Source organism: Oryzias latipes, chromosome 22 (assembly GCF_053564925.1).
Source record: "Oryzias latipes strain Hd-rR chromosome 22, Olatipes_Hd-rR_3.1".
Lineage (NCBI taxonomy): Eukaryota > Metazoa > Chordata > Actinopteri > Beloniformes > Adrianichthyidae > Oryzias > Oryzias latipes.
In genome coordinates this window covers 30597920-30740166 of record NC_136258.1, presented here as the reverse complement: position 1 = coordinate 30740166, position 142247 = coordinate 30597920, and the positions used below count along the sequence as shown (strand labels likewise).

The following is a 142247-nucleotide window of genomic DNA, read 5'->3' as shown; positions in this document are numbered from 1 at the left end:
TTCACCTGCCGGGCTTCCAGCTGAAACGCGCGGACCGCAACACCGCTCTGTCGGGGAAATCTAAGGGAGGCGGAACGTGCTTCTATATAAACGAAGGTTGGTGCACAGATGTCACTGTGCTAAAGAAGACATGCAGCCCGCACTTGGAGTCTTTTTTCATAAGCTGTAGACCATTCTATTCTCCCCGGGAGTTTTCCTCGTTCGTGCTGGTCGGTGCATTCCACCACAGGCGTGCGTAACAGAGGCGATACAGCAACTCGCTGACCAGATCACAGAGGTTGAAAGAAACCACCCTGACTCTCTGGTGATTATACTCAGGGATTTTAACAGAGCAAACCTCAAGGTTGAAATAAAGGACGCATATCACTCTGTTTCCCGCGCTGCCCTGGGACTCTCCGACCACTGCCTAGTCTATCTTATCCCAACCTATAGCCAAAAGCTAAAATCAGCTAAGCCCATAGTGAAGACTGTGAAGAGATGGTCAGATGAGTCAAAGATGCAACTGCAAGCCTGCTTTGACTGCACTGATTGGAGTGTCTTCGAGGCTGCTGCCTCAGACCTGGACGAACTCACTGACACTGTCACATCCTACATCAGTTTCTGTGAGGACATGTGTGTGGAGACTAAAACCTTCTCCACATACAACAACAACAAACCATGGTTCACTGCTAAACTGAGGCAGCTACGTCAGGACAAAGAAGAGGCCTACAGGAGTGGAGATCGGGACCGGTATAAGCAGGCTAGAAACAAGCTAACAAAGGGAGATCAAGGCTGCAAAGAGGTCCTTCACTGCAAAGCTGACGGACCAGTTTTCTGCCAATGACTCTTCTGCAGTTTGAAAAGGCCTGCAGACCATCACCAACTACCGGAGACCATCCCCCCGCCCCTCAGACAGTTACCACCTGGCTGAGGAGCTTAACGACTTCTACTCAAGGTTTGAAAGATCACCACCTTCCCCCTCAGCCACCATTTCCATCACACAGGATCTACCTTCAATCCCAACCTCCCCCACACCTGCCCCCTTATCACTCACTGATCATCTGCTAACGAGATGTGCATCAACAGTTACAGAAGCAGAAGATCAGGAAGGCTCCAGGACCCGATGGAGTCTCTCTCTCCAGCCTATAAGGCTACGTTCACACTGCAGGGCTTAATGCTCAATTCGGATTTTTTGAAAAAATCTGATTTGTTTGCTAGACCGTTCACATTTCCAAGTAAATCCGAACTTTTGTGATCTCCGGTGTGACCGTGACATGACCCAAACGAGACCCGCATGCGCAGAAGCCAGAAGAATACTCAACGGTGAACGACGTCACTTGTTGTTTGCAGAGCCAACGTTAACAATGGATGTCAACAACAGTGTTGTCAAAAGCGGAGCTCTTTTTGTAATATTAAATTTATTTTCACGAAGGAGCAGCACAATTACAATCTTCTCATTTTAAGAAGGCATTGGAGTCGGGATCGTCTGTACCCACTGTAGTGGAAGAGGAATGTGCATGTGTTGGGGCCGCGCCCCCGCGTGTGTGTGTGTGTGTGTGCAAGCGCGTGCCGCGATAGAGAATAGGGGGGGGGGGGGCAGTGTGTGCGCGCATTCATGTTGTGTGTTACGGAGGAAAGAGGGCGGTAATAAAAGAAGGTTTCCCCCAGAATAAATGCTATGGACTCTCTATTAACCCATTCCGGAGAATTTAAGGATCAGAACAATTCAATTCAATTTTATTTGTATAGCCCAAAATCACAACAACAGTCGTCTCGATGGGCTTCGAAGAAAAACATGAAATCAAAAGGATCACGAATACAAAGAGTTCAATAGAAAAATACTAAAATGAACTAACAAACTGACTAAGCTATACTGGCATCCCTGCCCTTAGACCCCCCTTAGACCCCCCTTCTCTGTAAGGAATAACTCCTAAAAAAAACGGATTCCGGAAAAAAACAAGAAACCTCAGGGGTGTCCACATGAAGGAGGGATCCTCCCCCAGGACGGACAGGCGATTTACCAGAACTCTTAGAGAAGAATTAACTTATCTAAATCTACAACTACATATTTAAAGTCCAGCAGACGAGCTTCATCCAGACGGAGTTGTGGGGACAGTCAAAGGCGCGAGTCGAGCCGGAGACAGGAACCACAGCCAGGTGTAGGAGCAGGAGCAAAGGCGAGGTAAACGGTCAGGAACTGGAGCATGGATGAGCCAACAGGAGTCTGGAAGAACTCCCACTCCCCAGGAGGGGAAAGAGGGAGAATACATGAATCACTGCAGCAAACAGAGTCATGGAGAACTAAATGATGAATAATGATCAAGAATGGAGAAGAGAGGAAGAGTAGAAGTAGATGAGAAAAGAGGACAGAACCCCAGAGCACCATAGTTACCCCAGCTTCAACTTCTAGCAGCCTTTTAAAAGAAATAGTTATTATTAAGTTTAATTTAAACAAATTAACATTAAGTTAAATAATCTAATCTAGCCACAGGGGTTGCAAGCCAGTTGCCTCTGTGCCGGTCCCAAGCCCGGATAAATAGAGAGGGTTGCGTCAGGAAGGGCATCCGGCGTAAAAATTGCCAAAATAACCATGCGAATCATCCACAACACTTTAGACATACCGGATCGGTCGAGGCCCGGGTTAACAACGACCGCCACCGATGCTGTTAACCTACAGGGTGTCGGTGGAAATTTGACTACTGTTGGTGGAAGAAAGAGGGGAGGCAGAAGGGCCCGTGGCCAGAGAGAGAAGGGAAAAGGCAGGAACATAGGTTTGAGAATAGGGACTCTTAACGTTGGCACAATGACAGGGAAAGGCAGAGAGCTGGCAGACATGATGGAGAGAAGGAAGGTAGATGTACTGAGTGTGCAGGAGACAAGGTGGAAGGGCAGCAAGGCACGTAGTATTGGAGGAGGATACAAACTGTTCTATCATGGTGTTGATAGGAAGAGAAATGGGGTAGGAGTGATTCTGAAGGGGGAGTTTGTAAACAGTGTTCTAGAGGTGAAAAGAGTCTCAGACAGGATGATGAGCCTAAAGTTAGAAATTGAAGGGGTGATGGTGAATGTAGTCAGTGGGTATGCGCCACAGGTTGGCTGTGAGTTAGAAGTGAAGGAGAGATTCTGGAGTGAGTTGGATGAGGTCATCGAGAGTATCCCCAGAGGAGAGAGAGTTGTTATTGGAGCAGACTTTAATGGGCATGTTGGTGAGGGCAACAGAGGTGATGAGGAGGTGATGGGCAGGTTTGGTGTGAAGGAAAGGAATCTGGAGGGACAGATGGTGGTGGACTTTGCAAAGAGGATGGAAATGGCTGTAGTCAACACTTACTTCCAGAAGAGAGAGGAACATAGAGTGACATACAGAAGTGGAGGTAGGAGTACTCAGGTGGACTACATCCTGTGTAGACGAGGTCATTTGAGAGAGGTTAATGACTGCAAAGTGGTGGTAGGAGAGAGTGTAGCCAGACAGCACCGCATGGTGGTGTGTAAGATGACTCTGGAGGTCAGGAAGAAGAAGAGAGGGAAAACAGAAAAGAAGACCAAGTGGTGGAAGCTACAGAATGAAGAAACTTGTGAGGAATTTAGGCAGAAGTTGAGACAGGTCCTGGGTGGTCAGGATGAGCTTCCAGATGACTGGGAAACTACAGCAGAGATTATCAGGGAAACAGGTAGGAAAGTGCTAGGTGTGTCATCTGGAAAGAGGAAAGACGGTAAAGAGACTTGGTGGTGGAATGAGGAAGTACAGGAATGCGTCCAGAGGAAGAGGTTGGCTAAAAGGAAGTGGGATGTAGAAAGGACTGAGGAAGGTAGACAGGAGTACAAGGAAGCGCAGCGTAGAGTGAAAAGAGAGGTGGCAAAGGCCAAACAGAAAGCTTACAATGAACTATATGACAGGTTAGACACAAAGGAAGGAGAAAAGGACTTGTTCAGGCTAGCCAGACAGAGAGACAGAGATGGGAAGGATGTGCAACAGATAAGGGTGATTAAGGACAGAGACGGAAAGGTACTAACAACCCAGGAGAGTGTACAGAAAAGATGGAAGGAGTATTTTGAGGAGCTGATGAACGTGGAAAATGACAGAGAAAGAAGGGAGGAAGATGTGGTTGTTGTGGAGCAGGAAGTAGCAGAGATTGGAAAGGATGAGGTTAGGAAGGCTCTGAAAAGGATGAAGAGCGGAAAGGCCGTTGGTCCTGATGACCTACCTGTGGAGGTATGGAAGTGCTTAGGAGAGACAGCAGTGGAATTTCTAACGAGTTTGTTCAATAGGATTCTAGAGAGTGAGAAGATGCCTGAGGAATGGAGGAGAAGCGTTCTGGTTCCGATCTTTAAGAACAAGGGTGACATGCAGAACTGCAGCAACTATAGAGGAATAAAGTTGGTGAGCCACACAATGAAGCTGTGGGAAAGAGTAGTGGAAGCCAGGCTTAGGAAGAAGGTGGAGATTTGTGAGCAGCAGTATGGTTTCATGCCCCGTAAGAGCACCACTGATGCCATTTTTGCTTTGAGAATGTTGTTGGAAAAGTACAGAGAAGGTCAGAAGGAGCTGCATTGTGTGTTCGTAGATTTAGAGAAGGCGTATGACAGGAGCTGTGGTACTGTATGAGGTCGTCTGGAGTGGCAGAGAAGTATGTCAGAGTAGTTCAGGACATGTATGAGAGAAGTATGACGGTGGTGAGATGTGCTGTAGGTCAGACAGAGGAGTTCAAGGTGGAGGTGGGACTACACCAAGGATCAGCTTTGAGTCCTTTTTTGTTTGCTATGCTGATGGACAGGCTGACAGACGAGGTAAGACAGGAATCTCCCTGGACAATGATGTTTGCGGATGACATTGTAATTTGCAGTGAGAGTAGAGAGCAGGTGGAGGAACAGCTAGAGAGGTGGAGGTTTGCTCTGGAAAGAAGAGGCATGAAGGTCAGTCGTAGTAAGACAGAATACATGTGTCTGAACGAGAGGGATCAAGGTAGAAGCGTTAGGTTACAGGGGACTGAGGTGAAGAAGGTGCAGGAGTTTAAGTACTTGGGGTCAACAGTTCAGTGTGATGGGGAGTGTGGAAAAGAGGTGAAGAGGCGAGTGCTGGCAGGTTGGAGCGGGTGGAGGAAAGTGTCAGGAGTGTTGTGTGACAGAAGAGTGTCAGCAAGACTCAAAGGAAAGGTGTACAAGACAGTGGTGAGACCAGCTCTGCTCTATGGGTTAGAGACGGTAGCAGTGAGACAGAGACAAGAGGCTGAGATGGAGGTAGCGGAGATGAAGATGTTGAGGTTCTCCTTAGGAGTGACCAGGTTAGACAGGATAAGGAACGAGTACATCAGAGGGACGGCTCATGTTGCCTGTGTTAGCGACAAAGTCAGAGAAGCCAGACTGAGATGGTTTGGACATGTTCAGAGGAGGGATAGTGGATATATTGGTAGAAGGATGTTGGAGATGGAGCTGCCTGGCAGGAGGGCAAGAGGACGGCCAAAGAGGAGATATATGGATGTCTTAACAGAGGACATGAAGTTGGCTAACGTTAGGGTAGAAGATGTTCATGATAGAGTGAGGTGGAAAAGGATGATTGGCTGTGGCGACCCCTGATGGGAAAAGCCGAAAGAGAAAGAACATTAAGTTAAATAATCTCTGAATACTAACTAGTCTGACAATAATCCTGTCCACAGAGGAATGTTTTCAGTCTAACTTTGAATGTAGAAACTGAGTCGGCCTCTCTTACAGGGAGGAGGAGGAGGATCGCCTCGGGTCCCCTGCGCTTGAGCACGGTCGGAAAGGGGAGAAAGAAAAAAAAGTTATCGCGGGAAAGGTTCAACACCACACTCAAAAACTGCCCAGTTGCGATAAGAGCCCTGGAGTTTGGCCTGAATAGAGCGATTACCCCAAATATTAATCCAATCGAGGATCTCCCTTCCCTTCCACTGACTGGTCTCAGCAGCATCGTCCACCATGGTTAATGCTTACGTTCTCGTTCCCGCCTACTTCAACGCAGAATGATGACGTTTGTTGCGTGTCGATGACGTACAGTTCGGAATCAAGTCGCCTGGCCGGTCAGACGGCGATCGCAATTGAAAAGAACGGCTACAATTCGGAATCAGGACGGCAAACCCACGGGGCCTGGGTCGCAATTGAAAAGATCGGATCTGTGTCATTCAGACTGTCATGAAAATATCGGAATTGGGTCGTTTCAGCCTGCAGTGTGAACGTAGCTTTAATGACCACAGACCACCTCGGTAGTCATGAAATCCTTTGAACAACTGGTGCTGAACCACCTGAAGGTCATCACAGAGCCTCTGCTAGACCCCCTGCAGTTTGCCTACAGAGCAAACAGGTCAGGGGATGATGCAGTCAACATGGCTCTCCACTACATCCTGCACCACCTGCCTGGACTCTGCAGACACATACACACGAGTTCTATTTGTGGACTTTAGCTCTGCATTTAACACCATCGTCCCAGAGCTCCTCTACCAGAAGTTGTCCCAGCTTGCCGTGCCCCCCCCCCCCACACACACACACACACACACTTGTCAGTGGATCATCAGTTTCCTCACCGACAGGAGGCAGCAGGTAAAACTGGGTCGCTTCACATCCAGCACCCGGATCCTGAACACTGGCGCCCCCCAGGGATGTGTTCTCTCCCCTCTGCTCTTCTCCCTCTACACCAATGACTGCAGATCAGGAGCCCCCTCTGTGAAACTCTTGAAGTTTGCAGACGACACCACAGTCATTGGGCTCATCCGGGACGGTGATGAGACTGCATACAGAGGAGAAGTGGAGCAGCTAGTCCTCTGGAGCAGCCAGAACCCCTTGGAGCTGAACTCACTTAAAACAGTGGAGATGACAGTGGACTTGAGGAGGACTCACAATTCTCAACAGCACTGTCCCCTCAACAGACTCACACAGGTTCCTGGGGTCCACCATCTCACGGGACCTTAAGTGGACCGCTCATATTGACTTTGTCCGGAAAAAGGCTCAGCAGAGGTTGTTCTTCCTCCGACTACTTAAGACGTTCAACCTCCCTCAGGAGCTGCTGACCGTCTTCTACACGGCAATAATTCAGTCTGTCCTGACCACATCCATCACGGTCTGGTTTGGTTCAGCTACCAGACACGACAGGAACAGACTACAGAGAATCATCAGATCTGCTGAGAGGATTATTGGTTCCAGCCTTCCCCCCATTCAGGACCTGTACCGATCCCGTGCCAGGAAGCGGGCTGGCAGGATCGTAAAAGACCCCTCTCATCCTGGACACTGCCTTTTTAGCCTCCTCCCGTCAGGGCGACGCTTTAGGATACTGCGAACCAAAACCACTCGCCACAAAGACAGTTACTTCCCCCGAGCTGTCACTCTTATGAACTCCTGACTCTGGACTACTCAGGGACACTGAACAACCACAAATGTCAAAGTGGAATTACTGCTGCTGCATTTTTTGACTTTTCTATTTTAATCCATTCCTTTATTTAGTTATATTTATTTATTCATACAGCTACCTTCCATCTACCTTCTTTTTATCATTTATCTTTTTATCATTTATTCTTTTACCTTGCTAGTTTGCACGAGAGCACAAGTAATCAAGTCAAATTCCCTGTACATGCGCTGTACTTGGCAAATAAAGTGATTCTGATTCTGCTTGGAAAAACCAAATAAGATATTTAATAACACCACAAATCAAGGGTAAACTAATTAAAACTCAGCAACTCTGCTGGAGAACCTTCATGGATAAGGACTCAAATCAGACACATATTTTTTGGGAATGTGAGAAAATAAAGCCCTTCTGGGTCACCACCCATTCTGCTATATGTGAAACACTCAGGTATAATATACCCCGAACCTGTCTTGTGATGTATCTGGGTTATTTGGAGGGAACATTTCTGAAGGACTGGGAAAAATGGTTCATGTACAAAACAAGAAAAGGTTATGACATATAGTTAACATTGTGATCAGTATCCTGGAAGGGAGGAAAATTTCAACCTGATACCTTCTTGTACTCATTTTTTATTTTCTTTTGTTTTTCGTTCAATAAATGCTGTTTCAATGCTTCTAACTTTGTTCATGTGTTTAAAAACAATAAAAAGATATTTGCAAACAAAATATATATATCAGGAGCCAAATGATAGCACAGGAAAGAAACTAGAATAACAGCCACAAGGAAATTTGTTTAGATATTATTTTAACACCTACCGAGGATTGTAATCTTTTCAGTGAGGAATAATATAAAATTTGAAATTCGTTAATAAAACCTGGGAAGGAGGGCTTGGAACCTCTCCACTTGCAACAGTGGATGTGGTATTTTCCCAAAAGTAAGATGATATTAATGATATTTGAGAAAGAATAATCTATATTTTCCATAAACAGCAGGACATCAGAAATACCAAAAGTGGGAATGTTTGGTTTTAAATTAATCCAATTCCTTATGTGAGTCCAGAAATCCTTAGAATAACTACATTAAAAAAAAAACAAATGTTCCAGAGTTTCCTCATTTGAGTTACAAGAAGTGCAAGATTTCACATCAAATTAAAATAATCTGCTTTGAAGAATTTCATAGACATGATAATATTCATTAATTATTTTGAAATGAGTTTCTTTAATTTGGGGCAAAACAGGCCATTTAATATACTTTGAGTGTCTAACAGAGATTGGCTGTTGGAATAAGAGAATGATCTAAAAGAGGCTCGATCATGTACATGATAAATTCTTTTATACTTGTTTAAAAGATTGTTATTTAGTTCGAGATCTAAGAGATCAAATCCATTTATCTGTAATTTTGGTAATGAGATAATTGTTCTATGAGAAGTTAAAACATTGTTCTTTATTAAATGAATCAAAGCAGCCGGAAAAGCTCGACATACTTTTTTTAAATTCTTTAAGGCTGCAGGTTTGATGGTATTTATCTATAAAAGGAGAAAAAGTCAATAAATTACCGTCACTGTCAGTTAAATCTGTAACAAAAACAATGTTCCTGTCAAACCAATCCTGTTTGAATATAGATTTCCAACCAACTAATTCTGTTCTATAATTCCATAATGTTGATCCATGAGGTAAAATTGTGATTAAATATCATTTTCCAAAACTGAAGAACCTGTTTATGGAAGTTGGACAAAATGAATGGAATCTTGTTGACTTCAGAATCACATTTCAAAAGGAAGTCTATGCCTCCTAAATGTTTAAAGATGGATGTTGGAATATGAAACCACATGGAGTTATTATCAACCAGAAGAGCTTTGAAAAAATTAATTCTGAAAGTACCGACCATAGCTTCAAAGTCTAGAGCATTGATGCCACCATTATCATAACTTTTGACCAGTTGGGAACGTTTGATAGAATGTGTTTTGTTTTTTCCATATGAATTGAAAAATAATAGAGTTAACTTTCTTAATGTTTGGAGGGGATTTGAATAAAGAATAACAGGGATAAATAATCTTAGAGACGCCTTCTGCTTTGGTTCACAGATTTCTCCCAAAAATAGTCAAATCTCTTGTCAACCAAAGAGTCAAACTTTTCTTTATATCAAACAATCGTTTTGTAATGTTGACTTCTTCCCTCCTTATTGTGTTTGTAGACAATAATACACCCAGATATTTCACTTCATGAAGAACCCTAATGGCTTCAATAGTTTGCTGCTGACACAAGTGAACGGGGAGGATTTCACATTTTGAAATATTTAGTTTGAATCCTGATACTTTGGAAAATAACTGAATCCTGCTTAGAGCTTTAACAACCTCTGCAACGTTTTTTTGAAGTAAAGCACTATCATCTGCAAACTGACTAATTTTGTAGTCAGTTGGGCGACAGTTTGTAGTCAATTTGTAGTCAGTTTGTAGTCAATTGGGCGGAAAACCGGCCAATCTGGCAACACTGGTCAGCGGCCGTACACACTGAGAAAGCAGTGACGTCATCGCCCCGCCTCCCCTCTGCTAATGCTTTTTCGAAATGAATATTGTGACAAAGTGCGCAGGGTGGATGTTAAATGCAAATGCAATCCCATCTTTGCATTTTCGCTTTAATTATGACACAGAATAAACGATTTTAAGTATAAAATGATAAAGCATTTTGAAATATTGCTTTTTCTTTTTAATTTTGAGTCAAAAAATGCAGCTTCATTTTGAAAATTAAAAAGCATTTCTGTTAATCCATTTTAATTGTCAAATTATAAATTTCTAAATGAATTATGCTACACATTTACCAGAGAACGTCTTGAAAATGAAATGTCAAATACCATTTTCATTTTAACTTTAATTAAGTGACAGAATAAGCTGTGTTGAGGAAGGAAATGAAAAAGCAAACCACCAAAATGGTGGTTTGCTTTTTCATTATATTTTTGAGTCAAAAAATGCAGCTTCATTTTGAAAATGAAAAAGCATTTCTGGTTTTGACTTTGCTTTTTATTTATGCTACAGAATCGCTTCCATATGCAGCAGGGCTGAAGACAGAACAGTTCACTGTTACTAACTTGGTCTCCTTAGGCAGAAGGATGAGGGTTCAATTCCCACTATGTAACTTTGTAACAGAATAGTTTGGTTGTATTTGTAAATAAACTAAGTTTTTCCAGAGAGGGAAACATCTTCACCTCATGAGAGCAAGGAGCTGCTGCTCTAGTTTAGACAGAATATCACAGTGAAAGAGAAAAAGTAAAATAGAAAAAATAGAAAATCTTCCAACCTGAAGTTCAGCTTCTGCAGTGAGACTCTGATCTAAACAAAAAAGCGAAACGTCCTACCTCAACGCTGGACCGCAGCTGTCCTCAGATCTGACATTAATTACAAACGGATTTGGCTTGGCCTCGAGTATGACCTAGACAGCGCCCTCATGTGGACGGATGAACACATTACAGAAAAGAAATGAGCTGCACAACAGGGACGTTCGGATCTTTGGCAGGTCAGGTACTGAATCTTAAAAAGGGGCACGTGGAGCACTAACCCTACATTGTTAGATGCTGCTGCTAAGTCTACATTTTACTGCTGCAGTGCATCAGTTGTGGTTGCAGTCGCCTCAAAGATTGGACAGCTCATCAAGACAGAGGACCAGAACCAAGCTGATGTTTTCAGTGATAACTGCATCATCTGAACGTCTGGATTGGTGTCATTTCCTCAAGGAATTAACAGCAGGGAGGACATCCCTCAGTGTGATTTCACTTAGACATTGTTGTATGTGAAATTGCATGACTTGGGGGGGGTCAGTTAGTCCAGGTGGTTTTGGGCATGGCCTCTCACTGGTTCCATCTCCTGACCAGCTGTTTCCTCTCTGTGGGCTTTCACTGCATCACTGCTTCTTCTCTTTCAGCGTTTGTCTCCTTAGTTTCCATCAATCAGTTTTTGGTGGGACAGTACCTTCCTCTCTCTCCCTGCTTCTACCTCGTCTGACCTTTCACTGAAATCCACATTCAGTGACTTTATCAGCCAAACTCATCCATACCGAGGTTGTTACAAATTGACCTAAAAACTATCAGAAACAAAACGGGTTCATGCCCGTCGGGTACATACTTCAGCACCTGCCCCCCCTTCTTGCCTCGTATTGAAAAGTACCCTTTTTCTTTAAATCAACATGAATACATTTGTGTTGAAGATACAAAAAATGTGGCTACCAACCCCTAGTGTTCCATCTAACCCATTTTCTTGTAATCCAGGGTTACGGCAGACCACAGATCTTTTTTTTGGCTCACCAGTGCACCATTAACTGTTCAGTTCCAAACAGAAAATTTATTTTATTTTGCCATAAAAAAGTAAAATATTTACACAAGAATTTGATCACTTCTATACAAAAACTCTTCTGCTTCTGAATGTTGTCAGCATGAGGTCGTTTCTGCAGGCACAAAACACGCCATCCCCACAGACGCCATGACACCGCCACAGACTGCTGAGGCCCATTAGAAGTTCGGACAAGCCCGTTTATGACATCATCACTCCGAGCCAGGTTCTTCTCGTTTCTTCTTTTTTTTTTTCTTGGCACTTTCTGTGACCTGTAGGAAAGGAGACTGTTCAGAGCTTCTGGATGGTCCAGCCCATTGTGTTCCCTCGTTTATTACAGACCTGATCTTGCACTGTGTCCGTCTCCTGTGGCTCCGCCTCCTCCATTCTGGACCGCTTCTCCTTTTTCTTTTTCTTCTTTTCTTTCTTCATCTCCTCTGGGGACGCGCTCGTGGGCGCCGCTTCGCCATCACTGCCTGATGCCTCCCTTTTCCTCTGGAACACAAAAGGCTGCTTCAAGCCACATTCGCTTCCTTTCACGTGGACTTCATGCAGAACAGAACCCAGGTTTATAGAGTTCCTGCATCATGTTCCACAGAAAAAACACTTCGCTGCATATAAAATAAGATATTCTAAATAAATCCCTTGGAACCAAAATCCAACTTTTATGGGAAAAGTTTATTCAGCAAAAACTGACAAATTAAGTCAAATTGGAAAGTTTAAAGCCGAACTGGAGCAGGTGACCTTTAGAAGCAGATCTTTTACCTTCACTGAAGAGTCAGGAGCTTCTGCTGCTGCCACTGAGACGCTGTGGAAACAGAACTCTGTTAGTTTGGCAGGTGATCAACACAGTAATGTCCTCAGGTGGGCTTCATGACACCAGTGCTGGAAGAAGCTCCAACTGAGAGTTTCTGTAGCAGAGCGACTCCCTCCAGGAGCACGGCAGCTCAGAGAGGGATAACTGTCTGCAGGTCAGACGGACTGCTCCGCCCACCGCCATACCTGTAGTCCACATAGTGCTCTTTCCAGTCCTGTGGCGTGCTGCCGTTGGGCTTTCCATGTTTGTCCAGGAGACCCTTTTGAATCATCGCCTTCTTCTGAGTCGCCTAACCAGAAACAGGTTGGTTGGTCTCAACCACAACTTAATAATCCAAGAACCAGCATGTAAAAGCAGGAAGTGTCATACCTTTGGGCCCAGACCCCACTTCCGAGGATAAGTGTCCCGCTCCATGATCACCCTTTTGATCTTTGCCACAAAGCCGTGGTCACATGTGGAGATGACGGCCGTGGTCATCAGGGCAACAGCTGGAGAGCAGAAAGCATTTGTCACTTATGTCTGCTTTATCCAGGAATCGAACGTTTGGACCGACAGGCCATCAGACAAGGGTGATAGATAAAAGGTCGCCACGGCCCGAAGGCTGCTGCAGCTTCTCTAGTCATCATGTGGCCTGGACACACCTGTACATGTCCTTCACAAACCTCACCTGTGCAAATGGCTTCTCCTTTGGTTGTTATGACAACAATGTCCTGGTTAACCTCGATGCCGTCTTCATACCTGAGCACACCTGGCAGCATGATTTTTGCTCCATAACAGATGGCGTTGACCTACAAAGTTGTGTTGCATCAGACCACACTGCACCGCCTCAATGCACTGAAAACCTTCCAGGAAGACTCACCGAACTGTCCTTCATCACCAGCCGCCGGTGCGACACCAGCAGCTTCTCCAGGGGGAAAATGACCCTTCGCAGGTACGTCTCGTCCTTGTTGTGGTCAAACTGCCACTGCGCGTCTAGAACGTCGTGCATGGTTACCATGTTGTCCTGGAAGAACACAAGCCCTCAGCGCAGATGTGGCAGAAGAAAGACTCCGTAGTTTGGACACACACCGCACTTCAGATTCTCAGCTGCCGTTAATGTTCCAGAGTCTAATTTTCAGGTCTGCACCAAGCAGCAGAGCTGCACTCAACACTCTGGACAGGTGACTTCACACCAACAGGTAACAGGGCTGACCTTCTCCCCCAAAACGCCAGATCGGACTCTCCTCAGCTCCTGCATCTGACCGCCAACGCCGAGGAGCAGCCCCAGGTGCACACACAGAGTCCGGATGTATGTTCCTGCTTCACAGCTCACCCAGAAGATGCCTGCAACACAACAGCAAAGCACGGCCGTCACCACACATCAGCGACTGAACTTCCAACTCCTAAAGCAGCCGCAGGAACCAGCACTGGGGGGCTTGGTGGGTCCTGTTTGTGAACAGCAAACGCTCCAGGTACTAAATCTGAAGTTCTCAAGCTGATAAACTTAAGTCCCAGGAGGTTCCAAGGTCTACTTTATCACCTGTCCAGGTGAGTTTCATCACAACCATCAAAGTGACGGATGGAGCCTAATATACAAAGTGGCAGTGCCGGGTTCTTACCCAGCCTTCGTTCCGGGTCATACTCTATCAGTTTGCTCTCATAGATGGTCCGGACTCTAAGCTGGCGCTTCACAGCAGCGATCAGTGGCGGCCGCTGGAATAAGGCTCCTGTAAGCGTTTCCAGTGCCTAAAATACATCAAATGATAAAAAGGGAGTAATGTTAGGGTTTACGTCATTATCATTTGCTTACACGCCATTATCACCATATTATTGTCTCAGTTCCATATTTCAGAAAGAAAACAATGACCTGAAATGTTCTGATTACACAAGAATATGTTGTTCCTGATTAAATGACCCACATTCATGTCTGCAACCTTCAGTTTTCAATACAAAGAGGCTCCGTGCACAAAATGAAACCACTTCTTTGTTTCATTGTATTTCATGTATGTAACAATTCTCTTTTTGTTTGCAATAAAAAAAAAAAGAATTGAAATAGGATTTTACTCTGGAGGGTTTAAATGCAAGACCTTCCAGAACCTCAAGCCTCAGCCGTGTGTGCTTAAGGCAAGCTCTTACTGGATCATCAGGTCAGACTTACCCGGGCCAGAGCGTGCTGGTTCTCCACTGCATTGTGCAACCGGACGATCCCCACATACTCTTTACCTGCAACACAGAACAGTCAGGCTTCAACCAATCAACGGCTCCCAAATGGCTCGCAGCTAAAGGAACCAGTGCTTAGGTGAAGTGGGCCAATCACACAGTGCTGGCAGACTGAGGATCGCCCGGTGACAGAAGCAGATCCTTGTACTTTGACTCTGTAGCGGACCCATGGTCACATGGTGTCTGCAAAGACAGACGTCAGGCCAGCTGACTGCAGCAGCCAGGTGTGCGCGCACAAAAATATTCAGCAAACGTCCTGACGTGGACCAGGGCGGTCAGAGATGGCCTGCTGCTGAAATGACCCCCGTGCTTCCATATGCGTTACTAAAGCATCAGCAAAAGGTTTGATTTCGGATCATCAGTATCCGTTTTTTGTCTTTTCATTTATTAAAGCTAGAGTGTCCTTTTCCATCTTCATTGTCTGGACTAAAATTCACAGTTTTAGATAAAGCAAAAACTAAATAGAAACAGATTTGTGGGGGTCTGGTTTAGATCAGTACGGATGAAGTGGAGGGGGACATTGAAGAGAATGAAGAGTAGAAAAGCCTTTGGATCCTCAGCTCTAGTTCTGGATCAGACCCATCCCCTCTCAGGTCTTAGTGATTGTAATCTGCCAATCAGACCTGAAGCCCAAAACCCAGCCAGACACCCTCAGGACCCGTACCTGCACTCTGCTGCGATTTGACCAATCGTGTGGCACGGTCTATACACACAATCAGGCAGCCAGTGACCTTGGGATCCAGCGTCCCACTGTGTCCAGTTTTCTCCACTCGCAGAATCCTACGAATCCACGCAACCACCTCATGGGATGATGGGTTGGCTGGCTTGTCCAAATTGATGAAGCCAGACCTTAAGTAGAGGAGGCAGTGTCATTATGCAATCTGCGTCATAGCATTGACCCTACGCAACGTGAATGTACCTGACGTAATCTGCAATGTTCCTCTTCAGGGGGTTGCTGCCGTTGGGCAGGGGAGTGTAGTGGCCCGTCCGCACATTCAGCTTATCGAAGTTCTGCCAAAACAGGAAACAGTTTGAGGTCGATGTACCAACCGAAGCGAACACCTGGCGTTAAATCCTGAATTAGCTTTTTGTCTAAGGGAGAAACCAACCCCAGTACCAGGTTGCCCAAATATTCTCATGCCCTTTGACCCCATGCTGGTACTACTTTTTCGTAACATACTCTCCAAAAAGTAGCCATCTGAATCACTGCCGGATAGTGAAGCCTGGACCACATAGCCATTTTTTTGTTTGCTCACACATTTCCTGTTTCAAGGCGGCGTGTGATCAGAGCAGAGCATCATCTTGACAACAGTCTGGTCGCTTCCACCTCTACACGGTCACCTCCTATAACCTGGCAGAACGCCAGGTCACAGTTGGTGACCAGCAGAGACCAGGCCCCAAAGATGGAGACGGGCAAAGAAACGCCAAGACTGCAGTGCTCAGAGAATGGATAAACTGCTTCATCATGTCACACCAACATTGCCAACATGTCACATGACCCAGGCAGGGGTCGAGGTGGAGCTGACCTTGAGAAGGAGGGGCCATTGTGATGTGTTTAAAGATGTTGCCTTGGACTCTGGCTGGATGAAAAAGTCAGCACTCCTCTGGATCTCCTGGAAAACAAACAGTCAGCTCCAGCAGATCCATGAGATTACCTTTACTCCAGACAACATCACTCACCCCAACTTCTTCATCGCAGACTTTCTTCCCTTTCTTCTTTTTAACAGATGCTACTGCAGAAACACGGAACAGCAGATTAGTGGAGTGGCGTCCTAAGAACACCATTTACCTACTGTGAAGCATGGGGGTGGAAGCATCATGCTTTGGGGCTGCTTTACTGCTAAAGTCATCTCAATGGATCCTTAAAAATCTTGAATTCGTAGATTTTTGTCTCGAATCATCAACAAAATCTTTGACCGTTTTGGAGACCCCGCAGGTGGAAACGTTTGCACTGATCGTAAACCGGTTAGAACCGGTGCAGACATGAAACGGAGCCACGTTTTACTGCAGTTCGGCTCTGATCCGTTCGACCCAAAAACTGTCATATAATAAACTAGTCAGAACCTAATTGTGTTTCCCATTTTGATTGTGGCGCGCGCACATTTGAATCAAACAGGTGTTTGTTAAAAACTAACGACTTATTCCCAACGCACGTGGCGTTTCCTGCACGTCACGTGGACTGGAAGGACCACGCGGGGCGGGAATCCAAAGAAGCGCTCAACCCCTGAAGTAGCAGACCTCCAAAAGCGAACCGAATCTGACCCGGTTTATCGTGTAGGCCGCCCGGAGCAGGACGCACGTGGCGCGGTTCGGCCTGCTTTGGTGCGCGGCCTGCTCTGCAGAACGCGCCGCGCGTGCGATGGGAACTGCGTCAGTAACGCCGTGCGGGCGTGTTGATTTTGCATTAAGGGTAGCGGTTCTGATTCTGGCAAAACTTCAGAACCACGTGGGTCGCCCTTACCTTCAACCTCCGCCATCTTCTTCCAAGTGACTGCGTGCGAGCGTCCGCCTTCTTATTCTTTGGTCTACGAGCACCGGAAGACGATCGAGCCACATCCGGGGCGGGGCTAGAGAGCTTTTGGATTTCCTCTCATGTATTGGGATTACCGAAAAACTAGTTAACCAGGGTTTAGGCTCTTTATTCATCCAGAGTCTCGGGCACTGACAAACTCTCAGAAAAGGAATAAGACTTATAAAATAAGAAGGTTATTTCCCGAACTTCCAACCCAAAGAGACACTTAATGAATGTCATTTATGAAGATCTGTTTCTGAAGGAAACTGCTGTAGAAAATGTATGTTTTAATATCTTATTCTTCATTATGTTACAGCTTTATCTTTAGTGTGAAGTGAACTCATCAGGACTTATTCTCCAGTGACCTTCACTTGTGCTTTGTAGTTGCAGCAGCAACTAGGACTTCTTTGTGCAAATCTAGGAGTTTCCAGAGATGGAATAAATATGTCATGGACTACATTTCTACTATCTGGGTTGAACATCTTATCCTAGGGAAAGTGTTCAGATTCCTGTTCTCATGTGGAGGATGAAGCTGACCTCTGATCACGTGCCGGTGATGGAGTATCCGTTTGGCTGGTAGGATTTATTTGGACCAGATGAGGACTCTTGATCGTTGGATTGTGTGCGCCGGTGAAATAATAATAATAATAATAATGGATTAGATTTATCTGCGCTTTTCAAGACACCCAAAGCGTTTACATTGTGTCCATTATTCATTCACTCCTCATTCATACTTAGTGATGGTAGCTACGGTTGTAGCCACAGCCACAGACTGACAGAGGTGTGGCTGCCATTTCGCGCCTACGGCCCCTCTGACCATCACCGGGATCATTCATACACATCCACACACCAGTGGAGCCACACTGGAGGCAAGGAGGGTGAAGTGTCTTGCCCAAGGACACAACGACATTTTGGCTGGTGGGAGCGGGGATTGAACCGCCAACCCTTCGATCATTGGACGACCCGCTCAACCACCTGAGCCACTGTCGCCCCTTTGAAAGGCGAGCGGATCTGGAGTTGGCAACCTTCAGCTATTGGCCGGTGGAAGCACAAGGGATACCGGCTGACGAATCAGAGTGTTCCGGGGCGGAGATCCAGTGGTCATGATGTTTTCAGAAGGAGGAGTGTCAAACACATGTTTAAAAGACTGTTTTGGACGGACTTTACTGTTCTTAGGAAAATCTACGATTCGCATGTAATTCGCATGTAACTTGTGCGTCAGTAGGTCTTTACTTGAGAATCCAGATATATCTGCATTAATGTTTAATCTGTGCTCTAGAACTATTGTCAGGGAAATAAACTTCGTGTATTTTTAATCCGGTTGAATCCTTGTTTGCTTTACCACTCTCGTCTCGACTACTGAACATGCATGGATGGAAAGAACTGAAAAGCAAAGATTTCTTTCCTACACTGCTGAGACCAGAATGAAGTTTCCAAGCTCCATTTAATAATAATAATAATACATTACATTTAAAAGGGCCTTTCAAAACACCCAAGGACACTGTATAGGTTCAAAAGTAAAACACAGTAAAATCACAACATTCCTTCAGATTATGTAACATCTGGAATCCTTCTACCAAACAGAAATAAAGATCTCTGATGTCATTTAATCTGCACGTCCTTTATTCAGAAACAAAGAGTTATGAGAAGAAAGAATTTTTGAAATCTGCGACAGACTGGCGACCTGTCCAGGGTGCCCCCTGCTCCGGCAGCCCCGTGACCCCGAAAGGGAATAAACGGAAGAAAATGAATGAATGAATTAATGTTTGAAATCAGAGCAAAAACCAGCGTATAAACCAGTATTAGTCAAAATGGAAACAATATTATTGCCATCCACAATACTTCACAGCCCATGTTTTAACAAAAATATCAAGTGTACATGTGAGCTTGTAAAAACTAAACTCGATTCTAAACCTAGCCACCAAAAGTCTCTTAAAAGTACACATAACATCGTCTGACCCAACCGTACCCGATTTTTCTTCGTTATCCACACCGCCAACTTAGCCTCCCCAGAAAGAAAATTCCCCAAAACATGGAGTCCCTCGCCTTTTGGCTAAAAATTATGACCCATAAATAAAACAAAGAAATTAAAACTGGTCCCCCAGCCCCTGAAAAATGAACTAAGAAAAGAAAAAAGTCGCGTCAGACGTTGACAGGGCAAAAAAAAGATGTTCCACTGTCACAGTAACAACCCTAAAGATTTGGAATGAAAATGCAAATATTTCATCTCTGTACACCACAGGATGTCCTTCTTCTCATTCATGTAGACAGGGAAGTGCTGGTCCTTGCCTTGCTTGATAGAGTTGGACCTGGTTCAGCTTTGATCATCATAACTGGGATTTTTGGAATAGAATATAAAAATAACAGTTTACAGCATTGATCCACGGTCAGTTACAACTCGGATATCTTCTTCTTTTCCTTTGAGCTTTTCCCTTCAGGGTCTCCACAGCCAATCAGCTTCCTCCGTCCGTCTCCTGCATCCTCTACCAGCACCTACCTTCATGTCTTCCTCCTCTCTGGTCTTCCTCTATACCCCTGGCAGCTCTAGACTCAGCATCCTTCAGTCTCTCCTCTGGACTTGTCCCAACCATCTCAGTCTGACTTTATCTCCAGAACCTCTAACACATGCTGTCTCTCTGATGTCCTCATTCCTGATCCATCCATCCTAAAACGGACAGTGATTTTAAACGTTTTTTTTTTTTTTTTTTTTTAACTTGTCCTGTCCAACAGCTGGGCAGACAGACGAGAGCTGAGGGCCTCTTGTGTTGGACATATTTTGCTTTAACAAGAGGGGTTATTAATCTTCAGACAAACCAAAGGTATGTCTGAATAAACCCCTTTTGTAATTGAGGCCAAACTTTATTAATTTCAATCATGTCTGAAAATCTTTGGTGTTGGACCGGACGGAAAAGGAAAGAGGGGAAGAGGAGAGAGGGACGCTAGAGAGAGGGGGGGGGGGTAGGAGGGTGATAATAGGAGGGGAAGGGGGGTAAGACCATGAAGCAGCATAAAGCAACAAGTTTACTGGTTGTTAATCATTATGGTAAGGTTCAAATGCAGTACAAAAAGGGCGGAGCCTGTTCACACACACACTCAAATGTTATAAACACACCTGTTAGTTGCAAAAATGTCCACCTGTCGACATGTACACAAAACAGAGAGTGTTCACACGCATACTTATCCTTAAAACCAACTAGTGTGAAATATTTCAGTCATTCAGTCATGCAAGCTATTAGTGCAAAGGTGAGCTAACACCAGTGCTCAGGTGAGGTTTTATGTTCTTCTAAAATGGATGGTGGAACGTGAAAAGAAGGAGGGAGAGTGCCCAGCCACCCCCACCCCAAGACCCCCACCGCAGCAGCAGCGGCAGCCGGAATCCCCCCAACGCCACACGGGAACAGGCAGGGAACAACCGCCGCCCGGGCGACCGAGCCCGCCACCCAGGCCAGGGCCTGGGTTTTAAACTTGACTGTTAAATAGTTCTGTGGTAAAATTTTGAGGCAGTTGGTGAAGGTAAATCAATTTTTACCAAAACAACATTCTGAGACAGTAATCCAAGCTTTCATGACATCTAAGCTGGAGTACCGTAATTCTCTTTATTTTTGAATTAGCCAGTCGTCTCTCTCAAGTCTCCAATTGGTCCAGAACTCTGATACCCGGGTTCTGGAGTAAATAGGAGGAACCAAATCACGCCCACCTGGACACCCTCTACTGGCTGCCTGTGGATTTTAGAGGGGAACGAGCGTTTTCCATCTGTGCACGGACGCTGTGGAACACATTACAGCTGAGCATTAGCAGAAGTGTCCATTTTTAAGACTCCTCCAAATCTTTGTTTATATCCAGGCTTTGGACTCAGCAGGAGACTCTGCTCTGCTGTTGTTTCACTGGTTTTATTGTTTTGCTTTTTTTCTGACATTTATCATTTTTAGCTTTAACTGTTTTAACCTCTTAGTTGTTGTTTTTAATGTTTCCGGGTTTTTAATGTAAGCCGACTTGTTTGACAGCGGTCATTTTAAGGAGCCATACAAATAATAATATTTGTCTGTATGCAGATATATGTGTGAAGGTATAGCGCTGCCAAAAAGTGAATTTGTAATGTGTCAGTGTGTGGATGGGTGTATGTGGACACTTCTTTAATCATTTTCCAACCTCTTTAGCTCCTCCTTTGTCTGCCACCCATCTCTAACACCCCACTTTCCCTCTGTCATCAGTCCTCATGGAAACGCCCACAATTATGAACTTTACCAAAGAGGTTTATACAAATAAACTCCTTCTATGTCTGAAGCTACAGGACCCCCTATTGCTCGTGTCAAACTCAAAGCCCGCGGGCCAAATGTGGTCCGCCGTGTCATTTTATGTGGCCTGCGAGAGCATAAAAGTTTTTAATTTCTTAAAAAAAATTAAAATGTAGTTGATTACATATTATTCATGTGCAGCTGCTGTTGTAAGTATTCAGTGTTTGCAGGTCTTATGTGTGTATGCAGACAAATTGTTGTCATCAAACCATCAGTTGGATGCAAGGCTGTGTGCAGCCTTTTTTGTGAAATGTTTCACGTGTAATACATGTTTTTGTAGCTCAGTTTTATGTTATTTTTCTCTATTCACTTGGGACAGTTTGATCCTTCATTAATGGAGTTTATGGATTTTAATAAGCAGACACAATTCAAAAGGATTTATGCTAGATTAACAAGCAAACATTTGTTTTCTATGCAACTGTAATTGTCAATTTAAAGGTTATAATAAATAAATGACTTATTTAACATTAAGAAACGCCACAAATATGAACTTTATCTTCAAATACCAAAGAGGTTTATACAAATAAACTCCTCCTATGTCTGAAGCTACAGGACCCCCTAAAGCAGGGGTCGGGAACCTATGGCTCGCGAGCCATATATGGCTCTTTTGATTGTCACATGTGGCTCGCAGACAAATCTTTAATTATACTTTTTTTTTCTTTTTTTCATTAGACCAGTCCTTCTCGGGCGCGATGCGATGCCAGAGGCGCGCAGTAGTAGCGGTGCTTGGAGAGAAAACTATCACTTACTATTATCTATTATTTCACAGTGTTTGTACCACCCGGAAACCTGTGAATTGCCGTGCCTAAAACTGCGCGCTCCCGTCTCTGAGAAAGAGCGCGCAGTTGCGGGGACGGGATGTGTGAGGAAGAAACCAGAGGGTGGGGGGTGGAGTTGTGGGCACAGGTAGCAAGTGAATCGCGCAGGGATTCTAGTAACGTAAAACCCGCTACCCGTCACTCACTGCAGCGTGGGTGGGTGTGTTTGGCTCCGCGTCTGCATGTGAGCAGTCTTTCTCACATCTACAGAACATTCAGACCAACCTAAGATCAGGTTTAAAGTCTCAACGCCTCATTTATCGGCAACAGCATAACAATATTATTAAAAAGAATCCACAGACTTATTGTACTTTAAAAGTGTTGAAATTACATCAAATACACACATTCATTTGTATATTTAGTTTTAAACATATTGTAGCGGACTGAGTTTAACTTAGCTGTTGGGCAGCGTTAAAAGTTCTGGAGTTCATTGAACGCGTCAAGCAGAGATCTGATTGGCCTTCAGTTCTGTCGCTCAGCCTGTTGTTAGTTTGGACCAATGGGGTTCAGCTATGGGCCGAATAAGGGAAATGGGAGGGCTGGAGCGGGAGGGGGGAATATAAAGTTGGGAGAAGTTCTCTCGTCTCGGCGGGAGAGATTCAGGAGTTGATGAATTAATCGTACGGCGTTTGTTGCGGTCTGCAGTAAACAGAATAGAGAACCTTAAAAGAGGTTAAGTCTCCGTGCCTCAGTGTGGGAAAGGGACACTACATTATTGTATGGCTCTTTTGAAATTACATTTCAAAATATGTGGCGTTTATGGCTCTCTTGGCCAAAAAGGTTCCCGACCCCTGCCCTAAAGCTTGTGTCAAAATTGGTGAAAACCTTCTATACTGGAGCTATAGAAAGTTTATTGACTCAGTGTATCACAGTGTGGTATAGGAACAGCTCAAATCAAGCCTGCAAAGCCCTGCAGAGAGTTGTGCGCTTAGCCGAACGCATTTCAGGGTCTGCTCTCCCCTCTCTGCAGGACATTTACCTCAAACGCTGCAGAAGTAGAGCTGCGAAAATCATCAAAGACTCCACCCACCCCAGTAATCATACTTTTACTTTGCTGCCATCTGGTAAGCGCTACCGTAGCCTGATGGCAAAGACCGAGAGACTCAGGAGGAGCGTCTACCCCCAGGCCATCAGGCTCTTAAACTCTAAACGTGTATCTTAATGATCTTAGTCTACAGTTTACATTCATGCACTTTATTTTGCGTTCTACATTTAATTTTACAATTCACATTTTTTCTTATTTCATCTTTACATAGCTTTACTTGTATATATTATGTATATTTTCATCTGTGCTGTTTTCCTTAATTATTTGCACTGTCCACGGAGCGGACCTGGCGTACATTTCACTACTGGTTGTATTTGCTAAATATAACTTTGTATGTGACAAATAAAAATTCATGATTCTTGAAATTGTTACTTTTGTTTTTCAATACATTTAGTAACATGTATAAGTTATATCTGGCGCTTTTAGGACAGACACTATGCTGATGCCCACGGTGAAAATGAGTTTGACACCCCTGCCCTATAGGAACAGTAACATCTGCCCACCACTAGAGGGCCTCAGCGCTGATCTGAAAAACAGAGAATTTTTGAGTTTCCCATAGACTGTTATAAATTGAGAAAAATGTAGGAATAATTATGACTAACCTACTTTTTATTCACATGTAAATAGAAGCTACGAAATATTTCTGTGTAATGATGCATCTTGTACATTGTCTTATATGTTGATTTTGAGTAATCTTTGGATAACTTCCTTTGCTAGTTGACTAATGGTAACTTTAACCTCTCGAGACCCAAGCTAATATTTGAGCTAACCCTCTACACAAAAGTCACAGGGCCGCAGTTAAGCCAAAAATTACTACCGTGGTAATAAAAGCCAAAATGCAATGTCCACGCATGTTGTGCATGCTAGGTCTGAAGAGGTTCAGACAAAATTCATCAAGGCTTTGAATAACTTTGGGTTTGACTGTATGCCTGAAATATAATTAAAGTAATTAAATATAGTTAAAGTAGAAAATAAAATAAAATCTATAGGTTTCTGTGTACGCAACATTATTCAGGTTTGAACTGATTTAGATTTGAGTTGGGAGTTAACTGTGTTAAAATGAGTTTACCAAGTGATAGAACCCCCCCCCCCCCCCCCCCCATTACTGGTACGGCTCTTGTTGCATTTCTCTGAAAAATGAAATGATAGAAGAAATGAATGGTTAATGCCATAACCTTTATAGCGCTTATAGCCAATTCTAAATTATGTTTAATATATTTCACTTTTTTTATTTACAAAAACAGGTTAATGTGACAGAAAATCTTTTTAAATCAACAAACAAATGTGTACAAGAAGTATGAGTTTACAGAGCACAAACACCGATTTATTTCATCTGGGGAGGGGGCTGCCTGCTTCACACGTGTCTGTGGTGAGGAAAATAGGATTTGAGTTTCTTAGGATGACATTCAAACATATCCTCTCTAAATAAATCCTTAAAAATCAACTCTGAACCAACCAAAGCTGCATCTTTCACGACAGCAAGCATTTGCAGACATCGGCATGACGCAAATCAAACATGGACGTCGATCGATCCACTTTTTTCTGAAGACTTTGATCTGAAGTTATAGCTAGAGGCATCAACAGCGGCTTCCAGGTTGTCATGAAAGTGACATTTTTTTCTTTGTGTTTGAAAGTAAACATTTTTGTGGTCTTTCCAATGATTGCACTGGTTTCTATTTGGGTAAATACAGTGGCGGTTTTTGATATGGGCGATGTGGGCGGTCACCCAGGGCGGCACTTCATACGGGGCGGCATTTGCGTTACACCTAATGTGCTACATACTATATTCAAAGAGGAAGCTTGGAGCTTTTAATTTGAAATTGCTTCAGCAGCCGACACTTAATGCTTTTAATTGACACATCAGACTCTTAAGAATGTCTTCCTCCTATTTGCTCTTCACACTTATGGTGCAAAAAAAAAAAAAAAAAAAAAAAAAAAAGAATACCTCAGAGTGAAACAACGTAAAACAGGCACATGAAAAGGAATTAGGCAGAACAAACACCCGTGCTCAACCCAATTTCGAAAAAAGCAGGCAATGGAGATTATTTCCCACAATTCTTTGCTCCGACACAGCAGACCCGATGCGCACGTGACCACCGCCCTCTGCTGCAAGACGCTTGCGGCCACACCTCTTTGCGGTAGTCTTTGGAACATAAGTCAAAAACTCGAGAGGGGGGCGCAACTCACCGGTGGCTGGCTGAATCACACTAAGAGGTGATTGGGAGTCTTTTTCTATCTGACAATCAACTCTGGGCCGCAGCTGCGCGCTGTCGTCATAGAGACGGAGCCGCGTGTGTCAGAGGGAAGGGGAAGGGGAGGGGAAGGGGGGGGGGGTGGGGGGGTGAGCGCAGACCATTTTTTTAGGCTTGAGTTTTTTTGGAGGATTTCTGCTGTTGGTGTTGCACAAATTTAGGGAAATGCCAAATATTTTTGGAGTAATCCCACTGAGTTCTAAGATTTAGTCTTTAATGTTTTATAAGACCTAAACATATTAATCACAATAAGTTTTATTTTTTAGATCTAATCCCTCTGATATGTTTCACAAAGACACACACAGGACGTCTCACATTAAGAAATTATTGCTAAAAATGAAGCAGGAGTCCAGCTCTAAAAAAATAATGCTCTAAAAAATGATGAAAGAGCAAAAAAATGGAATTATTTGATATAATTTCGTATTAATATTTCCAGGCTTTCTTTGCTTTTGGTCCTGCAGCATGTTCATATTTGTATAATTTTGACAGAATATATTTATATGGAGAACAAAATATTACAACTTATTTAAGGTTTAACTTGTGTTCCTGTTTTTATTCATATTTATGTTCAAAAAGTTCAGTTTAAAAGGTTTAAAAGTTTAGCTTTAGTGTGTTCAGTAAATGTTTATCTTCTTCAGCCCAAAACCTTAAGCGTGTTTTTAACATAGGCCCCTGTGTGACTGAGTTTGACCCCCCTGTAATACGAGTCTAGAAAATTCATGCATTTTTTGTGTAAAATGGCTAAATAGAAGATAGGGAACACAGCAGGATGTTGTCAAATTTTGTGTGTGTGTGTGTGTGTGTGTGTGTGTAGGGGGGGGGGGTCGCTGGTGGGGTTACTCGCCCAGGGAGTAAGTTAGTGTAGAACCGCCACTGGGTAAATATGGAAGTGCAATGAGATAAAGTCAGATGAAAGACCGCCTGCTTGAGAGGACAAAGACGAGAGAACAGAGGACCTTAAAACAACACATTTGAACAAGAAAGGAGCCTCTGTTGGTCAGCATCACACATGATGGATCACTGCCATCATTAATGACAGGCTGAACACACTCCTCTAAAATTCAAACTTTCTGCAATTCTGTCATGTTTTGACAAAGATTGCAGCATTTTTGATTTGAGGTAAAAGTTCTGTAAGAAACTTGAGTCCAAAAGCAGAACTGTCCTCGGTTTCATTGGGTTTCTGTGACGTCAGACGCTGGAAAGAAGCCCGAAAGCCCGCACCTCTCTGCCTGCTGTTTGGAGTAGTAAATGTGAAATCTAGGAAGCTTCATCTGATTGATCAATTTTAAAGTCAGTCTTGTTGCTTGGTCTGATTATGGTTAGTCAATTTGAATACCCAATCAGTGCTAAAACGTTGACCAACAAGCATCAATTTATCTGCAAAGCTCTCTAGACTGAGATTTCCCCCTCTCTCTGAGTCTGGGGGTGTCATGATAGCAGCAAAAAGACAGCAAAGCAGGCGGGGGGTGTGGGGGGGATGTTTTATCTACAGAACGCTCTGATGTTGTAGTGGGGGGGGGGTCCCACTGCAGTTATGGGGGGGGTCATCACAGCAGTTTGTTCACAGGACGACAAACACGAGAATTATTTCAGACACATCTCTGTACCAAGCTGTTTCACATGGTGAAGTCCTGCAATGTTGCATGCATGCATGACTCTTCGTGTGAAAGTCAGGGGGGTCCGTTTGGGCCGGTTCCTCCCAGATGATGGCCATGCTTCTTCTGGTTTCCCTCAGTGCCTCGGCGCCCTCACTGTGACACAGAAACACAGAGCTTGTCAGTCTTCCTGTGGAGCTGTCATCTCCTGCAGCGCGGCGGCTCACAAATACAGATGCTGCAGGGATCAAGCTGTCCATCATTTCATCATTTGTCTCTTGGGGTGGGGGGTTCAGACTGTAGGTTTCCTGTGTGTTTTCAATGCTCATGCACAGTTCCTCCTCTGACGTCAACCTCATGTTGACAGGCTTCACAAAGCATTAGAACGAAAAAAATAGAATAAAAGAAAAAATATGAAAAAAAGAGTGGAATAGGCTAAGATGCCCAAACCTTCCTGCAGCTCCCCTGGGGGGAACCTGAGGCGTAGTCTCTTCTGCACGTCCTGGGTCTTCCCCGGGGCCTTCGCCAAGTGGGACATGCCCGGAACACCTCCTCAAGGAGGCACCATGGGGACATCCGAACTAAATGCCCGAATACCTCAACTGGCTCCTGTGGATGTGGAGGAGCAGCGGTTCTACTCTGAGCTTTCTCCGGGTGAGTAAGCTCCTCCCCTTTTCTCTAAGGGAGCACCCAGCCACCCAACAGAGGAAGCTCATTTTAGCCGCTTGTTTTCAGGACCCCGTTCTTTGGGTCATAAACCAGAGCCCATGACTATAGGTGAGATTAACCGGTGATCTGAGAGGTTTGCTTTGTGGCTCATCTCTCTTCACCACAACGGACCGGTAAAGCGACCGCATTATGATGGCGCCACAAAATCTGGCACAATCAACCCCTGGCAATTTCCCGCTTTAATCTTCCCTCGCTGTCAACTATTTTTTAAAGTTCCTCATGGAGAGGAGCTGGAATTGATTATGAATGGTAAGAATGGTTGCAACAGACTCCCAGGTCTATGTAACCTGAAACTGCTCTGAGTCACAAAAAAAACTTAAAATATGACAAAAACCAGGGAAACTGAAAACCCAGCCAACGTCCAAAATTTTCACACCCATGGAGGGTGTACAACTCCATCACTGCTCCACAACCAGGACAGAAACAAAACTGTTGGCCCTGAATCTAAGGGTTCAAATGTTGGGATGGGATGGGAAATGGGATTTCCGGTTCCGGGTTACAGCACAGACGCGTGTGGCTCAAGGCGGCCAAATAACTATCCTCAAGTGACTTAAAAGTTGATTTTCTCCAAAAAAAGAGAGCTGACCATGGCCCCTAAGAAAAACCATGACTACGAAGACCTTAAAAAGATTCTTGATGATATCCAAGCTACGTTGTATCCTTTCATTGAGCAAGTGACCGCTAAGCTAACTCCTCTCATGGAGCTAATTGAAGACTGCCGAAGATTCCAAGCTCAAAACGAGCAAAAAGATAACCGGGTCGATATTCTGGAGAAAAGATTGGACAATTTGGAACAACAAGCAAGGACTAATAATATCATTTTCACTGAATGAATGCAGCTGGAGTCAGCATTGCTAATGCTAATAGCGCTAGCATTGCTAACAGTTCTTCTGAAACGGGGAGCGATGGAGAGTCTCTGGAACACCATTTTTTTTTACTTGATTTGAAATGGTTTATTTCAAGCAATCAAATAGGAATAATACACAAAAACAATACAATCATCAGTTATACATTCATACAATAACTAATCAAACTTAGAATAATTAGACATAAAATTAAGTATTGCTTGAAAGGGAGTGGAAGGAAGCGAACTTATATGGTAATTGGCGTATACTTATGTAGCGCCTTTCTTCCTACAAGGACAAAGTGCTTTACAGTCACAGACCCATTCACTCACTGGTGGCGGCTCCGCTGCCAAACACAGGCGCCCGCCTACCACCAGAGGCAAGGTGGGGTTCAGTGTCGTGCCCATGGACACTTCGACTCATGGGCGTGCAAGGCGAGAATTGAACCTGCAACCTTACGATCATGGGACGACCGCCCTACCGCTGCACCACGGCCGCCCTATAATCCCACCCCTGTTCTACCGTAACCATTTTATTACATGATTTATCAATATCCCGTTCCTAGAAAGCACATGACAAGGATGAATTACTGAAATTATTTTGTAAATAACTTTTAGAAATCAACATGGCAATAAAGTATCCAAAATACATGCAGATTATGTTACTTCTAAAAGTCATTGATATGATAAAAAAATAATACTGTATCAGTAAAATAGACAAAACACTGTTTCAGGAATTTTTATAGAAAAATTTGGTCAAGTATCAAAAGTTAATAATATGTACAAAATTATGTTTCATTAGGAAAAATTCATGAATCAACTTATCTTTTTTTTTTAAGCAAATGAAGTAATATAATTAAAAGTCAATCAATTTGACAATTTTCAATAATTGATTAATCATTTGTTTTATTATTTTTTGTGTTTTTATATATTTATTTAATTATTTTTTCTTTATTTTTTTATGATAAAGTAATGCTATGAAGCAAAAAATAAAAAGCAAAAAGGGTCCTTATTTGTCGAAAGACCAAGGCTGGTATTTCTTATTCTGCTGATAAACAGCTGTTCTTCTCGGTTTAAAACAAAGCTTCTAGTTCTCTTCGCTGTTATGTCTTGCAGACATTAGATGGAGGTCCATATCCTTCTTCAGCTGATATCAGCGGCGCCTAAGAGTTGAGGTCAAGTTGTCTGCAGGTCAGATCTTTGTTGATAATTAGGTCACTTCAGACTTATGGAAAAAGTGTTGCATCCAGGCGTAATATTTCTTGAAATTATTTTGCTCTTTGATTTATTACTGCATGTTGGTTCAGACGACCGTGATCAAACACTTCTCAAAGTCCTTCATGGTGTTCACAACCAGAACCTTGGCCCGGTCCGGTGGGCCGAGTGGTTTGATATAAATCCTGCAGCCTTTAACCCAAGTGTTCTCAATCTGCTTCTGCTTCCTGAGGAGCCTGGCATGTTTGGAGATTTCAGCATTCCTTCAGGTCAGATGGTCGTTCAGATAAGCAGCAGAAACTTTGAGATTCCTCCTTTGATTCATCAGAGCTAGCTTGTGTTTTTGATTCACAAACCTGATGAGGATCGCTGGTTTATCCGTCTCCTTTCTCTTGGGGAGCGGGTGGCAGGTCTCGATGGTATTGAAATCCAGGGAAATCCCTTTAGATGTGAAAAATGATTCCACTTGGTGTTCCACAGACTCTGCACGGGTCACCGTTTCAGAACTGCTAGCGCTATTAGCATTAGCAATGCTAACTCCAGCTGCTTTGCCCAAGGTTTCATCGGTACTCCAGTGAGAATGACATTATTCATCCTTACTTGTGGTTCCACATCATCCAGTCTTTTCTCCAGAATCTCGACCCGGTTTTCTCGTTGCTCGTTTTTAACGCGGAGCCTCAGGAAATCTTCCAATAGCACTGTGAGCGGCGTTAGCTTAGCATTCACTTGTTCCATAAAGGGATACAACGTAACTTGGATATCATCAAGAGCCTTTTTAAGGTCTTCGTATTCCTGGCTTTTCTTGGGGGCCATGGTCCGCTCTCCTTTTTGGAGAAAATCAACTTTTTAAGTTGTTTGAAGATAGTTGTATAGCTGCAGAGAGCCACACACGCGTCCTGTGCTGCAACCCGGAACCGGAAGTTTTTAATGTCTAAAGAGATTTCCTTGGATCTTAACACCATGGAGACCTGCCACCCGATCCCCAGGAGAAAGGAGACGGATAAACCAGCGATCCTCATCAGGTTTGTGAATCAAAAACACAAACCGTGTGTGAACAATATTTGTAATGTGTTCATGTTGACTTGTGGACATTTTTGCAGCTAACAGGTGTGTTTATAACATTTGAGTGTGTGTGTGGACAGCCCCCGCCCCTACGAGATTTGTATTACATCTGAACCTTACCGTAATGATAAACATCCAGTATCTTGTTGCTTTATGCTGCTTCATGGTTTTAACCCCCCTTTCTATAATCCCCCTCCTATCCCCCCCTGTGTAACATCCCTCTCTTCTTCCCTCATTTTCTTTTCTGTTCGGTCCAACAAAAGATTGTTATAAACATAATTAATATTAATATGATTTAGTCTAAATTACAGAAGGGGTTTATTCAGACATACCTCTGGTTTGTCAGAAGATTCATAACCCCTGTTGTCAAAGTAAAATATGTTAAACACAAGAGGCCTTCAGCTGTCATCTGTTTGCCCAGCTGTTGGACAGGACAAGTTAAAAAAAAAAGAATAAATAAAGCACAAACTAGCTCCGATGAATCAAAGAAGAAACCTGAAGGGATCTGCTGCTTATCTAAACGACCATCTGACCAGAAGGAATGCTATTCCAATCCGACACTGAGGAGGAACACTTCCATGGTTTCAGTGCACAGGAGGCGCGTGCCGCACAGAGGCCTATAAGTTACTGCTGTTCTCAGTGACTTTTACCGGTATGTTTTTTTTAACCAGCCACATGTCGTAAAAGGCGACTAAAAGGGACAGAGCGAGAGGACTGGGAATCCTCTCACCTGTAACTATATTCCTAACTACGGACAGGGCAGAGTTGGGAAGGGGAGGTTACCTCCCCAAACCCATAAGATTGGGTCGTTGAATGTGCGGGGGTGTAGTACGGACGGAAGCAAAAGAGATCTGATTGGAAGGATGTTCGGAAGGAGGGGAATGAGCGTGTTAGCACTGAGTGAGACAAAGATGAAAGGGAAAGGGTGAGTGTGTGTTTGGAAGTATGAGTGGGAGAATGTCTGGTGTAGAGAGCAGGAGAGCAAGAGAAGGTGTGGCTTTGCTGGTGAGCTGTTAGGTGAGACGACATGAGGTTGAATGGAAGGAGGTTTCACCAAGACTGATGTGGGTGAAAGTGACATTTCTGAAGGAGCTGTGGGCGTTGGTGAGTGCATATGGTCCTGGCAGTGAGAGGAATGAAGAGGAGAGAGTGACCTTCTGGAACGACTTGGATGAGTGTTTGCAAGGATTTGGAGCAAATGTGAATGTAGTGCTGATGGGAGATCTGAATGCTAGAGTGGGTGATGAGAAAATTGAGGGTGTTGTTGGCGTGCATGGTGTTCCTGGAAAGAACGATAATGGTGAGATGATATGAATGTGCACTGAAAGAGAGATGGTGATTGGGAATACATGGTTCAGAAAGAAAGAGATCCATAAGTATACGTGGGTGAGGCAGAGTGGTGGAAGAGTGATTGATAAAGCACTGATGGATTATGTGGTGGTTTCAAAGGTTGCATGTAGTAGATTGCTGGATGTAAGTGTGAGGAGGCGAGAGAGTGGAGTCATGTCTGATCACTATTTGGTGGACGGAAGGTTGCGTGTGGGTATGCCATGGTCATCGAGAAAGAGTGGGGAGGCAAGAAAAGTTCTGAGAGTGAGTGTTTTGAAGAACAGAGAGAAAATGTGTGAGTATCAGAAGGAATTAGGTGGCAAGAGGAATATGGTGAAGGAGCAAATGGTTGTTGGAGTGGAGGAAGAATGGCAACAGTTCAAGAGTGCAGTGGTTGGACGTGCAGAGGAAGTGTGTGGTGTGAGACGTGTTGGGGGTGGTCTAAGAAAGGGAAGTGAATGGTGGTGCGAGGATGTAAGGTTGGCTGTAGGTGAGAAGAGATGTGCGTACGAAGTATGGCTGCAGAGAAAGGACAGGGAGTCATATGAGTGTTATAAAGAGAAGAAAAGGGATGCTAAGAGAGCTGTGCGTGAGGCAAGAGCGGCTGCGGATGAAAGGTGGGGCAGACAGTTGACTGATAATTTTCGAGAGAACAAGAAAATGTTTTGGAAGGAGGTGAAGAGGGTGCGAAAGGGAGTGTCGGGGAGGGAGGAGAAAGTAAAGACAGAGGATGGAAGGATGTTGAATGAGGGGAATGCAGTAAGAAAAAGATCGGCGGAGTATTTTGAGAGGCTGTTGAATGTGGAGGAAGATCGGGATGCTGTGATTGGGATGGATGGAAGGGAAAGTAGACTGAATGTATTGGGAGAGTTGAATGAAGCGTTGATTACGGGAGAGGAAGTTGAGCAAGCTGTGGGAAAGTTGAAAGTAGGAAAGGCTGCAGGTCTGGATGGGTGTGCTGTGGAATGCCTGAAGTGTTGTGGAGCGATCGTGATTGAGTGGTTAGTGAGATTGTTGAATGTGTGTTTTCTAAGTGGACAGGTGCTGTTTGATTGGATGAGTGCGTGTGTGGTTCCCCTGTACAAGAGTAAGGGTGAAAAGTATGGGTGTGGTAGTTTTAGGGGTATTAGTCTGTCGAGTGTTGTAGGCAAAGTGTATGGGAGAGTGCTGATGTGGTAAAAGAGGTGAATGAAAGGGTGTTAGGTACGGGTGGGAGCATGGTGAATACTGACGGCAGCGAATGGAGTGTGAATCAGTTGCTGTTTGCAGATGATACTGCACTAGTGGCTGACTCAGAGGAGAGCTTGACAAGTTTGGTTGAGGAGTTTGGAAGGGTGTGCGACAGAAGGAAGTTGAGAGTGAATGTGGAAAAGAGTAAGCTGATGAGGTGTACGAAGTTAAACGGTGAACGTAGATTGAATGTGGCTTGGACCAGGCCTTAGACCAGACACATACACATACACACACGCGCACACACACACACGCACACACTGAAGGAGGAGGGTTTGGGGAAGAGAAGGAGGGAGTTCAAAATGTGTGCCCTGTCTAGGCTACCCTCTTTCTTACACACCCGGCGTGCGGTTTCAGCACATACACATCCTCATTCTACAACACGTTTCAATGTGGGCACATGCAGCTTATGCATGTACAAACTGTTTTATCCTTTAAAAATGTAATAAGTTTGGCTTATAATCAGGTGGCGGATATTTCAGGATTCTTAATTCTGTCTGATATAGTTATGCACCGGATAATGATAAATCATGTAATAAAATGGTTATGGTACAACAAGGGTGGGATTATAAAAGTTCGCTTCCTTCCACTCCCTTTCAAGCAATATTTATTAATATGTCTAATTATACTAAGTTTGATTCGTCATTGTATGAATGTATAACTGATGATTGGATTGTTTTTGTGTTTTATTCTTATTAGGTTGCTTGAAATAAACCATTTCAAATCAACAACAACCAAAAAATGTTGGTGAGACCTTCTTCTCCAGTATCTTAAAATAGACGTTCCCAGGAGGCGGAGGACTGAGATTCCCAAACACCCTGAAATACAGGAAATAGTTTCTCTTGCCCAGTAAATACGTCCCTCACAAATAAGGGACCACAAACTGGGATTTGGTTGGTTTGTCTCTAGGTAAAAAGGTTTCTTCCACTCCCTTTCAAGCAATATTTATTAATTATGTCTAATTATCCTAAGTTTGATTAGTTACTGTATGAATGTATAACTGATGATTATATTGTTTTTGTGTATTATTTCTATTGATTGCTTGAAATAAACCATTTCAAATCAAATCAAATCAAAGTAAGAAAAGCAGATCCACCTCTGTCTGCTCCGTTCCTCATGCTCTCCTCTTCTTCAGCTGCATCATCCACTGCAGACAGAACACACCTCATTTCAGAACGAGCAAACATCTGAGGACGTGGCGCCTGGCGGGACATGGCCTCACCAGAGTGAAGCTCCTTCACCAGCGATGACATGGTGTTGGTGATGGAATCAGCAGCAACTAAAAGGTCATTCCGGAGATTCCTGGGTACATCTGAGGGTCACAGCATTTTTCAGATTAAAAGAAAAATTCTTTGAATTAAAAACAACGAGGAACTGTGAAACAAACACACCCACCCTGAGCAAAGGCCTCCAGCACATTCCCCCCCACCCCAGAGAAGCAGTCCTGTGGAGTGTGGGTTGGAGTGGACCCTGCTGAGGTTGAGCGTATGGGCATGGGCATCGAACATCCAGCAACGTGGCTGGGGGAGGAATGGGGGGAACCTCCAGACTGTGACTGAAATGATAAAAAAAAAAAAACGTTGGAATAATCCTTACGGCATCTTCTTTTCCTCCAGGATCCTTCAGGGTCTCCACAGCCAATCAGCTTCCTCCGTCTGTCCTCTACATCCTCTACCAGCAGCTACCTTCATGTCTTCATCATCCTCTACCAGCAGCTACCTTCATGTCTTCATCCTCTACCAGCAGCTACCTTCATGTCTTCATCATCCTCTACCAGCAGCTACCTTCATGTCTTCATCCTCTACCAGCAGCTACCTTCATGTCTTCATCATCCTCTACCAGCAGCTACCTTCATGTCTTCATCATCCTCTACCAGCAGCTACCTTCATGTCTTCATCATCCTCTACCAGCAGCTACCTTCATGTTTTCATCATCCTCTACCAGCAGCTACCTTCTTGTCTTCTTCATCCTCTACCAGCAGCTACCTTCATGTCTTCATCATCATCTACCAGCAGCTACCTTCATGTCTTCTTCATCCTCTACCAGCAGCTACTTTCATGTCTTCTTCATCTTATACCAGCAGCTACCTTCATGTCTTCATCATCATCTACCAGCAGCTACCTTCATGTCTTCATCCTCTACCAGCAGCTACTTTCATGTCTTCATCATCCTCTACCAGCAGCTACCTTCATGTCTTCTTCATCCTCTACCAGCAGCTACCTTCATGTCTTCATCCTCTACCAGCAGCTACTTTCATGTCTTCATCATCCTCTACCAGCAGCTACCTTCATGTCTTCATCCTCTACCAGCAGCTACTTTCATGTCTTCATCATCCTCTACCAGCAGCTACCTTCATGTCTTCATCATCATCTACCAGCAGCTACCTTCTTGTCTTCTTCATCCTCTACCAGCAGCTACCTTCATGTCTTCTTCATCATCTACCAGCAGCTACCTTCATGTCTTCATCCTCTACCAGCAGCTACTTTCATGTCTTCTTCATCATCTACCAGCAGCTACCTTCATGTCTTCATCATCCTCTACCAGCAGCTACTTTCATGTCTTCTTCATCCTCTACCAGCAGCTACCTTCATGTCTTCATCATCCTCTACCAGCAGCTACCTTCATGTCTTCATCATCCTCTACCAGCAGCTACCTTCATGTCTTCATCATCCTCTACCAGCAGCTACTTTCATGTCTTCTTCATCTTATACCAGCAGCTACCTTCATGTCTTCTTCATCCTCTACCAGCAGCTACTTTCATGTCTTCTTCATCTTATACCAGCAGCTACCTTCATGTCTTCTTCATCCTCTACCAGCAGCTACTTTCATGTCTTCATCCTCTACCAGCAGCTACCTTCATGTCTTCATCATCATCTACCAGCAGCTACCTTCTTGTCTTCTTCATCCTCTACCAGCAGCTACCTTCATGTCTTCATCATCATCTACCAGCAGCTACCTTCATGTCTTCTTCATCCTCTACCAGCAGCTACCTTCATGTCTTCTTCATCCTCTACCAGCAGCTACCTTCATGTCTTCATCATCTTATACCAGCAGCTACCTTCATGTCTTCATCATCATCTACCAGCAGCTACCTTCTTGTCTTCTTCATCCTCTACCAGCAGCTACCTTCATGTCTTCATCATCTTATACCAGCAGCTACCTTCATGTCTTCATCATCCTCTACCAGCAGCTACTTTCATGTCTTCATCATCCTCTACCAGCAGCTACCTTCATGTCTTCTTCATCCTCTACCAGCAGCTACTTTCATGTCTTCTTCATCTTATACCAGCAGCTACCTTCATGTCTTCTTCATCCTCTACCAGCAGCTACTTTCATGTCTTCATCCTCTACCAGCAGCTACCTTCATGTCTTCATCATCATCTACCAGCAGCTACCTTCTTGTCTTCTTCATCCTCTACCAGCAGCTACCTTCATGTCTTCTTCATCCTCTACCAGCAGCTACTTTCATGTCTTCTTCATCTTATACCAGCAGCTACCTTCATGTCTTCTTCATCCTCTACCAGCAGCTACTTTCATGTCTTCTTCATCTTATACCAGCAGCTACCTTCATGTCTTCTTCATCCTCTACCAGCAGCTACTTTCATGTCTTCATCCTCTACCAGCAGCTACCTTCATGTCTTCATCATCATCTACCAGCAGCTACCTTCTTGTCTTCTTCATCCTCTACCAGCAGCTACCTTCATGTCTTCTTCATCCTCTACCAGCAGCTACCTTCATGTCTTCATCATCATCTACCAGCAGCTACCTTCATGTCTTCTTCATCCTCTACCAGCAGCTACCTTCATGTCTTCTTCATCCTCTACCAGCAGCTACCTTCATGTCTTCATCATCTTATACCAGCAGCTACCTTCATGTCTTCATCATCATCTACCAGCAGCTACCTTCTTGTCTTCTTCATCCTCTACCAGCAGCTACCTTCATGTCTTCATCATCTTATACCAGCAGCTACCTTCATGTCTTCATCATCCTCTACCAGCAGCTACTTTCATGTCTTCATCATCCTCTACCAGCAGCTACCTTCATGTCTTCTTCATCCTCTACCAGCAGCTACTTTCATGTCTTCTTCATCTTATACCAGCAGCTACCTTCATGTCTTCTTCATCCTCTACCAGCAGCTACTTTCATGTCTTCATCCTCTACCAGCAGCTACCTTCATGTCTTCTTCATCCTCTACCAGCAGCTACTTTCATGTCTTCATCATCCTCTACCAGCAGCTACCTTCATGTCTTCTTCATCCTCTACCAGCAGCTACTTTCATGTCTTCTTCATCTTATACCAGCAGCTACCTTCATGTCTTCTTCATCCTCTACCAGCAGCTACTTTCATGTCTTCATCCTCTACCAGCAGCTACCTTCATGTCTTCATCATCATCTACCAGCAGCTACCTTCTTGTCTTCTTCATCCTCTACCAGCAGCTACCTTCTTGTCTTCTTCATCCTCTACCAGCAGCTACTTTCATGTCTTCTTCATCTTATACCAGCAGCTACCTTCATGTCTTCATCATCCTCTACCAGCAGCTACTTTCATGTCTTCTTCATCCTCTACCAGCAGCTACCTTCATGTCTTCATCATCCTCTACCAGCAGCTACTTTCATGTCTTCTTCATCCTCTACCAGCAGCTACCTTCATGTCTTCATCATCATCTACCAGCAGCTACCTTCATGTCTTCTTCATCCTCTACCAGCAGCTACCTTCATGTCTTCTTCATCCTCTACCAGCAGCTACCTTCATGTCTTCATCATCTTATACCAGCAGCTACCTTCATGTCTTCATCATCATCTACCAGCAGCTACCTTCTTGTCTTCTTCATCCTCTACCAGCAGCTACCTTCATGTCTTCATCATCTTATACCAGCAGCTACCTTCATGTCTTCATCATCCTCTACCAGCAGCTACTTTCATGTCTTCTTCATCCTCTACCAGCAGCTACCTTCATGTCTTCATCATCCTCTACCAGCAGCTACCTTCATGTCTTCTTCATCCTCTACCAGCAGCTACCTTCATGTCTTCATCCTCTACCAGCAGCTACTTTCATGTCTTCATCATCCTCTACCAGCAGCTACCTTCATGTCTTCATCATCATCTACCAGCAGCTACCTTCTTGTCTTCTTCATCCTCTACCAGCAGCTACCTTCATGTCTTCTTCATCATCTACCAGCAGCTACCTTCATGTCTTCATCCTCTACCAGCAGCTACTTTCATGTCTTCTTCATCCTCTACCAGCAGCTACCTTCATGTCTTCATCATCCTCTACCAGCAGCTACCTTCATGTCTTCATCATCCTCTACCAGCAGCTACCTTCATGTCTTCTTCATCCTCTACCAGCAGCTACTTTCATGTCTTCTTCATCTTATACCAGCAGCTACCTTCATGTCTTCTTCATCCTCTACCAGCAGCTACTTTCATGTCTTCATCCTCTACCAGCAGCTACCTTCATGTCTTCATCATCATCTACCAGCAGCTACCTTCTTGTCTTCTTCATCCTCTACCAGCAGCTACCTTCATGTCTTCATCATCATCTACCAGCAGCTACCTTCATGTCTTCTTCATCCTCTACCAGCAGCTACCTTCATGTCTTCTTCATCCTCTACCAGCAGCTACCTTCATGTCTTCATCATCTTATACCAGCAGCTACCTTCATGTCTTCATCATCATCTACCAGCAGCTACCTTCTTGTCTTCTTCATCCTCTACCAGCAGCTACCTTCATGTCTTCATCATCTTATACCAGCAGCTACCTTCATGTCTTCATCATCCTCTACCAGCAGCTACTTTCATGTCTTCTTCATCCTCTACCAGCAGCTACCTTCATGTCTTCATCATCCTCTACCAGCAGCTACCTTCATGTCTTCTTCATCCTCTACCAGCAGCTACCTTCATGTCTTCATCATCTACCAGCAGCTACCTTCTTGTCTTCTTCATCCTCTACCAGCAGCTACCTTCACGTCTTCATCATCTACCAGCAGCTACCTTCATGTCTTCATCATCCTCTACCAGCAGCTACCTTCTTGTCTTCTTCATCCTCTACCAGCAGCTACCTTCATGTCTTCATCATCCTCTACCAGCAGCTACTTTCATGTCTTCTTCATCCTCTACCAGCAGCTACCTTCTTGTCTTCTTCATCCTCTACCAGCAGCTACCTTCATGTCTTCATCATCCTCTACCAGCAGCTACTTTCAAGTCTTCTTCATCCTCTACCAGCAGCTACCTTCATGTCTTCATCATCTACCAGCAGCTACTTTCATGTCTTCTTCATCCTCTACCAGCAGCTACCTTCTTGTCTTCTTCATCCTCTACCAGCAGCTACCTTCATGTCTTCATCATCTACCAGCAGCTACCTTCATGTCTTCATCATCTACCAGCAGCTACCTTCTTGTCTTCTTCATCCTCTACCAGCAGCTACCTTCATGTCTTCATCATCTACCAGCAGCTACCTTCATGTCTTCATCCTCTACCAGCAGCTACCTTCATGTCTTCATCATCCTCTACCAGCAGCTACCTTCATGTCTTCATCATCCTCTACCAGCAGCTACCTTCATGTCTTCATCCTCTACCAGCAGCTACCTTCATGTCTTCATCATCCTCTACCAGCAGCTACTTTCATGTCTTCTTCATCCTCTACCAGCAGCTACCTTCTTGTCTTCTTCATCCTCTACCAGCAGCTACCTTCATGTCTTCATCATCTACCAGCAGCTACCTTCATGTCTTCTTCATCCTCTACCAGCAGCTACCTTCATGTCTTCTTCATCCTCTACCAGCAGCTACCTTCATGTCTTCTTCATCATCTACCAGCAGCTACCTTCATGTCTTCTTCATCCTCTACCAGCAGCTACCTTCATGTCTTCATCATCTACCAGCAGCTACCTTCATGTCTTCATCATCCTCTACCAGCAGCTACCTTCATGTCTTCTTCATCCTCTACCAGCAGCTACTTTCATGTCTTCTTCATCATCTACCAGCAGCTACCTTCATGTCTTCATCATCCTCTACCAGCAGCTACCTTCATGTCTTCTTCATCCTCTACCAGCAGCTACTTTCATGTCTTCTTCATCCTCTACCAGCAGCTACCTTCTTGTCTTCTTCATCCTCTACCAGCAGCTACCTTCATGTCTTCATCATCCTCTACCAGCAGCTACCTTCATGTCTTCATCATCTACCAGCAGCTACCTTCATGTCTTCTTCATCCTCTACCAGCAGCTACCTTCATGTCTTCATCATCCTCTACCAGCAGCTACCTTCATGTCTTCATCATCCTCTACCAGCAGCTACCTTCTTGTCTTCATCATCCTCTACCAGCAGCTACCTTCATGTCTTCTTCATCCTCTACCAGCAGCTACCTTCTTGTCTTCTTCATCCTCTACCAGCAGCTACCTTCATGTCTTCATCATCTTATACCAGCAGCTACCTTCATGTCTTCATCATCCTCTACCAGCAGCTACCTTCATGTCTTCATCATCCTCTACCAGCAGCTACTTTCATGTCTTCATCCTCTACCAGCAGCTACCTTCATGTCTTCATCATCCTCTACCAGCAGCTACCTTCTTGTCTTCTTCATCCTCTACCAGCAGCTACCTTCATGTCTTCATTATCATCTACCAGCAGCTACCTTCATGTCTTCATCATCCTCTACCAGCAGCTACCTTCATGTCTTCTTCATCCTCTACCAGCAGCTACCTTCTTGTCTTCATCATCATCTACCAGCAGCTACCTTCATGTCTTCATCATCCTCTACCAGCAGCTACCTTCATGTCTTCTTCATCCTCTACCAGCAGCTACCTTCATCTATTCTTCATCCTCTACCAGCAGCTACCTTCATGTCTTCCTTCATCCAGAATCCTCCTCTCTGGCTAAATAAACATGTTTTTCTCATGTTCAACATCTTTTCTGTTAATCTTCATAATCTTTTTGTTTTTGTCGCTGCTGCATCTTTCCACTTTTTAACCTCAGGCCCCCCCCTTTCTTCACTTGTGAAAAAGACCCTCAAACTCCTCCATAGCAAGGTTACAGTTCAAGGAGGGGGTGTGGCTGCCCCTTTAAATAAATCGTTTTCAAATTTAAGAAGAAACGATCAGGTGCTTCTCTCTCCCTATTCGCCGGCACGGTGCCTCAGATCAGCTGATCAGATGCTCCTGGAGGTACCGAGGTCCAGACGGAAGCTCAGAGGGGACAGAGCTTTTGCTGTAGCCGCTCCAAAGCTGTGGAATACTTTGCCGCTGGTCATTAGAGAAGCCCCTTCACTGTCCATTTTTAAAACCCGTTTAAAAACCCATTTTTATGCTCTGGCTTTTAACCCAATATGAAGACCACTGTTTTTCTAACTGTTTACTGTTTTCTATTGTTTTATCTTCCTCTGTGTCCCCCCCCCCCAACATGTTTTAATGTTTTTTACTGTTGTGTTCAGCACTTTGTCTCAACTACTGTTGTATGAAAGTGCTATATAAATAAAGTTGAGTTGAGTTGAGAGTGCTGCTATAACTAACTTTGATAACAAGGTTATCAAATCGCTCATTCTAAGTCTAATTATATGAAAAATATAATCATATTTTCTAAAGTTGTGAATAAATGGGTGGTGGAGGAGGTGAGAAGAACTGTTACAGGACGGCTAGTAAAGATAAACCCAGCAGCAGGAAGACCCTGACAAATCTGAGATTATCCGATAGCTTTAATAAAGAAGCCAAAACACATAAAACAGGATGAGAACAACCAAGAGAACTTAAAGCAGATGCAACCATCTCCAGGAGACAGCAGATCAGAAAAACCTAGAAGCAAAACAAGCGTCGGGAACAGGAACTAACCAAGCTGAAACTTGAAAACCAGACACTGACAAAGACTGACAGTGATCCATTTGATTCAGAGAGAGACAGGACTGTGGAACACAGCAGAACCCAAAAGCCAAGCAGCAGGATCAGTCACCATCATTTTTGGTTGAGCACATCCGTCTTAAACGGTTACAGTTATTTGCCGGATTCTGTTCAACAAACAGCTAAAACAGAACAGAGATGAACTTACGGCCTGTTTCTGCTCCTCGTCCTGGTCAGCAAACAGAAGCATGAAGGAACAGCAAGAGAAGAAGAGGGCATTCACATCTGCAGGGCATGTAAACACACCTGTCCAGACCACAGGCTATCAAATGGACAAGTTGACTCATTTCAGGTGGTCTTTAAGCTTCCAGTTACATTCTAGGGGCGGCTGTGGTGCAGCGGTAGGGCGGTCGACCCATGATCATAAGATTGCAGGTTCGATTCCCGCCTTGCATGCCCATGTGTCGAAGTGTCCTTGGGCAAGACACTGAACCCCACCTTGCCTCTGGTGGGAGGTTGGCGCCAGTGTTTGGCAGCGGAGCCGCCGCCAGTGTGTGAATGTGTGTGTGCACGGGTGAATGGGACTGTGACTGTAAAGCACTTTGGGCCTTAGAAAGAGGGTAGAAAGCGCTATACAAGTATACGCCATTTACCATTAACTGGGTATTTTACTTTATTTTTATTTTATGGTAATTTGTCAAATGCTATGTTTGTGTATATGAAGACATACATGTATGTCTGAGTTACTGTTCCCTGTATATTTTGTACATATTTATCCTATTGTGCTGATACTACAACTTCACTTCCCTACGAGGATGAATAAAGTAGATCTTAATGTTTCTGTTCTTCAAACCTCACAGCTGTGCCTATGCAGAGTCGAACAGGAGATTCAGGACTATGGATGTAGAAACAGGATTTACCTTCAACAACCTCATGAGTCCCTCCAGCTGCACCATCAGCTCCCGCCTGCTCTCCTGCAGGGCAGACATGCGCCTCTCCAGCTCATCCTTCCTGTGCCTGCAGGCAGAAAACAGACTGAAGAGCTGCTGCTGCAGGTCAAAAACAACATACTGACACATCCTACAGACAGAGTGGCTGAGTGAGGGAGGGGGGGTCTCACACACACACCTGAGCAGTCTCAGTTCTGTCAGGAGGGTGGGGTTCTGCTGGGCTTTCTCTGGCGTTGTTTGGGACGCTTGCTCATGCTCTAGACGCAGCCGCTGGATCTCCTGCAGGATCTCCCTGGAGCACAAAAGGCAGGCAGGAAATGTTGGTTCATGAAACCAAAAACATTTTTAATGCTGTACGTTTCAATAAACATTTACAAAGATAAATTAATGTTTTATATTATATCAATTAAGAAAATAAATGTAGAAACCCTTCAGTTTGTGTTTTTCATTCTTTTCTCATGATCTTTTTCACAAATAAATTCTATAAGAGAAAATTCAGGACAACCTCTAAAACCCTGAAGCTGGTAGATTTTCAGGAACCTGAGCTTTTTTAACAATTATTATTTATTTCTAAGTTTTGAAGTTACAGTGTTAGTTACAGCAAGCACTACAATTTGAAGTTGCTCAGAATTTCTAATACCCAAACATTCAAAAAAAAGATTATTTTCTTTTTTTTGTAGAATATAGAAACATTGAACAATTGGGAGTGACCAGTATTTATTTATTTCTTTTTTTGTATATTTTTAAATAAATGTGACATATGTAAGTTGGCGTGTTGGACCCACTTTTCCCAGCATAACATGAACCAGCTTTATTTTTTGATCAAATGTGCAGTTAGTTCTTCCATTTTATATATTCTAACGTTAATTCCCACCATATTGCTAAAGTTGGTACATCTTGGGAAAACCAATTCTTCGTTAAGCCCTTTTTATTTGCAACCAACAGGGCTCCCAGCTAGTGTTTATCCTGTTTAGACAATTCCTGTGGCATATATCCAAAATAAATAGTTTTAATTTCAAAAGGAAATGTCCATTTAAAGTTCCTTTGCAATGTTCTATGAACATCAGTCCAGTATGGTTTGATGAGAAGAACCAAAGAGCACATCATGTCCACATCATGTCCACATCATGTCTACATGATGTGGACATGATGTGCTCTTTGGTTTCCACATTTTCTCCAACATAACGGAGGGTTTCCATCATAATGAGTCTTTTGAGATGGTGTGAAAAAGAATCTGATCAAAGTTTTCCATCCAAATTCTCTCCATCTTTGTGAAGCGGTACATTTCCATTGGTGTTTCCATATGGATGTCCATTCATCCGGCATTAAATTCACTCCGCCCTCTTTCTCCCATATTGTCTTCACGTGTTCGGGATTCTTATTTGTCAAAAATGCATGGAGCAGAAATATGTTTTTTACCTTTATATGTCTTTGTAAGAATCTCAACCAGATCTTTAGTTTCAACCTTTACTCCAACTTTGTGTCTATATAATGCCTCATTTGCAGGAATTGATAGAAGTCCTGCTTTTTAAAACTATTTTTGTTTCAAAACTTAACATTGCCATCTTTAATCAAACGTCCAAATATTGGTAACCCTTTGGAAGACCAATGTTTAAAACAAGAATCCAATTTATTGCGAGCAACATTAGAATCATAGGCATATTATTTGAATATTAACAAGTTCTTTTCTAGTTTTAATTCTTTAGCTACATTTTTCTGTACAGAAAGTGTAAACTTTACCTATGGATTACCAACATTGTCAACATATATACCAACATGTATTTTTGGATATTTGAGTCCACCAGGACTGCTTGTATAGGAATAGCAGGTGAATTCTCCTCTTCTCCTGTCTTTCCATTTAGCTTTATAGCTCACATCACACCAGTTCATCAGCGTCTTCATTTGAGCTGCCCGAAAAGAATTATTTAGGTATTTGTAGGTAAGTCTTCTTTCTCTTTCGGCTTTTCCCATCAGGGGTCGCCACAGCGAATCATCCTTTTCCACCTCACTCTATCATGAACATCTTCTACCCTAACGTTAGCCAACTTCATGTCCTCTGTTAAGACATCCATATATCTCCTCTTTGGCCGTCCTCTTGCCCTCCGGCCAGGCAGCTCCATCTCCAACATCCTTCTACCAATATATCCACTATCCCTCCTCTGAACATGTCCAAACCATCTCAGTCTGGCTTCTCTAACTTTGTCGCTAACACAGGCAACATGAGCCGTCCCTCTGATGTACTCGTTCCTTATCCTGTCTAACCTGGTCACTCCTAAGGAGAACCTCAACATTTTCATCTCCGCTACCTCCATCTCAGCCTCTTGTCTCTGTCTCACTGCTACCGTCTCTAACCCATAGAGCAGAGCTGGTCTCACCACTGTCTTGTACACCTTTCCTTTGAGTCTTGCTGACACTCTTCTGTCACACAACACTCCTGACACTTTCCTCCACCCGCTCCAACCTGCCAGCACTCGCCTCTTCACCTCTTTTCCACACTCCCCATCGTACTGAACTGTTGACCCCAAGTACTTAAACTCCTGCACCTTCTTCACCTCAGTCCCCTGTAACCTAACGCTTCTACCTTGATCCCTCTCGTTCAGACACATGTATTCTGTCTTACTACGACTGACCTTCATGCCTCTTCTTTCCAGAGCAAACCTCCACCTCTCTAGCTGTTCCTCCACCTGCTCTCTACTCTCACTGCAAATTACAATGTCATCCGCAAACATCATTGTCCAGGGAGATTCCTGTCTTACCTCATCTGTCAGCCTGTCCATCAGCATAGCAAACAAAAAAGGACTCAAAGCTGATCCTTGGTGTAGTCCCACCTCCACCTTGAACTCCTCTGTCTGACCTACAGCACATCTCACCACCGTCATACTTCTCTCATACATGTCCTGAACTACTCTGACATACTTCTCTGCCACTCCAGACGACCTCATACAGTACCACAGCTCCTCCCTCGGCACCCTGTCATACGCCTTCTCTAAATCTACGAACACACAATGCAGCTCCTTCTGACCTTCTCTGTACTTTTCCATCAACATTCTCAAAGCAAAAATGGCATCAGTGGTGCTCTTACGGGGCATGAAACCATACTGCTGCTCACAGATCTCCACCTTCTTCCTAAGCCTGGCTTCCACTACTCTTTCCCACAGCTTCATTGTGTGGCTCATCAACTTTATTCCTCTATAGTTGCTGCAGTTCTGCGTGTCACCCTTGTTCTTAAAGATCGGAACCAGAACGCTTCTCCTTCATTCCTCAGGCATCTTCTCACTCTCTAAAATCCTATTGAACAACCTCGTTAGAAATTCCACTGCTGTCTCTCCTAAGCACTTCCATACCTCCACAGGTACGTCATCAGGACCAACGGCCTTTCCGCTCTTCATCCTTTTCAGAGCCTTCCTAACCTCATCCTTTCCAATCTCTGCTACTTCCTGCTCCACAACAACCACATCTTCCTCCCTTCTTTCCCTGTCATTTTCCTCGTTCATCAGCTCCTCAAAATACTCCTTCCATCTTTTCTGTACACTCTCTTGGGTTGTTAGCACCTTTCCGTCTCTGTCCTTAATCACCCCTTATCTGTTGCACATCCTTCCCATCTCTGTCTCTCTGTCTGGCTAGCCTGAACAAGTCCTTTTCTCCTTCCTTTGTGTCTAACCTGTCATATAGTTCATCGTAAGCTTTCTGTTTGGCCTTTGCCACCTCTCTCTTCACTCTACGCTGCGCTTCCTTGTACTCCTGTCTACCTTCCTCAGTCCTTTCTACATCCCACTTCCTTTTAGCCAACCTCTTCCTCTGGACGCATTCCTGTACTTCCTCATTCCACCACCAAGTCTCTTTACCGTCTTTCCTCTTTCCAGATGACACACCTAGCACCTTCCTACCTGTTTCCCTGATAATCTCTGCTGTAGTTTCCCAGTCATCTGGAAGCTCATCCTGACCACCCAGGACCTGTCTCAACTTCTGCCTAAATTCCTCACAAGTTTCTTCATTCTGTAGCTTCCACCACTTGGTCTTCTTTTCTGTTTTCCCTCTCTTCTTCTTCCTGACCTCCAGAGTCATCTTACACACCACCATGCGGTGCTGTCTGGCTACACTCTCTCCTACCACCACTTTGCAGTCATTAACCTCTCTCAAATGACCTCGTCTACACAGGATGTAGTCCACCTGAGTACTCCTACCTCCACTTCTGTATGTCACTCTATGTTCCTCTCTCTTCTGGAAGTAAGTGTTGACCACAGCCATTTCCATCCTCTTTGCAAAGTCCACCACCATCTGTCCTTCCAGATTCCTTTCCTTCACACCAAACCTGCCCATCACCCCCTCATCACCTCTGTTGCCCTCACCAACATGCCCATTAAAGTCTGCTCCAATAACAACTCTCTCTCCTCTGGGGATACTCTCTATGACCTCATCCAACTCACTCCAGAATCTCTCCTTCACTTCTAACTCACAGCCAACCTGTGGCGCATACCCACTGACTACATTCACCATCACCCCTTCAATTTGTAACTTTAGGCTCATCATCCTGTCTGAGACTCTTTTCACCTCTAGAACACTGTTTACAAACTCCCCCTTCAGAATCACTCCTACCCCATTTCTCTTCCTATCAACACCATGATAGAACAGTTTGTATCCTCCTCCAATACTACGTGCCTTGCTGCCCTTCCACCTTGTCTCCTGCACACACAGTACATCTACCTTTCTTCTCTCCATCATGTCTGCCAGCTCTCTGCCTTTCCCTGTCATTGTGCCAACGTTAAGAGTCCCTATTCTCAAACCTATGTTCCTGCCTTTTCCCTTCTCTCTCTGGCCACGGACCCTTCTGCCTCCCCTCCTTCTTCGACCAACAGTAGTCAAATTTCCACCGACACCCTGTAGGTTAACAGCATCGGTGGCGGTCGTTGTTAACCCGGGCCTCGACCGATCCGGTATGTCTAAAGTGTTGTGGATGATTCGCATGGTTATTTTGGCAATTTTTACGCCGGATGCCCTTCCTGACGCAACCCTCTCTATTTATCCGGGCTTGGGACCGGCACAGAGGCAACTGGCTTGCAACCCCTGTGGCTAGGTAAGTATTTTTCCATATTTATCCATATTGATTTATACCCAGATAAGTTCCCAAATTTTTTGCACAAATTCATCAGCTCAGGTAAAGATTTTGTGGGTTGTTCCAAATATATGAACATATTATCTGTGTAAAACACAAGTTTGTGTTCCATTCCTTGAATATTTATTCCTTTAATGTCTCTGTTTTGTCTAATTGATAGTGCCAGCGACTCTAAATATCCAACCATCCATCTTCCTCCGCTTATCCTGGACCGGGTCGCGGGGGCAGCGACCTGCCTGTCAATCTCACGCTCCAGTCTTCCCTCACTCGTGAACAAGACTCCACAGTACTCCTCCACCTGGGGCAGGGAGACTCCACCCACCGAGAGGTGGCAAACCACATTTCTCCGGTCGAGAACCATGGCTCTAAATATAATGCAAATAAAAGTGGAGACCAAGCACAACCTTGTTTATTTCCTCTCTGCAGTTTGACAGATGACCGTTTGTATATATTTTTCTATACACATTTTTTTGTGTTGCTGTAAAACCAAAACTATTTTGCAGCTATGTTAATTTTGTCGCTGAAATTCCCTTTTCATTGATACAGTGAGAGAATACTACTGTGCAGTAAATAAGTAGATAGAGATATTTAGAACATAAGTGAGACAAAAACAGTTTTTTATTTCTAAATTGAGAACTACCACTACTGCTTCGTGCAGGTTGGTTTTTTTTTTTTTGTTCTTCCCCAAAGTGAGTTAAAAAGATGGCGAGCCAGAACCGGGATTCATAGACCAACGAGCGGGACACAAGCCTACGCGCGTGGACGGTGTGATGTAGATGTACATTGACAAAACTCTGAACACTGACTGACGTTAAAGACTTACTGGACAGACATATTTTTCTTTTGGGCCCTTTTCCTTTAATTCTTTTGTATTCAGCTGGCATTCATACTAATTGATATAAAAGCACCCATAGTTACTGTTTGTTGTAGGAATTTGTGAAAGGAATAATTTATTTATTTATTATCTACATTTTGTTATTAAACGTGTTCTATCTATTCTTTGCAAGGTTTTATCCTCCCAGAGCGTGCTTACCTCTTCTGATATTGGTCCAGGATTTTAGTCACATGATTTCCAGGTGTTTGGTTTTAACAGGCTAACTCGTAGTGTTACATGTAGTTGGCGCGTGGTTAAGGCATGGCTTGCATGTGGTTATCGTGTGGTTAGCATGTGGTTGTGACCTCTGCTAACCTAACCTAACCTAACCTAATAATCTGCTTCACTATCGTTATGGCCGTTCTGAAACAGACGTCTGATAACGAATCACCTTTCAGGTTTAGATCCGTGAGGCTAGTCTTCTCGATCACACCTTTCAGGAATCAGCGGTTCTTCTCTTGGGAACTGAAGTCTCCCATTAGAACCTCTGGGTTTCCTTTAGAACACTTTCTGGTCTCCAATTTAGAGACTCCAAATAGACCAGGTGCTCCGTACTGTTGTTATGTCCGTAAGCCACAACCACAGGCCCCCCACCTCAGCCTTATGTGACAGCTGAGCTGGGGGGCCTTGGTCCTTTTTGGTTTGCGCATGAAGGTACAGATTTTACCTGTTTTTGTTCTCCAGCTCAGCGATCAGCTGCCTCTGCTGTTTGCTAGCATCAAAGTTAAAGCCCAGGTCTGCAGGTGGACACTGCTGCTGGAGAGACAAAGACAACCGAGTTCACACTGCTGAGCAGATGAAACAACACAGTCCTGAACACAGAAACCAGGCTGAAAAAAAGCTTTTTTGGTCGATATTTTCTGACTTGAGGATACCAGTGTGTGAATGTGTGGATGAATGGGAGTGTAAAGTGCTTTGGACTTACAAGGAAGGTAGAAAAACGCTCTACTGTACAAGTACATGTCATTTACTATTCAACCTTTTCCTATTTACCATTTTATCATTTACCTTTTTACCTTTTTACCAGCAGCGCAGACAGAAACTGGTTTTCTGAACTAAACTCAAATCTATGGTTTCTCCATCTGTACAGACTAGAAATGAAAACAGAGGTGAAGGGGCCACCAATAAGGTGATATCTTGACTCTGATCAGATGATTACGAACATAAACTGTTAGATAAATTCAAGTACTGAGGATTTCTGCAAACGTTGAGTTTAAATCCTAAAAACAAACTAACAGAAGTGAATCCCAAAACTGACCGCAGAGTTCCCTGCTTCAGCTGCCAGCCGGGCAGCGTATCGCGCAATGAGCCGGTGCTCTTCATCCAGACGACTGGGACTTTCCAGGATCCTGTAGGAGATCAAACTCAGATTATTCCGGATCCCAACTTCCCAGATCACTTCATGGAAGAGAAGCAAAATGTTGGACAGATCAAATAAAATAAACACTACTCTCTTCTTCATTCAGAGTCTGTTTGGATGAACATTTCCACGACTCTTTAATGTTTCATTCTTACAAACAACCGAATGACTAAAGAACCAAGAGAAGAAATAACATGCTTTGTTCTACAAACCAGAAAACTGAGATGTCATGAAGAAAAATAAATCAAAGACCATCATCTTCTCCAGTTGCTGACATAATTCATCCCATAAACACGATGGTTTATAAGATCGGAGGCAGGATTGATGAGGCCTCATCCATTATTTAGACGATCAGCCAAATATGAGATGTTCCAGAAAGTTCGTCTTGTGTCTGATTAGAACATCAGTCCAGAGGTCCAGTGGAACCTCCAGATGTTCCTGTTCCTCAGCAGCGTCTCTCATGGATCCATGTTTGTCCTAAAGTCTCTTTCTGACTGTTGGATCATGACCTTTGACCTGACCTGAGTCCAGTGAGGTCTGATCTTCTGTCATGACCTCCTGGACGACTCCTCCTGTCCTTGGACCCTTTTTGGTCTCTGGTTCCTGTAACTTTGTCCTGGAATTTCTCTAAACTTCAGAAATGCCGGTTGTAAGCGAACGCGGTCTAAGCTTCGTCGTAGCTGTAAGGTTTGACGGCAGTGGCTCGACAAGAACGACATGCTACAACCATCTACCATGAGAATGAGTGGGTGGGGGCGGGAACATACCTGCTGTGTGATGATAGCTGATGACATACTTACACAGTGTGGGGGGGTTCTAATGGTCTCTCTGCCTGCTCGGGGAACATGGGGTGGGGGGGTTCTCCTATGGGGACGCAGCCCAGAGATTTACTGATAGCATGGCTCAGCTTTTTGGCTGGGGACTTCTGTGGGAGGGGGCAAGACAGATCACAATCAGGTCAAGCTTCCAGACCGCCCTGGAGAAGTTGATTTTCAGAATCCTTAGACCAGGGGTCGGCAACCCATGGCTCCGGAGCCACATGTGGCTCTTTCATCCATCTGTTGTGGCTCCCTGTGACTTTGGAAAATAATGAGTATTTTATAATAATTAAATTTTATTTTAGTTTGTTCATTTTTCATGGCATTTCAAAGGCGCTGATGGCTCCGTACGAAGCGAGTGCCACGTCAAAAACAGCTTCCTTAATGAGCTCGTATTTATCGGGCGAGACCTGCAGAGCTGATAGCAGGAGGAGGCACGCGGGGCGGCTTCAATAAACACTCTGGTTGTCCGGAGTGGTCTTCTGCCGGGAACTTGACGTGCCGCGGAGCAGAGACCAACTTTCTGATGACAGAGAGTTTGCGCCAGTGTTGCCAGATACAGTCACAGTTTTCCAGCCCAAAAGTCATCTGAAAACCGCCAGACCCAGCCAAAAACCGCCCAACACAGCTTTTGTTGATGTTTTTTTTCGTACTGGACTGATAAAATAAAAGATTTTTTTAAATAAAAGATAGTTCAGACTAATAATAAAATGTGTACAATATTGAATATTTCTTCAGCGGGCCGCCTTCTTCCATTCATTTGCTTAACCCGCTCTCTCCCCGCTATGACCTGCGTCCGGCTCTTTCATCCTTGTGCTGCGCTGGAGCGCCCCGACTACCGTGTCAACCTATGATGACCGTATTTTGTGCTCTCTGTGTAGGACAGACTGAGGAGCGCGGGGGAAACAACTCTCAGCAGCAGAGGATGTGAACAGGTGAACAGGTAGAGAGGAAAAGCAGGTAAAGAGGCTTTGGCTTCAAACTCTGTCAGAGATGCAAACACGGGCGTCAGATTGAGACGCAGCTTTCCCTGCAGGAGTTGAAACAGAGACTTTCTCTGGGATGATTTTATGAACTCAAACATGGAAACATGATTACCAAGTAGAACTCTTCAAAATAATAAACCTGATCTCTCCACATTCTCAGTGTCTACCATGCATTGATGCACACATCGCTCCATGCAGCGATCAGACCAGAACCAGTAGCTCCTCCCACACGCGGCCGCGGTATCATCCTTTAAAGAACACAAAGGTCTAAGGCTTAGACCTTTGCTTCAGGAAAAGTTGGAATCAAAAGTTTGACTTCTGGAGATGATCTATGCCCCCACTCCAATCATACATGATCATAAAATTATGAGTCTGTCAGAAAACATCACCGTGGCAACCAACTTAGATTGTTTTGGTGTGTCAAAAACTATCAGTCGGTCTGAGATTCTGCAGGTTTTTCCTGTGAAAAACCAGAGTTTGGTCTGAGATGTTTATTAGCAAAAGTGTTACAGACGTAAAAACACAACCCGTCAGTTTGTCGGACTGACTCACAACATAACCAGGAAACTGTTTCTGGGCCAAGGTCTGAAAACAATCCCGTTTATGGAGGGAACAGTTATTTAGTCAAATTGTTGGTGAAAACGTCGACAGAAAACTGGTCATCTTGGAATCCTACCGCTCATCAGGTAATAAGTGACGGTCTCCAAAATATATACATCTACAATTTGCAATAAGATAAACACATTTCTACTTGACCTTATTGATGAAGACCAGCGGCACAGTAACATTAGGAGAACCTTGCATATAACTGAAAGAGCCAAAAAGAACATAGAACAGTTCTCTTACATATAGATGCGGAAAAAGATTATGACAGTGTCAATTGGAATTTTTTATTCTTGGTCTTTATTTAATAACAAATCGGTAGAAATAATAAAAACAATGTATTCACAACCGACTGCAAGAATTAAAATAAACGGGAATTTAACAGGGATATTGAAATTGGACAGATGGACTAGGCAGGGTGGCGGACTCTACCCGACTCTGTTTGCTCTTTTTATCGAGCCTCTGGCACAGGAAATTCAGGAAAAACCTGAAATTAAAGAAGTCTCAGTGAATGCAGTTGAACATAAAATAGGATTGTTTGTCGATGACTTAATAGCGTACCTTGAACAACCAGAAAGATTAATTCCTCATTTTATGGAAATATTGATGGAAATATAGTGATCCAAAACATCCTTAAAAACCTGAACTCCAGATAAGGACACATTCAGAGAGTTTTCAAGAGATTCAAAAGGAACTTCAACTGAAAAGCTCCTTTGGAATGAAGGGCAGACGTGACACAAAGACTCAATGAACCTCCTTCCAGGATGAGGAGAACCTCATAAAGCGCTGCCGTGGTGCGGTCGACCCATGATTGTAAGATTGCAGGTTCGATCCCCGCCTTGCACGCCCATGTGTCAAAGTGTCCTTGGGCAAGACAATGAACCCCACCTTGCCTCTGGTGGGAGGTTGGCACCAGTGTTGGGCAGCGGAGCCGCCATCAGTGTCTGAATGTGTGAGTCAATGTGTGTGTGTGAATGTGTTTGTGTGAATGTCTGTGTGTGAATGTCTGTGTGTGTGTGACTGTAAAGCGCTTTGGGCCTTGTAGGTAGAAAAACGCTATACAAGTATACAGCATTCACCATTTACCATAAACGCTCCTGCTGACGGTTCGTTCAGACCCAGACCACAACCCAGACCAAGACCCAGACCCAGACCAGGACCCAGGATGACACACAGCCGGTCTTGCTCACCCAAGACGAGTGTTCCTTCATCTGGTGCTGGTTGCTGTGGGGGCCATTGGCGTGGCCGCGCCAGAAGCAGCTCTGACACAGCTGGTAACTGTGGCACTGCTGGCACCGGTACCGGAAACCCATCATGCTCTCACAGCGACAGTAAGAACACTCGACCGGGTGGAAGACTGGGAGATCAGACACAAGAAAAGTTTGGATGTTTGAAATGTAGGAGCACCGGCGTGTCTGGATGGAACGTCAGCGTGTCTGGATGGAACATCGGCGTGTCTGGATGGAACGTCTGCGTGTCTGGATGGAAAGTCAGGATGGAACGTCAGGATGGAACGTCAGGATGGAACGTCAGGATGGAACGTCAGCGTGTCTGGATGGAACGTCAGCGCGTCTGGATGGAACGTCAGCGTGTCTGGATGGAACATCGGCGTGTCTGGATGGAACGTCTGCGTGTCTGGATGGAAAGTCAGGATGGAACGTCAGGATGGAACGTCAGGATGGAACGTCAGCGTGTCTGGATGGAACGTCAGCGCGTCTGGATGGAACGTCAGCGTGTCTGGATGGAACGTCGGCGTGTCTGGATGGAACGTCGGCGTGTCTGGATGGAACGTCAGCGTGTCAGGATGGAACGTCAGCGTGTTTGGATGGAACGTCGGCGTGTCTGGATGGAACGTCAGCGCGTCTGGATGGAACGTCAGCGTGTCTGGATGGAACGTCGGCGTGTCTGGATGGAACGTCGGCGTGTCTGGATGGAACGTCTGCGTGTCTGGATGGAACGTCAGCGTGTCTGGATGGAACGTCAGGATGGAACGCCAGCGTGTCTGGATGGAACGTCAGCGCGTCTGGATGGAACGTCAGCGTGTCTGGATGGAACGTCGGCGTGTCTGGATGGAACGTCGGCGTGTCTGGATGGAACGTCAGCGTGTCTGGATGGAACGTCGGCGTGTCTGGATGGTACGTCAGGATGGAACGTCAGCGTGTCTGGATGGAACGTCAGGATAGAACGTCAGCGTGTCTGGATGGAACGTCAGCGTGTCTGGATGGAACGTCGGCGTGTCTGGATGGAACGTCGGCGTGTCTGGATGGAACGTCGGCGTGTATGGATGGAACGTCGGCGTGTCTGGATGGAACGTCGGCGTGTCTGGATGGAACGTCGGCGTGTCTGGATGGAACGTCAGCGCGTCTGGATGGAACGTCAGCGTGTCTGGATGGAACGTCGGCGTGTCTGGATGGAACATCGGCGTGTCTGGATGGAACGTCAGCGTGTCTGGATGGAACGTCGGCGTGTCTGGATGGAACGTCAGGATGGAACGTCAGCGTGTCTGTGGATGGAACGTCAGGATGGAATGTCGGCGTGTCTGGATGGAACGTCAGGATGGAACGTCAGCGTGTCTGGATGGAACGTCGGCGTGTCTGGATGGAACGTCGGCGAGTCTGGATGGAACGTATGCGTGTCTGGATGGAACGTCAGCGCGTCTGGATGGAACGTCAGCGTGTCTGGATGGAACGTCAGCGTGTCTGGATGGAACGTCAGGATGGAATGTCAGCGTGTCTGGATGGAACGTCAGCGTGTCTGGATGGAACGTCAGCGTGTTTGGATGGAACGTCAGCGTGTCTGGATGGAACGTCGGCGTGTCTGGATGGAACGTCGGCGTGTCTGGATGGAACGTCAGGATGGAACGTCAGCGTGTTTGGATGGAACGTCAGCGTGTCTGGATGGAACGTCAGCGTGTCTGGATGGAACGTCAGCGCATCTGGATGGAACGTCAGCGTGTCTGGATGGAACGTCGGCGTGTCTGGATGGAACGTCAGCGTGTTTGGATGGAACGTCAGCGCGTCTGGATGGAACGTCAGCGTGTCTGGATGGAACGTCAGGATGGAACGTCAGCGTGTCTGGATGGAACGTCAGCGCGTCTGGATGGAACGTCAGCGTGTCTGGATGGAACGTCGGCGCGTCTGGATGGAACGTCAGCGTGTCTGGATGGAACGTCAGGATGGAACGTCAGCGTGTCTGGATGGAACGTCGGCGTGTCTGGATGGAACGTCAGCGTGTTTGGATGGAACGTCAGCGCGTCTGGATGGAACGTCAGCGTGTCTGGATGGAACGTCAGGATGGAACGTCAGCGTGTCTGGATGGAACGTCAGCGCGTCTGGATGGAACGTCAGCGTGTCTGGATGGAACGTCGGCGTGTCTGGATGGAACGTCGGCGTGTCTGGATGGAACGTCAGCGCGTCTGGATGGAACGTCGGCGTGTCTGGATGGAACGTCGGCGTGTCTGGATGGAACGTCGGCGTGTCTGGATGGAACGTCAGCGTGTCTGGATGGAACGTCAGGATGGAACGTCAGCGTGTCTGGATGGAACGTAGGCGTGTCTGGATGGAACGTCGGCGTGTCTGGATGAAACGTCAGCGTGTCTGGATGGAACGTCGGCGTGTCTGGATGGAACGTCAGCGTGTCTGGATGGAACGTCAGGATGGAACGTCAGCGTGTCTGGATGGAACGTCGGCGTGTCTGGATGGAACGTCGGCGTGTCTGGATGGAACGTCGGCGTGTCTGGATGGAACGTCGGCGTGCCTGGATGGAACGTCAGGATGGAACGTCAGCGTGTTTGGATGGAACGTCAGCGTGTCTGGATGGAACGTCAGCGTGTCTGGATGGAACGTCAGCGTGTCTGGATGGAATGTCAGCGTGTCTGGATGGAACGTCGGCGTGTCTGGATGGAACGTCGGCGTGTCTGGATGGAACGTCGGCGTGTCTGGATGGAACGTCGGCGTGTCTGGATGGAACGTCAGGATGGAACGTCAGCGTGTTTGGATGGAACGTCAGCGTGTCTGGATGGAACGTCAGCGTGTTTGGATGGAACGTCAGCGTGTCTGGATGGAATGTCAGGATGGAACGTCAGCGTGTCTGGATGGAACGTCAGCGCGTCTGGATGGAACGTCAGCGTGTCTGGATGGAACGTCTGCCTGTCTGGATGGAACGTCTGCGTGTCTGGATGGAATGTCGGCGTGTCTGGATGGAACGTCGGCGTGTCTGGATGGAACGTCAGCGCGTCTGGATGGAAAGTCAGCGTGTCTGGATGGAACGTCAGGATGGAACGTCAGCGTGTCTGGATGGAACGTCGGCGTGTCTGGATGGAACGTCAGGATGGAATGTCAGCGTGTCTGGATGGAACGTCAGCGTGTCTGGATGGAACGTCGGCGTGTCTGGATTGAACGTCAGCGTGTCTGGATGGAACGTCAGGATGGAATGTCAGCGTGTCTGGATGGAACGTCGGCGTGTCTGGATGGAACGTCGGCGTGTCTGGATGGAACGTCGGCGTGTCTGGATGGAACGTCAGCGTGTCTGGATGGAACGTCGGCGTGTCTGGATGGAACGTCGGCGTGTCTGGATGGAACGTCAGGATGGAACGTCAGCGTGTTTGGATGGAACGTCAGCGTGTCTGGATGGAACGTCAGCGTGTTTGGATGGAACGTCAGCGCGTCTGGATGGAACGTCGGCGTGTCTGGATGGAACGTCAGCGTGATTGGATGGAACGTCAGCGTGTCTGGATGGAACGTCGGCGTGTCTGGATGGAACGTCGGCGTGTCTGGATGGAACGTCAGCGTGTTTGGATGGAACGTCAGCGTGTCTGGATGGAACGTCAGCATGTTTGGATGGAACGTCAGCGTGTCTGGATGGAACGTCGGCGTGTCTGGATGGAACGTCAGGATGGAACGTCAGCGTGTTTGGATGGAACGTCAGCGTGTCTGGATGGAACGTCAGCGTGTTTGGATGGAACGTCAGCGTGTCTGGATGGAATGTCAGGATGGAACGTCAGCGTGTCTGGATGGAACGTCAGCGCGTCTGGATGGAACGTCAGCGTGTCTGGATGGAACGTCTGCCTGTCTGGATGGAACGTCTGCGTGTCTGGATGGAACGTCGGCGTGTCTGGATGGAACGTCGGCGTGTCTGGATGGAACGTCAGCGCGTCTGGATGGAAAGTCAGCGTGTCTGGATGGAACGTCAGGATGGAACGTCAGCGTGTCTGGATGGAACGTCGGCGTGTCTGGATGGAACGTCAGGATGGAATGTCAGCGTGTCTGGATGGAACGTCAGCGTGTCTGGATGGAACGTCGGCGTGTCTGGATTGAACGTCAGCGTGTCTGGATGGAACGTCAGGATGGAATGTCAGCGTGTCTGGATGGAACGTCGGCGTGTCTGGATGGAATGTCAGCGTGTCTGGATGGAACGTCGGCGTGTCTGGATGGAACGTCGGCGTGTCTGGATGGAACGTCGGCGTGTCTGGATGGAACGTCAGCGTGTCTGGATGGAACGTCGGCGTGTCTGGATGGAACGTCGGCGTGTCTGGATGGAACGTCAGGATGGAACGTCAGCGTGTTTGGATGGAACGTCAGCGTGTCTGGATGGAACGTCGGCGTGTCTGGATGGAACGTCAGCGTGATTGGATGGAACGTCAGCGTGTCTGGATGGAACGTCGGCGTGTCTGGATGGAACGTCGGCGTGTCTGGATGGAACGTCAGCGTGTTTGGATGGAACGTCAGCGTGTCTGGATGGAACGTCAGCATGTTTGGATGGAACGTCAGCGCGTCTGGATGGAACGTCGGCGTGTCTGGATGGAACGTCAGTGTGTCTGGATGGAACGTCGGCGTGTCTGGATGGAACGTCAGCGTGTTTGGATGGAACGTCAGCGCGTCTGGATGGAACGTCAGCGTGTCTGGATGGAACGTCAGCGTGTCTGGATGGAACGTCAGCATGTTTGGATGGAACGTCAGGATGGAACGTCAGCGTGTTTGGATGGAACGTCAGCGTGTCTGGATGGAACGTCAGCGTGTTTGGATGGAACGTCAGCGTGTTTGGATGGAACGTCAGCGCGTCTGGATGGAACGTCGGCGCGTCTGGATGGAACGTCAGCGCGTCTGGATGGAACGTCAGCGTGTCTGGATGGAACGTCAGCGTGTCTGGATGGAACGTCGGCGTGTCTGGATGGAACGTCAGCGTGTCTTGATGGAATGTCAGGATGGAACGTCAGCGTGTCTGGATGGAACGTCGGCGTGTCTGGATGGAACGTCGGCGTGTCTGGATGGAACGTCAGCGTGTCTGGATGGAACGTCGGCGTGTCTGGATGGAACGCCAGCGCGTCTGGATGGAACGTCAGCGTGTCTGGATGGAACGTCGGCGTGTCTGGATGGAACGTCAGCGTGTCTTGATGGAATGTCAGGATGGAACGTCAGCGTGTCTGGATGGAACGTCAGCGTGTCTGGATGGAACGTCGGCGTGTCTGGATGGAACGTCGGCGTGTCTGGATGGAACGTCGGCGTGTCTGGATGGAACGTCAGCGCGTCTGGATGGAACGTCAGCGTGTCTGGATGGAACGTCAGCGTGTCTGGATGGAACGTCAGGATGGAACATGGATGGAATGTCAGCGTGTCTGGATGGAACGTCAGCGTGTCTGGATGGAACGTCAGCGTGTCTGGATGGAACGTCGGCGTGTCTGGACGGAACGTCGGCGTGTCTGGATGGAACGTCAGCGTGTCTGGATGGAACGTCAGGATGGAACATGGATGGAATGTCAGCGTGTCTGGATGGAACGTCAGCGTGTCTGGATGGAACGTCAGCGTGTCTGGATGGAACGTCTGCGTGTCTGGATGGAACGTCTGCGTGTCTGGATGGAATGTCAGCGTGTCTGGATGGAACGTCAGCGTGTCTGGATGGAACGTCGGTGTGTCTGGATGGAACGTCAGCGTGTCTGGATGGAACGTCTGCGTGTCTGGATGGAACGTCTGCGTGTTTGGATGGAACGTCAGCGTGTTTGGATGGAACGTCTGCGTGTTTGGATGGAACGTCAGCGTGTCTGGATGGAACGTCTGCGTGTCTGGATGGAACGTCTGCGTGTTTGGATGGAACGTCTGCGTGTTTGGATGGAACGTCAGCGTGTTTGGATGGAACGTCTGCGTGTTTGGATGGAACGTCAGCTTGTCTGGATGGAACGTCTGCGTGTCTGGATGGAACGTCTGCGTGTTTGGATGGAACGTCTGCGTGTTTGGATGGAACGTCAGCGTGTCTGGATGGAACGTCTGCGTGTCTGGATGGAACGTCTGCGTGTTTGGATGGAACGTCTGCGTGTCTGGATGGAACGTCTGCGTGTTTGGATGGAACGTCAGCGTGTCTGGATGGAACGTCAGCGTGTCTGGATGGAACGTCTGCGTGTTTGGATGGAACGTCAGCGTGTCTGGATGGAACGTCTGCCTGTCTGGATGGAACGTCTGCGTGTCTGGATGGAACGTCAGCGTGTCTGGATGGAACGTCTGCGTGTCTGGATGGAACGTCAGCGTGTCTGGATGGAACGTCAGCGTGTCTGGATGGAACGTCAGCGTGTTTGGATGGAACGTCGGCGTGTCTGGATGGAACGTCGGCGTGCCTGGATGGAACGTCAGCGTGTCTGGATGGAACGTCAGCGTGTCTGGATGGAACGTCAGCGTGTCTGGATGGAACGTCAGCGTGTTTGGATGGAACGTCAGCTTGTCTGGATGGAACGTCTGCGTGTCTGGATGGAACGTCTGCGTGTCTGGATGGAACGTCTGCGTGTTTGGATGGAACGTCTGCGTGTCTGGATGGAACGTCTGCGTGTCTGGATGGAACGTCTGCGTGTCTGGATGGAACGTCAGCGTGTCTGGATGGAACGTCAGCGTGTCTGGATGGAACGTCAGCGTGTTTGGATGGAACGTCAGCGTGTCTGGATGGAACGTCTGCGTGTTTGGATGGAACGTCTGCGTGTCTGGATGGAACGTCTGCGTGTTTGGATGGAACGTCAGCGTGTCTGGATGGAACGTCAGCGTGTCTGGATGGAACGTCTGCGTGTTTGGATGGAACGTCAGCGTGTCTGGATGGAACGTCTGCCTGTCTGGATGGAACGTCTGCGTGTCTGGATGGAACGTCAGCGTGTCTGGATGGAACGTCTGCGTGTCTGGATGGAACGTCAGCGTGTCTGGATGGAACGTCAGCGTGTCTGGATGGAACGTCAGCGCGTTTGGATGGAACGTCGGCGTGTCTGGATGGAACGTCGGCGTGCCTGGATGGAACGTCAGCGTGTCTGGATGGAACGTCAGCGTGTCTGGATGGAACGTCAGCGTGTCTGGATGGAACGTCAGCGTGTTTGGATGGAACGTCGGTGTGTCTGGATGGAACGTCGGCGTGCCTGGATGGAACGTCAGCGTGTCTGGATGGAACGTCAGCGTGTCTGGATGGAACGTCAGCGTGTCTGGATGGAACGTCAGCGCGTTTGGATGGAACGTCGGTGTGTCTGGATGGAACGTCAGGATGGAATGTCAGCGTGTCTGGATGGAACGTCAGCGTGTCTGGATGGAACGTCGGCGTGTCTGGATTGAACGTCAGCGTGTCTGGATGGAACGTCAGGATGGAATGTCAGCGTGTCTGGATGGAACGTCAGCGCGTCTGGATGGAACGTCAGCTTGTCTGGATGGAACGTCTGCGTGTCTGGATGGAACGTCGGCGTGTCTGGATGGAACGTCGGCGTGCCTGGATGGAACGTCAGCGTGTCTGGATGGAACGTCAGCGTGTCTGGATGGAACGTCAGCGTGTCTGGATGGAACGTCAGCGTGTTTGGATGGAACGTCAGCGTGTCTGGATGGAATGTCAGCGTGTCTGGATGGAACGTCAGCGTGTCTGGATGGAACGTCAGCGTGTCTGGATGGAACGTCTGCGTGTTTGGATGGAACGTCAGCGTGTCTGGATGGAACGTCAGCGTGTTTGGATGGAACGTCAGCGTGTCTGGATGGAACGTCAGCGTGTCTGGATGGAACGTCTGCGTATTTGGATGGAACGTCAGCGTGTCTGGATGGAACGTCTGCGTGTTTGGATGGAACGTCAGCGTGTCTGGATGGAACGTCAGCGTATCTGGATGGAACGTCAGCGTGCCTGGATGGAACGTTAGCGTGTCTGGATGGAACGTCAGCGTGTCTGGATGGAACGTCAGCGTGTCTGGATGGAACGTCAGCGTGTCTGGATGGAACGTCTGCGTGTTTGGATGGAACGTCAGCGTGTCTGGATGGAACGTCAGCGTGTTTGGATGGAACGTCAGCGTGTCTGGATGGAACGTCAGCGTGTCTGGATGGAACGTCTGCGTATTTGGATGGAACGTCAGCGTGTTTGGATGGAACGTCAGCGTGTCTGGATGGAATGTCAGCGTGTCTGGATGGAACGTCAGCGTGTCTGGATGGAACGTCAGCGTGTCTGGATGGAACGTCTGCGTGTTTGGATGGAACGTCAGCGTGTCTGGATGGAACGTCTGCGTGTTTGGATGGAACGTCAGCGTGTCTGGATGGAACGTCAGCGTATCTGGATGGAACGTTAGCGTGTCTGGATGGAACGTCAGCGTGTCTGGATGGAACGTCAGCGTGTCTGGATGGAATGTCAGCGTGTCTGGATGGAATGTCAGCGTGTTTGGATGGAATGTCAGCGTGTTTGGATGGAATGTCAGCGTGTTTGGATGGAACGTCAGCGTGTCTGGATGGAACGTCAGCGTGTCTGGATGGAACGTCTGCGTGTTTGGATGGAACGTCAGCGTGTCTGGATGGAACGTCAGCGTGTTTGGATGGAACGTCAGCGTGTCTGGATGGAACGTCAGCGTGTCTGGATGGAACGTCTGCGTATTTGGATGGAACGTCAGCGTGTCTGGATGGAACGTCTGCGTGTTTGGATGGAACGTCAGCGTGTCTGGATGGAACGTCAGCGTATCTGGATGGAACGTCAGCGTGCCTGGATGGAACGTTAGCGTGTCTGGATGGAACGTCAGCGTGTCTGGATGGAACGTCAGCGTGTCTGGATGGAACGTCGGTGTGTCTGGATGGAACGTCAGCGTGTCTGGATGGAACGTCTGCGTGTCTGGATGGAACGTCTGCGTGTTTGGATGGAACGTCAGCATGTCTGGATGGAACGTCTGCGTGTTTGGATGGAACGTCAGCGTGTTTGGATGGAACGTCTGCGTGTTTGGATGGAACGTCAGCGTGTCTGGATGGAACGTCTGCGTGTCTGGATGGAACGTCTGCGTGTTTGGATGGAACGTCTGCGTGTTTGGATGGAACGTCAGCGTGTCTGGATGGAACGTCTGCGTGTCTGGATGGAACGTCTCCGTGTTTGGATGGAACGTCTGCGTGTCTGGATGGAACGTCTGCGTGTTTGGATGGAACGTCAGCGTGTTTGGATGGAACGTCAGCGTGTCTGGATGGAACGTCTGCGTGTTTGGATGGAACGTCAGCGTGTCTGGATGGAACGTCTGCCTGTCTGGATGGAACGTCTGCGTGTTTGGATGGAACGTCTGCGTGTCTGGATGGAATGTCAGCGTGTCTGGATGGAACGTCAGCGTGTCTGGATGGAACGTCAGCGTGTTTGGATGGAACATCAGCGTGTCTGGATGGAACGTCAGCGTGTTTGGATGGAACGTCGGCGTGTCTGGATGGAATGTCAGCGTGTCTGGATGGAACGTCAGCGTGTCTGGATGGAACGTCAGCGTATCTGGATGGAATGTCAGCGTGCCTGGATGGAACGTTAGCGTGTCTGGATGGAACGTCAGCGTGTCTGGATGGAACGTCAGCGTGTCTGGATGGAACGTCGGTGTGTCTGGATGGAACGTCAGCGTGTCTGGATGGAACGTCTGCGTGTCTGGATGGAACGTCTGCGTGTTTGGATGGAACGTCAGCATGTCTGGATGGAACGTCTGCGTGTTTGGATGGAACGTCAGCGTGTTTGGATGGAACGTCTGCGTGTTTGGATGGAACGTCAGCGTGTCTGGATGGAACGTCTGCGTGTCTGGATGGAACGTCTGCGTGTTTGGATGGAACGTCTGCGTGTTTGGATGGAACGTCTGCGTGTTTGGATGGAACGTCAGCATGTCTGGATGGAACGTCTGCGTGTCTGGATGGAATGTCAGCGTGTCTGGATGGAACGTCAGCGTGTCTGGATGGAACGTCAGCGTGTTTGGATGGAACATCAGCGTGTCTGGATGGAACGTCAGCGTGTTTGGATGGAACGTCGGCGTGTCTGGATGGAATGTCAGCGTGTCTGGATGGAACGTCAGCGTGTCTGGATGGAACGTCAGCGTATCTGGATGGAATGTCAGCGTGCCTGGATGGAACGTTAGCGTGTCTGGATGGAACGTCAGCGTGTCTGGATGGAACGTCAGCGTGTCTGGATGGAACGTCGGTGTGTCTGGATGGAACGTCAGCGTGTCTGGATGGAACGTCTGCGTGTCTGGATGGAACGTCTGCGTGTTTGGATGGAACGTCAGCATGTCTGGATGGAACGTCTGCGTGTTTGGATGGAACGTCAGCGTGTTTGGATGGAACGTCTGCGTGTTTGGATGGAACGTCAGCGTGTCTGGATGGAACGTCTGCGTGTCTGGATGGAACGTCTGCGTGTTTGGATGGAACGTCTGCGTGTTTGGATGGAACGTCAGCGTGTCTGGATGGAACGTCTGCGTGTCTGGATGGAACGTCTCCGTGTTTGGATGGAACGTCTGCGTGTCTGGATGGAACGTCTGCGTGTTTGGATGGAACGTCAGCGTGTTTGGATGGAACGTCAGCGTGTCTGGATGGAACGTCTGCGTGTTTGGATGGAACGTCAGCGTGTCTGGATGGAACGTCTGCCTGTCTGGATGGAACGTCTGCGTGTTTGGATGGAACGTCTGCGTGTCTGGATGGAATGTCAGCGTGTCTGGATGGAACGTCAGCGTGTCTGGATGGAACGTCAGCGTGTTTGGATGGAACATCAGCGTGTCTGGATGGAACGTCAGCGTGTTTGGATGGAACGTCGGCGTGTCTGGATGGAATGTCAGCGTGTCTGGATGGAACGTCAGCGTGTCTGGATGGAACGTCAGCATGTTTGGATGGAACGTCAGCGTGTCTGGATGGAACGTCAGCGTGTTTGGATGGAACGTCAGCGTGTTTGGATGGAACGTCAGCGTGTCTGGATGGAACGTCAGCGTGTTCGGATGGAACGTCAGCGTGTCTGGATGGAACGTCAGCGTGTCTGGATGGAACGTCAGCGTGTCATGATGGAATGTCAGCGTGTCTGGATGGAACGTCAGCGTGTCTGGATGGAACGTCAGGATGGAACGTCAGGATGGAACGTCGGCGTATCTGGATGGAACGTCAGGATGGAACGTCAGGATGGAACGTCAGCGTGCCTGGATGGAATGTCAGCGTGTCTGGATGGAACGTCAGCGTGCCTGGATGGAATGTCAGCGTGTTTGGATGGAATGTCAGCGTGTTTGGATGGAACGTCAGCGTGTTTGGATGGAATGTCAGCGTGTTTGGATGGAATGTCAGCGTGTCTGGATGGAATGTCAGCGTGTCTGGATGGAATGTCAGCGTGTTTGGATGGAATGTCAGCGTGTCTGGATGGAACGTCAGCGTGTCTGGATGGAATGTCAGCGTGTTTGGATGGAACGTCAGCGTGTCTGGATGGAATGTCAGCGTGTTTGGATGGAATGTCAGCGTGTTTGGATGGAACGTCAGCGTGTCTGGATGGAATGTCAGCGTGTTTGGATGGAATGTCAGCGTGTTTGGATGGAACGTCGGCGTGTTTGGATGGAACGTCAGCGTGTTTGGATGGAACGTCAGCGTGTCTGGATGGAATGTCAGCGTGTTTGGATGGAACGTCAGCGTGTCTGGATGGAATGTCAGCGTGTCTGGATGGAATGTCAGCGTGTTTGGATGGAATGTCAGCGTGTTTGGATGGAATGTCAGCGTGTCTGGATGGAACGTCAGCGTGTCTGGATGGAACGTCTGCGTGTCTGGATGGAACGTCTGCGTGTTTGGATGGAACGTCAGCATGTCTGAATGGAATGTCAGCGTGTCTGGATGGAATGTCAGCGTGTCTGGATGGAATGTCAGCGTGTTTGGATGGAATGTCAGCGTGTCTGGATGGAACGTCAGCGTGTCTGGATGGAACGTCTGCGTGTCTGGATGGAACGTCTGCGTGTTTGGATGGAACGTCAGCATGTCTGAATGGAACGTCTGCGTGTTTGGATGGAACGTCAGCGTGTTTGGATGGAATGTCAGCGTGCCTGGATGGAACGTTAGCGTGTCTGGATGGAACGTCGGCGTGTCTGGATGGAACGTCAGCGTGTCTGGATGGAACGTCAGCGTGTTTGGATGGAACGTCAGCGTGTTTGGATGGAATGTCAGCGTGTCTGGATGGAACGTCAGCGTGTTTGGATGGAATGTCAGCGTGTCTGGATGGAACGTCAGCGTGTTTGGATGGAACGTCAGCGTGTCTGGATGGAATGTCAGCGTGTTTGGATGGAACGTCGGCGTGTCTGGATGGAACGTCGGCGTGTCTGGATGGAACGTCGGCGTGTTTGGATGGAACGTCAGCGTGTCTGGATGGAACGTCAGCGTGTTTGGATGGAACGTCAGCGTGTTTGGATGGAACGTCAGCGTGTCTGGATGGAACGTCAGCGTGTCTGGATGGAACGTCAGCGTGTCTGGATGGAACGTCAGCGTGTCTGGATGGAACGTCTGCGTGTCTGGATGGAACGTCAGCGTGTCTGGATGGAACGTCAGCGTGTTTGGATGGAACGTCAGCGTGTCTGGATGGAATGTCAGCGTGTCTGGATGGAACGTCAGCGTGTCTGGATGGAACGTCAGCGTGTTTGGATGGAACGTCAGCGTGTCTGGATGGAACGTCAGGATGGAATGTCAGCGTGTCTGGATGGAACGTCAGCGTGTCTGGATGGAACGTCGGCGTGTTTGGATGGAACGTCAGCGTGTCTGGATGGAACGTCGGCGTGTTTGGATGGAATGTCAGCGTGTTTGGATGGAACGTCGGCGTGTCTGGATGGAACGTCGGCGTGTCTGGATGGAACGTCGGCGTGTTTGGATGGAACGTCGGCGTGTCTGGATGGAACGTCGGCGTGTTTGGATGGAACGTCAGCGTGTCTGGATGGAACGTCGGCGTGTTTGGATGGAACGTTGGCGTGTCTGGATGGAACGTCGGCGTGTTTGGATGGAACGTCAGCGTGTCTGGATGGAACGTCAGCGTGTCTGGATGGAACGTCGGCGTGTTTGGATGGAATGTCAGCGTGTCTGGATGGAATGTTAGCGTGTCTGGATGGAACGTTGGCGTGTCTGGATGGAACGTCGGCGTGTTTGGATGGAACGTCAGCGTGTCTGGATGGAACGTCAGGATGGAATGTCAGCGTGTCTGGATGGAACGTCGGCGTGTTTGGATGGAACGTCAGCGTGTCTGGATGGAACGTCAGGATGGAACGTCGGCGTGTCTGGATGGAACGTCAGGTTTGAACGTCAGGATGGAACGTCGGCGTGTCTGGATGGAACGTCGGCGTGTCTGGATGGAACGTCGGTGTGTCTGGATGGAATGTCAGCGTGTTTGGATGGAACGTCGGCATGTTTGGATGGAACGTCTGCGTGTCTGGATGGAACGTCGGCGTGTTTGGATGGAACGTCAGCGTGTCTGGATGGAATGTCAGCGTGTCTGGATGGAACGTCGGCGTGTCTGGATGGAACGTCTGGATGGAACGTCAGCGTGTCTGGATGGAACGTCGGCGTGTTTGGATGGAACGTCAGCGTGTCTGGATGGAACGTCAGGATGGAATGTCAGCGTGTCTGGATGGAACGTCGGCGTGTTTGGATGGAACGTCAGCGTGTTTGGATGGAATGTCAGCGTGTTTGGATGGAACGTCGGCGTGTCTGGATGGAACGTCGGCGTGTCTGGATGGAACGTCGGCGTGTTTGGATGGAACGTCAGCGTGTCTGGATGGAACGTCGGCGTGTTTGGATGGAATGTCAGCGTGTTTGGATGGAACGTCGGCGTGTCTGGATGGAACGTCGGCGTGTTTGGATGGAACGTCAGCGTGTCTGGATGGAACGTCGGCGTGTTTGGATGGAATGTCAGCGTGTCTGGATGGAATGTCAGCGTGTCTGGATGGAACGTTGGCGTGTCTGGATGGAACGTCGGCGTGTTTGGATGGAATGTCAGCGTGTCTGGATGGAATGTCAGCGTGTCTGGATGGAACGTTGGCGTGTCTGGATGGAACGTCTGCGTGTTTGGATGGAACGTCGGCGTGTTTGGATGGAACGTCGGCGTGTCTGGATGGAACGTCGGCGTGTTTGGATGGAACGTCAGCGTGTCTGGATGGAACGTCGATGTGTTTGGATGGAATGTCAGCGTGTCTGGATGGAATGTCAGCGTGTCTGGATGGAACGTTGGCGTGTCTGGATGGAACGTCGGCGTGTTTGGATGGAACGTCAGCGTGTCTGGATGGAACGTTGGCGTGTTTGGATGGAACGTCAGCGTGTCTGGATGGAACGTCAGGATGGAATGTCAGCGTGTCTGGATGGAACGTCGGCGTGTTTGGATGGAATGTCAGCGTGTCTGGATGGAATGTCAGCGTGTCTGGATGGAACGTCAGCGTGTCTGGATGGAACGTCGGCATGTTTGGATGGAACGTCTGCGTGTCTGGATGGAACGTCGGCGTGTTTGGATGGAACGTCAGCGTGTCTGGATGGAATGTCAGCGTGTCTGGATGGAACGTCAGCGTGTCTGGATGGAACGTCGGCGTGTTTGGATGGAACGTCAGCGTGTCTGGATGGAACGTCAGGATGGAATGTCAGCGTGTCTGGATGGAACGTCGGCGTGTCTGGATGGAACGTTGGCGTGTCTGGATGGAACGTCGGCGTGTTTGGATGGAACGTCAGCGTGTCTGGATGGAACGTCAGGATGGAATGTCAGCGTGTTTGGATGGAACGTCAGCGTGTCTGGATGGAACGTCGGCGTGTTTGGATGGAACGTCAGCGTGTCTGGATGGAACGTCAGGATGGAATGTCAGCGTGTCTGGATGGAACGTCGGCGTGTTTGGATGGAACGTCAGCGTGTCTGGATGGAACGTCAGGATGGAACGTCGGCGTGTCTGGATGGAACGTCAGGTTTGAACGTCAGGATGGAACGTCTGCGTGTCTGGATGGAACGTCGGTGTGTCTGGATGGAACGTCGGCGTGTTTGGATGGAACGTCAGCGTGTCTGGATGGAATGTCAGCGTGTCTGGATGGAACGTCAGCGTGTCTGGATGGAACGTCAGCGTGTTTGGATGGAACGTCGGCATGTTTGGATGGAACGTCTGCGTGTCTGGATGGAACGTCGGCGTGTTTGGATGGAACGTCAGCGTGTCTGGATGGAATGTCAGCGTGTCTGGATGGAACGTCAGCGTGTCTGGATGGAACGTCGGCGTGTTTGGATGGAACGTCGGCGTGTCTGGATGGAACGTCGGCGTGTTTGGATGGAACGTCAGCGTGTCTGGATGGAACGTCGATGTGTTTGGATGGAATGTCAGCGTGTCTGGATGGAATGTCAGCGTGTCTGGATGGAACGTTGGCGTGTCTGGATGGAACGTCGGCGTGTTTGGATGGAACGTCAGCGTGTCTGGATGGAACGTTGGCGTGTTTGGATGGAACGTCAGCGTGTCTGGATGGAACGTCAGGATGGAATGTCAGCGTGTCTGGATGGAACGTCGGCGTGTTTGGATGGAACGTCAGCGTGTCTGGATGGAATGTCAGCGTGTCTGGATGGAACGTCAGCGTGTCTGGATGGAACGTCGGCATGTTTGGATGGAACGTCTGCGTGTCTGGATGGAACGTCGGCGTGTTTGGATGGAACGTCAGCGTGTCTGGATGGAATGTCAGCGTGTCTGGATGGAACGTCAGCGTGTCTGGATGGAACGTCGGCGTGTTTGGATGGAACGTCAGCGTGTCTGGATGGAACGTCAGGATGGAATGTCAGCGTGTCTGGATGGAACGTCGGCGTGTCTGGATGGAACGTTGGCGTGTCTGGATGGAACGTCGGCGTGTTTGGATGGAACGTCAGCGTGTCTGGATGGAACGTCAGGATGGAATGTCAGCGTGTTTGGATGGAACGTCAGCGTGTCTGGATGGAACGTCGGCGTGTTTGGATGGAACGTCAGCGTGTCTGGATGGAACGTCAGGATGGAATGTCAGCGTGTCTGGATGGAACGTCGGCGTGTTTGGATGGAACGTCAGCGTGTCTGGATGGAACGTCAGGATGGAACGTCGGCGTGTCTGGATGGAACGTCAGGTTTGAACGTCAGGATGGAACGTCTGCGTGTCTGGATGGAACGTCGGTGTGTCTGGATGGAACGTCGGCGTGTTTGGATGGAACGTCAGCGTGTCTGGATGGAATGTCAGCGTGTCTGGATGGAACGTCAGCGTGTCTGGATGGAACGTCAGCGTGTTTGGATGGAACGTCGGCATGTTTGGATGGAACGTCTGCGTGTCTGGATGGAACGTCGGCGTGTTTGGATGGAACGTCAGCGTGTCTGGATGGAATGTCAGCGTGTCTGGATGGAACGTCAGCGTGTCTGGATGGAACGTCGGCGTGTTTGGATGGAACGTCAGCGTGTTTGGATGGAACGTCAGCGTGTTTGGATGGAACGTCAGCGTGTCTGGATGGAACGTCAGGATGGAATGTCAGCGTGTCTGGATGGAACGTCGGCGTGTCTGGATGGAACGTTGGCGTGTCTGGATGGAACGTCGGCGTGTCTGGATGGAATGTCAGCGTGTTTGGATGGAATGTCAGCGTGTCTGGATGGAACGTCGGCGTGTCTGGATGGAACGTTGGCGTGTCTGGATGGAATGTCAGCGTGTTTGGATGGAATGTCAGCGTGTCTGGATGGAACGTCGGCGTGTCTGGATGGAACGTCGGCGTGTTTGGATGGAACGTCAGCGTGTCTGGATGGAACGTCAGCGTGTCTGGATGGAACGTCGGCGTGTTTGGATGGAACGTCAGCGTGTCTGGATGGAACGTCAGCGTGTCTGGATGGAACGTCGGCGTGTCTGGATGGAATGTTAGCGTGTCTGGATGGAATGTTAGCGTGTCTGGATGGAACGTCAGCGTGTCTGGATGGAACGTTGGCGTTGGACGGATTTGGTTCTTTATGTCATCATTTCATGGACTGTAGGGGGAAGCTACAGAAATACCACACATGCAAACTCCACACAGGAAGGTCCCATCCAGGGTTCGAACCTTCCTACAGGCAAAAACTCACCATTTTCAACGTTAGCGAGTCTGTGCATCAGTGGGAGCCACACGAGACACTGAGGGGGGGGGTCTGCCATGAGCACATCCAAAAACGTGTTCAGCAGGATCTTCTTCTGGTGTCAAACACAAACATCAGTGCATTTATTGGGAAAGACGTGTAGGAATGCGTCTTCTGCATCCCACCTGCTGTGGAAAACACATCCGCAGAGAATGTTCTGTGTATCCAAAGGACGGCCCCTCGAACACGGCGGTGGGGAGCTTCAACACCTCCCTGAGCAGCTGGTCAAACTTAGCAAACACCATCAGTCCACTGCAGTCAGAGATCTGTGAAAAAATGTCTGAAACCCGCAGACAGTTGGTGATTGGACCCACAGCGCCCCCTGCTTTCAGCTTCATTTACTGCATGTAGGTTCAGAAGGTTGTGCTCAAAGAAAACAAACACAAATGTTTCTAAATGTAACACTCTCAAAACTGGTCTTACAGCGAAGTTTGTCCACAATTTTGCCTCCACACATGGTGGCCAGCATGGTCTTCATGGAGAACACGGTCATCTTCCCCGGACTGTCACTGGAGAAAAAGACAGTTTCATGTTTTTCTACCTTTTTCACTTTTTGACATCAAAAACTGAAACAGAGTCCTAAGAACGCAAAGATTGTGTTCCTGAAAATAAAGTGTGTCTAAAGTGTGGAGATGGATTTAAGACATTAATAAATGTTCATTTAAATTGAATAGAATAGAAAAAAATAAAACAAAACAGAACAGAAAAAATAGAACAGAATAGAAAACAATAGAATAGAAACAAACAATAATCAAACCAAATCAAAGACAACAAAAGACAACAAAATAGAACAAGCAAAAAAGAATATAATAGAAGAAAGGAGAATAGAACACAATAGAATACAACACAATGAAACAGGATAGAAAAGAAACAAACATAATAGAACAGAATAGAACAGAAAAAATAGAACAGAACAGAGGGGATTAGAACAAAATAGAACAGGATAGAATAAAGTAGAATAAAACACAATGGAAGAGAATAGAAACCAACGCAATAGAATAGAACAGAACAGGATACAATGAAACACATTAGAACACAAAAGAACAGAAAACAACAGAAGAAAATAGAACACAATAGAATAGAATAGAATAGAATAGAACAGGACACAATAAAAAAGAATTAAACACAATAGAACAGGATAGAACACAATTGAACAGAATAGAATAGAATAGAACACAAGAGAACAGAAAAGTATAAAACATTATAGAACAGGATAGAATAGAACAGAATAAAACACAATTGAACAGAATAGAACAGAAAAAAGAATAGAAGGAGAATAGAACGAATAGAATACAATAAAACAGAAAATAATAAAACAGAACAGAATACAAATGCAATAGATTAGAAAATAACAGAATAGAATAAAACACAATAGAATAGAACATAATAGACTAGAACACAATAGAACAGAATAAAGAGTCTTTAATGACATGACACATTTTATAAAGAAAGTTCAAAACTGTTCATTCTGAGAAGAATAAAAGTAGATTAATAGAAACACTATTCATTTGAAAAACATTAATTTTAAACTGAATTTTGAAAACAATTTGAAAATAAATGGTAATAACATTTGAGTTGAGTAGGAAGCTCAGAAAAACTGAATGAAGATGTTTGAAAAAAAAACAAATAAGGCTAAAACTCCAAAACACTGTATGGCCTCCTGTTGATTCCCAGAGTCAGAACTAAACAAGGGGAATCAGCGTTTCAATATTCTGCAGCTGAAATCTGGAACAGCCTCCCTGAAGTCGTAAGACAGGCCTCTTCTGTGTTCATGTTCAAATCTAGACTTAAAACATTTCTGTTTAGCCGTGTATATGACTGAAAGGTCCTATCTGCACTTTTCTTTCCTTTCCTTCCTTTATTTTTAAATCAATTTTCAAAATGTTTTTTTCTTTTCTTTTAAAGTTAATTTTACGTTGATTATTTCTATGATGTATTGTGATTTTAATGCATTTTTCTGTTTTGTGAAGCACCTTGAATTACTTTGTGTAAAATTGTGCTATACAAATAAACTTGCCTTGCCTTGCCTTGGAATTCAGAGTGAATTAAAGTCTTACAGATGCTGAAAACGGTTAATAGAAACATTTGTTAAGCTTTAAGATTTCTGATAGAAACGGAAACAGAAGATTTTAGTCTGGTTTCTGTCAGTTAAAGTCAGAATCGCCTCTTAATTCAGACTTCTTTTAGGACGTTTCAAAGACTTTCTTCTTCTGGTTCAGCTTCCTGTAATTGTCTTGCAGCTAAATCGTGGCGTCTGGACTTGAAGTCCTCCACCCTGGAAACCTTCGTCCGTCTCTGGAGGGCAGGAAACGTTTCCAAGACAGAAGACTTTGAGTCCAGATGTCACCTTTCAACTTCAAGACATCGTCACCAACGTCCTGTCGTTCCTCTGCGCTCCTGTCGTACCTGTCGTAGGTCGCCACCATGAAGTTGAGCAGCAGCCCGATGGACTGCTCCACGTTGATCTGGTGGGTGGTGGGCAGACGCTTGTTGAGCTGGTAATAGATGGAGGACAGGATGGTCTCCAACCGCGACACGTTGATCTCAGCGTTGTGGTCCAGCGCGTTGAGGCCGTTGTCCCGAAAGGCTTCGATCATGTTCCACACATCCACCAGATGAACTAGGAGAAAAGCGTCACTTCCTGCTCAGAACACGGCGAACGGACCAGAACAGCGGCTCTTACGGTTGCATCTCTTCTGCACGAAACGGAGTTTGCACGCCGTCCTGTAGGTGGAGAGTCGGATCACATCGAAGTTCTGGGCTCCTGAAACAAAGAATCGGTTAAAGAAGAACGACAAACGACGTCCATCTGCAACAACAACGCACTCATTTCCATGAAGAGCTGACGCTTCTCCACCGCCGCCTTAGACCGCCGGCTGCCCTCCTCGATCATCCTGCAACGCAAACAACGCAAGGATGACACGACACAACTGTGACACAACAAAGTACTGCAACACACACACAACACAACTGTGACACAACACCCACAAAGCAACTATGACACAATACAAAAAATGCAAGGATGAGACAACATCTAAACACACCTATGACACAACAAAGTACTACAACACGGACAACGTAATCGTGAGATAACATATACATTTGCAACACACAAGGAACTATGATTGAACAGACACACAACTACACCAACAGAAACCGAACCCTGCAACATAACAGAAACAAATCACTAAAACAACACACAATGAACTGCAAAGATTAGACAAACGAATACACAACTTTAAATACAACAGACAGAAAACTGCTACAGTCACAGAACTCCAACCCGAGTAGAACACAACTACAACAGAACAACACAACTGCATCTTGAAATGTGACTAGCATGAAAAAGCTTTTATTTTGAAGTTCCTCTGGTGTAAACACACCTGCAGGGTTCAGGTTCTTCAGAAGTATTTCCTCCTCACTGATATCCGCCCTGAAGATGGGAACGTCATGTTCTAGAAGTTCCTAGCACCGGTTCCAAAGGTTTCCGTGGGAAGGCCGGTCCAGAACCTGCAGAGGAGAAAACCCAAAGAAACCAGAGAACGATCGATTCCTTTGAGGGAATCTTCATCCTCCACGTGCCGCTGACAAAATGCTGCCAGCAGGTCTCATGTGGGGTAGAACAGGTGAAATGTTGGCCCCAAGCGCCAACGTTTTCAGTCATTTTGTAGCCACAAAAGTATTTGATTAAAGAATTGAGATTATGATGAATTCTGTGTGAAAATCACCAGTTTCCCATAATATTGTAAAGACTATTTCCTCAAAAGAAACATGTCATTCAGAAAATATGTGTTGTTATCTTTTTGTATTAAGGACACGTCAGCAGTAGGTCATGTGACTGATTTGATAAAGGGGGGACCAAAGCAAGAGGGAGGGGGCGCATCCTGTGGAGACGGGGAAAACTTCAGGGAGTCTACGAGAGAAAAGAAAAAAGAGGCGCATCTAACGCATCTGTTTCTGTTTGGACTCGTCTGGACAATCGACTGGTGGGTGAGAGGATTCCTGTCGACGTTTGGATTTGGTTTCTTTGTGGATGATGCCTACGTGTCGGGAGTGGGAGTGACTGTGGACTCTGAGAGGAAGACGCTCCAGCACAGACATTAACGGGACATTTAAAGAAAACGACTGGCTGAGGATTAATATACTATTTGGGTTTTTCTGTTGTTTTGGTTTTCTTGTGTTACATAAAAGACAAAAGAGTCAAATCTGTTGTGTAAATATATCAATTTAAAGAAGAATGAGCACTAAAAGAAATAGATGATCGTTACAATTTGAGTTTTTAACCCAAGCAAATGAAAGAAAATGAGAAGAATTCACTAAAGGCCCACTTTTAATTTCTAAATCCTTCATCACTGAGGCACATTTCCAAAGATCCCAAATAGAGCAGACCATAATACTAAGGCCCCGGGAGAGAAGAAGCAGAGGATGGGGCCCCCCCTGGACCAAATGTCTGACATCTATCGCACACTGTGGCATCATCATCCAGCAGGACGCTCGGGCTAAACCGTCACCGATCACTGATGATGGACAGGGGGGGGGGCACGGCGGCTGGGTCATAGAGGGGGGAGGAGCTCAGGAGAAATGGAGGTGAGGAGCAGATTCCACACAGAAGAAACCTTCAAGGTAACATTTTGACATAGAAAACCATGAAAAAATAGAAAACGTTGAATCTTTGGTGGTTTCCTCTGTAAAAGTTTGCAGTGTGCATTTCCTGCTGTGAGGCCTTTCTCCAAAAGTGTCTAAGATTTGTTGTGGAGTTTGTCGACCTAGAAAGGTTATCTAGAAAGGTTATCTAGAAAGTACAATTCTGGAACACGGAGGGAGTCCATGTGGTCTTACAGAAGCCGTCGCATCGGTCAAACCAGAACAAAATCCTATATGTGGAGAAATGGAAATGTGTGTAAATCCAGGCCCGTTTCTTCAAACAGGCCAACTAGGCAATTGCCTGGGGCCCCAATGGGGGGGGGGGTCCTAGGGCCCCCTAAAGCTGCATGTTCAGCCCCTTGTGAGGAGAAGAAGAATGCCCGTTTTTACCTGTAGCTATTTCCAGCGTTTATTAAATCACTTTTGAGCCAAACATAAAATGCACCAATCAGCTGATGGTTTTTGAACATAGTGATGTAGCTGGCCACGCCCCCAAAGCTGTGTATTGATTGGCAGCTACCAGTTCCGGTAGTGAAGGGATTAAAGGACAAACCCTGTAACGATATGGAGTTACCAGCCATGTGGAAACACGCCACAACAAGAAAAGTGATGAAGACAAATGGACAAAGGATGAGGAAGGTGGTCATGAGGGGGGGAGAATGAAGGTTAGAAGGAGGTAGAATAATAATACTAAACTTTATTTGTATAAGATAGAAATCACAAAGTGCTTCGCAGTAAAACACAGAATATACAAAGAATGAAAAACCAATTTTAAAAAGACGTTTTATCTATTTTTTACAGAAAACACTGAGTCAGCAGATCTGAGGCTGAGAGGAAGGGAGTTCCAGAGGATGGAGCCACTGCTGCAAAGACTGTCACCTTTAGTCTGGAACAGCCAGCAGACCCTGGTCACATGACCTCAGGGACCTGCTGGTCACATGACCTCAGGGACCTGCTGGTCACATGACCTCAGGGACCTGCTGGTCACATGACCTCTGGGACCTGCTGGTCACATGACCTCTGGGACCTGCTGGTCACATGAGCTCAGGGACCTGCTGGTCACATGACCTCTGGGACCTGCTGGTCACATGACCTCTGGGACCTGCTGGTCACATGACCTCAGGGACCTGCTGGTCACATGAGCTCAGGGACCTGCTGGTCACATGACCTCTGGGACCTGCTGGTCACATGACCTCAGGGACCTGCTGGTCACATGACCTCAGGGACCTGCTGGTCACATGACCTCTGGGACCTGCTGGTCACATGACCTCAGGGACCTGCTGGTCACATGAGCTCAGGGACCTGCTGGTCACATGACCTCAGGGACCTGCTGGTCACATGACCTCTGGGACCTGCTGGTCACATGACCTCAGGGACCTGCTGGTCACATGACCTCTGGGACCTGCTGGTCACATGACCTCTGGGACCTGCTGGTCACATGACCTCAGGGACCTGCTGGTCACATGAGCTCAGGGACCTGCTGGTCACATGACCTCTGGGACCTGCTGGTCACATGACCTCTGGGACCTGCTGGTCACATGACCTCTGGGACCTGCTGGTCACATGACCTCAGGGACCTGCTGGTCACATGACCTCTGGGACCTGCTGGTCACATGACCTCAGGGACCTGCTGGTCACATGACCTCAGGGACCTGCTGGTCACATGACCTCTGGGACCTGCTGGTCACATGACCTCAGGGACCTGCTGGTCACATGAGCTCAGGGACCTGCTGGTCACATGACCTCAGGGACCTGCTGGTCACATGACCTCTGGGACCTGCTGGTCACATGACCTCTGGGACCTGCTGGTCACATGACCTCTGGGACCTGCTGGTCACATGACCTCAGGGACCTGCTGGTCACATGAGCTCAGGGACCTGCTGGTCACATGACCTCTGGGACCTGCTGGTCACATGACCTCTGGGACCTGCTGGTCACATGACCTCTGGGACCTGCTGGTCACATGACCTCAGGGACCTGCTGGTCACATGAGCTCAGGGACCTGCTGGTCACATGAGCTCAGGGACCTGCTGGTCACATGACCTCAGGGACCTGCTGGTCACATGACCTCTGGGACCTGCTGGTCACATGACCTCTGGGACCTGCTGGTCACATGACCTCAGGGACCTGCTGGTCACATGACCTCAGGGACCTGCTGGTCACATGAGCTCAGGGACCTGCTGGTCACATGACCTCAGGGACCTGCTGGTCACATGACCTCAGGGACCTGCTGGTCACATGACCTCAGGGACCTGCTGGTCACATGACCTCAGGGACCTGCTGGTCACATGAGCTCAGGGACCTGCTGGTCACATGACCTCAGGCTCAGGGACCTGCTGGTCACATGACCTCAGGGACCTGCTGGTCACATGACCTCTGGGACCTGCTGGTCACATGACCTCAGGGACCTGCTGGTCACATGACCTCAGGGACCTGCTGGTCACATGACCTCTGGGACCTGCTGGTCACATGACCTCAGGGACCTGCTGGTCACATGACCTCAGGCTCAGGGACCTGCTGGTCACATGACCTCAGGGACCTGCTGGTCACATGACCTCAGGGACCTGCTGGTCACATGAGCTCAGGGACCTGCTGGTCACATGACCTCAGGGACCTGCTGGTCACATGACCTCAGGGACCTGCTGGTCACATGACCTCAGGGACCTGCTGGTCACATGACCTCAGGGACCTGCTGGTCACATGAGCTCAGGCTCAGGGACCTGCTGGTCACATGACCTCAGGGACCTGCTGGTCACATGACCTCAGGGACCTGCTGGTCACATGACCTCAGGGACCTGCTGGTCACATGACCTCAGGCTCAGGGACCTGCTGGTCACATGACCTCAGGGATCTGCTGGTCACATGACCTCAGGCTCAGGGACCTGCTGGTCACATGACCTCAGGGACCTGCTGGTCACATGACCTCAGGGACCTGCTGGTCACATGACCTCAAGGATCTGCTGGGGGTGGACGGCTGCACAAGGTCCTTTCTATAGTCCGGTGTTTGGTCATTTAGAGCTCTGGATGTTAAAACCAGGATGTGGAGCCAGTCCAGCTGGATTAACAACAGAGAGACGCGTGAAAACGTAGATGATTCAGTTCAAATCCTCACAACAGCGATCTGGAAAACCTGAAGCCGTTCTAGAGATTTATTGCTTAAACATGTGAGGATGGAGTTGCAATAATCAAGACGAGATGATAGAAAAGTCTGGATGAGAATCTCCATCTCAGAACGCAACTGGACTCAGTTTAGCAATGTTTCTAAGATGACAAAAACAAGAAGGAACAAGTGACCCGACATGGGGGGCGAGGGGCAAAACCGGGTCTAGAGTCACCCCGAGGTTCCTGACAGACGGCCTGATAGAGGAAGGAAGGGGACCGAACCTGTGGACTATCTGGGGGAGGCGACTGTCAGCAACACAGACTAGAACCTCAGTTTTAGCTTCATTTAGTTGTTCATCCAGACACCTGCATAAAATCTGGATTTTAAAAACATCCTGCGGTTTAAAGGAAACATAGAGCTGAATATCATCAGCATAAAAATGATGAGAAATATCAGTAAAAGAACTTAAACTATGCTGCAAAGGCAGCAGATATCAAATAAACAATGAAGGTCCCAAAACTGAGCCTTGTGGGACACCAGAAGTGAGGGATGCAGAGGAGGACCTAAACCTGGAAAATACAAAAGATCTACCAGTCAGATAACTGGAGAACCAGTTTAAAGCGGATCCGGATACCCCATGGGGGCAGATAGGGCAAATAAGGTGCATGGGGGCAGATAACTGAAACAAACAGGTGGAACATCAAAGATACCCTAACCCTAACCAGAGACATTGATATTTAGTAGAAACGATCCCATGTTTGAACTCAGGTGTTACGTCACATTCCGGGGGGGGGGGGGGACTCCTCTCCACACACACAGGTACTGATTAGATGCGATGTCACGTGACAAACTAACCTAACACCATCATCTTCCTGAAAAACGCTTTTTCTTGGGGGGGGGGGGGGTTGACTGACCCGCCATGTCCCGATCTGTTAATGACGTCACAGGTTTGAACGTCCGCTTGATTAAAAAGACATAAGGGCCAGAAACCGCACCTGGGGGGAGCATCCTCTGCAACATCCTCCGGGAGGGGGGCACCGTGACACTGCGGAACGGAAACGGCAGCCCAAACGCCGTGGCGATTGTTGCCCGACTGGCTCACGGTGTCTATGGTGGATGGGGGGGGGGGGGGGGGGGCAGCACCGTTCATCATCTACCGTTCGGGAACATAGGCGGGGGGGGCTCTTACCTGGGACGAATCCGGTCTACAGCTGGGGGGGCATAAGGACGCCGCTGGGGCAGGACACGGGGGTATTTTCTCCCACTGCAGTGGAGCCAGCGGACACACGCACGAGCGCGCCGCTTCCGCGCGGCAGCATCACTCGCCGAAGACCCGCACCGACACCTACGACACTGTGCGCATGCGCAAGTCCGGATGGCAGCGGGTTACCACATTTACCACAATGCATTGCACCAGGTCTTTTTTACGTCCTTGGTTTACAAGAAAAAAAAGTTAAGAAGAATTAAAGTCTAATTTATGTTTAAAAAAATAAGAACGTGAACTTTTTATCTCAGAATTAAAAGACATTTTTAAAAACAACACTAAATAACAGAATAAACACAAGGTCATTATAAGCGGGTTTTATATTTGTGTATAAAATTATGTTGATGCATGTGACACACTGTGTGAGATGTTGGTGTCCAAACTCGTTAACATGGAGTTTATTTATAGTTTGGTTTATTAAAGCCTCATGAATCAAAACACATAGAGTAAATATTTCTATGACATTTCATTTCACATTAAAATCATTTACATCAGCTTTTCTAAATGTAATTTGAATAAATGACTTAAATGTGTCTTCAGTGGTTTCTGAACTGAACAAAGTTCTTTTTTTTTTAAAGTGTGCCTTTCATGATACCATGTGCCCCCCCCCCAAAAAAAACCCCCAACAAGAACAAGCAAATCTTTATTTATTCAGTTTACTTGCTAGGGTTTGGTAAATACATTTGCAGATGACAGTCTTACATTCACCAGACTAACTATGTAGTGCCTTATGGGTCATTACAAAATGGCAACCAGCATGAATCACCTGCTTTAAATGCAGGAACAGGTAACCCCAGTGAGGGGGAGGCTGCCTGACCCCCCACCCCCGTCAAAGATTTCAGCTGCCTTGAAGGTTGTTACTGAGTTTTCAGACGGTGCAGTCCGGCTTTGTACCAGAAACCCACTTTCCACCAAAGGCTTAAATCTGGAAACCGAGCCGAGAGTCTGGAAACGGCATTTTTAGACCAACCGTCTCATCTTTCCTTCTAATTTATTCAGGAAAGAAAACTATTGCATGAAGTAATCAAATGTAGACAACCAGTGGAACCCAACCTCAATGAAGGGAAACCCACAGAATGGCATAAATCTGTCGTACAAAGTTACCTGTGCTGCTGCAAAAAACCACCAGAAAAATACCGCCCATGTTCTATTACAGTAAATACCCTGCTAAAACGTTCCTACGAAGAAAATAGTCATTATTTTAATAAAATATATTAATTAAAATATATTACTTTAACTGGACAGTTAAAAATAATTTCGTTTTTAAGTAACTTTGGCCTTTTACCCTTTAGAAAGCTGCAAAGTTCTTTCAAAATAGATTTGCTTTGAAGAAAAAGATCTCAAATATAAATATTAGCTGACGTCAAATCATATTGTGGAAGTGCTCTCCAACAACTGGGATTGTTTGCTTTCCTACAAGTGTTAAAGTGATTTCATACTCTGGATCCACCAATCATTGAAGCTGGTTTGTGGTTCCGTGTGGAAATGGCCTTTAGCGCCGTGTCATGGCGGTCCAGCTAGCCCTGTTAGCTAAGCCCGTTGGCCGTAGACGTCAAATCTGAAGGTTCTGACCTTATCGGTTGTTTTCCGCTAGGAAACATAATTTCAACTTTACATTACAATCATATTCAGTCTAAACTGATGAAAAACCTCTTAAGAACACAAATCCAGATGTGGTGAGACATCCCTGCATCTGGACCACATCAGACTTCTGCTGCGTTCACACCGAACGGGGCCGCGGGAGTGCAGGAGCCCATCCCGGCTACTGTTGGGCGAAGGCGGGATACTTCCTGGACGAGGCGCCATCCAGCAGCTCTGTCTGCCGGCCAGCAGAGCTCGGACGCTGTCACTCCTCCCACACGCGGCCGGGGCGTCAAGCTATGAACACATTTCTGGACAGGCGGCGAGCAGAGAACTCGGCGCAGGGCCAAGGAGAGGCGGCCGACGTGGATTTGCCGCGCGACTCGTGTTCGATGTGAACGCAACTTTAGCATCATAATCGCAGCACTGAAGGGCGGGGCTTAAAATATTAGTTCTTAACTATTAATTCTAAGCAAAAATTTTCTACCAAATAGCCCCCCCCCCAGCAATAAGGCCACCTGCTGTAAGCATTAGCATGTAGCATGGTAGTAGCGTTAGCATGCTACCTTTGATTGCCACTAAGGACCGGTGCTGCCCTCTGGTGTCCAGGCCGCATCCCTACAGATCAACAGAAAATAAGGCCAAACGTCAGTTCCACAAAGAACCACAAATCCAGAACCCGTCCAGAACCACAAGTCCAGAACCCATAAAAGATGGTATTCACACTGAAGGTCCATCCAGAAGAACCACATTTACAGGAGCTTGTAGGAAGAACCTGAAGGCCCATGACCTTCAGAGGTTCAGAACCAAAAGGTTTTTAGTGCAGCAGTGCCCATCCAGAACCAGCGGTTCTCCCTCTGACAGTGATTGTCTCACAAACTAAAAGTCCAAAGTTTTTATCAAAAAGTGTCAAAGCTGATTATCTTCTCCGCGGTTTGACTCTCATTAGACTCACAATAGAAACTAAGAAAATAGATCTGAGTGCAAACAGCTCCGCCCCAAAGGTCGACCGGCCCCAAACCCAGTGTGAGGTCATCGCACTCGGTGGTTCGAATCCCGCTGGCATGAATGTCTGAGCGTCATCGTACCACCAAGCAGGAAACGCAGAGGCGGGAGGGGCCGATGCAGTCGTGGTGGCAGAAGGCCCCGCACCCCCGGCACACGATCATGGCCTTCAACCTGCAGTAGCATCGGGGGGGGACCTCCTCCAGGCCCCCGCCCTCACTGAAGGCCTGTGGGGGCGGGTCCTGGGCCGCGGCAGGTATGGTGGTGACGGTCACGGAAAAGGACATGACGCTGCCGTGCATGGCCCCCGCACCGGGCTCTGTGCTTGGGGGGCTCCCTGCAGAGACGTGGGGGGCCGACATGCTGATGGCGCCCCTGTAACATGACAGTGGGCCCTCAAGGCTTCTGTGGATCTGGCGGGTGGGGTCAGTGGGGTGGGGGCATAGCTCCCAGCTTGAAGAGCGTCTTTGCAGCTGAAGGCTTTTGTCTTTGGTGGTGCCGACCCCCCCTGCCGCATTTTCCTGCACTCCAGGCTCAGTCTTTGGACTGGAGGGGGGCTGGAGACGCTCCCTGTTTTCAGGCGGCAGTTCTGGGCCCCCTTCCTGCTCCGTTTTCACCAGTACCGCCCTCCCTGCATCGTCTTTACTCTCCCTTTGCAGACCACACTCAGGCTTGTTTGGGGGGGGCGGCGAGTGCAGCGGCCTCCTGCACTCGCCGCCGCGGCCGTACGTGGACACATTCAGCAGGTAATGCCCCGTCATGGCGGGCCGAGGAGCCCTCTTCCGACCCAAAAACCCACAGGAGACCTTGGACAGCGCCTGCGGGTCCTGGGACAGCTGCCACAGTTTGTGTTGCGGGGGGGGCAGCTGCACTTTTCTCTGCATCAGAGTCTGCAGGATCTGCGCCTGCGTCTCCTTGTCGGGGAGCTCCCTGAGGACTTTGGAGCCCGCCGCGGGCGCCACCTGCTTCTCCGTCCAGAGCTCTGCAGTGGGCGGCGCCCTGGAGATGGGGGGCGGGTTTGTGGTGCGCGTGTCCCCTCTGGACAGCGGTTTGGGGAGGATCTGCTCTAAGGAAGCGTCTTTGCCCTGCAGCAGCTGAGTCACCAGAGGATTGTTTGCAGGGATGCAGGAGCTGCTCCGGACAGGAGGTCGATGTCCCGGGACCTCCTTCCCAGCATGTGAGGAGGAAGCCTGGACCTCCTGGGGAGCATCTCCAACCCCTTCTGGAGGACGGCCTCCATGCTTGTGGTTTGGTTGGCCCGGCTGGGGGGGCTGGCCCGGGCTGAGTGGGGAGATGGAGTCCAGAGGTCTCTGAGAAGGTGAGCTGGAATACTGGGACACCTCCTGGGGGGAGGAGGCGACGGAGGACGGCTGCTGCTGACCCGGCCCGGGGCCTGGCCCGACTCCTTTTGTCAACCCGGCCGCCGCCGCTCGCTGCGCTCGTGCCAGCTGAGCTTTGGCTTTGATGTCGGCCAGCGTACGCGCTCCGGTACGGCCCGGGCTGCTGAAGGGGGGGCTCCCCTGACCGGGTGACACAGGAAGAATCCGGGACACGGGAATCTGGAAGACAGGAAGTTCAGAGGAAATGACATCTGGAGCAAGTGAGGTCCTAAAGCCTGAAGTGTTCCGGTAGAACTACATGTTTGGACCGTCTGCTGCGTTTGCAAACCTTGGTTCCTTTTAAACAAAAAGAGTCCATCACTACTCCCCCTTTAGTGCAATACGAACGCATTCATTCATTTGTGGGGGTGTCCAAATAAAAATCCAGTGCTCTGGATATTTCCCAGAAGTCTTAGTGACAAACTGGTGTACATCGATGTTCACTAGACTGGTGAATATAGACCACAATGCATTGCGTTTGAAGGCTTGTTTTTTGCAAATGTATTTTTTTATAAACCATCTAAGTCTTCATCATCATAACCTGGTGGTTTATAAATGCTCACATTTATTAGGCGGCTGATGTCATATTTGGTGTTAATTGGGGATCATGTGACCAAATGGCATTAAAATCCATGTGGATCTAGTCTAGCAGGGGCTATGGAGAAGAGACAGCATATCTGCTTCCTGACGTTTCTTCTGTTCATGCGTTCATAAGAGCGCTCAGTGGGAACGCCGACTGCAGACGCTCCTCTGAGACCTCCTACCTTCAGAGGAGGGACCCTCTGGTTGGTCGGAGAGGGCGTGGCGGGGCTGGATGATGCTGAAGGAGACGCAGAGGAGGCTGAAGACGCAGAGGAGAGGCGAGACATTTTTTCTGCTCTCATCTCATCGTCCGCCTCACTAACGGACCTCCTCTTCAGGGATGGGGAGGGACTGCTGGGTGAGGGGGTTAGCTCCTGGCCATGAGCTGCAGGCGTCTCCTCCCCGAGATGCTCTTGGAGGTCTGAGCCCGTCTGCAGAGCGGCCTCAGTGTCATTTGATTCTTCCTCGTGCTCTTTTATGGGAAGTTTGCGAGGTGAGCTTTGCTCTGCTGGTTTCCAAACTTCAGATGAGTCTAGGGGTCCGGGCTCAGACGGGGGGGCTGCACATTTGGGCTCCTCTGCGTGCTCGGAGCCCCGGGTCTTCATCAGCTTACATTTGGCCTTCAGAGGGTTAGAGCTCACAGCTGCAGCGTCGGCTGTTTGGGTCCGGCTGGAATCTTCTGGCTTTTCCTCCTGGAACTTCTGATCCAGATTAGGCAGAGACAGCTCTTTGGATTCCTGGACGCTCAACCCCAACCTGCAGAGAAGAGTTTGAAAAATATCACTGCAAAGTGACCCTGGTTCTGTGAAGAAGACGACAGGGAGATTTGGACCGAAAAGCTTCTTCTGCATCTTCATGAATGAAGATCTGAAAACATCTTTCCTTCACACAGACATCTGCACCCCCTAAATCACCCACAGGGCAAAATGAAGCATGAAGTGGACTGACCATTTGACTGGAGTTAGCTCCGCCCACCTCAAAAGCACGCCAAAAATGGTTTAACAGCTGATGAAGAAAACAACCAACATCTTGAGATGTTGGTAGATTAAGATCAGAAATCTACTTTCTAAGAGTGATGCTGAAAAACTCATCCATGCATTTGTTACGTGGAGGCTGGATTACTGTAACTCCTTGTTAGCAGCGTGTCCTAAGAGTTCCTTAAGAAGTCTCCAGCTTGTTCAGAACGCAGCAGCTAGATTGTTAGCAGGAACCAGCAGAAGAGATCACATCACTCCTGTGTTGGTTTCACTTCACTGGATCCCAGTTGATTCTAGAATCAAGTTCAAGATCCTCCTGTTAACCTAGAAGGCCTTACATGGACTGGCCCCGTCCTATATTAAGGACCTCATAGTCCCTTACCATCCAATCAGAACACTTCACTCACTAAATGCAGGACTGCTTGTGGTTCCTAGAATTAGTAAAAGTACGGTTGGAGGTAGAGCGTTTAGCCACCAAGCCCCTGTCTTATGGAATAAACTCCCAGCTCATGGAAGAGAGGCCGACTCAGTTTCTACATTCAAAGTTAGACTGAAAACATTCCTCTGTGGACTGGATTATTGTCAGACTAGCTAGTATTCAGAGATTATTTAACTTAATGTTAGTGTGTTTAAATTAAACTTAATAACTATTTGTTTTTAGTAGCTGCTAGAAGTTGAAGCTGGGGTAACTATGGTGCTCTGGGGTTCTGTCCTCTTTTCTCATCTACTTCTACTCTTCCTCTCCTCTATTCTATTATTCATCATTTAGTTCTCCATGTCTCTGTTTGCTGCAGTGATTCATGGACTGTCCCCCCCCAACCACGGCTGGATGAAGCTCGTCTGCTGGACTTTTATATATGTAGTTGTAGATTTAGATAAGTTAATTCTTCTCTAAGAGTTCTGGTAAATCGCCTGTCCGTCCTGGGGGAGGATCCCTCCTTCATGTGGACACCCCTGAGGTTTTTTTAGGAGTTTTTCCCTACAGAGAAGGGGGGGGGGGGTCTAAGAGCAGAGATGCCAGTTTAGCTTAGTCAGTTTGTTAGTTCATTTTACTATTTTCCTATTGAACTCTATGTATTCATGATCCTTTTGAGTTCATGTTTCACTTTTTCAATTACCGATACGAAGCCCATCGAGACGACTGTTGTTGTGAATTTGGGCTATACAAATAAAGTTGAATTGAATTGAATCTAGGTGCATTCAGGACCAACAGACCTGAAATGGACCTTCTGTGCATCAGACATGGCATTGTTCAGGAAAACCTACTTTTCTCCGTAAAAGTTTTCAAAGAAGGCTTCTTTCCACAGCTCCACCTTCTTCTCCTTCTCAGTTTCCTGCCGTAGGCGGAGCTGCAGCTCCGGAGTGAACTCCCCTGCAACAGACAATGGTGTGTTCACCTGGAGGTGCAGCGTTCCGCTGACACCCCCATGAACGCCGTCGTGAACCGACCTTCAGCTAGCCTCTCCTTCCACGCCTGCGCCGCCGATGCAAAGAACTCGTTGTTGAGAGCTGAGCCCGTGATCTTCAGGAGGCCGTCCAGGCAAGCCTGCAAAGAACCAGCACACGCATGACCGTCTCAGCCCCCGGCACCGATCTGCCCCAAATACAGGAAGACTGAAGGCCAACCTGTCGGTCGACGGCGGGCAGCAGGCGGAGCAGCTTCTGCTGGCAGTCGTGGGGCAGGACGGACAGGGTGTGCTTGTTGATGATAGCTCTCAGGTTGGTGTTGACCAGGATGGAGTCTGGCGTCTCCACGTCAATCTTACACTTGGTCCGTTTGATATGCCCTGCAGCAGGGCAGTAAGAGGTTCAAAGGTCACCACAGAAGAGGAGTCTACACATCACCAACACAGCAGGGACACACCAACAGTGGTCTGCACAACGCTCCCATCATGATGGATGTTTCCACAATACCTGCACTGAGACGACCCGACCTTTGGGAACTCTTCCTGGGAACGCTGGCGTGGCACAAATCTGCAGACAAAGGACCAAAAACAGTGAGAAGCTGCAGCCTTGGATCTCCACGGCGCCATCCGTGATGAGGGAGGCGCTTCTGACAGGAAAACATCTACAGCCGGGCAGTTCTTCAACCAGACTTCAGTCTCCTGGATGTTGACGAATAAAGCTGGACATTTATCCCCCCATCCTGCAAACATATCCCCCCCATCCCAATGATAGCCCCCTCCTGGATATTTTCTATGTGCCGGTCATTTCCAGTGTGTTCGTGTGTGTGTGGGGGTGCGCTGAGGAAAGTGAGCCCACCAGTCTTAGCTGAGATGTTCTCAGCCATGTCCTTGATGGTCTTCAGGAGGAGTCTGGGGCTGGACACCGGTGGCCCCCCCACCTGTCTGCGCTGGTGTCTCTGCTGCTTCAAGGCCTAGAAAACGGAACCAGGACAACGTCACGGCGTGAAGCTTCTACCAGAACCCACTAGAACAGTCCCATGTTCCAGCTTTACCTTCAGCTTCATATCTAAAGGATCCTGAAGGACAAGAGGAACCAGGGGAATAGGAGACAAGAGAAACGGGAGAACAGCAAAAACAGAAAACAGGAAAAAAAGAAGAACAGGAAGAACGGAAAATGGGAGAACAGTAAGAACGGAGAACAGGAAGAATGGAAAATGGGAAAACAAAAAACGGGAGAACAAGAACAACGGACAACGGGAGAACAGAGAGAACGGAAAAAACAGGAAGAACGGAAGATGGGAGAACAGGAAGAACGGAAAATGGGAGAACAGGAAGAACGGAAAACAGGAGAACAGGAAGAAAAAAAAAACGGAGAACAGGAAGAACGGAAAACGGGAGAACAGGAAGAACGGAAAATGGGAGAACAGGATGAACGGAAAACAGGAAAAAACAGAAGAACAAGAACAACGGAAAACGGGAGAACAGAGAGAACGGAGAACAGGAAGAACGGAAAATGGGAGAACAGGAAGAACGGAAAACAGGAAAAAAAGAAGAACAGGAAGAACGGAAAATGGGAAAACAGAGAGAACGGGGAACAGGAAGAATGGAAAATGGGAGAACAGCAAGAACAGAAAACGTGAAGAAAGGAAGAACAGGAAGATCGGAAAATGGGAGAAAAGAAAACGGGAGAACAAGAACAACGGAAAACGGGAGAACAGAGAGAACGGAGAACAGGAAGAACGGAAAATGGGAGAACAGCAAGAACTGAAAACATGAAAAAAGGAAGAACAGGAAGATCGGAAAATGGGAGAAAAGAAAACGGGAGAACAAGAACAACGGAAAACGGGAGAACAGAGAGAACGGAGAACAGGAAGAACGGAAAATGGGAGAACAGGAAGAACGGAAAATGGGAAAACAGGAAGAACAAAAAACCGGAGAACAGAATTAACAAAAAAAACGGAGAACAGGAAGAACGGAAAACGAGAGAACAGGAAGAACAAAAAACCGGTGAGCAGGAAGAACAAAAAAAACGGAGAACAGGAAGAACGGAAAACGGGAGAAAAGGAAGAACAAAAAACCGGAGAGCAGGAAGAACGGAAAACGGGAGAACAGGAAGAACAAAAAAACGGAGAACAGAAAGAACAAAAAAAACGGAGAACAGGAAGAACAAAAAACCGGAGAGCAGGAAGAACGGAAAATGGGAGAACAGGAAGAACGGAAAATGGGAGAACAGGAAGAACGGAAAACGGGAGAACAAGAAGAACGCAAAACGGGAGAACAGGAAGAACGGAAAACAGGAGAACAGGAAGAACAAAAAACCGGAGAACAGGAAGAACGGAAAACAGGAGAACAGGAAGAACGGAAAACGGGAGAACAGGAAGAACGGAAAATGGGAGAACAGGATGAACGGAAAACAGGAAAAAACAGAAGAACAGGAAGAACGGAAAATGGGAGAACAGAGAGAACGGAGAACAGGAAGAATGGAAAATGGGAAAACAAAAAACGGGAGAACAAGAACAACGGAAAACGGGAGAACAGAGAGAACGGAAAAAACAGGAAGAAAGAAAAATGGGAGAACAGGAAGAATGGAAAATGGGAGAACAGGAAGAACGGAAAACAGGAGAACAGGAAGAACAAAAAACCGGAGAACAGGAAGAACGGAAAACAGGAGAACAGGAAGAACGGAAAACGGGAGAACAGGAAGAACGGAAAATGGGAGAACAGGATGAACGGAAAACAGGAAAAAACAGAAGAACAGGAAGAACGGAAAATGGGAGAACAGAGAGAACGGAGAACAGGAAGAATGGAAAATGGGAGAAGAGCAAGAACTGAAAACATGAAAAAAGGAAGAACAGGAAGATCGGAAAATGGGAGAACAGAAAACGGGAGAACAAGAACAACGGAAAACGGGAGAACAGAGAGAACGGAAAACAGGAAGAACGGAACGGAAAATGGGAAAACAGGAAGAACAAAAAAACGGAGAACAGGAATAACAAAAAAAACGGAGAAGAGGAAGAACGGAAAACGGGAGAACAGGAAGAACAAAAAACCGGAGAACAGGAAGAACGGAAAATGGGACAACAGAAAGAACGGAAAACAGGAGAACAGGAAGAACGGAAAACGGGAGAACAGGAAGAATGGAAAACGGGAGAAGAGGAAGAACGGAAAACGGGAGAACAGGAAGAATGGAAAATGGGAGAACAGAAAACGGGAGAACAAGAACAACGGAAAACGGGAGAACAGAGAGAACGGAGAACAGGAAGAACGGAAAACAGGAAAAAAAGAAGAACAGGAAGAACGGAAAATGGGAAAACAGAGAGAACGGGGAACAGGAAGAATGGAAAATGGAAGAACAGCAAGAACAGAAAACGTGAAGAAAGGAAGAACAGGAAGATCGGAAAATGGGAGAAAAGAAAACGGGAGAACAAGAACAACGGAAAACGGGAGAACAGAGAGAACGGAGAACAGGAAGAACGGAAAATGGGAGAACAGCAAGAACTGAAAACATGAAAAAAGGAAGAACAGGAAGATCGGAAAATGGGAGAAAAGAAAACGGGAGAACAAGAACAACGGAAAACGGGAGAACAGAGAGAACGGAAAAAACAGGAAGAACGGAAGATGGGAGAACAGGAAGAACGGAAAATGGGAGAACAGGAAGAACGGAAAACAGGAGAACAGGAAGAAAAAAAAACCGGAGAACAGGAAGAACGGAAAACGGGAGAACAGGAAGAACGGAAAATGGGAGAACAGGATGAACGGAAAACAGGAAAAAACAGAAGAACAAGAACAACGGAAAACGGGAGAACAGAGAGAACGGAGAACAGGAAGAACGGAAAATGGGAGAACAGGAAGAACGGAAAACAGGAAAAAAAGAAGAACAGGAAGAACGGAACATGGGAAAACAGAGAGAACGGGGAACAGGAAGAATGGAAAATGGGAGAACAGCAAGAACAGAAAACGTGAAGAAAGGAAGAACAGGAAGATCGGAAAATGGGAGAAAAGAAAACGGGAGAACAAGAACAACGGAAAACGGGAGAACAGAGAGAACGGAGAACAGGAAGAACGGAAAATGGGAGAACAGCAAGAACTGAAAACATGAAAAAAGGAAGAACAGGAAGATCGGAAAATGGGAGAAAAGAAAACGGGAGAACAAGAACAACGGAAAACGGGAGAACAGAGAGAACGGAGAACAGGAAGAACGGAAAATGGGAGAACAGGAAGAACGGAAAATGGGAAAACAGGAAGAACAAAAAACCGGAGAACAGAATTAACAAAAAAAACGGAGAACAGGAAGAAGGGAAAACGAGAGAACAGGAAGAACAAAAAACCGGTGAGCAGGAAGAACAAAAAAAACGGAGAACAGGAAGAACGGAAAACGGGAGAAAAGGAAGAACAAAAAACCGGAGAGCAGGAAGAACGGAAAACGGGAGAACAGGAAGAACAAAAAAACGGAGAACAGAAAGAACAAAAAAAACGGAGAACAGGAAGAACAAAAAACCGAAGAGCAGGAAGAACGGAAAATGGGAGAACAGGAAGAACGGAAAATGGGAGAACAGGAAGAACGGAAAACGGGAGAACAAGAAGAACGCAAAACGGGAGAACAGGAAGAACGGAAAACAGGAGAACAGGAAGAACAAAAAACCGGAGAACAGGAAGAACGGAAAACAGGAGAACAGGAAGAACGGAAAACGGGAGAACAGGAAGAACGGAAAATGGGAGAACAGGATGAACGGAAAACAGGAAAAAACAGAAGAACAGGAAGAACGGAAAATGGGAGAACAGAGAGAACGGAGAACAGGAAGAATGGAAAATGGGAAAACAAAAAACGGGAGAACAAGAACAACGGAAAACGGGAGAACAGAGAGAACGGAAAAAACAGGAAGAAAGAAAAATGGGAGAACAGGAAGAATGGAAAATGGGAGAACAGGAAGAACGGAAAACAGGAGAACAGGAAGAACAAAAAACCGGAGAACAGGAAGAACGGAAAACAGGAGAACAGGAAGAACGGAAAACGGGAGAACAGGAAGAACGGAAAATGGGAGAACAGGATGAACGGAAAACAGGAAAAAACAGAAGAACAGGAAGAACGGAAAATGGGAGAACAGAGAGAACGGAGAACAGGAAGAATGGAAAATGGGAGAAGAGCAAGAACTGAAAACATGAAAAAAGGAAGAACAGGAAGATCGGAAAATGGGAGAACAGAAAACGGGAGAACAAGAACAACGGAAAACGGGAGAACAGAGAGAACGGAGAACAGGAAGAACGGAACGGAAAATGGGAAAACAGGAAGAACAAAAAAACGGAGAACAGGAATAACAAAAAAACCGGAGAAGAGGAAGAACGGAAAACGGGAGAACAGGAAGAACAAAAAACCGGAGAACAGGAAGAACGGAAAATGGGACAACAGGAAGAACGGAAAACAGGAGAACAGGAAGAACGGAAAACGGGAGAACAGGAAGAATGGAAAACGGGAGAAGAGGAAGAACGGAAAACGGGAGAACAGGAAGAATGGAAAATGGGAGAACAGAAAACGGGAGAACAAGAACAACGGAAAACGGGAGAACAGAGAGAACGGAGAACAGGAAGAACGGAAAACAGGAAAAAAAGAAGAACAGGAAGAACGGAAAATGGGAAAACAGAGAGAACGGGGAACAGGAAGAATGGAAAATGGAAGAACAGCAAGAACAGAAAACGTGAAGAAAGGAAGAACAGGAAAATCGGAAAATGGGAGAAAAGAAAACGGGAGAACAAGAACAACGGAAAACGGGAGAACAGAGAGAACGGAGAACAGGAAGAACGGAAAATGGGAGAACAGCAAGAACTGAAAACATGAAAAAAGGAAGAACAGGAAGATCGGAAAATGGGAGAAAAGAAAACGGGAGAACAAGAAGAACGCAAAACGGGAGAACAGGAAGAACGGAAAACAGGAGAACAGGAAGAACAAAAAACCGGAGAACAGGAAGAACGGAAAACAGGAGAACAGGAAGAACGGAAAACGGGAGAACAGGAAGAACGGAAAATGGGAGAACAGGATGAACGGAAAACAGGAAAAAACAGAAGAACCGGAAGAACGGAAAATGGGAGAACAGAGAGAACGGAGAACAGGAAGAATGGAAAATGGGAAAACAAAAAACGGGAGAACAAGAACAACGGAAAACGGGAGAACAGAGAGAACGGAAAAAACAGGAAGAAAGAAAAATGGGAGAACAGGAAGAATGGAAAATGGGAGAACAGGAAGAACGGAAAACAGGAGAACAGGAAGAACAAAAAACCGGAGAACAGGAAGAACGGAAAACAGGAGAACAGGAAGAACGGAAAACGGGAGAACAGGAAGAACGGAAAATGGGAGAACAGGATGAACGGAAAACAGGAAAAAACAGAAGAACAGGAAGAACGGAAAATGGGAGAACAGAGAGAACGGAGAACAGGAAGAATGGAAAATGGGAGAAGAGCAAGAACTGAAAACATGAAAAAAGGAAGAACAGGAAGATCGGAAAATGGGAGAACAGAAAACGGGAGAACAAGAACAACGGAAAACGGGAGAACAGAGAGAACGGAGAACAGGAAGAACGGAACGGAAAATGGGAAAACAGGAAGAACAAAAAAACGGAGAACAGGAATAACAAAAAAACCGGAGAAGAGGAAGAACGGAAAACGGGAGAACAGGAAGAACAAAAAACCGGAGAACAGGAAGAACGGAAAATGGGACAACAGGAAGAACGGAAAACAGGAGAACAGGAAGAACGGAAAACGGGAGAACAGGAAGAATGGAAAACGGGAGAAGAGGAAGAACGGAAAACGGGAGAACAGGAAGAATGGAAAATGGGAGAACAGAAAACGGGAGAACAAGAACAACGGAAAACGGGAGAACAGAGAGAACGGAGAACAGGAAGAACGGAAAACAGGAAAAAAAGAAGAACAGGAAGAACGGAAAATGGGAAAACAGAGAGAACGGGGAACAGGAAGAATGGAAAATGGAAGAACAGCAAGAACAGAAAACGTGAAGAAAGGAAGAACAGGAAAATCGAAAAATGGGAGAAAAGAAAACGGGAGAACAAGAACAACGGAAAACGGGAGAACAGAGAGAACGGAGAACAGGAAGAACGGAAAATGGGAGAACAGCAAGAACTGAAAACATGAAAAAAGGAAGAACAGGAAGATCGGAAAATGGGAGAAAAGAAAACGGGAGAACAAGAACAACGGAAAACGGGAGAACAGAGAGAACGGAGAACAGGAAGAACGGAAAATGGGAGAACAGGAAGAACGGAAAATGGGAAAACAGGAAGAACAAAAAACCGGAGAACAGGATTAACAAAAAAACGGAGAACAGGAAGAACGGAAAACGGGAGAACAGGAAGAACAAAAAACCGGAGAGCAGGAAGAACAAAAAAAACGGAGAACAGGAAGAACGGAAAACGGGAGAACAGGAAGAACAAAAAACCGGAGAGCAGGAAGAACGGAAAACGGGAGAACAGGAAGAACAAAAAAACGGAGAACAGAAAGAACAAAAAAAACGGAGAACAGGAAGAACAAAAAACCGGAGAGCAGGAAGAACGGAAAATGGGAGAACAGGAAGAACGGAAAATGGGAGAACAGGAAGAACGGAAAACGGGAGAACAAGAAGAACGCAAAACGGGAGAACAGGAAGAACGGAAAACGGGAGAACAGCAAGAACTGAAAACATGAAAAAAGGAACAACAGGAAGAACGGAAAATGGGAGAACAGAGAAAACGGAGAACAGGAAGAATGGAAAATGGGAGAACAGAAAACGGGAGAACAAGAACAACGGAAAACGGGAGAACAGAGAGAACGGAGAACAGGAAGAACGGAAAATGGGAGAACAGGAACAACGGAAAACAGGAAAAAAAGAAGAACAGGAAGAACGGAAAATGGGAGAACAGGAAGAACGGAAAATGGGAAAACAGGAAGAACAAAAAACCGGAGAACAGGATTAACAAAAAAACCGCAGAACAGGAAGAACGGAAAACGGGAGAACAGGAAGAACAAAAAACCGGAGAGCAGGAAGAACGGAAAATGGGAGAACAGGAAGAACGGAAAACAGGAGAACAGGAAGAACGCAAAATGGGAGAACAGAAAACGGGAGAACAAGAACAACGGAAAATGGGAGAACAGGAAGAAAAAAAAAACGGAGAACAGGAAGAACAAAAAAACGGAGAACAGGTAGAACGGAAAACGGGAAAACAGGAAGAACAAAAAACCGGAGAACAGGAAGAACGGAAAATGGGAGAACAGGAAGAACAGAAAATGGGAGAACAGGAAGAACGGAAAATGGGAGAACAGGAAGAACGGAAAATGGGAGAACAGGAAGAACGGAAAACGGGAGAACAGGAGGAACGGAAAACGGGAGAACAGGAAGAACGGAAAACGGGAGAACAGGAAGAACGGAAAATGGGAGAACAGAGAGAACGGAGAAATGGAAGAATGGAAAATGGGAGAACAGAAAACGGGAAAACAAGAACAACGGAAAACGGGAGAACAGAGAGAACGGAGAACAGGAAGAACGGAAAACAGGAAAAAAAGAAGAACAGGAAGAATGGAAAATGGGAGAACAGAGAGAATGGAGAACAGGAAGAACGGAAAATGGGAGAACAGGAACAACGGAAACCAGGAAAAAAAGAAGAACAGGAAGAACGGAAAATGGGAGAACAGGAAGAACGGAAAATGGGAAAACAGGAAGAACAAAAAAACGGAGAACAGGATTAACAAAAAAAACGGAGAACAGGAAGAACGGAAAACGGGACAACAGGAAGAACGCAAAATGGGAGAACAGAAAACGGGAGAACAAGAACAACGGAAAATGGGAGAACAGGAAGAAAAAAAAACGGAAAACAGGAAGAACAAAAAAACGGAGAACAGGAAGAACAAAAACCGGAGAACAGGAAGAACGGAAAACAGGAGGAAGGGAAGAACGGAAAACGGGAGAACAGGAAGAACGGAAAACGGGAGAACAGGAATAACAAAAAAAGAGGAGAACAGGAAGAACGGAAAATGGGAGAACAAAAAGAACGGAGAACAGGAAGAATGGAAAATGGGAGAACAGAAAACGGGAGAACAAGAACAACGGTAAACGGGAGAACAGAAAGAACGGAGAACAGGAAGAACGGAAAATGGGAGAACAGGAAGAACAAAAAAACGGAGAACAGGAAGAACAAAAAAACGGAGAACAGGAAGAACGGAAAATGGGAGAACAGAGAGAACGGAGAACAGGAAGAATGGAAAATGGGAGAACAGCAAGAACAGAAAACGTGAAGAAAGGAAGAACAGGAAGATCGGAAAATGGGAGAAAAGAAAACGGGAGAACAAGAACAACGGAAAACGGGAGAACAGAGAGAACGGAGAACAGGAAGAACGGAAAATGGGAGAACAGCAAGAACTGAAAACATGAAAAAAGGAAGAAAAGGAAGATCGGAAAATGGGAGAAAAGAAAACGGGAGAACAAGAACAACGGAAAACGGGAGAACAGAGAGAACGGAGAACAGGAAGAACGGAAAATGGGAGAACAGGAAGAACGGAAAATGGGAAAACAGGAAGAACAAAAAACCGGAGAACAGGATTAACAAAAAAAACGGAGAACAGGAAGAACGGAAAACGGGAGAACAGGAAAAACAAAAAACCGGAGAGCAGGAAGAACAAAAAAAACGGAGAACAGGAAGAACGGAAAACGGGAGAACAGGAAGAACAAAAAAACGGAGAGCAGGAAGAACGGAAAACGGGAGAACAAGAAGAACGCAAAACGGGAGAACAGGAAGAACGGAAAACGGGAGAACAGCAAGAACTGAAAACATGAAAAAAGGAACAACAGGAAGAACGGAAAATGGGAGAACAGAGAAAACGGAGAACAGGAAGAATGGAAAATGGGAGAACAGAAAACGGGAGAACAAGAACAACGGAAAACGGGAGAACAGAGTGAACGGAGAACAGGAAGAACGGAAAATGGGAGAACAGGAACAACGGAAAACAGGAAAAAAAGAAGAACAGGAAGAACGGAAAACGGGAGAACAGGAAGAACAAAAAACCGGAGAGCAGGAAGAACAAAAAAAACGGAGAACAGGAAGAACGGAAAACGGGAGAACAGGAAGAACAAAAAACCGGAGAGCAGGAAGAACGGAAAACGGGAGAACAGGAAGAACAAAAAAATGGAGAACAGAAAGAACAAAAAAAACGGAGAACAGGAAGAACAAAAAACCGGAGAGCAGGAAGAACGGAAAATGGGAGAACAGGAAGAACGGAAAATGGGAGAACAGGAAGAACGGAAAACGGGAGAACAAGAACGCAAAACGGGAGAACAGGAAGAACGGAAAACGGGAGAACAGCAAGAACTGAAAACATGAAAAAAGGAACAACAGGAAGAACGGAAAATGGGAGAACAGAGAAAACGGAGAACAGGAAGAATGGAAAATGGGAGAACAGAAAACGGGAGAACAAGAACAACGGAAAACGGGAGAACAGAGAGAACGGAGAACAGGAAGAACGGAAAATGGGAGAACAGGAACAACGGAAAACAGGAAAAAAAGAAGAACAGGAAGAACGGAAAATGGGAGAACAGGAAGAACGGAAAATGGGAAAACAGGAAGAACAAAAACCGGAGAACAGGATTAACAAAAAAACCGCAGAACAGGAAGAACGGAAAACGGGAGAACAGGAAGAACAAAAAACCGGAGAGCAGGAAGAACGGAAAATAGGAGAACAGGAAGAACGGAAAACAGGAGAACAGGAAGAACGCAAAATGGGAGAACAGAAAACGGGAGAACAAGAACAACGGAAAATGGGAGAACAGGAAGAAAAAACGGGAGAACAGGAAGAACGGAAAACGGGAGAACAGGAAGAACGGAAAATGGGAGAACAGGAAGAACAAAAAACCGGAGAACAGGAAGAACAAAAAAACGGAGAACAGGAAGAACAAAAAAACGGAGAACAGGAAGAACGGAAAACAGGAGGACAGGAAGAACGGAAAACGGGAGAACAGGAAGAACGGAAAATGGGAAAAAAAGAAGAACAGGAAGAATGGAAAATGGGAGAACAGAAAACAGGAGAACAAGAACAACGGAAAACGGGAGAACAGAGAGAACGGAGAACAGGAAGAACGGAAAATGGGAGAACAGGAAGAACAAAAAACCGGAGAACAGGAAGAACAAAAAACCGGAGAACAGGAAGAACGGAAAACAGAAGAACAAGAAGAACAGAAAACGGGAGAACAGGAAGAACGGAAAACGGGAGAACAGGAAGAACAAAAAACCGGAGAACAGGAAGAACGGAAAATGGGAGAACAGGAAGAACAGGGATCATTTCCTCTGTTCCTCCTTGTTAGGGCAACAATCAGGAACACCAATCAGAAAAGTGGGACAAACTTTAGGAGGGAAAACCTTAAAGTTTCCCCTGTTAAAAAGGGGGGTCAGTACCTGTCTCAGAGCTTTCTTGCTGTGCTTCTGGGAGGGGGACATGAGTTTCCCCACAGGAACAGGGGGGGAAGAGCAGCGCGGCTGTGGAGATGGGGGCTGTGACTGCAGCTTGGAGGGGACTGTCAATCAAAAGACACGTTAGCAGATACACTTTCCTGAGTGTGAGCACATACACACACAAAACACGTGCACACACAGACCCACACATAACCATACACACAAAACACACGTGCACACAGACACGGGCACACACAGACCCACACACACACTGACAGTCATCTGTGCTTTTAATAAGGAAGTGGTGACGGTTTTAACTGCAAGAGAAACATCAGTTTCCTGTTTAACTGTTGTTTTCAAGCGTCAAAGCAGCAGAACACCCCCTCCCCCCTGAAAAGGTCCCATTGGCTGGGATGCTCTGCAAACTGCCGGTGCTGGTTCTGCTCGGTGAGACCCACCTGCTGTGGTCATTGGTCCAGGAAACAAAGGCAGACCTTCTCCTCTAACTGGAGCCGCTTTGGCTGCTCTGACACTTCCTGATACTTTCAGGGCCACACCCCTCTTGACGCATCACACTCTAACAGCCAATCAGCTCACAGCAGGAAACAGCACGACCGAGCAAAGGGCGCAGCGTTCATCTGTTCTCCTTTCCATCAGTGCTGCGCCTCATAGGTCATTACAGAAACTAAAGTACCACAGTGGCTGAAGCTGGGGCGGTACCTCTGCGCATCCACCTTCCTGTCCTCATCTCCCGACAGACGGCGCTGTTCTCCGTCTTCCTGGAGTCCGACAGGTTCTCGCTGCTGTCCTCGGAGTCATCCTCAGACAGTTCCTTCACGGCCTCGGACGCGTCCTTCTGCAGACACATGACACAGGTTCTGCTAAAGGTCCTACGTGTTAGGTCCAGACGGAGAACCTGATCTCCGCTTTTCCTTTAGGCAGGAAGTCAAGCAAACAGCAGTTTTTGGAGTTCCTGAACCACTTTCAGGTAATGTCACTTTTTTAAACCGTAGTGAAATGGGGCAAAAAAGATTTAAGTCATTATTTATTCATTTAAAATAATTACTGACCATCTTTGAGACGATTAAACCCATTTGAACGTTTTTAAAATCAGTTTATTTCTTGAGTTTTATTTGTGTGTACTCACCCATAAGCCAGCTCAAGTATGAAACCCAATACACAGTACAAGTACTACAAGCTGAGTAAATGCATTTGCAACACTGCAACAGACACTATTTTGTCTGTAAATCTTCTGTAAAGCTCTTCTCTGCATCAGCGTTCGTATAAAACAGACTCAGGTCATCTCAAAGCTTTGATGACATCCTTCTTTCAAACCAGGACAAACTGGTCTTCAAAGGGCTGAACCTCTCCTGGCTCTCAAGAACCGTTCTGGTGCTTCTTCTCACACATTCCTCCAAATCCTGATGAGGATGAGGAAGGTGGGATAAGTCCTGGCTCCTCCTCAGGTCTAAGCTTCAGTCGTGTCTCCACAGTTCCTGTATGGAGTGTGTCATGGGTTCAGTGAGGGGCGTGTCCACCGACCTTCAGCGTGTAAACTCCCATCCTGCCGGGAACCTTGTAGAAGATGCCCTCCTCGCCGCGTGAGTTGGTGTGCAGCATGGCGTTCAGACATGCTAGCGGCGACGTTCCACTGGACCGAGAAAAACAAACACACCTTTGAAGTGGGGGGGGGGTCATCAAGGTGGACTGACAACCAAAGCCTTTCTATGAGGAGCCATCAGTCTGAAGTAATCTAATTACTCCTCCATCATAGAAAAGCTTCAGGATTTCTTCAGAAAAGGTCCAAAGTGACGTCAAAAGACGTAAAAGAACGCTTGTCCTCTGAATCAAACCAAGGACATGTGAGAGGACACGTGCAGCTGGGGAGTTACTGACATGCACAACCCCCAAACCAAAACGGGGGGGGGGGCTTTTGCTTACCTTCTGGATGAGAACAGTGACAATGAAACAAAAAGAAATAAACAGGTGTTAAGAGATAGCAGAAAGGTAGAGCATAAAGAACTGGAGACGGGCTCGGCGTGGAAATGTTCGCCGCCGCCGCCACAGCACTTACCTGATCTCCTTCAGTCGTTCTCTCTGGATCACCTGGAGGATCTCTTTATGGCTCATTGGCGTGTTGGGGTACTTTTCCAAGACCTGCACAGCAAACCGTGGGAAACTGTTACGATAACAAAACCATGGGAGGAAAGTGTCGCCTTCTTCTTTTGAAAATATTTGAAGTTTAAATTCAGAAGCATGTTCATAAAAGCTGATAAATCAGAAAAATCAGCAGGTTCTGACTGGGCCTGTTGTCAAGGGCTGGTGTGGTACCACAGAACTAACCTGACCCGGTACGACCAAAAAGGATTTTCATTCAATACCAACGACTGATTCCCAAAGGAATTGTTGTTAGCTGCTGCCAGGAGGTAAATTCCTGATCAGGTGCTGTCAGCCGCAGAGCCTCAGTTAAACCAGTGTGACACGGTACACTAGTGTCCCGTAGGGGATTGGTCAGGAGTGCCGTGGAAAGTTATTCACCTACTGGGTGTAAAAATATGAATTTGTTACCGGATATCAGCTCTGTGTTCATCCAAACAGAACCAGGGGGGTATTCCAGGAATCATGTTTAAACTAGCCTGACTTTAAGCCTGAACTCTGGCTGAAATCCACCTGAACTCGCTTACTCTGGGTATGTCGGTTCCAAAAGACCGGGTATGAGTAGGCGTAATTGCCCTCGACTTGGTAACCCTGGGTTAATGCTCGTGCACGGAAGGTACATAAAGACATTCTCAATAGATCGCCGATTTACGGAGTCATCATGGAAACGCGTGGAGAACCAAAGAGAGCGCGACACTTGAGACGGAAGTGAGACGGAGTCTGAGGTTTTAATGACGGCGTATGAAGATTATACGTCCATCAATAAAGTAACACGGCTGCATCATCAAAAGAAAGAGTTTTTGCTTGTAGTAGAAGAACAGACAAAGTAAACGCACGAGTTTCTGATCTAATTTCCATTTTCATTGTGACGCATATATATATATATATATATATATAACTTATCCAAGTTTGCCACCTTAAATGAATTACCTCTATTGGTACCAAATAATTGAATAAATTTAATCAACCTAATTTCTTACGTCTATAAAACTAAATATTTGTTTATACAACTCAAATTTATGTATTTATCTAAATAAATGTCATATTACTCCAATTCAATTAATATTTTTTCCATCTTAATTAATTATATTTCTTGATCTCTCATATGTCTAAGTATGAGCCGGCAGATATGCTCATTTTCAAAACAATAAAAAGGACGGGGGGGGAAAAAAGCATGTTGCGCAAAACTTCATTAAAGAATTTTCCGTAAATGTCATTACAATAAATACCGGTAAGGGTGCTATATAAACTCATCCTCCTCTCCTTCACTCTTACTCATGGTGCAGAGACATAAGCACGGTAGGGATAAACAACTCAACAAAACACGGTGAAACACAGTAAAACAGCTAAACAACTAAACACATTTGGTCAAAAACCCACACTTAAACAAAAATCCGTCCAGACAGGCAAAGGAAAAGGTATCCCAGAATCCTTTGCGGTGCCGATCTAACAGCAGCACCAAAGTTACACCTACTTAATTGAATTCATTCGAATGAAAGTAAAATAACTGTCTGAAAACTGTGTGTTATTTTTAAGCTGACTTAACAAACAAATGATTTATCTTAACTGAAGCAAATAATGAAGTTAGATCAAAGTATAAAGTTTCTCTTTCCAACATCCATATGTGGTCTTATCACCCTCTCATGGTGGAAAAAGTATTATCTGAGCTTCTTCATCCACTAAATCATCTTCAAATGGACACGCCATGCTGCTTCCCCTCTCTGTAAACAAACTAACCTTCAACTAAACCTGCTCCAGACCAGGTTATGTTCAGAGCATGAGTTGCTATGGCAACTTGATCTACCCTGAAACATACCTCCATTTCTGGAACAGAAAGCTGAGGTTATCAACTTCCTTAACCTCAAACTTACCGTGGGAGCCAGCAGAACCTGCTTTCTGGAACACCCCCCAGGTTTCACTCTGAGAAGTTAGGAAAATAAAATATCAATAAAGACTTTCTGTCTTTGTTTGATTTCTATTCAAGACAATTTGAACAGAAAGGTTGCACCGCGATTTAACTCCATTTAGGCAAATCAATCTCATTTTGGAAAAAGTCCAACCCCTTAAACACATCGTCAATCTAAACCAGTGTTTTTCAACCTGTTTCGAGCCACGGCACACTTTGACGTTGACAAAAATCCCGCGGCACACCAGCATCCAAAAATAAAATTAAAAAAAGGAGAAACTCATAGTCTGCATTGATCCACAGTCCCTCCATGATCTCACGTGCATTTTGGTGATAATTGTGGCAGAAAAAGCTGGAAGCTGCAGCTGTTTTTTCTAAAAGATGGAATAAAAGTTAAGTTAAAAGATTTAAAAACTAATGTGTGTTCATTGTGGTTTAAGACGTTTTACAAGGAAGATTCATTGTACGCTGAGACGCTGTCACTTTAACCCAATGCATCATGGGAGATGTAGTGATGGCAGACAGACTCATTGTTTTGTTCTCTTGTTCCACGGTCTGACACCGGATTCTGTGGAAAGCTACACCGCTAAAGACGAGCTTTAGCTGGTATTTTTGTTGGAACTGAGCGACTTTATCAGCAGAATTAAGAACAAGGAAGCGAAGACTTTAACCACTTCTGATTGGTCAGACTGATGACGTAGGATTAAGCCTCCGAGAATGATTGGTAGCTGCTTTCTAATAATGTCTGAAGGACAACTGCAGCTCAGCGCTAACCACTGCTCCACTGAGCAGTGCACGTATACAACATTTCATTTAAATAAACTGGGGGGGGGGGGCACACTGCCTTCAAACTTCTACATCCCTTCAGTAAAAAATTACTATTGAAAACTTTCACTACTTTAAGAAAGACAGACGCAAGGTTTTTACAACAAATACACAGGAGGGACAGGACCGTCATTGAACAGTGATGAAAGTCAGGTAAGGAAAAAATCCCTGAACTTTTCTTTGAGCGATATGGCGGGCACAGAGCGAAATTTTGGAAAAATACGTGGTCTTAGATGCATTCTGGTGCATTCTGGCAGCTAGTTATTCACTTCTTTATCAAGAAACTAAGACTAATTGGAGCATCATGATTTGTCATTCAAACCCCTAGTTTGACTCTCCATTAAGGACTTGCTGGTCCCAAAAAAGAATTTCGAAAATTGCTCAAAGTAACACAATCCTACAATCTACGCTTTTCCTTAAAGCTGCAAAACATACAATTGCTAAAATATAGTAACATCAAAGCCCCAAATGGCAAAAAGAACACCAGTAACTATGATATTCTATGAAAATACCTCAGTTATTTATACATTATTTCTGCTTTAGAAATGACTGATGTACAACATCCACTTGCACTGTTTTCTCAAACTATAATTACATCAAAATATGGGATCTGCTTTAAACTTTAATTCTATAACATAATACATCAATTCTTTAACACCAATACTAAGTAATCTGGGAAATATCAAAACAAACATACAAACTAAGCTAAACATTGTAAACATTATTTTTTAAGGGAGTGCGGGTCCAAACCATCAAATACTTGTAATTAATGTCAACTATACTGAACTAAATCATGGTAATTAGGAAATACAAATAAATTAGATAGAGAAATGTATTCAAAATAAAAACTGAAACTCAAAACTAAAATTGAAATTATTTCAAAATGTGGTTTTGAGATTATTTTACACAAAAAAGTATTTGACCTACACTACCTTAAAAAATCTTTTTTTTCCAGCCAAGACCACTTCAATTTGTTTTTTATCGTCTTCTCACAACTGAGGTCGTGACCACGCTCAATAATGACGATGCCTGCCATTATTTTAACACAAATTTGATCGCAAACTCTTCAGATGTGTTTGTGAAAGTTTAGCGTGGGTCTGCCAGTTTTGGTCTCTAGGGAAGCAAGTCACGCTGACCACGTGGTGCAGACAGAGCCAATCAGATCCGTCGACGCATCCGAAAGCAACTAAAACGTCCCGTCATTGGTCAATTAGGCCGGGAAGACGAGAGATGGCCACGACCATAGAGGAAGCGATCTGCGGAGAAATATAGAAAATAAAGCTAAAATTAGCTGATTTCAGACCATTTTCTAATCCGGAAAGCGATTTGTCCGTAGAGATCAGGTCTTTATTTCCCGTAAAGTACGTTCGGTTTGCTCAAAAACCCGGATTTCCGGGAATTCCCGGAAGACTTTCATCACTGTTGAAACAGACCACCTTATTTTATATCTCTGCTTCCTGGTGCTCCTCGTGATTTTTGTCAATAAAAAATTGAGCTTTATTTGTGATATAAACCACTTGGCTGAGTACTGATAAAACTTTATTTAAACTGTGTCGATAACATTTGTGTGCGTTACTTTGTGCATCTTTGTGAGACGATGAGTCCCAATTATTAAAAATTAAGGCGGAGTGGAGAACAAAGAACATCAGGAATTCAAAGAAGTCCGTTTTTCCAGAACCATTCTAAAAAATAAAACGCATTGTGGCCACACAGTTACGCATTAGTGTGAAGGGTCTTGCCCAAGGACCCCCGCTGGATGAAGCTCATCTTGCCCTGGGAATTGAACCCTGGTTTCCCATGCGCCCGTCCTGCCCTTAAATAACTGAGCCATTCAGCCACTAGGAAGCCAAAACCCTAACCCAAGTTACCCATCGGGGTAAATACGCCTGTTTATCCCCTCATCACAGACTCCATGAGTCCATCGGGGTAAATACGCCTGTTTACCCCCTCATCACAGACTCCATGAGTCCATCGGGGTAAATACGCCTGTTTACCCCCTCATCACAGACTCCATGAGTCCATCGGGGTAAATACGCCTGTTTACCCCCTCATCACAGACTCCATGAGTCCATCGGGGTAAATACGCCTGTTTACCCCCTCATCACAGACTCCATCGGGGTAAATACTCCTGTTTACCCCCTCATCACAGACTCCATCGGGGTAAATACTCCTGTTTACCCCCTCATCACGGACTCCATCGGGGTAAATACGCCTGTTTACCCCCTCATCACAGACTCCATGAGTCCATCGGGGTAAATACACCTGTTTTCCCCCTCATCACAGACTCCATGAGTCCATCGGGGTAAATACACCTGTTTTCCCCCTCATCACGGACTCCATCGGGGTAAATACTCCTGTTTACCCCCTCATCACAGACTCCATCGGGGTAAATACTCCTGTTTACCCCCTCATCACGGACTCCATCGGGGTAAATACGCCTGTTTACCCCCTCATCACAGACTCCATGAGTCCATCGGGGTAAATACTCCTGTTTACCCCCTCATCACAGACTCCATGAGTCCATCGGGGTAAATACACCTGTTTTCCCCCTCATCACGGACTCCATCGGGGTAAATACTCCTGTTTACCCCCTCATCACAGACTCCATCGGGGTAAATACTCCTGTTTACCCCCTCATCACAGACTCCATCGGGGTAAATACTCCTGTTTACCCCCTCATCACAGACTCCATCGGGGTAAATACTCCTGTTTACCCCCTCATCACGGACTCCATCGGGGTAAATACTCCTGTTTACCCCCTCATCACGGACTCCATCGGGGTAAATACTCCTGTTTACCCCCTCATCACGGACTCCATCGGGGTAAATACGCCTGTTTACCCCCTCATCACGGACTCCATCGGGGTAAATACGCCTGTTTACCCCCTCATCACGGACTCCATCGGGGTAAATACGCCTGTTTACCCCCTCATCACGGACTCCATCGGGGTAAATACTCCTGTTTACCCCCTCATCACGGACTCCATCGGGGTAAATACTCCTGTTTACCCCCTCATCACGGACTCCATCGGGGTAAATACTCCTGTTTACCCCCTCATCACGGACTCCATCGGGGTAAATACTCCTGTTTACCCCCTCATCACGGACTCCATCGGGGTAAATACGCCTGTTTACCCCCTCATCACAGACTCCATCGGGGTAAATACGCCTGTTTACCCCCTCATCACGGACTCCATCGGGGTAACTACGGCTGTCAGTGTCACGGGGCTGTTTTATTGCACTAACTCCAGACAATTGCCCCGTACATTTAAAGAAACCAAACTTTCTCCGTCCTCTCCGTGCTAAAACATTAGCATTGTTAGCTAACAGAGTTAGCATCAATTCCGATCAAATCTCGCTCGCTACATAAATGTTGTCACGAGCTTCAAAGTGAAGGACTTTCATGTCCACATAAAAATAACCCCATAGAGTAGATCTCACGACGGAAATGACGCAATTACCGGATTTAAATGGCGAATAAACAAACTTGTTGACAGACTTAGCATCGGCTAGACAGCGCGAGCCCCGCTAGCAAACTTGGACACTTCGTGTTTATTTCACGCGTTTAAGCTCGTGGGGGAGATGTCCGCCTGGTTGGCGTTTGTGTAGACACGCGTGGCTCTCACACAGACATCGGTCACGGTTTCCGCGGGCGTCTCAGCGGCGCGCCGTGGCCGTAGGCCTCAGGCTGCCTTCATCTTTCCGGGTCATGAACTCTAATACACCGCCGTGGGTTGAAGGAAAAGAACCGCAGCCGCGCGGACTACCGTTTTGGCGGCTTCCGCCCACGTCCGCCCCTTCCTCTGCTTCTGCCTCTCCCGCATCGTCGACGTCCCGCGGCAAAGCGGAGTCTGACTCGTCCGCTTTAGGGAAAATCCCGCAACAGGCGAAGCGCCGGAGTCGCTCCATGAGCCATGTTGGACTGACTGTGAGGAGCCACGTGACCAGAAGGGGCGTGACCGCCGATCCAGGGCTACCCCTCCAGACCTCGAACAGCAGCCCCTCCAGACCTCTATAGCAGCCCCTCCAGACCTCCACAGCAGCCCCTCCAGACCTAGAACAGCAGCCCCTCCAGACCTCCACAGCAGCCCCTCCAAACCTCCACAGCAGCCCCTCCAGACCTCCACAGCAGCCCCTCCAGACCTAGAACAGCAGCCCCTCCAGACCTCCACAGCAGCCCCTCCAGACCTAGAACAGCAGCCCCTCCAGACCTAGAACAGCAGCCCCTCCAGACCTAGAACAGCAGCCCCTCCAGACCTAGAACAGCAGCCCCTCCAGACCTAGAACAGCAGCCCCTCCAGACCTCTATAGCAGCCCCTCCAGACCTCCACAGCAGCCCCTCCAGACCTCCACAGCAGCCCCTCCAGACCTGAACAGCAGCCCCTCCAGACCTAGAACAGCAGCCCCTCCAGACCTCTATAGCAGCCCCTCCAGACCTCCACAGCAGCCCCTCCAGACCTCCACAGCAGCCCCTCCAGACCTAGAACAGCAGCCCCTCCAGACCTCCACAGCAGCCCCTCCAGACCTAGAACAGCAGCCCCTCCAGACCTAGAACAGCAGCCCCTCCAGACCTAGAACAGCAGCCCCTCCAGACCTAGAACAGCAGCCCCTCCAGACCTAGAACAGCAGCCCCTCCAGACCTCCACAGCAGCCCCTCCAGACCTCCACAGCAGCCCCTCCAGACCTCCACAGCAGCCCCTCCAGACCTCCACAGCAGCCCCTCCAGACCTCCACAGCAGCCCCTCCAGACCTAGAACAGCAGCCCCTCCAGACCTAGAACAGCAGCCCCTCCAGACCTAGAACAGCAGCCCCTCCAGACCTAGAACAGCAGCCCCTCCAGACCTAGAACAGCAGCCCCTCCAGACCTCCACAGCAGCCCCTCCAGACCTCCACAGCAGCCCCTCCAGACCTCCACAGCAGCCCCTCCAGACCTAGAACAGCAGCCCCTCCAGACCTCCACAGCAGCCCCTCCAGACCTAGAACAGCAGCCCCTCCAGACCTAGAACAGCAGCCCCTCCAGACCTAGAACAGCAGCCCCTCCAGACCTTCACAGCAGCCCCTCCAGACCTAGAACAGCAGCCCCTCCAGACCTCCATAGCAGCCCCTCCAGACCTCCATAGCAGCCCCTCCAGACCTAGAACAGCAGCCCCTCCAGACCTCCATAGCAGCCCCTCCAGACCTCCACAGCAGCCCCTCCAGACCTCCACAGCAGCCCCTCCAGACCGAGAACAGCAGCCCCTCCAGACCTCCACAGCAGCCCCTGCAGACCTCCATAGCAGCCCCTCCAGACCTCCACAGCAGCCCCTCCAGACCTCCACAGCAGCCCCTCCAGACCTCCACAGCAGCCCCTCCAGACCGAGAACAGCAGCCCCTCCAGACCTCCACAGCAGCCCCTGCAGACCTCCATAGCAGCCCCTCCAGACCTCCACAGCAGCCCCTCCAGACCTCCACAGCAGCCCCTCCAGACCGAGAACAGCAGCCCCTCCAGACCAAGAACAGCAGCCCCTCCAGACCTCCATAGCAGCCCCTCCAGACCTAGAACAGCAGCCCCTCCAGACCAAGAACAGCAGCCCCTCCAGACCTCCACAGCAGCCCCTCCAGACCTCCACAGCAGCCCCTCCAGACCTCCAAAGCAGCCCCTGCAGACCTAGAACAGCAGCCCCTCCAGACCTCCACAGCAGCCCCTCCAGACCTCCACAGCAGCCCCTCCAGACCTAGAACAGCAGCCCCTGCAGACCTCCATAGCAGCCCCTCCAGACCTCCACAGCAGCCCCTCCAGACCTCCACAGCAGCCCCTCCAGACCTCCATAGCAGCCCCTCCAGACCAAGAACAGCAGCCCCTCCAGACCTCCACAGCAGCCCCTCCAGACCTCCACAGCAGCCCCTCCAGACCTAGAACAGCAGCCCCTCCAGACCTCCACAGCAGCCCCTCCAGACCTCCACAGCAGCCCCTCCAGACCGAGAACAGCAGCCCCTCCAGACCTCCACAGCAGCCCCTCCAGACCTCCATAGCAGCCCCTCCAGACCTAGAACAGCAGCCCCTCCAGACCTCCACAGCAGCCCCTCCAGACCTAGAACAGCAGCCCCTCCAGACCTCCACAGCAGCCCCTCCAGACCGAGAACAGCAGCCCCTCCAGACCTCCACAGCAGCCCCTCCAGACCTCCACAGCAGCCCCTCCAGACCTAGAACAGCAGCCCCTCCAGACCTCCAAAGCAGCCCCTGCAGACCTAGAACAGCAGCCCCTCCAGACCTCCACAGCAGCCCCTCCAGACCTAGAACAGCAGCCCCTGCAGACCTCCACAGCAGCCCCTCCAGACCTCCACAGCAGCCCCTCCAGACCTCCAAAGCAGCCCCTCCAGACCTAGAACAGCAGCCCCTCCAAACCTCCACAGCAGCCCCTCCAGACCGAGAACAGCAGCCCCTCCAGACCTCCAAAGCAGCCCCTGCAGACCTCCATAGCAGCCCCTCCAGACCAAGAACAGCAGCCCCTCCAGACCTCCATAGCAGCCCCTCCAGACCTCCACAGCAGCCCCTCCAGACCGAGAACAGCAGCCCCTGCAGACCTCCACAGCAGCCCCTCCAGACCTCCACAGCAGCCCCTCCAGACCTAGAACAGCAGCCCCTCCAGACCTCCACAGCAGCCCCTCCAGACCTAGAACAGCAGCCCCTCCAGACCTCCACAGCAGCCCCTCCAGACCTCCACAGCAGCCCCTCCAGACCTCCACAGCAGCCCCTCCAGACCGAGAACAGCAGCCCCTCCAGACCTCCACAGCAGCCCCTCCAGACCTCCATAGCAGCCCCTCCAGACCTAGAACAGCAGCCCCTCCAGACCTCCACAGCAGCCCCTCCAGACCAAGAACAGCAGCCCCTCCAGACCTCCACAGCAGCCCCTCCAGACCTAGAACAGCAGCCCCTCCAGACCTCCACAGCAGCCCCTCCAGACCTAGAACAGCAGCCCCTCCAGACCTCCATAGCAGCCCCTGCAGACCTCCATAGCAGCCCCTCCAGACCTCCATAGCAGCCCCTCCAGACCTCCACAGCAGCCCCTCCAGACCGAGAACAGCAGCCCCTACAGACCTCCACAGCAGCCCCTCCAGACCTAGAACAGCAGCCCCTCCAGACCTCCACAGCAGCCCCTCCAGACCTCCACAGCAGCCCCTCCAGACCTAGAACAGCAGCCCCTCCAGACCTAGAACAGCAGCCCCTCCAGACCAAGAACAGCAGCCCCTCCAGACCTAGAACAGCAGCCCCTCCAGACCTCCACAGCAGCCCCTCCAGACCAAGAACAGCAGCCCCTCCAGACCTAGAACAGCAGACCCTCCAGACCTAGAACAGCAGCCCCTCCAGACCTAGAACAGCAGCCCCTCCAGACCTAGAACAGCAGCCCCTCCAGACCTAGAACAGCAGCCCCTCCAGACCTCCATAGCAGCCCCTCCAGACCAAGAACAGCAGCCCCTCCAGACCTAGAACAGCAGCCCCTCCAGACCTCCACAGCAGCCCCTCCAGACCAAGAACAGCAGCCCCTCCAGACCTAGAACAGCAGACCCTCCAGACCAAGAACAGCAGCCCCTCCAGACCTAGAACAGCAGCCCCTCCAGACCTCCACAGCAGCCCCTCCAGACCAAGAACAGCAGCCCCTCCAGACCTAGAACAGCAGCCCCTCCAGACCAAGAACAGCAGCCCCTCCAGACCTAGAACAGCAGCCCCTCCAGACCTCCACAGCAGCCCCTCCAGACCAAGAACAGCAGCCCCTCCAGACCTAGAACAGCAGACCCTCCAGACCTAGAACAGCAGCCCCTCCAGACCTCCACAGCAGCCCCTCCAGACCAAGAACAGCAGCCCCTCCAGACCTAGAACAGCAGACCCTCCAGACCTAGAACAGCAGACCCTCCAGACCTCCACAGCAGCCCCTCCAGACCAAGAACAGCAGCCCCTCCAGACCTTCACAGCAGCCCCTCCAGACCTAGAACAGCAGCCCCTCCAGACCTAGAACAGCAGCCCCTCCAGACCTCCACAGCAGCCCCTCCAGACCAAGAACAGCAGCCCCTCCAGACCTTCACAGCAGCCCCTCCAGACCTAGAACAGCAGCCCCTCCAGACCTAGAACAGCAGCCCCTCCAGACCTAGAACAGCAGCCCCTCCAGACCTTCACAGCAGCCCCTCCAGACCTAGAACAGCAGCCCCTCCAGACCTAGAACAGCAGCCCCTCCAGACCTAGAACAGCAGCCCCTCCAGACCTAGAACAGCAGCCCCTCCAGACCTCCATAGCAGCCCCTCCAGACCTCCACAGCAGCCCCTCCAGACCTAGAACAGCAGCCCCTCCAGACCTCCATAGCAGCCCCTGCAGACCTCCATAGCAGCCCCTCCAGACCTCCACAGCAGCCCCTCCAGACCAAGAACAGCAGACCCTCCAGACCTAGAACAGCAGCCCCTCCAGACCTAGAACAGCAGCCCCTCCAGACCTAGAACAGCAGCCCCTCCAGACCTCCACAGCAGCCCCTCCAGACCTCCACAGCAGCCCCTCCAGACCAAGAACAGCAGCCCCTCCAGACCTAGAACAGCAGACCCTCCAGACCTAGAACAGCAGCCCCTCCAGACCTAGAACAGCAGCCCCTCCAGACCTCCATAGCAGCCCCTGCAGACCTCCATAGCAGCCCCTCCAGACCGAGAACAGCAGCCCCTCCAGACCTCTATAGCAGCCCCCTGGTGGTCGTTCCTAATCCCATCGTTCTTGTTTCAGAACCTGAACATGACGTTCCAAACCCTGAAGAACCCTCCCAGGTTGTTCCTTCCTGACCATCTTCTATCCTGATCCAGTTATTTTTTATCCTGACCCTAACACAAAAAGTCATGTGTTTAACCAAAAAAATAATTGAGGTTCAACCTAAATGACCATTTAATCGTAAAACTATTAATATATTTACTGTATTTGTTTTATTATTAAATAGTAAGTAGTTTACAGTGCTGTAGAAATTGCTGTATTTCAGTATTTAAGGTATTTTGTTCAGGTTTTCTCTGTAAATTAAAATGAGTGGAGCAGACGAGTACTTCTGTTGCATGTCAACAGTCAGCAAAAGATTTTTTTTTTACAAAAGTAAACAAAGATTAGAGCTTTCTACACTCTGCAGTTTAGATAAAAGTCTAACAACCGATGGAAACTGCAGAACCTGATCCAGAGAGAAGGTTCATTTCAATTCAATTTTATTTCTATAGCCCAAAATAACAACAACAGTCGTCTCGATGGGCTTTGTACCGGTAATTGAAAAAGTACAACATAAAATCATAAGGATCAGGATTGCATAGAATTCAATAGGAAAATACTAAATGGAACTAACAAACAGACTAAACTAAACTGGACCTGCCCTTAGACCCTCCTTCCTGGTAAAGCTTCTTCCACTTTCGGCTTCTCCCATCAGGGGTCGCCACAGCGAACAAGTCGCATGGTAAATTTGGCAATGTTTTATGCCGGATGCCCTTCCTGACGCAACATTCTCAAACCAGGCTTGGAACTGGCAGAGGTAGAGAAGGGAACAGGGAGCAGCCCGGAGTCGAACCCTGGTCTCACGGACGGAAGGCGCCGCAAACCAGCACGAGCTAAACTGGCTCCTCCTTCCTGGTAAAGCAAACTCCCAAAAAAACAGATTCAGGAATAAAGAAGAAACCTCAGGGGTGTCCACATGAAGGAGGGATCCTCCCCCAGGACGGACAGGCGATTTACCAGAACTCTTAGAGAAGAATTAACTTATCTAAATCTACAACTACATATATAAAAGTCCAGCAGACGAGCTTCATACAGACATACAGAGAATCTGTGTGTGAACGAGAGGAACCGACGAAGAACAGTGAGGTTACAGAAGGAGAGGTGGAGAAGGCAGAGGACTGAAGACCTTCTGATGGAAATGCTGTTTTTTCTCTTTTGAATCTCTTGTAGCGTTTTTCTGATGATGGGGGACGTCCTAAAACTGTGTTTCTGAGCATTTCTTTATTCTAACTGTGGTGAATCAGGAGCAAATGAAAAAATGGCGTTTAAAGCTCACAGCAAGTGAAATGGGGGGGGGGGGGGTCCCCCAGCTGCCCTCCGTTCTGATTTTCTTCGTCTGAGCTGGAGTCTGGCTCAGACTGGATAGCTTTGGTCTTGATCAGCATTTTCGTTGCAGTAGGAGTGTAAGGTCAGGGCTGTAAGCTAGAGGGACAGAGTGTAAACAAAGTCCCCGCCAACAGCCCCGCCCACAAGTCAGAGGGGAACTTCTACTGAACTGCTGCTCTGCAGAAGCTGTCCTAGGAAAGGATACGGCTTTTGAAGTTGAGGTAAACATGACACCATCATCATTAAAAGACCACTGAGCCCGCTTTGGACATGCCGGAAGATCAAAAGACGATCGGGGGGGTTTAGGTTCTTAGGGTCTACAGTCCAGCGGGGGAGGGGGGTGTCCAGCAGGTTGGAGCGGGTGGAAGAGGGTTTCAGGTGTGACCAAAGGTCAGGTGTAGCAGACTGGTGAGAGCCGCCAGAGAGAGGAGGAGGAGGAGGAGATGAAGATGCTGAGGTTCTCTCTGGAACCAGGATCATAGATGTTCTGGAGATGAAAGCAGGGATGCGGATGTGTCAAATGCACACAAACGACCATGTTTCCAATATTTGGACATTTAAAGAAAAAATTCCAATTATTGGAAATCTCAACCAACAATCTGAGTTTTTGTCAAAATCTGTCAAAAAATAAAATAGACAAAAACAAATGTGTCTTTTTGTCATTCAAATCAAATCAACCTTTATTTATATAGCACTTTTTCGACAACAGATGTCACTCAAAGTGCTGTGCATAAAATACAATAAAATTTAAAAACAAGATGACAAGACAAACCGTGCGACAACCCCCCCCCCCCCCCCCCCCCCCGCAAATACACACACACACACACACATCAATAAATGAATAAATAAATAAAAAAAGTGATAGAATGATAGAATGTAGAGACCTGGCTTTGTCCTGAGGTGGGAAAACGATAGTTTGGGGACATGTCCACACCAGCGACCCCCCAACCCAAGTTCACGGAGAACACTACCACAGAACCCCCCAGATCCGATCAAAAGAGTCAGACCCAGGAGATCCCACTGCATCGACCCCGCTCACTGAGAAGGGTCAGTCACTGATGTGGAGGATCCCTCAGAGGGAAACACTGGAGTGTAATAAAATGTAAAAGGAATAAAATTAAAATATATATATAACATGGACAAAAAAACAAATAATTACATAAACCTTAATAGGCATATGAAATAGTAAGAGCGTCTTAAAAATTAATAGAATAAATAAATAAATGTATTTACATACACATATAAAACTAGTTAAAAGAAAAATAAATAAATTAAAATATTTAAAAATAATAATAATAATAATAAATTAAAAATAATAATAATAATAATAATAATAAAAATAATAAATAAAATAAAATAAAAAATAAAAAATCCTAAAATTCTTTTTGTCATTCCTGAGGTGTGTTTTCCTGCATGTTTGTCTTCACCTTTAATGAACATGAGGATAACGCGACGCCGCCTAGCGGCAGCTGAAGGTACCGCAGTAATCTCTGAGCGGAATTGCGCAACACCCTCCGAGTCCAGATCCGGAGCAGGGAATCCGGTCCAGGATTCCGGAGTTCCCGCTCTCACGGAGGGTTAGCTAAGCTAGTTCAAACCGCGTCCCGCTAACTGCCTCCTCCCGCCGTTCCGCCGCCCCCGTTAAGAACGGCCTCCAGGCCGCGGACCGTCTCCTTCCTCCACACACTCGCCGCTGACGGAGGACCCTTCGCCCGCCCAGACCTCCCTCGGCGCCCGCGGATCTTTCCGGAACGACGCAGCTAGCCGCTCCGCGCAGCCAAAATGGCGGACGCGGAGGACGAGGGCAGAACAATAAGAACCGCGGAGCCCGCCCGGGACCGCCTCGGGTCCGGCGCAGCGTCGCAGCCCACTGTTCCGATCGCAGAGCAGCAAGAACCGGTACCGACCAGCGTCCAAAGCGCGGACGCGCTGCAGCCGGAGCCCGCCGCCGCCGCCTTCGTGGAGCTCCCGGACCTGAGCAACACCACCATCCTGTACGTGCAGCCCGACGGCAGCCTGGTGGAGGGCAGCGGGCTGACGGCCGAGGAGCAGCAGGCGGTTCTGACCCAACTCAGCAAGCAGCAGGTAGTGCAGGTGACCGACACCGAAGCCGCGCAGCTGCTGCAGCACAGCCAGCTGCTGAAGCCGGTCCAGAACACGGCTTTGGACCCGAGCCAGCTGCAGCAGGTCATCAACCAGGTCACCAGGTCCCAGAGCCAGGTCCAGGTTTCCCAGCAGAACCAGAAGCCCACCGTCCAGAACAACGCCTCCCTCCAGCTCAAGAGCGCGGCGCAGCAGGTTGCTATGCAGACCAGCGGCTCGGTGACGGTCCAGGTAGGTTCGGACCTCTTGATCAGAGTTCTGTTTGGTTCATTTTGACTGGTCCGGTTTCAAGGCTTGGGACCTGAAATGTGTTCGGAACATAAAGATCCAAACTGTATCTGAACCCTATTGAGTCCAGAAGTGAGTTTGTTCCGTTGGGACGGAGTTCTGTTCTCCCACCCGGTACCAGAACATCTCACCTCTAGATTTGTCAGTGGTGCAGTCACTTCTGCTTTGGACCTCTCAGCATGTCCATTGATCTGTGGTTTCAGACAGAACCGGTGAGGATCCAGATCCAGGTTCCCTCCAAACTTGAGGGGCGGTCTCTGCAGCAGAAGGTTGTGGGTTCGAGTCCCCAGCAGGTGAAGCTGTCGGCCAACAGCAGCGCGCAGATCATCCACATCCAGCCGGTGGTCAGCCAGACAGGCCAGCAGTTCTTCCTGCAGCAGAACCCGGGAGACCCGCCTATCCAGCTGCTTCTGCAAAGCCCCGCTCCCGTGGTCGGCTCCCTGCTTCCTTTGGTACAGAAGATGACGGGCGCCACCCCAGCGCCCAATCAGAAGCCTGCAGCACCAACCATTAGGGTTGCACCGGGTCCGGTAGCCAAAGTTCCGCCCCCTTCCATCATCAAAGCCCAGCCCTCCGCCTCTATCAACGCCACCAGCATTCCTGTTGTTAAACCCCCCCTCAGCGGCGCCGTGACCTCTGCTCCGGACAAACCGCCCAGGGTCCCGGCAGCATGTGTGGTTCAGATCGCCACACAGGCCACCGCCAAACAAGACGGGTCGGCCACGCCCCCTGCTAGAAAGGAGAGAGACAAAGAAAAAGAGAAAAAGGTGAAAAAGAAGGAGAAGAAAGCCCCCAAGGTCCAAACCCGCTCGGGGCGGGTCTCCCGACCCCCCAAGTACAAAGCAAAGGACTACAAGTTCATCAAGACCGAGGACCTGGCGGACAGTCACCAGTCGGACTCTGACGACTACTCTGACATGAGCGTGGAGGAGGAGGAGGGGGAGGGCTCCCAGAGGAACGGTCCCGACGGCGGCCCCGCCCTCACCTACAGCCACAAGTCCCGGTCCCACCGCTGCCAAACCTGTGATAAGGCTTACATCGGTCCCGGAGGCTTAAACCGCCACTACAAACTGAACCCGACTCACGGAGAACCCGACCTGAGCAGCAGCACGCCGGTTCCCCCCAGCGACGAAAACCAATTAGAGGAGAGAAAGCAAGATGATGAGGGGGATGGGGAGGGGGGCGGTGAGGACAGACCTGCTTCCATGGTAACCAGCAGGGTGAGTACCTGTCGGGGCTAGTAGTCCAGGCGGGGTCTAGATTCTGGGTTCTGTTCTTAAGGGCCCGCTCTGATGATGGAGGACGGCATTTCTGAGCATTTCTTTATTGGAGTCGTGAATCAGGAGCAGATGAAAAAACGGCGTTTGAAAAATTTGTGACGTCGATGCTGGGCGGGGCCAAAGTCTCCCTGCTCCGCCCCTCACTGATCCACTGGTCTTGGTTTTCCTTGTCTGAGTTAGAATCTGGATCAGAACTGGACAGCTACAATGTTGCTGCCATTTTTGTTGCACTGCTAACATTAGTTTGGTGGTGTGAGGGGCTGTACGCTAGAGGGACAGAGTGTAAACAGATGCATGATGGGAAACAAGGGGAGGTTCACTCTATACCAACAGTCCCGCCCACAAGTCAGAGGGGAATTTCTAATGAACTCCTGCCGCCCTGCAGAAACTATGTCCTAGAAAACCACACAGGTTTTTTGTTTCCTGGCTAAAAACGAGACCATCGTCATGAAAAGACTGGGAACCCTTTACAACAGATCAGGATCAGAGCGGGACTTTTTGGTTTGTTGTTTGTTTGATAATATGTGTGTAAGAGTGTGATTGTGTCTGTGTGCTTAAAAATGTGTTTGGCAAAAGTGTATAAATGCGATGGATGCATGGATGGATGGATGGATGGGGGTTGCATATCTAGAGCCATGGAGGGTCGGATGAATAGATGGAGGTATGGATTGAGCCATGGATGGTTGGATGGTTGGAAGGTTTGATGGATGGTTGGATAGCTGGTTGGTTGGATAAATGGATGGTTAATTGGTTGGTTGGATGGATAGATGAATGGAGGGTAGGATACCTGGATGGTTGGATGTATGGATGGATGGAGGGTAGGATACCTGGATGGATAGAGGGTTGGAAAAAATGGGTGGATGGTTGGATTGACGGTTGTTTGGTTGGATGGATGGTTGGTTGGATGGATGGATGGAGGGTTGGATAAATGCATGGATGGATGGAGGGTTGGATACCTGGATGGATAGAGGGTTGGAAAAATGGGTGGATGGTTGGATGGATGGAGGGTTGGATAAATGGATGGATGGATAAATGGATGGATAGATGGATGGAGGGTTGGATAAATCGATCAATGGACGGTTGGTTGGATAGATGGTTGGATGGATAGTTGGTTGGATGGATGGAGGGTTGGAAAAAATGGGTGGATGGTTGGATTGACGGTTGTTTGGTTGGATGGATGGTTGGTTGGATGGACGGTTTGTTGGTTGGATGGATGGAGGGTTGGATAGATGCATGGATGGATGGAGGGGTTGGAAAAATGGGTGGATGGTTGGATGGATGGAGGGTTGGATAAATCGATCAATGGACGGTTGGTTGGATAGATGGTTGGATGGATAGTTGGTTGGATGGATGGATGGATGGAGGGTTGGAAAAAATGGGTGGATGGTTGGATTGACGGTTGTTTGGTTGGATGGATGGTTGGTTGGATGGACGGTTTGTTGGTTGGATGGATGGAGGGTTGGATAGATGCATGGATGGATGGAAGGTTGGATACCTGGATGGATGGAGGGTTGGAAAAATGGGTGGATGGTTGGATGGATGGAGGGTTGGATAAATGGATGGATGGAGGGTTGAATAGATATTTGGACGGATGGTTGGTTGGATGGACGGTTGGATAGATGGGTGGTTGGATGGATGGATGGACGGTTTGTTGGTTGGAGGGTTGGTTAAATGGATAGATGGATGGATGAAGGGTTGGATGAATCTATCGATGTATGGATAGATGGATGGATAGTTAGTTGGATGGATAGTTAGTTGGATGGATAGAAGGATGGATAGTTAGTTGGATGGATGGATAGATGAATGGAGGGTAGGATACCTCGTTGGATTGTTGAATGTATGGATGGATAGAGGGTTGGAAAAAATGGATGGTTGGTTGGATATACGGTTTGTCGGTTGGATGGATGGAGGGTTGGATAGATCGATCGATGGATGGATAGATGGTTGAATAGATGTATAGTTGGATAGATGCTTGGTTGGATGGACTGATGGATGGATAGATGATTGGGTGGATGGAGGGTTGGATAAGTGGATGGATGGTTGGATGGAAGGATGGTTGGATAGATGGGTGGTTGGTTGGATGAATGGATAGTTAGTTGGATGGATTGATGGGTGGTTGGTGGGATGGATAGATGGATGGATGGATGGTTGGATAGATGGTTGGTTGATTGGCTAGATGGATGGATGGTTGGTTGGTTGGTTTGATGGATGGATGGATGGATAGATGGATGGTTGGTTGGGTGGATGGATGGTTGGTTGGATGGATGGATAGATTGATGGATGGATGTATGGATAGATGGTTGGTTGGTTGGATAGATGGATGGTTGGCTGGATGGATGGATGGATGGATGGTTGGTTGGTTGGATGGATAGATGGATTGATAGATGGTTGGTTGGATAGATAGATTGATTGATAGATGGTTGGTTGGGTGGATAGATGGATGGTTGGTTGGATGGATGGATGGTTGGATGGTTGGATGGATAGATGGTTGGATGGATGGATAGATGGTTGGTTGGATGGATAGATGGATGGTTGGATGAATGGATGGATAGATGGTTGGTTGGTTGGATGGATAGATGGTTGGTTGGATGGATAGATGGATTGATAGATGGTTGGTTGGATGGATAGATGGATTGATAGATGGTTGGTTGGGTGGATAGATGGATGGTTGGTTGGATGGATGGATGGTTGGATGAATGGATGGATAGATGGTTGGTTGGATGGATGGATAGATGGTTGGTTGGATGGATAGATGGATTGATAGATGGTTGGTTGGGTGGATAGATGGATGGTTGGTTGGATGGATGGATAGAGGGTTGGAAAAAATGGGTGGATGGTTGGTTGGATGGAGGCATAAAGTGGTGGAGGAATGATGTCACTGATGGTCCATCCATTGATGTCTGCAGTGGGTTAGTACACGACGTGGCACCTAGTTCTACATGTTCAGCCTCCTGTCATCAGGGGTTCTGGACTGGGGTGTGTTCTGTTGGGCTGCTCTGATCCGTGGTTCTGTTTAAAGTGTTTCTGGGCCCTCTGGCACGCTTCCTGAGTTCTGCTGTTTACTGACTGCATTTGTGTTTTAGCTCACCTTATTTGGTCCAGTTTTGGTCATTTCACTTTTGGTTCTGTTCTCTTACACTCATTATTACTGGGTGTAGAACAGAACCATGCAGTTGACATGCGTAGTAAGGGCGGGGTCAGAAGGGGCGTGGATTGCTTTGTAACTGCGTTTGTGGGTTCCCAGGCGGACGGGGGCCCTGCATCTGCCGTAGGGCTCCGGGGCGTCCACCATCGGGGCCCGGGTCGCCCCCGCGGACGGGGGAGAGGAAGAGGAAGAGGAAGAGGCCGGCCACTGGGGCTGCCATCAAAGGTATGGATCTGATAAATGAACTCTGGTTCTGTTCAGCCCGCCCAAATGTCCCCTTATTGGGGGTTGGTGGGGTTAATGCCCTTCACAGGCAGAACCATCAACACTAGAACCGTTCACCTCCGTGACTTGTAGGTCCTTATATGTAGCACCAAGAACACGTCACTGATACAGATGTCCATGGTTTCATCCAACCATCTGTCATCCAACCATGCTACCATCCATCATCTGAATCCCTTTGGGGTTGACTGGGTTGCTGGGGCCTATCCTAGCTGCAGTAGTGTGAAGGGTGGGGCGGGTAGGGCCCCCCCTGCTCATCCAGTCTTTATTCATGTCGTCTACCTGGTTTCTCTTCAGTCACATCACACCGTTTCCATGGCAGCCACAGAAAGTGCATCATGCTCGGTGTGAAGATGATAATGTTCTGTTAGAACCTGGTGGTTGTGGCCCGCGGACGCTCAGCGCGTTGATTCGCTTCCTCACCGTCGTTTCTCTCAGGTTGCAGTGAGCCTCATGAGCAAACGGGGTAGGCGGGGTCGGCCTCCAAAACTCAGCATCCCCATGGTAACAGCAGAGCAGGAGGTGGAGAGGAGGCGTGAGCGTTTGCAGGAGGTAAAGAGTTTTTTGGTTTTTTTTTTGGGGGGGGGGGGGGGGGGGGGGGGGCTGTGACATGAGCATGTGGGGGGGCTGACCTGTGACCTATGCTCTCTCTCCACAGCTGGTCGAGCGCTGTGATGATGAGGAGCTCATGGACATGGTGCTTCCTCGTCTCACCAAGGTGCTGAGTCTGTGGGAACTGCTCCTGGCAAAGGTACAGCTCAACCAGGACCAGGTCCCCCCCCCCCCCCCCCCCACACACACACACCCACCCAACTAAAGCTGGATCTTTGTTATCGTTCTCTCATCCTGGACTTTTGTTTCTAAGAAGTTTGAGCTTTTAGAGTTTAAAGTAGAGAAAAATCTGAAAATGTTGGTCTGTCTGAGAATCATGTCCCCAAAGCCTAAAAACATCGGTAAAAAAGAGGATTTCACCGAATGCAGGTTATTTTTAGTACGCCCCCCCCCATAAACAAGGGAACTCTGTGCGGACGGATGGGCGAAGGGAAACATTTCAGATGATTGAAGGTATTCTCCGACATTAGGGATTCGTATACATTCAGGTCTCCTTTCCCATCATCTGTCACACAACTGGGTGAGGGACAGTTGTTCGCCGCATTTGACCCCTCCCCTGGGGGAGCAGTGAGCTGCAGACACAGCTGCGCTCGGATTAACCCCCCCCCCCCCCCCCCCCCCCAAAACGCCTTAATGCTGAGTGTCAAGCAGGGAGGCATTTGTTATGACTCGGCCTGGATTTGAACTCACAACCTTCCAGTCACAGGGCAGACACTCTACCACAAGGCCACTGAGCTGGTTCCTCTGGTGACGTATCGTGTCTTCTGGCCGGTTCAGGTGGAGCAGAGGGGTCCGGCTCCGTCTCGGTTTCCAGCCATCTATCACGAGTTCGAGTCCCTGCAGGCTCAGGTGAGACAGGCTGCCCAGGAATACATCGGCTGTCCCCAGGGCGGAGCCACTCCCCTGGAGGTCAGGAACATCGAGGTGAGGAGATGAACGTGTCTGAACCCCCTGCTTCCGGTAAGGCTTTGTGGGTCTGGCGGGTCATTCTGGAGTCTGGTTTCAGGTGGCCCGGTCTCTAGGAATCCTTGATGAGGTCAACAGGATGAAGGTGGTTCCTGGAGCATCTCCAAGTTCAAGTGTGACCAGCAAGAACGTGAGATACATGGGGGGTAAGGTTCCCCAACAACCTGGAAGATTGGTTCTGGTCCTGATTGGATCCAGGCCACTACAGGAATACATTCAGCTGTCGGATTTATCAGCCAGGGAGATTCCAAAAGGCCGACCCATTTAGGACAGAACTAGAGCTGCAGGAGACCAGCTCGGTGCAGGACATGGACCCAGTGGGAGGGAAGTTCTTTTCAGCTGAGCGGTCTCTGGCAGAACAGGTCTCTGAACAGATCCTACCGGTCCCAGTAGAAACGGACTGCAGGTTCACCAGAGTTTGGTCGCTCGTCTCCATGAACTGCGACTCATCTCCCATACTTGGGACGATCAGAATCGAAATTCTTTGAGAGGTTCTCCTGAAATGTAAAAACTGCTGTAGATTCTCAGCTATTAAAACCAGAGCAAGGTTCTAGAGCATGGTAGAACCAGGGGAACCTGAAGGCCATCCAGACACTGAAGGTTAAAGAGGTTTTTAAAGGTTCTCCTGCGGCTGACAGCGGTACTGTCGTCAGACCTGACTCGGTGTTTTATTCTTTAGAACTCCAAGATGCTACCACCTTCAAAGAGGTTCAAGATGGAAAACAGCATTCCAGTTCAGCAAAACGGCACTGACAGGACTCAGACAGGTACCGGCACTCACCTGTGCAAGGGCCACATCACCTGTTCTAGCTTTAAATGTCCCCCCTTTCCCTCCAAGGCTGTACCAGTACAACCTCTTTCCCGCCGCTGAGCTGCCCCCTAAAGACCTGCTCCGTGTCCGTTTCACCTCTGGTGCTCCCAGCTGGATCCAGACTCTTGTCCTCCAGGTAGGCTGACTCCGCCTTCTCAGGGACAGGTGTGTTACAGCCGGATCGGTGTTATGGTCTGTGTTTCTGATGGTTTTGCAGCTCCTCCAGTTCAGAGGCCTCCAGCCAGCTGCCACCTCCTGCCATCCGTGTGGAGACGGTTCCAGCTGACGGGTCTGAAGGTGCAGACCCGGTTCTGACCACCCCTGAAATCTCAGCCCAGATAACTGAGTTGGAGACCATGCTGGGTACATCCTCTGACCCCAGCACAAACACCAAGACCTCTACGCCCGGATCCGCTCAGACCACGGAGCCCGGATCCGCTCAGACCACGGAGCCCGGATCCGCTCAGACCACGGAGCCCGGATCCGCTCAGACATCTGAGCCCGTTTTAATCCATAAGGTAAACTTGACTGAGTCCCCCCCCCAGACCGAGTGTGGAACATGCGAGTCCAAAGAACTGCAGGAGGGTCAGGAGATCTACATCCAGACTGAGGGGCTGACGGTCCAGCTGGCAGAGCCGGGCTCAGACGGGATCGTCATTGTAAATGGACCTGATGGAACCACCATGCACATCCAGACCCCAGAAGGTATTCCTCTGGAGGCGGTCCAAGCTCTGCTCGGCATCGAAGCATCAGATGGAGCCAAAGCTCCTCACTGAACCTCGGTGAGAGCTGAGTAGGAGCAGAACCAGGTCAGAACCATGTATTAAAGAGGCTTTTAAAGTGTCCAGAAGGATGGGAGCAGGTGGAAGGAGAACGTGAACTTCACTTGGATCGGTCGGTCCAATCCGAAAGGCGCTCGTCCGCCTGCAGGGGGCGAGAGGGGTCCTTCCTGCTGGGCCCAGTTCTGTGCAGCTAGTTTCTTTTGGGTTCTCTCGGTTTCCGAGCTGCAGCTCCGCGTCACCATCAGCTGTCGGACGCGTTCTGATTTGCAGACCGACAATCAGTGACCACAAGGGTTCCTGCTGGCGGCGGGAACCTGGTGCTCAGCAGTGCCCCCTGCTGTTTTTTTAGAGGAAGTGGACTCGGCCCCGTCTTCAGTGTTTCCATGTTTGGACTTTAACGTAGACGCTGGTGTTTGAATGTGTATATGTAGATACATGTGTAGAATGAAGTTTAAAAGAGTTGCACTATTTTACTACTTTTGATAAAATCCTGAGCGGAACCAGACGATTGGACCGCTGAGCTGAACGCAGCATGGAGGACGGTCTGTGTCGCGTCAATGGTTCCGTGCTGCATGCATCCCTGTTCCTCCAATAAAGTGGCGTCACACTTGACTCTGTGTAATGATGCATCACCGGGCTTTTCCCAGAACCCGGTTCCAGTCTTCACGCTGGCTCCTGATCAGCCGGAACCCCACCGAAGACGGCTTTCCAGAACAATCTACAGAACAGACCAAAAGTCTGGACACACCTTCTCATTCAAAGAGTTTTCTTTATTTTCATGACTATGAAGGCATCAAAACTATGAATTAACACCTGTGGAATATTGCTAAGATCAGAAATCTACTTTCTAAGAGTGATGCTGAAAAACTCATCCATGCATTTGTTCCGTCGAGGCTGGATTACTGTAACTCCTTGTTAGCAGCGTGTCCTAAGAGTTCCTTAAGAAGTCTCCAGCTTGTTCAGAACGCAGCAGCTAGATTGTTAGCAGGAACCAGCAGAAGAGATCACATCACTCCTGTGTTAGTTTCACTTCACTGGATCCCAGTTGATTCTAGAATCAAGTTCAAGATCCTCCTGTTAACCTAGAAGGCCTTACATGGAATGGCCCCGTCCTATATTAAGGACCTCATAGTCCCTTACCATCCAATCAGAACACTTCACTCACTAAATGCAGGACTGCTTGTGGTTCCTAGAATTAGTCAAAGTACGGTTGGAGGTAGAGCGTTTAGCCACCAAGCCCCTGTTTTATGGAATAGTTCTCCATGTCTGTGTTTGCTGCAGTGATTCATGGACTGTCCCTCTTTCCTTCTTTCCCCTCCTGCTCCTACACCTGGCTGTGGTTCCTGTCTCCGGCTCGACTCCCCCCCCCCCCCCCCCCCCCGACTCCCCCCCAACCACGGCTGGATGAAGCTCGTCTGCTGGACTTCATATATGTAGTTGTAGATTTAGATAAGTTAATTCTTCTCTAAGAGTTCTGTAGTCACCTGAAACGGTCTTCCAACAGTCTTAAAGGAGTTCCCAGAATGCTTAGCACTTGTTGGCCCTTTTGCCTTCACTCTGCGGTGACTGTGGAGGCCAGGTCATCTGGTGCAGCCCCCCATCACTCTCCTTCTTGGTCAAACAGCCCTTCCACAGCCTGGAGGTGTGTTTGGGGTCATTGTCCTGTTGAAAAGGAAATGATGGTCCAACTAAACCCAAACTGGATGGAATAGCATGACTATGATGCAAGATGCTGTGGTAGCCATGCTGGTTCAGTCTGTCTTCAATTTGGAATAAATCCCCAACAGTGTCACCAGCAAAGCCCCCCCCCACACCATCACACCACCTCTTCCATGCTTCACGGTGGGAACCAGGCGTGTAGAGTCCATCCGTTCACCTTTTCTGCATCCCACAAAGACACGGTGGTTGGAACCAAAAATCTCCCATTTGGACTCATCAGACCAAAGCCCAGATTTCCATGGTCTGATGTCCATTCCTGGTGTTCTTTAGTCCAAACAAGTCTCTTCTGCTTGTTGCCTTTCTTTAGCAGTGGTTTCCTAGCAGATATTCTATCATGAAGGCCTGATTGACACAGTCTCCTTTGAACAGTTGTAGAGATGTGTCTGCTGCTAGAACTCTGTGTGCCATTGACCTGCTCTCTAATCTGAGCTGCTGTTAAGCTGCCATTTCTGAGGCTGCTGACTCGGATGAACTCATCCTCTGCAGCAGAGGAGACTCTTGGTCTTCCTTTCCTGGGGGGGGTCTGCATGTGAGCCAGTTTCTTTGGAGCGCTTGACGGTTTTTGGGACTCACTTGGGGACACTTTCAAAGTTTTCCCAAGTTTTGGGACTGACTGACCTTCATTTCTTAAGGTAATGATGGTCACTTGTTTTTCTGTACTTAGCAGCTTTTTTTTGTCCATAATCCAAATTCTAACAGTCTATCCAGTAGGACTATCAGCTGTGGATCCACCTGACTTCTGCACAACACAACTGATGGTCCCAACCCCATTTATAAGGCCAGAAATCCCACTTAGTAACCCTTGTGCTATCCTAGCCACTTCACCATTGGGAGTGGGTCATCTAGACCCACCAGACAGTGCTCTGAACCTTTTTTCTTCAATGATTTGTGATCTTCACTGGTGTCCATGGATTACATGAAATCTTTCCACCTTTATCCACCTTTGTCATGGTAGGGAGAACACCTCACTGTAAGGGGGGGGGGGGCATAGGATAGCACAAGGGTTACACCTGACAGACACACCTGTGAAGTGAAAACATTTCAGGTGACTACGTCTAGAAGCTCATCCAGAGAAGGACAAGAGTGTGTAATCAAAGCTAAAGGTGGCTACTATGAAGAACCTACAATGTGACATATTCTCAGTTGTTTCACACTTTTTTGTTGTGTATATAATTCCACGTGTTCATTCATAGTTTTAATGCCTTCAGTGTGAATCTATAATTTTCATAGTCATGAAAATAAAGAAAACTCTTTAAATGAGAAGATGTGTCCACACCTTTGGTCTGAACTGTACGTCATGAAGTTCTGGAGAGAGCAGGTCAGGTTGGGCCTGGTTCTGGAAGCGTCACTACAGTGGATCAGGTTCATTTCATTTTAATGTTTACAGATGGAAGCAGAAGGTCCGACCCGCGGGTCACAGTGGGCGGTGTCCGGTTTCCAGCAGCAGAGCCTCTAGGGTGATTCTGCTCTGGGCGGGGATGCAGGGCTGGTGGAGCCAGCAGGACAGGTAGACCATCGAGAGGTCAGAGGTGGCGGCGTGGGCCAGCTCCTGCGAGATGACCCGCCTCAGCTTCAGCTCCTCCGAGAACGCGGCGAGCATGAGCCGCGATGCATCCTCTGAAACAACAGAGGAGCCGTGTTACCATGGAAACCAAAGAGCTGCCACTCCATGGATGGACCTCGGCTTCAGTCGCACATCGCACTGGAAGCTGAGCTACACCGCTGAGCGTGCCGACATCATCAGGCAGACTTGCCAAACTGTTTGGTGGTCCAGCTGTGGAACAGGGGAGCCGCTCCTCCGGCAGAACCAGAACGTAGCTCCTCCAGCTCCCGAAGCGCTTGCTGCGATGCCGCCAGGCGCTCCATCCTGGCCACTATGGCAGTCTGAGCAAAAGAGGACATCAAAGACGCACGTTAGATTCCCAGTCCAGAACTGAGGGAGGGGTGTCAGACGACAGGAACAAAGAATCCTGATTCTTTGCCTCGGGCTTCTCCCTCCATTTAGCCCTGCAGGCGGAGAGTTCTGGAAAATAGAGTCGTCAAATCTGGACGTTGCTACAGTTAGACGACGTCACGAATAGTCGCCGTCAGCGTGTAGCTGCCAGCATTCGGAAAACATGATGTCGCTTTGATAACTTTATAAAATCGTTAAATGACATTTCTGAGCGTCAGACCACGCCCACGTGAAGAAAAGCCTCTCCATGGTACAGCACGCCGCCGAACGCCCTACTGGCGGAGGGTCGCTACGTCTCCCCCTAAACGAACACTCTCGGACACCACTATGGCTCCAAATGCTCCTAAATTTGGAGCAGCAGGGAGGAGCCAGAGGTGTGGCTTTGGGTCTGTATGTTCTGGTCGGTCACAGCAGGTCCAGTTCTGGTTCCGATGCATTCCTCCTCTTTTATTCAGTGCCTTCAGGTCTGAAGGAACTCACCATTTTCTCCACGATGTCCAGCAGTTTGAGGCACTGAGCCTGCAGCTCTGCAGCTCCTGAGGGCTGCAGGGTCGCTGAGGAGGAAGACGATGATGAAGCTTCAGGAACCAGCAGCTGCTCATGTTGAGACCTGAGGAGCACAGGACGGGTCAGAACCTTCTGAGTGACGGGCAGGACATTAGTGCACGCTGAGTGGCAGGAGACACCTGCAGGTCAAACAGGTGTAGTCGGGCAGAACGCTCTGCAGACGGACAGGAAGTGAGCTGAAGGCGCGCAGACATGGACTTCCTGTGATGTCATATGTAGCTACCTGATCTGGAACGGCTCGCCGATTGGTGCCCGCATGTGGGAACGTTGTGTCACTTCCTGTTTGCGCCAACATTGTAGCCATTGAGCAACATTATTTAGATATGCTTCTGTAATTCGTATGTTTGTTCTTCCGAGGTGTAAACTTTGTGATTCAATGTTGAATAATTAAAAAAAATAATTAAAAAGATCAGTTCTGAGTAACATCATTGATATTTTCATTGTCTGTGAAAAAAACAACATACATGTATGTAAAGAGTAAATACATGTACATACAGTGTACATACATGTATATACATACATGCATGTACACTGCTGCATTACAGCGACGGTCTTTTAGTTTTGGGCGCTGTAATCGGGGGGGGGGGACTTCTCTGCTGTTTTTTTTTAACTTATTCTGTCCAACAGCTGAGCAAACTATGACGGAGTATTAGGGCCACCAAAAAAAATAAATAATAAAATTACGAGTTTTTTTCTCGTAAATGTACGAGATAAAATGTCGTAATTTAACTTTTTTTTTGGTGGCCCTAAAACTCCGTCGTAGCAAACAGATCAGAGCTGAAGGCCTTTTTGTTGGACAGGATTTACTACAAAGAGGTTATAGAACTCCAGAAACCAGAGTGTAGATTTGAATAAACCCCTTTTTGCTACTTTATTATTTTTTATTTATTAGTTACATTTAGTGTGTGTGTGGGGGGGGGGGGGGGAGTAAAGGGAATAGAGGTGAAAAAGTGGGGGATAAAAGCACTGATTTGAATAAGTTATTATATTAAGCTGTAACAATTCTACCAGATCTGCTGGAAAGACAAATGTTACATCCAAGGTGAAAATCTGAAGACATCTGTCCATCAAGACACTGTGGGTTGGGGGGGGGGGGCAGACAGGGAGCAGTGTGCACGTGCAGGTGGGGGTGGAGATACATGCACGCTGCCAAAGTGAACCGTGTGTTCATAAGGGGAACCAGATCCTCCCCAGCCCGACCAGGAGAGGGGGGGAGGGAGTGTCGTAAAGGAGGCTGAGCTGTCGGGAAATGTTAACATTTATTTTGATAATTTAACAATGAATTACAAAGTTTACCATCTTGGAACAACAAACATACGAATTACGGAAGAAAATCTAAATAAAGTTGCTCAATGGCTACAATGTTGGCACAAAGAGGAAGTGATGTCATCTTGGAGGGACCAGTACTTCCTGTGACGGCGTACGGTCTAGAAACACAATCACCTCTTGATGTTGACGATGTTGGTTGCGACGTCAAAGCCGTCCTCGCTCAGTTTGTCCCACCTCAGCATCAAGTTGTGCCAGTCGGCAGCATTATCTCTGACCTTTCGTGCACTTCCTGTGACTGCATGGCACTTCCTGTTTGATGATCTCCCTGTCAAACAAACACCCTGGCATGAGAACCCTGCAGACTTACAAAGCGTGGCTCCGTGGAAAATGCTGTTTTTGGTGTTTTAACGTGTTCTTGTGGCTTTTCTCTGATGATGGAGGACATTTCTAAAGAAATTTAAGATTCAAACTGCATTTCTGAGGATTTCTGTATTCATATCATTGTCATTCAAAAAGCTTGTCAGTGTGATGTGGAAGCCACTACGGCGGGCAGAGGCTCCGCCCCCTTCTGATAATCCACCTGCAGATAAACATCTTTGTTTTCTGGATCTAAACTGTACGCCTGGATAGATTTCTGTTCCACCACTAATATCAGGGTTTGAGGGACTGTAAGCTAGTGGGAGAGAGTGTGAACAGATGCCTGATGGGAAATGGGGGCAGGCTTACTCTGCCCCAAAAGTTCCCCCCAAAACACGGAGGTGAATTTCTAATGAAATCCGGCCGCTCTGCAGAAACTACGTGTTAGAAAACGACATCATGAAAAGACGACCAGGAACGACTAACAAGGTGACCTTCAGTGAAGATCCACTTCATGCCTCACCAGCAGGTTCCCACAGTGAAGCATCATGGGACATATCGTGCTGCAAAGTTGAAGAAGGCGGAGCTTGAAGGGGGTGGGATACAGTAGAAAGAATGTGGTGGAGAGGTGAAGGTGGTGTTTGGATCAATCTAATGAGGGAGGAGAGGCAGACTAATGCTTCATGGTGACTCTAAAGTGTCCCTAGGTGTGAGTGTGCATGAGTGTGTGATTGTGGCCCTGCGACGGACTGCCCACCTGTCCAGGTTGCCTCCCACTTTCACCCACGAGTGGCCAGGATAGGCTCCAGCAGCCCCATGACCCCAAAAGGGAACAAACATGAATGAAAGATGAAGACTAAAGCAGAACATGAGCTCCACCTTTACAGTCTGGAGGTCAAACTAATCTGCTGCTCCCTATAGGGGGCGCTGCAGTGACTCAGCCTCCTCCCTCATGTCCTCCTTCATCCATGAACCTCCTCTTTCCTGGTGTCTCCAGCCTCTCCAGCCTTTCATCATCATCATCATCATCATCCCTGCTTTCATCTCCAGAACATCTATGATCCTGGTTCCAGAGAGAACCTCAGCATCTTCATCTCCTCCTCCTCCTCCTCTCTCTGGCGGCTCTCACCAGTCTGCTACACCTGACCTTTGGTCACACCTGAAACCCTCTTCCACCCGCTGCCCCCCCCCCCCCCCCCCATCCACCTCTGGACTGTTGAAAAGCCCCCCCCCTCCCTTCTGCTCCCCGGAACCCCGCCGCTTTTCTTCCGTTCCTGTCGTTCACGAACGAAGTGTTCTTTTTTCACGATACTACTCGCTCAAATTCTGCATAGTTGGGGTTGACGAGTCACGTGACCGGATGTTCCCACCGTTTCCAGAAAGGACTCGTGCAGACGCCAGTCCTTCCGTGTTTGGTCCTCTAAGCTGGATCTGATTCCACTCACCTTCCATATCGATCATCTGGACCCCCCCCCCCCCGGAAGGGTTACGTTCTTCTTCTATGGTTAGCACGGTCCACAGCGCCCCCTTCCGGTGTGGGTACCGGATGTTCTCGGGTTGCCGGATGTTCTCGGGGTCCTTCAGGGTCCTTCCAATGAGTTATATCACTAGAGGAGACATCACGTGGTTCCTCATAGGAGGAGAGCACCGCCATCTTGGTGAGGTCAAGTTTTGAAGACCAAACCACTTTTTATAACATTTAATAAAGAGCTCTGTTTTTACTTTCAATCACTTCATTATATGAAAAAGAAGAATGGCTTGAAATTGCTTAGTTTTGTTCAGAAATACAAACTTCACGAGTACCCCTAACTTAACTAGTATTAGACTATTTAGATTTTTTCTATGTTCCTTTATTTTATTTTACTTATGTTTTTATTTATTTGTGTGTTATGTTCATTGTTTCTTTTTTCCCCTCTATTCTTTATTTTCTATGTTAATATATTATGTTTGGCAATGGTGACTGATCTTCGAAGCAATATTCATTACATTGTTATTGTTCGTTGTTAACGTTAATGTCATTGTTAATGTATGATACCGCAATTGTCAATAAAGTTTTTAAAAAAACTTAGCGACGTTAATTCATTGGTCGTGGCAACTTACAGCCAATCAAATAGTGCGACGTCATCATTGGTCGAAGGACCCCGAAGGACCCCGAGAACATCCGGTAACCCGAGAACATCCGGTACCCACCCCGGACGGCGTGTTGTATGCGACCAAAGGACCGCCAGTGCAGAGTGGAGCCACCAAAACAATGGCTGAGATAATAAAAGCTTCTCAAAAAAGTATTTATTTAAAAATTCAAAAAATCCGTAGTTGCAATTATACTCTGACTATCTCAACACAGATAAAACAAGAAACGGAAACAGAAGAAAACAGGAAGGCCGACATCCCAGCTTTCATTCTATTGGCAAATATGTGGGTTAAGATTTTATAGTCGTTATTAAGCAGGGTGGGAGCCGGTTTAGCCCGTGCTGGTTTGCGGCGCCTTCCGTCCGTGAAACCAGGGTTCGACTCCGAGCTGCTCCCTGTTCCCTTCTCTACCTCTGCCGGTTCCAAGCCCGGTTTGAGAAGGTTGCGTCAGGAAGGGCATCCGGCATAAAACATTGCCAAGTTTACCATGCGACTTGTTCGCTGTGGCGACCCCTGATGGGAGAAGCCGAAAGTGGAAGAAGATTAAGCAGGGTAATCGGTCTCAGATTATCAATCAGAAGAGGATCTTTGCCAGATTTAGGAATGAGAGTTCTGATGCCTTGCTTCATAGATGTTGGTAGAGAGTGTGTGTTAGTTATTTCCTTCAGTGTCAGGTAAAGCAGCTCTTTCACATGTTCCCAGAAATGTCTATAAAAATTAGCAGTCAGCCCATCTGAACCTGGAGATTTGTCTAAAGTTAAGCATCTTATAGCATCTTCTACCTCTGACATGGTGATCTCTGCCTCACAAAGCTCTCTGCAGCCATCATCTACTTTAGGGACCAAATGTTTGATTTGTTTTAAAAAGGCTTCAGCATCATGGAGGGCGTATGAGGACGAGTATAACTCACTGTAGAACTGAAACATTTCTTTTGTAATTATTGTAGGATCTGTCACTCCACATCGTTCATTAACAAAGTTTTTACAGTGTTTCGCTCTTGATTTCTTTTTTCCAGTCTACAGAAATATGCAGAACTTTTTGAAGAATGTCCACCACAAGCAAGACTGGGGGAGAAAATACAAATAGAAATCATAGCACAAAACCCTATTATTGAAGAGACATTAAAGATCTGGTGGAGCATGGTCAATAAATACAACATAGGTGGAGATTACAAACTACTTATCTGGCCCTCACAATCTCAAAAATATAGAACGGGACAGACGGACAAATGGAGTGACAGAGGAATGACGGCAGTGTGCATGTCAACAGACGGAAAATTGTTCAAGTCCTTTGAAAGGCTCAAAGAGGAGTTTCAGCTGGATACGGCTGACCTATTCAGGTATTTCCAATTAAGGCACTTCTACAATACGGAGATTAAAAAATATCTTCGTCAAGACGGAAGCAAGTTAATAGAAATGCTGATGGGGTCTTATAAGAAGCCTCACTCAAAGGTTGTTTCCAAACTGTACAGATGCTTGTTAAACTGTAATGGATATAACTCTCTGTATATAAAACAAAAGTGGGAATCAGAATGACAAATTTCACTGTCAGAAGATAAATGGCATTCAATCTGTGGACTACAGCATAGCTCCACATGTTCTAGAAAATGGAGAGAATTTGGATGGAAAAACTTGACAAGGTTTTTTATTAGTCCTCACATAAAGAGTAAACAGCTGGGAACCTCACAACAATGCTGGAGGCTATGTGGGGACTTCAACGTTAACCATTCACACATCTTCTGGTCATGTGGAAATATTTCTCCTTTCTGGAAAATTATGGTCAAAACTTTTCAGGATATCCTTGGATGTGAGATAGTTATGGACCCACAGATATTGTACTTTGGCCTATCGATGGACGTCATACGACCAGAAGACAAATACCTGTTCAAGGTGATGATACTAGCCTGTAAAAAGGCAATAACAAGAAACTGGTTGAAAAGTTTTGAATTGTTTTATTGAACCAGCTCAGTCCACACGAACCCTGATTCCGTGGATGTAGCCCACCGCTCCTCTGTAGTACAGAGTGATGTAGCCCACCGCTCCTCTGTAGTACAGAGTGATGTAGCCCACCGCTCCTCTGTAGTACAGAGTGATGTAGCCCACCGCTCCTCTGTAGTACAGAGTGATGTAGCCCACCGCTCCTCTGTAGTACAGAGTGATGTAGCCCACCGCTCCTCTGTAGTACAGAGTGATGTAGCCCACCGCTCCTCTGTATTACAGAGTGATGTAGCCCACCGCTCCTCTGTAGTACAGAGTGATGTAGCCCACCGCTCCTCTGTAGTACAGAGTGATGTAGCCCACCGCTCCTCTGTAGTACAGAGTGATGTAGCCCACCGCTCCTCTGTAGTACAGAGTGATGTAGCCCACCGCTCCTCTGTAGTACAGAGTGATGTAGCCCACCGCTCCTCTGTAGTACAGAGTGATGTAGCCCACCGCTCCTCTGTAGTACAGAGTGATGTAGTCCACCGCTCCTCTGTAGTACAGAGTGATGTAGTCCACCGCTCCTCTGTAGTACAGAGTGATGTAGCCCACCGCTCCTCTGTAGTACAGAGTGATGTAGTCCACCGCTCCTCTGTAGTACAGAGTGATGTAGCCCACCGCTCCTCTGTAGTACAGAGTGATGTAGCCCACCGCTCCTCTGTAGTACAGAGTGATGTAGCCCACCGCTCCTCTGTAGTACAGAGTGATGTAGCCCACCGCTCCTCTGTAGTACAGAGTGATGTAGCCCACCGCTCCTCTGTAGTACAGAGTGATGTAGCCCACCGCTCCTCTGTAGTACAGAGTGATGTAGCCCACCGCTCCTCTGTAGTACAGAGTGATGTAGCCCACCGCTCCTCTGTAGTACAGAGTGATGTAGCCCACCGCTCCTCTGTAGTACAGAGTGATGTAGCCCACCGCTCCTCTGTAGTACAGAGTGATGTAGCCCACCGCTCCTCTGTAGTACAGAGTGATGTAGTCCACCGCTCCTCTGTAGTACAGAGTGATGTAGCCCACCGCTCCTCTGTAGTACAGAGTGATGTAGCCCACCGCTCCTCTGTAGTACAGAGTGATGTAGCCCACCGCTCCTCTGTAGTACAGAGTGATGTAGCCCACCGCTCCTCTGTAGTACAGAGTGATGTAGCCCACCGCTCCTCTGTAGTACAGAGTGATGTAGTCCACCGCTCCTCTGTAGTACAGAGTGATGTAGCCCACCGCTCCTCTGTAGTACAGAGTGATGTAGTCCACCGCTCCTCTGTAGTACAGAGTGATGTAGCCCACCGCTCCTCTGTAGTACAGAGTGATGTAGCCCACCGCTCCTCTGTAGTACAGAGTGATGTAGCCCACCGCTCCTCTGTAGTACAGAGTGATGTAGCCCACCGCTCCTCTGTAGTACAGAGTGATGTAGCCCACCGCTCCTCTGTAGTACAGAGTGATGTAGCCCACCGCTCCTCTGTAGTACAGAGTGATGTAGCCCACCGCTCCTCTGTAGTACAGAGTGATGTAGCCCACCGCTCCTCTGTAGTACAGAGTGATGTAGCCCACCGCTCCTCTGTAGTACAGAGTGATGTAGCCCACCGCTCCTCTGTAGTACAGAGTGATGTAGCCCACCGCTCCTCTGTAGTACAGAGTGATGTAGTCCACCGCTCCTCTGTAGTACAGAGTGATGTAGCCCACCGCTCCTCTGTAGTACAGAGTGATGTAGCCCACCGCTCCTCTGTAGTACAGAGTGATGTAGCCCACCGCTCCTCTGTAGTACAGAGTGATGTAGCCCACCGCTCCTCTGTAGTACAGAGTGATGTAGCCCACCGCTCCTCTGTAGTACAGAGTGATGTAGCCCACCGCTCCTCTGTAGTACAGAGTGATGTAGCCCACCGCTGCTCTGTAGTACAGAGTGATGTAGCCCACCGCTGCTCTGTAGTACAGAGTGATGTAGTCCACCGCTCCTCTGTAGTACAGAGTGATGTAGCCCACCGCTCCTCTGTAGTACAGAGTGATGTAGCCCACCGCTCCTCTGTATTACAGAGTGATGTAGCCCACCGCTCCTCTGTAGTACAGAGTGATGTAGCCCACCGCTCCTCTGTAGTACAGAGTGATGTAGCCCACCGCTCCTCTGTAGTACAGAGTGATGTAGCCCACCGCTCCTCTGTAGTACAGAGTGATGTAGCCCACCGCTCCTCTGTAGTACAGAGTGATGTAGCCCACCGCTCCTCTGTAGTACAGAGTGATGTAGCCCACCGCTCCTCTGTAGTACAGAGTGATGTAGCCCACCGCTCCTCTGTAGTACAGAGTGATGTAGCCCACCGCTCCTCTGTAGTACAGAGTGATGTAGCCCACCGCTCCTCTGTAGTACAGAGTGATGTAGCCCACCGCTCCTCTGTAGTACAGAGTGATGTAGCCCACCGCTCCTCTGTAGTACAGAGTGATGTAGCCCACCGCTCCTCTGTAGTACAGAGTGATGTAGCCCACCGCTCCTCTGTAGTACAGAGTGATGTAGCCCACCGCTCCTCTGTAGTACAGAGTGATGTAGCCCACCGCTCCTCTGTAGTACAGAGTGATGTAGCCCACCGCTCCTCTGTAGTACAGAGTGATGTAGCCCACCGCTCCTCTGTAGTACAGAGTGATGTAGCCCACCGCTCCTCTGTAGTACAGAGTGATGTAGCCCACCGCTCCTCTGTAGTACAGAGTGATGTAGTCCACCGCTCCTCTGTAGTACAGAGTGATGTAGCCCACCGCTCCTCTGTAGTACAGAGTGATGTAGCCCACCGCTCCTCTGTAGTACAGAGTGATGTAGTCCACCGCTCCTCTGTAGTACAGAGTGATGTAGCCCACCGCTCCTCTGTAGTACAGAGTGATGTAGTCCACCGCTCCTCTGTAGTACAGAGTGATGTAGCCCACCGCTCCTCTGTAGTACAGAGTGATGTAGTCCACCGCTCCTCTGTAGTACAGAGTGATGTAGCCCACCGCTCCTCTGTAGTACAGAGTGATGTAGCCCACCGCTCCTCTGTAGTACAGAGTGATGTAGTCCACCGCTCCTCTGTAGTACAGAGTGATGTAGCCCACCGCTCCTCTGTAGTACAGAGTGATGTAGCCCACCGCTCCTCTGTAGTACAGAGTGATGTAGTCCACCGCTCCTCTGTAGTACAGAGTGATGTAGCCCACCGCTCCTCTGTAGTACAGAGTGATGTAGTCCACCGCTCCTCTGTAGTACAGAGTGATGTAGCCCACCGCTCCTCTGTAGTACAGAGTGATGTAGTCCACCGCTCCTCTGTAGTACAGAGTGATGTAGCCCACCGCTCCTCTGTAGTACAGAGTGATGTAGCCCACCGCTCCTCTGTAGTACACATGTTTCCCTGCTGCTCGAGCTTCTCTGTCAGCTTTGGAGAAATCCTCCTTGAAGACGATTCCCAGATTCTTACAGGTTGAACAATTCTTGGTTTTTCTCCAGATGGAGTCTCTGTGATGACCTGTCGGTGTCTGCCCTCCTACTTTCTCCCCAACCGATGAACCAAATCCACCACCATGTACATCTTCTCTTTCCAATCCGGAGCGATCTGGGTCAGGATTCCAATGATGACATCTCGGATGTTCTCGTCGTCTCTTTCTTTTAACCGTTGAATCTTTAGGTTCCATCGCCGTTTGAATTTTTCCATTTCAGTTACTTTTTCTTTTAAATCCTTGTTTTCTTTAACAAGTTGTGGAACTTCTTTTTCCATCTCTTTAATCTTCCCCTTGCATTCCTTGATCTGAGCTGCATTCATTTCCACGAGTCAGGAGATGTTTGCCACCATGACGGAGTTTTCTTTTAGCTGATGTCCAAAGTCTTCAATTCTGCAGGTTAATTATTCAATGGCAGTGATTAAAGTTTCGTTCAGAGATGAAGCAGACTCTTGAACAGTTTTCATCTTAGTAGGCGGAGCTGAAGTTTTAGTTGGGGTACTCGGAGCAGGTTTCCTTTTCATAGTGCTACTTGCCTCCATCGGCGTGTAGTCGTGGTCGGTGGTGCTCGTCTGTGGCACTGTTGCTATCTTAGCGTCGGCTTTTTTCATTTTTTAAACACCGTCTCAACAACAACACCGGAAGGTTCACTTGAATTAAAATAATCCAAATTGAGAAAACCTTCGTCAGTGGGATAAGTATCTCAGTCCCAAAGTAATTATTTTAGTAACAATCCGGGGCGAGTTCTGGAGAGCTTAGTTAAAGCGTGTCGCTCTAACCGACATTTTAGCGGAACTTCCAGGGTTCGGCACAATGTTTCGGGACTTGTGTCAACTAGCGCAGATCACGTGGTTGATGTATGACGCGCCAAATGTGTCGTTTGGTCAAACCACGGTTCAGATGTCACTTGTGGCTATTCTCTGTAAATACAAAGGAATCCCGAAAGTTTCCTACCCAGTTCTATCGTCTCCTCTGTATTGGAATCAGCGTCAGTTCATTGCACTTTACCATGGTTCCTGGTAAAAAACGTACTGTGGCTCAGGATCGCTTCAAATCGGTTTCTCCTAATAAGAGTACACAATGAACGTTATTCATAAAGGAAACACTTCTACAAATATATAATGGCATTAGCTGTCATTAGTCGCAGATATAAGAGATAGCTTAGTGGAAAAGTCGTGGCATCTGCATTGAGTCTACCGGGGTTCATGACTCGTGAATTCTTTTGTTTTTGCCTTGTGTGCATTTCCTTCAGGTGTGTTTAGCTGTGTCAAGCACTCCTCACAAAAAAAACAAAGCTCATTGTGTTGTTTTACGTTTTTTAATAATTTTGTTTTACATTTTTTCATTATTTCCACAATGACGTGTTACAAGAAGCTTAGTTGAAGCATATGTCCAGGCCGGCACCAGATGCCGCTGTTCTGTGTGGTTGCAAAGCACTGAATGGTTGGTTCTTTTTTCTGGCACAATTACATGAACCCCAAGGAAAGCTTCATTCCCATCGCTAGTAAAGAACATGCAGTGGCGTATGACATCTGCAAGACATCATCTACACTGACCAAAAATATAAACGAAATACTTTTGTTATTGCTCCCATTTTTTATGGTATGAACTGAAAGATGTGAAACATTTTCCACGTACACAAAATAACCAGTTCTCTGAAATATTGTTCACAAATCTGTGTAAATCTGTGATAGTGAGCACTTCTCCTTTGCCAAGACAATCCATCCCACCTCACAGGTGTGCCATATCAAGATGCTGATTAGACAGCATGATTATTGCACAGGTGTGCCATAGACTGGCCACGAGAAAAGGCCACTCTGAAATCTTCAGTTGTATCACAGCACAATGCCACAGATGTCGCAAGTTTTCAGGGAGCGTGCAATTGGCATGCTGATAGCAGGAATGTCCACCAGAGCTGTTGCTAGGGAATTGAATGTCCATTTCTCCACCATAAGCCGTCTTCAAAGGCGTTTCCGGCAGCACATCCGACCGGCCTCACAACCGCAGACCATGTGTAACCACACCAGCCCAAGACCTCCACATCCAGCATGTCCACCTCCAAGATCGTCTGAGACCAGCCACTCGGACAGCTGCTGAAACAATCGGTTTGCATAACCACAGAATTTATGCACAAACTGTCAGAAACCGTCTCAGGGAAGCTCATCTGCATGCTCGTCGTCCTCATCGAGGTCTCGACCTCACTCCAGTTCGTCGTCGTAACCGGCTTGAGTGGGCAAATGCTCACATGCGATGGCGTCTGGCACGTTGGAGAGGTGTTCTCTTCACGGATGAATCCCGGTTTACACTGTTCAGGGCAGATGGCAGACAGCGTGTGTGGCGTCGTGTGGGTGAGCGGTTTTCTGATGTCAATGTTGTGGATCGAGTAGCCCATGGTGGTGGTGGGGTTATGGTATGGGCAGGCATATGTTATGGGTGAAGAACACAGGTGCATTTCATTGATGGCATTTGAATGCACAGAGATACCGTGACGAGATCCTGGGGGCCCATTGTTGTGCCGTACATCCAACAACATCACCTCATATTGTAGCATGATAATGCACGGCCCCATGTTGCAAGGATCTGGACACACTTCTTGGAAGCTGAAAACATCCCAGTTCTTGCATGGCCAGCATACTCACCGGACATGTCAACCACTGAGCATGTTTGGGATGCTCTGGATCGGCGTATGGAACAACGACAGTGTGTTCCAGTTCCTGCCAATATCCAGCAACTTCGCACAGCCATGAAGAAGAGTGGACCAACATTCCACAGGCCACAATGGACAACCTGATCAACTCTATGCGAAGGAGATGTGTCGCACTTCATGAGGCAAACGGTGGTCACACCAGATACTGACTGGTTGTCTAAGTCCCCTGACCCCCTCAATAAAACAAAACTGAAGATTTCAGAGAGGCCTTTTCTTGTGGCCAGTCTAAAGGCTCGTACACACCGGGACGAATATTCGCCAGGCGTTATTCGCCAGCGTTTTTCGCCACGTTTTTTGTGTTCACACCCAGGCGATTTTCGCTGACGATGAGCCGAGCGAACATGCAATTTCATTCCCTGACATTAGATGGCGCTTAATGTAAACAGAAATACTCCTGTACACAAGGTGGCGCTGCGCCACTTTACGCGTCTTAAAGTCGCTTTTTACTCAGAAGAAGAGAGCAAGTATTTACACGCTTGTCAGAATCAAAGAAAATATGAATATTTCCAGCACCAGTAGCTACAGCGATGAAGAAATTATTGTTCTGTTGAATGATGAAAGACGCCAGAAAATACACCGATTTTGGGTACATCCCATAGTTACAAGAAGAGAAGAACATGGGGAGTTTTATCGACTGGTACAAGAGCTGAAAATGTATCACAAGCGTTTTCGGGGATATTTTAGAATGTCCGTCATTATTTCTTCGCGGCAGTGTAGACGCTAATTGGCGTCTATCTTCTTCGCTGGTATATGTGCTCAGCAGGGCAGTTTTGTGTTTGAGCGCCCCCAAGTTGTGCTTTACTGTAACTTCAGAAGCTCCAGACTCGTGTGCAAAAGCGCCATTCTCATTGGTCGAATAGATTTCGACGCGGTGCGTCAAACCAAAAAAATGAACCCGAGGCGTTTTAAAAAAAATGACGCTTTTACGCGTGGCGTTTTTTCGCGTCGGTGTGCACACTCACATTGGTGCCCTTTGTTTAGTCACAAGGCGTTAAACGTCGGCGAATTTGGCGCGCGAAATTCGTCCCGGTCTAATCAGCATCTTGATATGGCACACCTGTGAGGTGGGATGGATTGTCTTGGCAAAGGAGAAGTGCTCACTATCACAGATTTAGACAGATTTGTGAACAATATTTCAGAGAACTGGTTATTTTGTGTATGTGGAAAATGTTTCACATCTTTGAGGTTTATACCATAAAAAATGGGAGCAATAACAAAAGTGTTGCGTTTATATTTTTGGTCAGTGTAGTTAAAGAATGTAAATGAGTAAAATGTGACCTACATCCTTCAAAAAAGAGGAGCTTCAGCCATACATACCAGGCAGGCAGCCGCTGTCTATCCACTCTCCCTGTTCCTTATATAGGGACAGACACAGCCGAACCAAATCCCTAATCAAGCAGGCGTGGCAGCACGAGTTAAAGTCCGTACGGGGAGGAGGAGGGCTTTTAAAGCACCGCCACCAAATTAACACAAGTGTGTTGACTGCCGCCTCATAATTAGTAGGCGTGTCGTATTTGCCTATTGCTAAGGTCCACTTTTTCCTGTAGTCTGAATCCATTGGAAACCTGCAAGAAAAGTTCAGTCACTGAGTCAGAAATGTATAAATCTATATTACTATAATATCCTAGTATGCTGTATACAGGTTTAGCAAAAATAAAATGTACATTTATGTCGACAGCAAATTATCCGTACATCATGCAGCATGTTGATAATAGCACTGCAGCATCATGCATGTCAACATGTGTTCTATTAATAAAGCCCCTGCAGCATTAAAAGAAAAAAATTATAATACTTATCTGTAAAATTATATATTTCCTCCTTCATGGACTCAGTTCTCTGATTTTAGCAGTTGAAACCCAAACAATGAACTGGTATTATGCAAAAAATGTGTTCACATGCTGCACTGCAGCAGTGACTGGACCTCACCAAGATGGCGGTGCTCTCCTCCCATGAGGAACCACGTGATGTCTCCTCTAGTGATAGAACTCATTGCTCCGTCCTTCTTTTTTTTTTCGCGGAGTCCACCTTTGACGTCGCACATTTATAAACTGCCCGGTTGTCTTTTTCGAGTGACTGCGCATGCGCCC

At 47.6% G+C, this 142247-nt stretch overlaps 6 protein-coding genes and 1 non-coding gene across 17 annotated transcripts in view; 2 read left to right on the top strand and 5 right to left on the bottom strand.

The window, feature by feature from the left end:
* Nucleotides 1–11637: 11637 nt before the first annotated feature.
* dkc1 (dyskeratosis congenita 1, dyskerin) lies at nt 11638–17249 on the bottom strand. Its single transcript, XM_004084715.5, has 15 exons — nt 17123–17249; nt 16342–16394; nt 16188–16274; nt 15581–15672; nt 15326–15510; nt 14600–14664; nt 14061–14187; nt 13655–13785; nt 13322–13465; nt 13130–13250; nt 12832–12950; nt 12648–12751; nt 12411–12453; nt 11988–12140; nt 11638–11917 (listed from the first exon to the last, which is right to left on the bottom strand). The coding sequence occupies exons 1-15, from the start codon at nt 17136–17138 to the stop codon at nt 11858–11860; spliced, it is 1500 nt and encodes a 499-aa protein (XP_004084763.1). The 5' UTR covers nt 17139–17249; the 3' UTR covers nt 11638–11857.
* On the bottom strand, nt 13017–13093 carry LOC111946895 (small nucleolar RNA SNORD83). The gene has a single exon (XR_002872708.1). It is a non-coding gene; the product is annotated as a small nucleolar RNA SNORD83 (small nucleolar RNA).
* A 7290-nt stretch (nt 17250–24539) lies between the features above and the next one.
* dtnbb (dystrobrevin, beta b) lies at nt 24540–80544 on the bottom strand. 7 transcript variants are annotated; one of them, XM_023952051.2, is made up of 19 exons: nt 80379–80544; nt 74826–74952; nt 74269–74336; nt 74126–74206; nt 73849–74062; nt 71866–71951; nt 71568–71722; nt 71392–71497; nt 54302–54468; nt 51505–51629; nt 50603–50693; nt 50012–50100; nt 43536–43649; nt 43328–43424; nt 42616–42636; nt 34983–35142; nt 34810–34899; nt 34684–34734; nt 24540–27334 (listed from the first exon to the last, which is right to left on the bottom strand). In XM_023952051.2, exons 3-19 carry the CDS (start codon nt 74333–74335, stop codon nt 27315–27317), a joined length of 1734 nt encoding a protein of 577 aa, XP_023807819.1. In that variant the 5' UTR covers nt 74336; nt 74826–74952; nt 80379–80544; the 3' UTR covers nt 24540–27314. The 7 variants fall into 7 exon arrangements, with proteins under 7 accessions (XP_023807819.1, XP_023807820.1, XP_023807821.1 ...); XM_023952052.2 differs by having other exon boundaries at nt 50012–50097; XM_023952053.2 differs by having other exon boundaries at nt 71392–71494.
* A 539-nt stretch (nt 80545–81083) lies between these two features.
* Nucleotides 81084–107766, bottom strand: asxl2 (ASXL transcriptional regulator 2). 2 transcript variants are annotated; one of them, XM_023952048.2, is made up of 13 exons: nt 107455–107618; nt 102829–102877; nt 100875–100957; nt 100343–100451; nt 99521–99656; nt 98804–98922; nt 88240–88354; nt 87892–87951; nt 87604–87764; nt 87427–87523; nt 87244–87349; nt 85183–85756; nt 81084–84598 (listed from the first exon to the last, which is right to left on the bottom strand). In XM_023952048.2, exons 3-13 carry the CDS (start codon nt 100928–100930, stop codon nt 83114–83116), a joined length of 3018 nt encoding a protein of 1005 aa, XP_023807816.1. In that variant the 5' UTR covers nt 100931–100957; nt 102829–102877; nt 107455–107618; the 3' UTR covers nt 81084–83113. The 2 variants fall into 2 exon arrangements, with proteins under 2 accessions (XP_023807816.1, XP_078797429.1); XM_078941303.1 differs by lacking the exon at nt 102829–102877 and having other exon boundaries at nt 107455–107766.
* A 7513-nt stretch (nt 107767–115279) lies between these two features.
* Nucleotides 115280–124655, top strand: znf839 (zinc finger protein 839). Its single transcript, XM_023952049.2, has 10 exons — nt 115280–116108; nt 116369–117385; nt 120690–120815; nt 121311–121424; nt 121531–121623; nt 122262–122408; nt 122491–122595; nt 123130–123217; nt 123289–123397; nt 123479–124655. The coding sequence occupies exons 1-10, from the start codon at nt 115557–115559 to the stop codon at nt 124035–124037; spliced, it is 2910 nt and encodes a 969-aa protein (XP_023807817.1). The 5' UTR covers nt 115280–115556; the 3' UTR covers nt 124038–124655.
* A 2465-nt stretch (nt 124656–127120) lies between these two features.
* cinp (cyclin dependent kinase 2 interacting protein) lies at nt 127121–131507 on the bottom strand. Of its 4 annotated transcripts, none has more exons than XM_078941308.1 (5): nt 131280–131507; nt 129727–129877; nt 128197–128326; nt 127517–127646; nt 127121–127379 (listed from the first exon to the last, which is right to left on the bottom strand). In XM_078941308.1, exons 1-5 carry the CDS (start codon nt 131368–131370, stop codon nt 127177–127179), a joined length of 705 nt encoding a protein of 234 aa, XP_078797434.1. In that variant the 5' UTR covers nt 131371–131507; the 3' UTR covers nt 127121–127176. The 4 variants fall into 4 exon arrangements, with proteins under 4 accessions (XP_078797434.1, XP_023807824.1, XP_078797433.1 ...); XM_023952056.2 differs by having other exon boundaries at nt 131355–131487; XM_078941307.1 differs by having other exon boundaries at nt 127459–127646; nt 131280–131380.
* Nucleotides 131508–141715: 10208 nt separating this feature from the next.
* LOC105357549 (uncharacterized) overlaps nt 141716–142247 on the top strand; it is a 6632-nt gene continuing 6100 nt past the window's right edge. The window contains exon 1 of the mRNA XM_011492695.3: nt 141716–142247. This exon is cut by the window's right edge and continues 860 nt beyond it. The gene's annotated coding sequence lies outside the window, so the exon portion shown is untranslated.

Bases quoted from the DNA above. Each gene is read 5' to 3' on its own strand.
- dkc1 (XM_004084715.5), bottom strand. The intron at 15,673-16,187 runs GTCAGCTCCACC...CTGTTTTGGCAG, and splicing joins AATGGCCCCTCCTTCTCAAG to AACTTCGATAAGCTGAATGT. The intron at 12,454-12,647 runs GTATGGCGGTGG...CTGTTTCCACAG, and splicing joins GAGCACTATGTGGACTACAG to CGTCTCAGTGGCAGCAGCAG.
- dtnbb (XM_023952051.2), bottom strand. From the start codon at position 74,335: ATGATCGAGGAGGGCAGCCGGCGGTCTAAGGCGGCGGTGGAGAAGCGT. The intron at 54,469-71,391 runs GTGAGTTTTTGC...CTGATCTCCCAG, and splicing joins ACTCGCTAACGTTGAAAATG to TCTTCCACCCGGTCGAGTGT. The intron at 34,735-34,809 runs GTGAGGCCATGT...TTCTGTCTGCAG, and splicing joins GGTGAAGGAGCTTCACTCTG to TGGATGATGCAGCTGAAGAA.
- asxl2 (XM_078941303.1), bottom strand. From the start codon at position 107,511: ATGCGGGAGAGGCAGAAGCAGAGGAAGGGGCGGACGTGGGCGGAAGCC. The intron at 87,350-87,426 runs GTCGGTTCACGA...TGTCTGTTGCAG, and splicing joins GAAGGAGAGGCTAGCTGAAG to GGGAGTTCACTCCGGAGCTG. The intron at 85,757-87,243 runs GTAGGTTTTCCT...TCTTCTCTGCAG, and splicing joins GAAAACTTTTACGGAGAAAA to GTTGGGGTTGAGCGTCCAGG.
- znf839 (XM_023952049.2), top strand. From the start codon at position 115,557: ATGGCGGACGCGGAGGACGAGGGCAGAACAATAAGAACCGCGGAGCCC. The intron at 116,109-116,368 runs GTAGGTTCGGAC...CTGTGGTTTCAG, and splicing joins GCGGCTCGGTGACGGTCCAG to ACAGAACCGGTGAGGATCCA. The intron at 122,596-123,129 runs GGTAAGGTTCCC...TTTATTCTTTAG, and splicing joins AGAACGTGAGATACATGGGG to AACTCCAAGATGCTACCACC.
- cinp (XM_078941308.1), bottom strand. From the start codon at position 131,370: ATGATCGATATGGAAGGTGAGTGGAATCAGATCCAGCTTAGAGGACCA. The intron at 129,878-131,279 runs GTGGGAACATCC...TTTGTTTGACAG, and splicing joins ACGAGTCCTTTCTGGAAACG to GGAGATCATCAAACAGGAAG. The intron at 127,380-127,516 runs GCAAGTCTGCCT...CTGTTGTTTCAG, and splicing joins CTGGACCACCAAACAGTTTG to AGGATGCATCGCGGCTCATG.